We start from the raw sequence: 144,179 nt of genomic DNA, 5'->3' as shown, positions 1-144,179 counted from the left end.
TCTCCTGTTTTTCTTACAGCCATGGAGATCAACATATGGTTTATGGAGTTCAAATTGTTTCCCATATGTTTAGCAGTTCCTACCACCTTATCACTCACTTCTGCTGGATGAAAACAATATGTATAGGGAACACATTCCCAGATGTTTCCTGGAGACATTCTTTTAAAAAAAATAAAGTGCAAGCCTCTTGCATTTGTTTTGATGTGATTTCTTTGGCCAAACAAAATCATATTGTGATTATTTATTTATTTATTTATTTACAGTATTTATATTCCGTCCTTCTCACCTGGAAGGGGACTCAGGGCAGATCACATTATATACATATAGGGCAAACATTCAATGCCCTTATACACATAGAACCGAGACAGAGACAGACACAGAAGCAATTTAACCTTATCCCGAGGGGATGTTCGATTCTGGCCACGGGGGAAGCAGCTGTTTCATCATCCACTGTGATGGCACTTCCTCATTCCAACGTTGTAAATTAGTTAAATTTGCCTCCCCACTTTATAAGTGATTCCTTATTTCCTACTTGATAGATGCAACTATATTTCGGGTTGCTAGGTCAGCAACGAGCAGGGGCTATTTTTTATTTTTTTAATTGACGGGTGCTCACCCTGCTACGGGCTGGCCTCGAACTCATGACCTCATGGTCAGAGTGATTTATTACAGCAGGCTGCTCACTAGCCTGCGCCACAGCCCGGCCCCTTTGTGCCACAGCCCAGTACTGCTGAATGTCAGCAATACAGTGGTTCTAAGTTGACTTTTCCGGAGAAGATAACCAAATAACAGGGATTATTCTTTTGTGTTAGGGATGCAACCACACTCATTCATTGCAAGTCCTAGAAAGTCTATACCTCAACAGATAATGCTTTTCCTCTCAACACAGCATCCACTCCAAGAACACCATCACTCAATTTGCTGCAGAAATATTGTAGGTCTAATGACACATGTAAGTAGATAGATCAGGGATCATTCTGTGAATTTGGAGCTACATAATAGATTTGGAGCTCTCTCCCTTTTCAGTGATGATGAGAAACAGCAACAAGAGCAGCACTCTCAGTCCTCAAATAATTTGCAGCTGGCCTTGAAAAGATTCAGCACATGGAATGTCCCCTGTCAATCCCTAGAACAGATGTGTGATAGTAGTAGGGAACTCCTGCTGAGAGCAACAAGAGCAAAGGTTTGCACACTCTCTAGAGGTCAAATATCTTCCTAGAGCAAAATACCATGATGCAACAGAGAAGCTGGCAATAATTGGCAAGCTCACTGTCAATTACCTCTTCATTTTGGTGCATGTGGAAACCAACCATACTGCAAGGTTTCAGAATATCACAAGATATAATGAGGCCCTGCACACTAAGTTGAGAGACCCTGATGCACAGGTTGTCATTCTGACTCTTTTCCCAGTTGAAGGATACCACCCAGGAAAGGAAAGAAGAGCAGAGGTGGGGAACAACTACTGTATTTATTTATCATGTTAGAAGCAAATTGGGGTTCAAGGCAGAAAATCTGGTGAGGCAAGATGGAGGGGCATGAAACGTGAGAGGAAGACTCTCTGTGGGGCAGGTTATTTGGAGCCTGTTTTTGGGAATATTTTGGAGTAAACAAGACACTCCAACTTACCCAGTTCAAGGACTTTAAGGAATTAAAAATCCTGAGAAGATTCCATGGACGCACACTCTCATTCCTACTTTTTCTTACCAAGCTGCAAAATGGCAGCTGGGGGGGAGAATAGAGGATCAAAGGCGCCTCCAGTGAACTGCCAGCTGGGTTCTGTGTCAGTGAGCAGTTGAGGGGAAATGGCAGGGAGGTGGAGTAGGTGTAGTCCATAAAGACTATCTTAACCTAACCATACTACCTACTAGGCTTGATCGATCCATGAAAAATTTGATTCTAAACTCGTTTCAAAACTAGAGGGGGCAGTTTTTCGTTTTTGTTGCTATTTACGAATTTGGCCCCCAAAAATTTTCGAAATTAATGAAAATTCGTTATTTTCTAAATTAATTCGTTAATGGCGGACGCGCATGCGCAATTCCCAAAAACAACACAGAGGGAGAGGACTTTACAGGACTCTCCCACCCTCATTTTTTGAGTGATCTTCTTCCAACTTGGTACAGTGGTAGAACACATTTAAAACTGATAGCTCACCAAAATTTGGAACGTTTCCCTTATCCTCTGATTTTTGGCGAATTTTCATAGCTTTTATAATAAACCATTTTTTAATAATTGCAGAAATCTGTTCCTAGTTTGAAAGTCTTATTTCCTGTTAAATTGGGTTGTCTTTACTGTGAAAGTCATTGTCCTACTTCAGAAACTTTGTTTTTGTGGCTGAAACTTTGTTAAATTGGTGTGTGTGTGATATATACTGTGTATATATATAATATATATATAATGTGTGTGTGTGTATAGGTAAAGGTAAAGGTATCCCTTGACGTTAAGTTCAGTCATGTCTGACTCTGGGGGTTGGTGCTCATCTCCATTTCTAAGCCCAAGAGCCAGTGTTGTCCATAGACACCTCCAAGGTCATGTGGCCGGCATGACTACATGGAGTGCCATTACCTTCCCAGAAACACCCAGAAAATGGGAATTCCAGACAGGAAACAATCAGGGCCAGCTAATACCTCCCAACAAAGGATTCCCCAGGTAGGAAGCAGCCAGGCTTTGAAGCTGCAAGGCTATTCAATGCTAATCAAGGTGACCAATTGCAACATTCACACTTGCCTCCCACAGACAAGAGTTCTTTCTCCCACCCTGGACCTTCCACAGATATATAAACCCCACTTGCCTAGCTTCGCACAGACGTCAAAACCTCTGAGTATCAGGCCTGGCAGGCAGGGAAGGGCGAGCGAGCGAAGGGAGGACAGCCGCCGGAGGAGGACGAAGCAGAGGGGAAGGGGTCTCGATCCGCCGCCTCCGCCCGCCTGGATGCGCCTTGCGAGGAGGAGGCGGAGGAAGCGGAGGAGGGGGCAGCAGAGGGAGAAGCAGAGGCAGGCAGTGAGGGAGGCATGAGCAGCGCCGCCCGCGCCCCTCGCCCGCCTTCGCCTTCCGCCTCCTAAGCGACCCTCCCTCCCTCCCTCCCAGCCCCATCCTCCCCGCAAGGCTTCCGAGGAGGAGGAGGAGAGGACGCCGCCCGAAGGAAAGGAAAGGTCGGTGGGCTCTTCGGGGGAGACCTTGGGGAAGGTCGCGGGAAGGGCGGGAGGGGAAGGGGAAAAGCGCCCCATTTTCAAGAGCCACTTCGGGAGGGAAAGAGGGCAACCAAGGGGGGACCTCCCTCTCCCCCTCCTTCCCTCCTGGAAGAAGAAAGGAAAGACACGTGGACGCGCCTCCTTTCCGACGTGCGGGCCTCGCCTTCCTGGGCGCTGACACGCGAGAGCCTCCCTCCCGAAGACAGAAACCTGGCCCAGTCCTTCCTCGGTAGGCTATTGGGAGATCACCCTTGGGAGGTAATAATAATAAATTATTATCAGCTGCTGAGGCGAGGCGGCGGCGGCCATTTCCCCCCTCCGTCTTCCTCCTCCTCCTCGGCCTCCTTCCCCCTCGCCCCCTCCCATTGGCTGAGCCCGTGACGCCCCTTTTGCTGAGGGGCAAAAGGAAAGGGCCTGAATGGTGGGAGTTTGGGTGCTTTGCAAAAGCTTTTTTTTCCTAACGAAAAAACGACGACATAACGAAAAACGGCCTCTCGCGATTCGAAACCGCGATATCCAGACGTGTGACAACCAATGCTTCAAAATTGCTTCAAAACAAACGAAAATAACGAATTAATAACGGTTAACGGGGAAAACGAATTATTTGAGCAAGCCTACTACCTACTAGTAAGCTGAGTTACATTGAGGGTGTGCACCTGAGTCTGAAAACCAGGGATAGCCTGGGGATTCTGTTAGTGTACCCTACTGCCTAACAGACTCCCTGAGCTCACAGAACTGGTCTTGGAGGTGTTGTTGGAGTCACCCAGACTTTTGCTTCTGGGTGATTTCAACATACCACTGGAGGCCAGTTTGTCAGGTGCAGCTCAGGAGTTTATGACAAACTTGGGCCTATTCTAATTGGTTTCAGGACCAACACATTCGGCAGGCCATACCCTTCAGCTCAGAACATACAGAGCTGTAGGTTGAGGTGATCAATTCCTCCGAATTGTCATGGACAGATCACTTTCTGGTCGGGGCTAGTATCAAAACTACAACCCATGCCTGCAGTGGTGGATGGATGGCCTATTAAAATGGTCTACCCTCAAAGACTAATGGATCCTTTGAGATTCCAGGAGGCTTTAGAGCAGTCTTTTGAGACTCTAGGTGTTTAGGACTTCAGCTCTCACAATTCCGTAGACACCTCCAAGATCATGTGGCCGGCATGACTGCATGGAGCGCCGTTACCTTCCCGCCGGAGTGGTACCTATTGATCTACTCACATTGGCATGTTTTCAAACTGCTAGGTTTGCAGGAGCTGGAGCTAACAGCGGCCGCTCCCGGGGTTTGAACCTGGGACCTTTCGGTCTCCAGCTCAGTGCTTTAACGCACTTCACCACCGGGGCTCCTTTTAAGATCTAGTCAATGGGTATTGTGGTTTTTAACTTTTAATGTTTTTGATAGATTTTAACTGTGAATTTTTAGTGCCGTTTGTGTTTAAGTCTGTTTTAATGTTTGTATATTTGTATATTTTAAATTGTATACTAATGCTTTTATGTCAAGCTGCTTTGAGTCCCCTTTGGGGAAATAAAGCAGGGTATAAATAACAACAGCAGCAGCAGCAACAACAGCCCAGCCAGCCACACATTTCTCATGGCAATTGAGAAAGGACACCATCATCTTAAAGGCAGAAATGGGTGGCTAGAGGGCTACTCATCACAGTATTGTATACATTTAAACTCATTGTGGATAAAATTTATGGATTTTATACTGTACTGAAGAATCTCTAAGGATCTCTTAAAGTTAAGTGAGGCACAGTTTAAAGCCACTGTCCTGGCTATAGAGGTTGCCTATAGCTCAATTTTCAATCCGGTGAGTAAGGTGGATCTTGAAGCCTTTTCCAAACCCATAATAGCCTAGATGATGATGATGATGATGATGATGATGATGATGATGATGATGATTTGTTATCTGCCTGTCCTCATGGCTTGAGATGAGATACAACACAATTAAAAGATGTAGATAAAACAAAGAACCATAAAATACATATGGTAGAGACGGACTGGTGACAGGAGAAAACGTGAAATCACCACTCACCTGTTTTTCCCCCCGATCCTCTCTTTACTGCCATCACAAAAGTACAATTAATTCCTGTCTTCAGCAGATTCAAATGATCATCTTTTATGGTCTTCAATTATACTATATAGAGGACCATTGCAGATTCATGTGCTGAAATACATAAAGGAAAATTATGTCCTAAATATAATGGAGCTTTTAATCCACCTGAAGAACTAAAAAGAACTCATATACTGATGTTTATTGGAATGATGTATCATGTTCAGACTGTTCTGCTGCAGCTATGCTATTGATCCAATTGTATTTAATAATGCATCATAAGCTCAAAATTTATGATAGGTTATAGCAAATTGTAAGCAAGGAAGGAAAAATATAATGCACTTTAGAGAGGTGTATTATCCTAAAGCACTTAGCTGTATTTCCTGTAGACTTATATGAATGCACAGCATGCAGCCTCAATAAGAGGAGATGCTAAATTAGTCTAATTACAAGCTGTTTTTGCTTTGGTGTTCTCTGGTCCGTAATGACACTCCACTCCTACCCTGTAGTCCGATATATCACTAGAAATGTGGGTAGACAATTATTATTATCATTAACTAAGAAAATACCTGTCATTGTGATGGTAAGTGTGGAAAGCTGGAGGGAACAAGAAAGTTACTTTGTTTGCTGCAAGTAGAGATGTGATATATATATATATTGTATATTCACACATACACACACATTAGGATACATGACACAAGGATATAAATATACAACAGAAGTGGTCTGCTGTTGCTTCCAGATGGGCCAAACACATCTGAAAGGCCATCCCAGCTATATCATTTACTTACTTACAGAACTTATATTCCTCTGTTCTCATCCTGAAGGGAAATCAGGGCAGATCACAGAACATATACATAGTAAACATTCAATGCTGTTAGACATACAGAACAGACAACAGATAGAGGTATATGTTGGCATTTTTCCAACTTCGGCATCCTGGAGGTTGTGCTCAATTGTGGCCACAGGCTTGTGCGTTCACTCCATCCGCTATGATGATGAGCCCTTGATCACAAACTTTTCCTCCTATTCTTTGATCGCCGGCATTTCTGGCATTTCCTTCTTTTATGATGCCATAAAATACCTTCCTGCTTAAGTGGTGCCTAATTTCTCTACTCACAGCTCACAACTGTTTTTAACTGCTTAGGTGGACAATGAGCTAGGCTGAAGGTCAGGTGCTCACCCTGACCTGGGCTTCAAACTGCCAACCTTTTGGTCGATAGAGATCTATTGCTACCGATGATTAGCCAACTGTGCTAAAACCCTTCACCTATATATTTACTATACATTCAGTTACTCCCCTTCTTTCTTGCTTTCCAATCGTTTCCCCTCATTTAATGTTCCCCTAATTTTCTCCTTCAACTACTAATAAAAATCACTGCTTCATCTAAATCCATACTGTCAATAGAGTTTGACAGCAGTTCTCTGTGATTTCAAATGCACATCTTTCTCAGCTCTGATCAGGACTGTCAGAGATTGCACTTGGAATGTTTTGCATGAGAAAGATGTAGTCTACCACTGAGTTACAGTAACTGGAGACTTTCAAAACTATTTGTTCTTTCATGTAACCGTGAAATAAGCAAAAGCCCTTCCCACAAACATCCTAGATCACCATACTACCTCCTAATACATGTTTTCTTCTGAGGGTATTTTCAAAATGGCACATAAAAAAACCATATATCCACTTTCTGTGGGATTTTGGGAATACCTGTAGAGAAAAATTAAATTTGGATTCATTTGCAGGGGTATGTGGCTAACCTAATGATATATCAGTTGCATTGAGTCAGCTGAACATATATTTTCTTACAAAAGAAGTGAAAACCAACATTACATTAGAAGCAGCCAATATGAATGTTTCTTTCTCTGTGTTAGCAATGTCTTTCTGCTAAGCATAAACCTCCTCCCACATTTTTTAAATGCTTGCTTGATTGGGTTTACAAGATGCAATTTCCTATTTCTGCATTTCCATACACTTCATTACATTTATCCAGAAATGATTTCTTTCACAGAGAATTAACTTACTTGTGGTACTTCTTTCTGAAAGCATAGTTTATTATTTCAGCAACTGACCTGATGGTAAAAATTGGAATGATATTTTATTTATAGTTTTTGTTTTTTTTATCTCAAGAGTACTTCAGCATGTTTATTAATGTTTTAGTTAATGTGGGTCCTACTTTTGTGCTAGCAACATACATTGTAAATCAAACTTATGCTTTATGAAAGCATTTTAACTTGCTGAAATGCATTCAAGAAATGAAAGTCACATTGCTGTGGACAAGGCTAATTTGTTTTAAAATGAAGGTAGTGTGTATTAAACCAGGAAAAAACAAAATTTAGAAAGAAAGATTGACCTTACCAGGAAGCAATTCTTCCCCTAACAACAGTAGAGCTTGGAAAGTTCTGAAAACCAGGCTAATGATATGTTGAAGCTATCTGTAACCACGTATGTAAAAAAATACTAATAAAGTTTCTCTTCCTGAAAGTAAAAGGCTCACTTGCTACATAAATTGTTCTTATTATAGCAATTTATTTAATTTATATACTGTGTTCTTCCCAACCTGATATTCAAGTAGCTTACAAGAAGAATCAGATAATAACTAACAATAAAAATAAATCACAATAAAAATCATCTCATTAAAATGAATCTCTGGAGTCAAAAGGCCAGCACAGGGTCTTAGATCTTGCTCAAGGAATTAATACTTGAAATAAACACTGAGGCTTTGTGTCAACATTTTTTATAAAAAGGACAGCTTTTATAAAAAGGACATATATACAGTGTTCTGTATTTTACCATATTGCATCATTATTTAAATGTATTCATTTGTATAACAAATTGTCTTTGTGCAAAAACTATTTGCTTTCTTCTTTCTTTTCTTTGTGTGTGTGTGTGTAGAAAATAATTTTGATTTTTTTTCCTGACAATGCTTTGCATGTGTAAAAACTGTGTTTAGCAGAAGTAATTTTACACAAATAATCCAGAAATGTGAAAAATCATTTTAAAAACAATTTAAAATAACCAGCTCATAATTTTGCCTAGGAAAGGGAAAAGTTTTAAATGTTGCATTTCATACAGATTTATACCCCTCTGCATAACTGAAAAGTTCTGGGATATTTCAGGCCCCATTGTTCAATTATTTATGTCTTCATTATTTCATTGTACTAATTCTTCTTTAAAATAATCTTGAACATTCTGATTTGCTTATCCTTCTTCCCCAACAGTTGCATCAGGAACAAAATATACTCCACGTAAAAAATAATAGTGTGAGTTATCACTGTTGACAAAGAAAAAAGAGAACAGATCAGCCTGCTTTACAGAGGGCTTCCTGGGATTGACAGAATTATCCTGCAGGTTAAATACAGTGTTCCCTCACTACTTCGCGGTTCACTTTTCGCAGATTCACTGTTTTGCGGTTTTTCAATAAACTCTAAAAGACTATTATAAATAATTAAAAAATTAAAATGTACAGCCTAAGGAAGGGAGGAAGGAGAAGCCAAAGGGAGAGAAAAGAAGCCCAAGCGGCAATGAGAGGAGAAGGAGGCAATTTATCAACACACGATTGGTTGATAAAGACTTAAAATAGTGTATGACTACTAAAATAATGAATAAATATTAAAATAAATATAGTGTCCCTACTTCACGGATTTTCACTTATTGCGAGTGGTCCTGGAACCTAACCCCAGCAATAAGTGAGGGAACACTGTAGTTATTTGTGAAAATGATTGTTACAGCCCCTCCACTTGGTGTTGTTCTTTTTTCAGAGAAATCTATCATTTAAACTCTTCCTCATTTCCTGGATCTTCACTGCAGTGCTGGTTGAGGAGCTATGGCCCTCCAGATAGTTTTAGTTGCATCTGCAGCCCTCCCTATTGACTAAACTGGCTCAGTGTGTTGAGAGATAATAATTGGGTGGGTTAATGCAACCATCTTCTGCTACACTCATTAATACATTTTACTCTCAAGTCCACCTAAGGTCAGAAAAATATTAGAGCTAAATCAGAAAAGGAATCCTCCCTGTCACAGATTGACTGACCAATTTCATCAGACATGTTATTTCAGAATTATCAATGACGATATATAGCAAACACAGGGTATTCTCATCCCCTACATTCCATTACTCTTTTTTTTTTACAGATAAATCTGAATGAAAATACTCTTGAATGGCTCTCTATATTTGATTATGTGGCAAGAGAAGAATTTATTCAGCTGTACATCTATCACTAGTAATACAGGAAATATATAATCAGGATGATAACTGGGCTGATAAATGTATTTATCTTCTCAATGAGCTTTGTTGAAATGGTTGGAATGATTAATGAGAACAAACATACCATTAGTAACCTTGAAAGCCCTAAAGTCAATATTTGGGGGGAAATCCTTTTCAGAACAATATATGATACTTAAAGCTCTAAAAAATCTCACAAAATAGCTGCTAGTTGATGAGCAGACATGTTCGACATGGTGTTATTTAAACAGGATTTAGTATTACGGGGAAAGTATTTATTTATGACATTTCTACCCCTCCTTTCTCAACCCCAGAGTGGACTCAAGGCGAATAATGGAGGTTTGCCTAGATGGACCTTTTCCATAAGACCCCCCTTTTTCTAATATCTCCAGCATGATTCAGCCATCTGATTGTTTAATTAAATCAACATTGTTGAAACTGTACAAAATGCCAACTTGGGGGTGGAGGAGAGCTCCCTGTATTAATCAGAAACTGATTTCCATTTTATTCTTATTAATGAACCTGTAGAAATTAATTAATACTTAATAGATTATCTGTCTTCTTGAACACATTGCATGTCCTCTGAGGCCCATCTGCCCCAGATCACTTAGTGCCACAGTCACATAATGGATTTAGCTTCATGGATAAGGACACATGTTGACTACATGACATATATTGGGCCCTTCTCTCATTAGAAATGACAATGATGAAACAGAGACTATAATACTTCTGACATTTTGGCCAACATGAAATCACACACACACACCACATTGTTATTCCATGCATTACAGAGTTCAGGACTGCATAGCAGTATTCAGCCATGTCCCTATAGTCAGATAAAAAGAGACACAAGGAGTGTTCCAGCAGAACTCAGAGCATATCTACATAAGTGTGATAAAGCAGGGCAGGCAATAATTAACCCTTTGGCATCCACAATTCCTATCCCCAATGTGGGACCAAGACACTTAAACTGTGTTTTGCCGCATTAGTGAAAATTAGAGAATTCTCCAGAATTTCCTGGAACCTCCAGAAGGCCATGTAGACAGTTAAGCTGATTTTGAATTGAAATTGGCCCTGTTGCTCATACAGCCATCTTGTTTTTCCCAGACTCTATGTCACAGGGACAGTGGGATAGTACATTCCTTGATAGGCTTGTCACTGTTGGCACAATAGCCACAAAGAGCTCCTGGTTGTCCTTGGGTACCATTGCTGATGCATGATTTGGGAAGGAGGATCATGCTGTCCTTTCCTCCCTCCCTTCTCCAAATCATGTGGCACCCTTGCAAGGATCAGCAATGGTGACCAGGGCTGTCCAGGAGCTATTTTGGACACTGTGACCCTGCAAAAATGGTGACAGGACTACCAAGGTACAGATGGTTTCCAGAGGGGCCAAACTGGGTTTAACCCCACTGGAGGTTCAGGACTGCTTTCCACATTGCAATGGAATGGAGCTAGGCATTCAAACCCCTCCCAGAATTTAGAATTTTAAGTATTTACACAGAATGGGAAATTGAGGACTGTATTTGACCTTTGCATCCCTACATGCTGTGTTTTGGACACCAGGTTCACATTGCTTTATGGAAAGTGAGATATGTTTTCATCTATGATGTCATCATAAAGGTCCATGGATTTGCCCCGAATCAATAGGCTTCATGCCCTTAATCGCACAAATTGGCTTACCCCTCATCCTATGGGGGGAAGCGTTGCCGCCCGGCTTCCTCCCATTACTGGGAAGGCTCCTATGTTGCTGCTGTGGCACAGAGCCCGGCCAGAAGTGGCTGTGTATTGTCTAATGGGCTCTGTGCTGAAAGTGGAGGGGAAGCAGTATACAACAGGCAAATCAGTCCGTGTGATGAGCCAAGGGCTTCCTAGAAGCACAAATGCAGAACTCTCCTATCTATGAAGGATCTTCTCTGCACCTAACTAGAAAAAGTAGCATCCTAAATCATGCAGTGAGTTTCCCTCTACTGATATTGGCAATTATCCTCTTGAAAATGAATCCTCTATTGTTAGAGATCAATGGAAACTATTACTTGGGGGTGTGGGTGGGAGAGAACACATTTAACATTTGCCCTTCCCTCACATGCCTATTTTTCCCATATATATAAGGGTTTATAAACTACATGGTTTTGTTTTATTTTCTATGATCAGCTGATTAGTAAAGGCAAGCTACTTTAGAACGATAATTGTTTCTGCATAAAACATACTGTTATTGTATATATGTTTTGTGAATATACCTGTGTTATTTGTCTTCAACTCAGTTTCAATTTATGAATAAGAGGCCTACAATGGCAATATGGATTAGCTTAGCCAAAGCTTTCCTGCCAGCCAAATGCATTTGAACTACTACTTCTACTTCTACTTCTACTTCTACTTCTACTTCTACTTCTTCTTCTTCCTCTTCCTCTTCCTCTTCCTCTTCCTCTTCCTCCTCCTCCTCCTCCTCCTTCTTCTTCTGTGTCAAGTCTCTTCTAAGTGTCACTTTTCAACCTGTCAAGTCTCTTCTAAGTGTCACTTTCAACCTGTTTCAAAATAAAATAATGATGAAATACACTAAAATTGATGTTGTAGAAACTTTGGATAACTGCAAAGGGACTTGGTGGGTCTGTGGGAGTGAGGTTCAGGGGCAGAGTTCTCTGGGGCAGAATTTCTCCACCTCTGCTCTACCTGTAGTGGTATATCTATTCAATAAAGACCTCAATTTCCTGATTCTGCCTTAATGTATGTGATGAGCTTGACCATATAGTCCCAACATCTCATTCCTGGATAGTGAGATGCAATTCAGACTCCAACACATATGCATTCAATGATGACAATGATGAAGCATTCTAAGCAGATAGATTCTGTAGGTTTATTGAATTTGTATGTACGTTGGAACTGGTACATGTTTAACTGTAACTCCAACTATCTGTTTATCTATCTATCATCTATGTATGTATGTATGTATGTATGTATGTATCTATCTATCTATCTATCTATCTATCTATCTGCAAGCCTTGGATAGCATAGGGATGGGTTAACACCTCTGTGGTGTTTGTTTTGTTGTCTTTGCCCATGTTCAGAAGATTTCATCACACATTCTGTCCCTGTGAGAATTTGATTTTGAAACATTTGGCTTGTCGTGGAAACAAGGATCAGATACAAAGCTTCAATTGAGAAATCTTTTCGCCATTATAATTCTTTCAGGAGTGAATTTCCCGTCACTTCCTGTTATCTCACCTCCATTTGTAACTATGAATCATTTGTAAGTTAGTTGTTTGTAACTTTTGGACTGACTGTATTCTACATCAACTACTTAGTTAACTAAGTAAAAACTTCTCATTTGACATCCCCACCCCTCAGCTGACCTTCACAGCCAGCAGTCAGATTTTTACTCCCTCCTATCAATGAATGACACTATGACAGTCACAAGCAGGACTTCTGTGGCAGGCCATTATCACAATCTTTCTGGCAGGAAGGGCATGGAAATGTTAGCCTCCTTGTATCCTGACTGGAAGCTGAACAGACATCCTTTATTTGATATGCCGGTGTTAAGAACCAGGTAGACTTTACATAGTTCTACATAAGACTCCATAGTATTAATCAGAGCAGTTTCAGATCTAGTACTTATTTTCATTAAATATCATCTGCCATGTTGTTGCCCATTTGACTGCCTTAGCATCATTCTGTGGAATCCTGGGACTCATAGTTTATTGAGGCACTAGAGCTCACTCATTAGGAATTGTGTGTACCTCTCCCTAAATTGCAAATCTCAATATTCTACTGTAAAGATCCCAAAGTAGTAGATACTTGTGCCCTTAGGGCACTCTTAGTACATTCATATGGAAAGAACTAGTAAAATCTAACAGAAAATTACCTCCTGTGCCTGCAACACAAATTCCTTTTGCATTTACAAGTGTTGAATGGTTAAAACGAATGGACAACATCTGGCTTAAAAGTAGATTTCTCAGTAAGAAAACTGATCCAGTGGACATAGCATTTAATTAACCCACACCATTTTCCACTGGCAGATGAGTCAAAAGTAGCTGTTAACATGATTTGCAATTTGCAAACCTTACTTCACAGGCAAGTATTTGACTGCATGTGACCTTTTCCAGTAAATGACACTTATTATTTTCGAGAGAAAGAAGCACGGTCAAATGTTCATTCTTCAAGCATTTCAGTTCAGTATGTCATTCACTTAAAACTGTTTTAACTCATCTTCAAATCTGTTGAACACACTGCTCTTACTGGTTACATTATTAGATAATTCTGTGAAAACACCTTTGTCCCAATTCATCACCTCATTCACAGATGGCAAATTTGGAAAACATTTGGCAATTTTGAGAACTTGACTAAATTATTGGAAAGAGTCAAGTGGCACTCTTTCTTGTTTTAATGTAGCATTTTAACAGCTGTAGCCAACAGATCTTGCATTCTTTGGTAAAAATATCTTTAGGTGGGAGTGATGAGGGTACTGCCCCCACAAATAAGAATTATGCTCCCCATGAAATTTTCCTTCAATGGTCAAACTTCTAGCACTTCCATAATTAAAACTTCTGTTGAATCCTATGAGTTAGAGTTGTGCCATCAAAAGAAAAGGGGTAGGCAGAATTCTCCAGAGAAATGTAAATATGGAGAATATGTATTCTAGATGTGGGCAATGTTCAGTGTCCCACTTTTAACAGTGCTAAAAATTTGAAGACTGGAGATAAAATTCATAGATGGAGGTAGAATTCTACCTGGATGTAACATAATTCTAAGTCTTCATGTCATTTCAGATCAATGGTGACTTAAGGTGAACCTATCATGCAATGTTCTTAGGCTGAGTATGTGTGACTAACCAAAGGTCACCTAGTGGGTTTCCGTTTCTGAGCACTAAGTTGTACCTTGGTCTCCAGTGTTGGAGTTCAATAGGCAAAACAGTACACCATGCTGGCTCCTAGGGAAGTTTACAAAAAGGAAGGAAATTATGTCAGCCAACAAAAAAAAGTATAGCTCCCTGTCAAATATTCTGGAGAATACCTTTAGGGAACTCTGGGATGGATATCTACTTTCGTAACAGATACTATAAGTATATCTGCTGCATTCCGGAAAATAAATAGAGCCACCAAATGGAGTTATATTAGTACAACCACAACAGCATCACCTGATACACACACACACCCACACACAATCACATATGATACATATTTCAGCTCGGCCTTCAGACCAAAATGTACTTCTCCAACTACAAATGCCAGGATACTATAAATACAGCTACAGCACTTAAGGCAAAATAATACTGCTATAATTGTTTACTGTGAAAGGGCCTTGACATGACTTAAGTTTAGGTGAAGTATTCAAGGAAAGAAGAAAAGCATCTCAATTACACAGAAATTTGTTTTTAGATTTTTAGCCAGAAAAGTTCCCCTTCCCTCTATCAAAACTTCAGAATCAACGGATCCATTTATTTTTGGCTTAGATCATAGAATCATAGAATAGTAGAGTTGGAAGAGATGAATACATTGTAAATGTCATAACCCTGTATTGTTTTAAGTAAGCGCTAGGAAAAATTGACCTTAGAATATTCAAAGATTTTAATACCCATGATGAAAAAACTGCCAGTTTTGTATGTGAGTAAATTCTTTTCACTTTTGGAACATGTTCAGAAGAATCCAAAATGATGTGAAAGAATGTGAGCCAAGATCTTTCAGTTACTCAAGTCAAGCTCAGACCACAACAACAATTTAACTAGGGCTACTGCAAAGTGAATTAACAATGCAACATTAAGTTCAGACTATTGGTAGATGTTTATAACCAATATTGGCTTCCCTTTGAACTATTTTAGCTTGATTTAATTTACTGAATCCCTTTTTATGCTGACCAAAAACCTCAGGGAGGAGTTTTTTCTCCATCCTGCAATAAAAAAACTAAAATAAAGAAATTAAACCATACCTATATTTAATTGTATTTAAAAAGCACATATGGAAACTGCATTCTATTTATTTCACTAATGATATTTTTAGTTGTAGTTTGAAAGTCTTGAAAATACACAACAACCCTGTGATCCTGGCCATGAAAGCCTTCAACAACACATCTTTCAGTATGTTGACAAGCATGAGAACAAGAAATGCAAAAGCTTAGGAAGAAGTTGGTGTATTTGTTTTTATTAGTAAAGTAAGTATAAAAATGCCTATAAATTGTGGGATGTCAGAAATATTGAAAATTAACAGTGTATTTTTAATTACAAAAAAATGATGTACAGGTACTGAAAGAGTTAAAATGATGCAGTGACTAAACAAAATCAGTAGGGTAATATAAGCAGGTGTGCCCATGAGTTAGTTGCTCCTTCTGTGTGAAGACATCCTTCTGTGTGAAGAATGCCTCAGTGTAAGGAGTGTTGTGTTTGAGTGCTCCAAGGAGAGAGCTGCTTCAGTTTGAAGATTGCTGTATGTTCTTTATCTACATGAGGGAGAAGCCCAGCATGAAGGAAAGAAGCTAAAGCAGATATAACAAGGAAGTATAAATAACTTTGCTTATGTTATGGAAACCTTGTTTTTGTAACTAGTACAACCATATTTTTTCTACAAGAAAAGTCTCCGAAGGGAGATGATAATAGTCTGTGTGTTTCTTTTCATCTTATACTGGCTACTGGTTATGGGTCATGCTGCTGTTGCTAAATAAGCTATTCTGCTGTATACTTTTATAGTGAGGGTCTTGCGTTATTAAGCCCATTTGCCAAACAGTGTAAAACTGTGGATCTTTGACAGTTGAGACTTGGCAGGAATGATATCCTGCTGCTGCTGCTATCTGTAACTGAAGAAGTAACAGGGAGGAACTAGGGATACCCTTTTGGGTTTTTTTTAAAGGGGATTATACTTCTAGAAACTTAAAGAATTTCCTAAAAATCAGGGGATGACTCAAACATTGTGAAACTTAGGGAGGCTGGCAATGATAAGTGTGCCCTTCAAGTGTGGCCATTTCCTTCCTGATATCCCTAAAATGACCAAAAAGAAAAAAGAAAGCCCATGCAGTCCCCCCATTGCAGTCAAGGGGCCGGATCTTCCCGGATATAAAATGGATCTTTGGACTGTCATATCAAAACACAGCATTTTTGCCCACCTGAATTTGGGAAGCTCCCAGAAAACTGATCAGGAAGTCTACCGAATTTGGGACACTGAAAACAGAACAGGGTTTAACCAAATTGTACACCCGTAATGTGAGTAGCTATAATGCATGTAAATGGAAAAAAGTAAAGCATGTTTTAATCATTGGAAAATGTTGCGTGGATTAAGTAATTTTTGCATTTGTAAGTTCAAGATGTATAATTCTCAGTACATGGTTAAAGGAGTGAATGGCTTCTTACAAAATAGAATAATCATAAAGTCTTTTCAAAGAACAAAACACAGTCCATCAATAGGCACATGAAGACTTTTTTCTTTGCCTATGAATTCTAATAAATGCTTTCCAGTACCTGCTTGTGATTTCAGTACCAGAAGAAAACATAATCTCACCATCCCATCCAAAACAAGAGGGGAAATGCAGATATTTGCAGAAATCATCAACATGTTCATACTATAGTCTCTATAATTTTTCCACCCAAAGATTTTAAACTGACAGAGCTCACATTTCCTAAAATAGCTATGGTTGATGGCAGATATACTCCTATCCCTGTGCTTTGTGTGTGTGTGTGGGGGGGGGGGGGGCAGAAACTGAAGATTTACCACATTATTTTATCTCCTGCTTATGGTATTCTGAACCAAGAACTTTATTCTTGGGAGCTACCATATTTTGTGTTATCTACATTTCAATATTATTTCTGAAAAGTTTTTCCATCTCCTATCTGATATTTACTTTACAAACTCACAAAGTTTCATTTTTGTCATGGCAGCAATGAAAATTGGGCAAGATTTATGGCTAATTGTGCAATCAACTGCTCTGGGGTTCCTCTTACCTAATCTAATTTTATCTAATGTAATAATTGTATCCATAGTTGTTTCTATTAATGTGTTTTAATTGCATTGTATTTTAATTGTATTGAATTGTTAATACTCAAGATCTATATCTCATTTGTTTTATATAGTACTTTTAAATTGTACTTTCATTCTGTATTTAGTTATTTTGTATGTGAATAGCCTGTGGTCTAAGCATTAATCAGCTACTACTAATTAATGTATAACTCAATTAAATTATAATTGAGAGATTCCAATATCTCCAATAATATAATGTATAATACAAAGTACAGGCAGCCTTGAGTTACAAATACCTGATTTACAAACAACTCATAGTTAAGAACTTGGGTGAGACAACAGGAAGTGAGAGAAATCTACCCCTAGGAAGGGAAATTCACTCTTGAAAGTGTTATAATGAGGAAAAGTTGTTGCTACTGAAACTTTATCACTAATCCTTCTTTCTATAACAATCCACATTTTTCAAAACCCAATTCTCACAGGGACAGAAAGTGAGGTGAAATCTTCTGAACAGGGGCACAGACAGTAAAACAAACTCCTCAGGGATGTTAACCCTTCCCTATTCTATCCAATGTTTACACACACACATATGGAGTTACAGTTAAAATGTACCTGTTTGACTTAAATACAAATTCAACACAAGAACAAATCTAGAGAACCTATCTTGTTCGTAACTTGGGGAGTGCCTGTAGTGTGTAGTTTGACCTTTGCTGGTTATATGATGTTTTTCTCTTAGATATGGAATTCAAGGCTGCTTACAAACCCAAAAGTGCTTTCTCCTCTTCGTCCAAACAACCTCACTGAGGATTTCTAAATCAGAGTATAATATCTGCATATTAAGCACAATCTATGTGAACACCAAAATATTATGGTCAGAAGAAACAGGGGGCAAGGAGGAAATCTCTGTTTGTGGAACTTCAAACATCCCCTGTGACAGATTAACAATATATAGATAACAGTTATTTTTGTTAATATTTTTGCCTGTTATTGCAGAAATTGACATGTGCTATTGATCTTCAGCTTTGTATTCTTCTTGAAATGATTTTACTGGTGAAACAGAATCTGTAGCTTTCTTATTCATTACAAATATCGGGTGTAATATAATAAATTAAATTTACTGTAAGATATGTGTAGTAAATGTTCTCTATGGAACTAAAAATAAAGAAAAGCATTTTTTTTAGCTAAACATATGCTTGTTTAAACTGCAGTGGCCTGTCTCCTATTGGTCCCATCTAGAGTAGAAATGTTGAACGAACTGTTGAATGGTGAATCAACTCACAGATATTGTGTAGATCTATTCTGGTCAAGACTAACAAATATTCAGGTCAATGATTTCAGAAAGGGAGTTGAGCACTTGTCTTATTAACCAAGGGATTCAATAGTGCATTGGCTACTCTTTATTGTCTGAGAAATCATTCCTTATCTCAATTTTCTTATTTATCCCCTGACTTTTATTCTGGGTCATAGAAGAGGATCCAGCATTGGTCTCTTAAAACCCCTTTCAGGTCAACTATATAAAGCAAATGGAATAGTAGGATTAATCTTGCTTCCCAGTACAGCAGATGACTTTAAAAGGAATTTTATGCAGCTCCAGTTCTATAAATACAAGGCTAACAACACTTCTACCACATCCTTTCTGCCATACATGAGGTAAGCAAAGTATGTATACTTTAGAGCCTCAAATTATGAAAGATCTCCTGGTATAAAACAATAAAATAAATTATATAAGAAAAATGTTTTCACATTGTATGTAATGCATTATCCTCAATGTAAATAACAGTATTTTAAAAAATTTCTTCCTAGTACAAGAAAGTCTGAAAATTGCATAGTTTTCAGAACTATTTACAATTTGGGACATTTGCTGTCAAAATTTACACTCGATTGTTTTGTTCAGAAAATACTGCTTTCTGAGCAGGATGCTGTTTTCTGTGCACAAAATATGAGCATTTTTGTAATCATTTTGCATGAAATAAATCCTGAATTGCAAACATTCTTGCCAGTTTGGAATATTTTTATCAGGGTTTTTCAACTCTTCAGAAATACATTTTAACACATTAATATGTGTGTATTCAAATATTCTTTCTTTTCCTAATTCAGGCACATTATCATTTCAAGACGCAAAGCATAGTCAACAGAAATGAAGAATTGCATTGTTATCAAGAGTTTCACTATCCTGGGAATGAAGTTTAAATAGTTGAGCTTCCAGTCTTTCTCCCACCCTGTTGTAGTTCAGCCCTTGATTGTGCCTGCACCTGATGTCACTGAGGAAGTGGATCATGGAATTTCTGGTTCTGGGCCTCAAGTTCTGAAAGTAAGCTGTCTCTGTCTCCAGAAGCTAGTGAACTCCACATTCCAGAAAGGGTTGCTAAGAGGCCTTTTGCTGGGGAAGCAAGGTCAGAAACTGAGATGAGCTCAGAGGATGAAACTCCAGGTGTACAGGATAATGAGCTGATAGATAGGCAAATTAGTTTTTGGGAATGCCGACCTGCCCAGCAGAGTTTGCGAAGGTCACAACTCTTGTTCTTTTTGATCCAGAGTGAGATAACAGGGAATTCGCTTATGCAACGAGAAACAGAGAGACCAAATTTGGTTTTATCACTATACATGTAACATTTATTTGAGACAAGACATTATATTTAATTCAGTATCAAGAGTTCTCATTCACACACACACTCATTCATCCATACTCACAACAGGCCTCTCTCAAAAGGTGAGCAGACTTTTGAAGAAGGTTGGACGTTCCACTGCCACAGGTCAGTAGATTTGACAAATGCAGGCAATCCCTGTCTTGTTATAGCGTGTTGCTATCTTCTAGTTAGAACATGTTGTTCCATAACCTCTGAACTTGTTTTCAGGCTAGATAACTAAGGGAACATCCCGTTATTCAAGGATGTGTTTTCCCACATTTGCATTTTTTCTAATTTCCTCGTCTCGGCTGCCAAGTCCTCCCTCATTAATGCATTGCATGAACTCCATTTTCTTCAGGCCTGTTTCTTCTTTTCTTCATAAGCATTCACACAAACATTCTAGTTCATCATATACTACAGTCCCTCTTGATGCCAAATTATCATTTGAAATCACAATTAATATGGTTCTAATTTTATTAAATGTAATTTTGCTCAAGTCTTTCAAAGAAGTTTTGCTTAAACGTTTTATAAGCCATATATCCACAGTATTAAGCATAGCATAATTAAAAATATCCATATAATAGGTTGTATTAATGAATGTAGAAAAGCTAGTGCTTTTGGCAAATATCCCTTAAATATATCATACCAGTGATGTTCTTTCAGGCTACTTTCTTCATCTGCTCTCCTTTGAAATTCTCTATTTTGATATATAATTTTCACAAAATCTTTTTTAGTATTCCAAGCAGGCTTTTCTAAGTGTTTGTTGGTTTGTTCATTTTGCAAAAGCAGTCTTAAGTTTTACATAATCAGGTCCTATTGTTATATTTAAATCTGGCGTAAACAATTCTAAATATATTTTACTCTTAATAATTTATGTAGCAAAAACTATATTTCCTGTCACCAGTTTTTGAATATAAGTAACATTACATTTACACTTTTGATTTTGTTTATCAGGTTCTGTTATATTTCCATCAGACCAGAACATTAGCTGAACAATAGCAATACAAAGACATCCCATTCATCTTGTATGAACATATCATTACCCATTTTTAATAGCCTACACCTATACAATTTTCCATATTTATAGCACACATAACCTGCTTCCCATGTTTCACATCATTTTGTATCTATTGTGGTGTTTCCTTTATAAATCTTTTTATCTGAGCACAATATCTTATTTGACATAAAATAAGGCATCCAGAATATTCTATTTACTACCACAAGTGTTATTGTTGTGTCACAGACCATTGTCTGAATTGTTTCATGTTTTCTACTCTTCTTCAGACTTAAAAATTCAAGTTTCCAAATTTTGACTTCTATTTTATAAATTATTAACTTATATCAATCCTGGGGTGTCATCATTTAAACCATTTACTGCATATAATGTTTTATTCAGCTGTAGAAATTCTTTCAAACTTGGTTCTGCCATGATCATGTGTGATCTAAACCCATTTTGATAATCTTGTCCTGTCATTTTTAAAGTTTTCCATTGTAACCTTCCTAACACTGATAGTTTATTTGCACTTTTTTCTATATCTAAAGAATTAGTCACTCCTACTGCAGCACCTATTCCTCCGAACATCATATTCAAAATGTCCTTTTTTTTGTCTTTTCCAAGATCCAATTCCTTTTTCATTAATTTCATGGATTTGTTTAACATATTTTGCACATTCAGGTTTCCAAGAACTTCTATTTAAAACAGTTGTGTTTTATTGTAAATTCCATTTATGAAATCTAGGTCCTATTGCTATTGGGTTGGTTTCTTGCCATGATTTTACCAAAGAAGGTGCATGTTTCTTTATTGAATCTTGTGTCACATTTGCTGTTTGAAAAATCCCATGTACCAAAGGCTGTATTTCTCCATTTGGAGCTCAACATTTTCAATCCTTTACATTCTGTGTCTTTCCTTCTACCATAATAAATTATAAATCTATAGTACAATTAAATTGTATCTCACAGAATGTTTCACATGGTTGAAATGCCATTTCAGTCTTATACTGTATCTTCTATACCCTTTATAAAATAAATCTTATAATTTATACCATTTATTGCTTCCATCTGGGTTAAAGCAACTGTCCCCTTAAATAGTACAAATGGCCTTTTCTTTTGATATGCACTTGGCTAAAATTTTCCTACTTCTAACCCTTCAAAATGCCATAATATGGTTTCCCATTCCACCATTGTAGTGTTTATACACTTTTTGGTTGGTTTAAAGTGTTTTCTTTCGCATTCATGTAAACCAACTTTGCTCTTAATCTTAACAATTTCTACAGTTTGATATCTCATTTGTTTTGTTATTCAGAAGGTCCACTGCTGAGTAGTTCTGACCTCTGGAAGAACAACTGCAAATGTGTTCTGGTACCAGATAATAATATGAATCACCAATACAGTAGAGTCTCACTTATCCAAACCTCGCTTATCCAAGCCTCTGGATAATCCAAGCCTCTGGATTATCCAACACATTTTTGTAGTCAATGTTTTCAATATATCGTGATATTTTGGTGCTAAATTCGTAAATACAGTAATTACAACATAACATTACTGAACTACAGTAGAGTCTCACTTATCCAAGCTAAACGGGCCGGCAGAAGCTTGGATAAGCGAATATCTTGGATAATAAGGAGGGATTAAGGAAAAGCATATTAAACATCAAATTAGGTTATGATTTTACAAATTAAGCACCAAAACATCATGTTATACAACAAATTTGACAGAAAAAGTAGTTCAATACGCAGTAATATTATGTTGTAATTACTGTATTTACGAATTTAGCACCAAAATATCACGATATATTGAAAACATTGACTACAAAAATGGCTTGGATAATCCAGAAGCTTGGATAAGCGAGGCTTGGATAAGTGAGACTCTACTGTACTTCTTCTGCCAAATTTGTTGTATAACATGAAGTTTTGGTGGTTAATTTGTAAAATCATAACTTAATTTGATGTTTAATAGGCTTTTCCTTAATCCCTCCTTATTATCCAAGATATTCACTTATCCAAGCCTCTGCCGGCCTGTTTAGCTTGGATAAGTGAGACTCTACTGTATTATTATTTTTGACATGATTAGTGCACTTTTAAAACTGTAAAACACAAACAATATATATATTCACTGTTCCAATTTACACTCCAATTGCAATTTCTTCATAAGCTTTGTCTCCTTTCAGTTGGTGGCTACCTGCATTCCTGTTTATAAGCAAAATAGAACTGTTAATTTGCTTGCACAGCTTTCCAAAGTTTTCTCTGATTTTGTAGAACTTGCTTTTGATTGTCATCAAGCTATAATAAATAAGAGTGAGGGGAAATAGAATCCAAAATCACATATGGTCCTTTTCTGTCTCCATCTTGATTTGTTGAGCTTCTGCTCATTTCCCCCTAATTGTTTCTCTATATTCTTGCCTTTCCTTCAGTTTCTCTCTCTCTTACACATTCCTTTGTTCTTATCCTTTCTCATTCATATCCTTCTACCCTCTCATTATGTCTTTAAGATGCCTCAACTCCCCACCAACCATACCTCCAAAATTTTCTTCTGCCCAAAACTGCAAACACTTTGTGAAGCTATTACACACATGCTCGCTGTCCATTATTATAAAACTTTCATCAACTTCTCCCCCCTCGTTCTTTTATAAATAAAAGAACATTTAATGCAGCTTGTACCATGCCCATGCAGTAATCCGCTCCCCCCTTTCCCACCATGATCCTTCATCTGTGAAAAACTATTTTTGATATCTTCTAGTTTAACTGATCTATCTTGTCCTGCAAACTTTTCTTCCTCACAGGACCTTCTTTTAAAACTGATAACATTAAATCTGGACTTTGTACTGTCTATATTCCTTTCTGGTTTAACATTAATATCCATCTTGCCAATTTGGTAGAACTTATAGATGGTGCTTTTCCTCCTAAAATATATTTTGGCCTATTAACTATCCTCATTCTTGAAGTGCCCACATGATGGCAGCAGCAGCCTTTTCACATTCATTATAGAGTCTCACATATCCAACATAAATGGGCCAGCAGAACGTTGGATAAGCGAATATGTTGGATAATAAGGAGAGATTAAGGAAAAGCCTATTAAACATCAAATTAGGTTATGGTTTTACAAATTAAGCACAAAACATCATGTTATACAACAAATTTGACAGAAAAGGTAGTTCAATACGCAGTAATGCTATGTAGTAATTACTGTATTTACGAATTTAGCACCAAAATATCATGATGTATTGAAAACATTGACTACAAAAATGTGTTGGATAATCCAGAACGTTGGATAAGCGAGTGTTGGATAAGTGAGACTACTGTATTTTTATTCTGGTTTGCTTCTTTCCATAACTTAACTGCCCATGCAACTCATTGGTTGCCTAGAACCCCTAGTTTCTCTTTTATTTACCTCAATTCTTGTGTGGAAAACATTTCTTCTGAAATTGTGGTTCTTATTCGGCCTTTCCTTCCCTGTATCTCCTCTCTTTGTTGTATCATAAGTCTAAGAGGTTTTCCTAAACACTGCTATTCTCTGCTGTCTTTTCCTTTTCCTCTGCAATACCTCTAAAGGTGGCAGGCATTCAGGATTGTCAGGGCATGTTCCCTCGTAACAACAATCATAAGAACCATCTCTATGGAGATTATTGTGTTCTTTTTTGCTATATTTTTCTGCATCCTAGTTATACCTTGTAATGTTAAAGCTGTGTTTTTTCCCACATTCCTCCTGCAATTGGTCTTCAAAATCTTCAGTTTTATTTTTTAGCTGTTCCATTCCTTTATGGGATAACATAAAGGTAACCTTAATTTGTTTCATCTATCTGCCGAGCCTGCCTGCTCATAGGATAAAGCTGTTCCTTTAGACAGTAACTCCAACCCATCCGTGTTTGGGTCAGAAACTTGTCTTTCAAAATACTACACTGCTCTTTCTTGTGTACTAAATGGGTTTCCATAGACAGGTACTCCATCTCAATCCTGTCCGTTTTTCTTTCCAAATAAAGCCATATGTCCTCCTGGGTGAATCACAAATATTACCAAAAAACAAAATCCTAATCAGAGTCATCCCTCTATATTTCCACTCTCTGTTCTCAACCTCAGAATCACCAAGGAAATCCCCTTTCTGCTTGGATCCTGTTCACAGCAACAATTATGTTATAACCTTGATATTCTTTTTTTATATATATCCAGAGCAAGATAAGGGGGACTTCCCTTATGATACAAGCAAAGAGAAACAGAGAGACCAAATTTGGGATTACCCCTATATATGTAAGATTTATTTGAGACAAGACATTACATTTAATTCAGTATTAACAGCTCTCGTTCACACACACATTCATTCATCCATACTCACAACAGGCCTCTCTCAAAAGGTGATCAGTCTTTTGAGGACAGTCGGACGTTCCGTTGCTGTGAGTCAGGAGACGTGATGAATCCAGGCAATCCCCATCTTGTTATAGCCTGTGGCCATCTCCTAGTTAGAACATGTTGTTTTGTAACGTTGGTACTTGTTTCCAGGCTAGTTAACTCAGGGAACACCCGTTATTCAAGGATGTGTTATGCCACATTTGCATTTTTCTTATTTCTTCATCTCAGCTGCCAAGTCCTCCCTCACTAATGCATTTATTCAGACCTGAAACATTCTAGTTCATGAAAAAGATGTTATCAGATTCCCAGGGTAAACAGAATGATTTCATGTCTATATTAGATAGACCAGAGGGCTTTTTTAGCAGTCTGGTCAACATTGGAGTTTGAGAAGCAACAGTCATGGTCAAGTTTTAGCTAGTCTGCTAAGGGATATCTAGCTTCATGTTTCATGCTTTCAAATTTCATGTTTTCATGCTTTATGCTTTCAAGTTTATGTGATTATTCCTGGATTTCTGTATTGTATTTGTTATGCTGCCTTTTGTGTTCTATGCTGGATGTCTTATTGTCTTGGATTTTGAAACAACTCTTGTACCTTGAATCTTATGGACTTTTTATGGCGATTAAGTACAGAGGTGTTTCCTGCCCTGAAGTACAACACACCCTGCAACTGACATTCTGAAGTTTTCTACTCTTGAAGAAGTCCCTACTCACAAAATGTCCATCATCCAAAAAGGAGACAGATTCACAGATAAATTGTATATGCAAAATTATAAGTGTTAATGCAAATTTATGAATAATTTGTTCAATTTAAAGAAAAAGACAACAAATCTCACTGTCCCAGGGAAGGGTGATCTGTGTAACTTCTCTGCTGTTCATGTATTTCAAGGACTCTGTTGATTCTCCCTATAAATCTTTCAGATAGCCATAGGTTGTAAAGTCCTTCATATTGAAAACTCTTTCAAATAGAGGACTATCTTTGGCAGCTCCAAAAGGAAAGGGCAGCTTCTATAATGGGATACATTTGAACACCCTACAGATAAATAACAAGGGTGGGGAATCACCAAGAAGAAAATCATAACCTTAAATACTCAAATCAATTCATAAGAGAAGAGACATAGTTAACATTTCCTCATTCTGCTTCCCATTTTAAGAAAACACATTCAAGAAATATTTTTTAAAAACAAAATCATTCTGCACTTGTAGCTCGTAGGTCCATAATTGCTGTGGGAACTTATCTAGTGAGAAATAGCCATTAGGTAATAAAGCACCCTTTCTATTAAGTACATTTAAAGCAAGAATGCAAAATATTGGATCATTCAGAGCATTAGATTTTAATTCCCTGACCACCCCAGTCTGTGTGGCAAATAATAAGAATGTATAGAAGTTGTAATCCAAAATATCTGATGGGTCAAAGTTCTCCATGAATACATTGTAAAGGTAAGCATGTAATAATTTTAATTGGCTCATTGCATATAACCAGGTGGCACATTTTGTTGGAGAAAAAATCTGTCTCCTGATAACCATAAGGAGACAAATATCATTAAGTTGGACTAACTGTAACTTCGAAACTATCTTTGAGGGCAATTTTACCTAGATCATATACTTTGCATTGTCTTTGGTGGGAGGACAGTTAACGGAGTTGAATATTATATATGGCATTAAGAGTCTCATTAATTCTTTCTACTGAATGTTAGGACATTAAATTAGTATAAGAAATAAAAATGCATGCTTTTATGCATATGTTATCAAATTTATGCATCCACCTTTGCTCACATGATTCCAAAGGGAGAATTTTTCACAGCAGGACTCAGTTGCTTAATTAGCACAGAATAATTAGAACTCACTGCAGGGAGAGATTCCAAAGTTCAACCTTAGATGAAGAGTAGAAATCCTGGGCTGCGCAGAGGAGCACATAACAGAGCAAAAGAGAAATCTACAGGTAGATTGTCAAGTACTTTCCGTGTGTTCCAAACATCCTCAAAAGAGAGAAGCAAACTCCCAGAGGGTAAGAATATCCCACAATTACAAACCAACCAAATCTATTAATAAATTTCCACTTATATGTTCATTTCTCTGTTATCCTTGTGATAGCAAGTCTAAGTCTATTACTAATAATATTGCAGTATAGTGATATGGTACAATATAGTAATATATAATACTAATATTGTGCTATGCTAATAAAATAATATATTGTATGTACATGTAACTTGTAAGCCGCTCTGAGTCCCCTTCGGGGTGAGAAGGGCAGGATATAAATGTCATTAATAAATAAATAAATAAGTTAAAACACTGAGTGTTTTCCTGTTCCTCCAAGGATTATGAGCAAGGATACTGCAGCTGCCTCCTTTGTATTGTTTTCCAGAGAGAGAATTACTCAAATTCTCACAAATCCAGCTAAAGAGTAGGGCAGGCAAAGACATGGGAATATATAAGCCAGACTTCTTTAAAAAAAAAGCTATTGTATATAAAATTTTGTTTACTCGTGAGTAGATGAAGTAATTTTTGTTTTCCTAATCAGACCACAAACAATTTTGCAAGCTCATAACAACACCAATTTAAAATTGGGAGAGGGTACAATGAGAACCAAAAAGGGGCCCAAAAACCAGAGGGAATTTTCTAAGACTGTGGCAGAAGGATAAACTCTAGATCAGTGGTTCACAACCTTTCTGATGCCGCAACGCTTTAATACAGTTTCTCATGTTGTGGTTCCCCCAACCATAACATTATTTTTGTTGCTACTTCATAACTGTAATTTTGCTACTGTTATGAATCGTAATGTAAATATCTGATAAGCAGGATGTATATTCATTGTTATGAATTGAATATAATTAAAGCATAGTGATTAATCACAAAAACAATATGTAATTATATATTGTGAAATATTTAGTTCTAATTACAAATAAATGAAGATTTGTCTTGAAGCATGGTGTAGCATGGGTAACAATACAACAACAGGAAACTACAATGCTACATTTTGCGACAGTATGCGTAAAAAGACAATATCAGTGTGAAGGCTGAAATTGCTTCTTTCTCACCAGATCAGAAATTCTTGGGGCAGTTTTTGCAAGAGCACAATGAAGATTATCTTCCACAACAAGTCTACTTATGTATTAGACTTGATAACTAACAAGCTGTAAAACACTGTTCCATAAAGATATGTTGTTGGAAATGGAAGAACAAGGCACAACACAGCCTCAGACAGAATAGGATATGACTGAAACCACTTGATCCAGAATTTTGTAACTGGCATTGTAGAGAAATCAGTTCTTGCTGCATCCTTGTTAATAAGTTTTTGAACTGTCTCAGGAAAATCTTCAACTTTGACTGTGAATGGGCTTCTGGCAAGTGCAAATGGGGTGTCAGGTAGATTTGAAAAGTATGATGAAATTTCATCTGCAAGCATGTGCAAGTGTTCTTTCACAGAAATTATCATTGTAATCCTTTTGTCTAGTTCGATGTCATATTCCTCAAAGAAAGCAGATAAGGTAGGCAACATGGAAATTTTATTTTCATCCAATTTTTTTTTTTTTTGCCAAAGCTGAAGTTTCATTTCAAATGATCGGATCTTTTCACACAAATTGAGGCATGTTGCATTTGGTCCTTGCAGTGATAAATTTAACTCATTCAAGATGGCAAAGATGTCAACCTAGTAAGCTAGTTCACTTTTATCTCTGAAAAATGCTTTTTACTGCAGTCTTGCTTTCTGATAAAAACAACATTTTGAGTTCCTCACAAAGCTCAAAGATGCATTGTTGGCCCTGGCAACTGCGATTTGACCTTGAAAATGGATTTCTTGGGAGCTGTATAATTTTAGTTTAAGAAATTAATTTTTACTTCAGTGGCCGGAGGTTAGGGAAATTTTTAAAGGTACCTGTTGTAAGTATTAGCTGTTTTATATGATGTGTTTAAATTGGGTTATTTTTAAATTTGTATATGATGTTTTAGTTGATTATGTATTATGTGTGCTGATGTATATACAGTAGAGTCTCACTTATCCAACACTCGCTTATCCAACGTTCTGGATTATCCAATGCATTTTTGTAGTCAATGTTTTCAATATATCGTGATATTTTGGTGCTAAATTCATAAATAGTAATTACTACATAGCATTATTACGTATTGAACTACTTTTTCTGTCAAATTTGTTGTATAACATGATGTTTTGGTGCTTAATTTGTAAAATCATAAACTAATTTGATGTTTGGCTTTTCCTTAATGCCTCCTTATTATCCAACATATTCGCTTATCCAACGTTCTGCCAGCCCGTTTATATTGGATGAGTGATACTCTACTGTATATTGGTGTTTAAACTTTGTGTGCCACTTTGATTCCCACCCATGGGAGAAACGCAGGATAGAATAATAGAATCATAGAGTTGGAAGAGACCTCGTGGGCCATCCAGTCCAAACCTCTGCCAAGAGGCAGGAAAATTGCACTCAAAGCACCCTCGAAAGATGGTCTTGTATGAATGAAAAATAATTTTGGGTGAATTGCACATATGGGATTATGGATAATGGCTACGTTCCAGTTGATTCCACTTTTATTTATTTCCCTTTCTCAACTTTCTAGAACCTGTCAAAAGGGTATGTGACCAGACTAGACATGGGGTTAAAGAATCTGTGCCACAGTGGACAGAACAGCGTTTAGGAATTGCGTATTTGGCCTCAGTACAGTGTCATGACTTTTTCTAAAGTATTACAAAGGAGCAGATGGGGAGGAATGAATCAGCTATTAGCACTAACTTTAGAAAGTAGTTTGTATTCATCCAACCGTTCCATCCCAGGAGCATTAAGGGATTTGAACAGGTGTAATTCACATCAGAGGTGGACTTACTGTAAACCCCCAGATATAATTAAATGACTGGAACACATTCCTAAACCACCATAGCCCAGTATTATGTCTTCAACTGTTGTATTTAGGTTCACTCACAACTCATGGGTTTATAGAGATCTGTGCAGTGCATGGTACAGGTTAGATTAAAAAGAGCACATTTTTCCTCATGGACAGTGGTTTCACATGTGTTTATCTTCATTAAATTTACTACGCAAGCTACCTGCGTATACTTTTGAAGATAACAGATGAGTGAAAACCCAAACTTTGCTTAAATGTCTATGTCCACACTCTTGAAGATTAAGCCATGTTTAGAAGACTGTTCTCTTTCCCCCATTCCCCCCATACAAGATAATTAAATGGGTCATGCTCCAAAAAGGGGGAATTGAAAAAGGCAGTGGAAGATATACTAAGGAATGAGGAAAGAACAGCAGCAAAGTTGTTCAGAGGCAAGGCAGCACACAGAACAGAGACAGGGTAAAAATAAATTATAGGAGGGTACATTAGATCGTATCTACTTCATTTTTCATAGTCTAAGTGAAATTATAGAGAAAACTGGATTATAAATGTCACAGAATCATAGAATCATAGAATAGTAGGGTTGGAAGAGACCTCATGGGCCATCTAGTCCAACCCCCCGCTAAGAAGCAGGAAATCTCATTCAAAGCACCCCTGACAGATGGCCATCCAGCCTCTGTTTAAAAGCCTCCAAAGAAGGAGCCTCGACCACAGCCCGGGGGAGAGAGTTCCACTGCCGAACAGCCCTCACAGTGAGGAAGTTCTTCCTGATGTTCAGGTGGAATCTCCTTTCCTGTAGTTTGAAGCCATTGTTCCGTGTCCTAGTCTGCAGGGCAGCAGAAAACAAGCTTGCTCCCTCCTCACTATGACTTCCCCTCACATATTTATACATGGCTATCATGTCTCCTCTCAGCCTTCTCTTTTGCAGGCTAAGCATGCCCAGCTCTTTAAGCCTTTCCTCATAGGGCTTGTTCTCCAGACCCTTAATTATTTTAGTCGCCCTCGTTTGGATGCTTTCCAGCTTGTCAACATCTCCCTTCAGCTGCGGTGCCCAGAATTGGACACAGTATTCCAGGTGTGGTCTGACCAAGGCAGAGTAGAGGAGTAGCATGACTTCCCTGGATCTAGATGCTATACCCCTATTTGTGCAGGCCAAAATCTCGTTGGCTTTTTTAGCTGCCGCATCACATTGTTGGCTCATGTTTAACTTGTTGTCCACGAGGACTCCAAGGTCTTTTTCGCACATACTGCTGTCAAGCCAGGCATCGTCCTCCATTCTGTATCTTTGCATTTCATTTTTTCTGCCTTTAGCAAGTACTAGCCATTAACTAGGACTGCAGAAACAAATATGGTAATACATAGAGATCCTCTTGTATGTCAATGAAGCAGACCACCCTCTGGTTTAGATATATGGGACTGATGAGTTCAGACCTCCCATCAGAGACTGGTTCTGAATTGTGACCTTGTTTCTCTAGTGCAGTGGTCCTCAACATGGGGTCCCCAGATGTTTGAGGCCTACATCTCCCAGAAATCAATTTACCAGCTGTTAGGATTTCTGGGAGTTGAAGGCCAAAAACAGAACCACTGCTCTAGCTTCTGTCAGCACTTCCACATCCTCATCCATCATGAATTCAAGGAGGAGAAAGGGAAAGCAAAGCAATGATGGCTTTGGTAAGGATCACATGCATGCCAGACAACAAGAGAAAGAGTAGGTGACAGCAACAGTGGTATATAAATAGTGACAACAAAGACAATGGATAAAGTAGGAGGAGGATACAATGTTGGCAGTAGTGTGTAGCAAAAGGAGGAGTCGTCTTCACTATACCTTACCAAAGCCAGTTCTGAGGAAGCTTTCAAGGCCGCACTTCCATAGTTAATTGATTCTAATGATCTAACATAACCAGACATTAAGGAAATAAATGTCTCTATAAACCTGACTTCTAGTAGAAAGCCTAGAATGGGGGTACTCTTTTATATCTTGGGAAATAGTGAGGTTGCCATTGCCATTCATTGCTGCTATTTAGTAATGAGGTTTTGGATACCATCCTGAACAAGTGTCAAGGTAGTCATACCACACACACTACTGTCCATTGGGTGAACAATTTGATGCAGAAAAATTCAGCCTGCATTTACCCACATGATCATCTGGTAGTATGGTCAGTTGTAACTATTATGCTAAATTATGAATTTAAGCACATGTACCTTCTAATCAAGAGCCCCGGTGGCGAAGTGCATTAAAGCACTGAGCTGGAGACCGAAAGGCCCCAGGTTCAAACCCCGGGAGCGGCGGGAGCGGCCGCTGTTAGCTCCAGCCCCTGCCAACCTAGCAGTTCGAAAACATGCCAATGTGAGTAGATCAATAGGTACCACTCCAGCAGGAAGGTAACGGCGGTCCATGCAGTCATGCCGGCCACATAACCTTGGACAACGCCGGCTCTTTGGCTTAGAAATGGAGATGAGCACCAACCCCCAGAGTCGGTCATGACTGGACTTAACGTCAGAGGAAACCTTTACCTTTACCTTACCTTCTAATCAGTCATTTTTAATGGATGAAGTTCTGTTGTATATTTCTGTGACTGATTTCAAAGACAAGTGCAATGCTAAGTGCCATGGCATAGTGCTGTGGGATCATAGTTGTTGTTGTTTTACAAGGTATTTAGCTTTCCCTGTCAAAGAATTCCTAACTAAGCTACAAATCCCAGGATTCCATAGCATATAGCCATGCAGTTTACGTGCTATCAAGTTTCATTAATTTTATGGCATAGACATACTCCGAGATACACTCAGACAGAAGAAAGGGCCTTTTCAGTGGCTGCTCTCATATTATGGACAACTCTTCCAAGGGAGGTCAAATTAAGATAACTCGTTCTTCTGCCAGAAGGCAAAATTTTTATCTTAAGGCAGGCCATCACCAAACTGACAGTCTATTACAATATGAGGCATTTAAATGGATGTATAAAACTTATTGATATTTTACTGCTATTTACTTCATATTTTTATTATTTATTATGATTAGGTTGTTTTTAGATGATTTCAATTGTGATTTAATGATGTGATTAATTTAATTTGCATCTTAATGTGTATAATTAATTGTGTTTTCATTGTGGCCCTTTTAATCAAGCTGCAAGCTCTCTTGCATTGAAGCCTAGGAGAAAGACAAGATGTAAATCAAAACAAATTAAATCAATATTAATCAGTATTTGACACAAATATGCACAAAAGCAATAAAGTGTTAAAGCATATTGTTCCACTATAAGACTCTATCCGGCTCTGGCTATGAAGTTCTTTTTATGCTTTATGAAATTAAGTTACTATGCCCATTTTTTGTTTTCCAAGTAATTTTATTAACATGTATATTTTAAACTCCATAAAACTCCATTATGAGTTATATTGAGAAAAGGTAACCAAAGGGTACATCTCATCTTTTGTTATTACAAATCTGAGTGAAACTTTTATTGGGTTTTAGATAATCTAGCAGCAGTTTTCTGCTTCCTTCTATGCTTTTGGGCATACTTTGCTGTGGTCCTTGTTTTTCTTACTAATTATTTCAAATTCCTTTAAATGAGGGTGGGGAAGTGGTTATAGGAAATGCTGCAAAATAAAATATTACTCATGGATATACATTTTGATTCCTTTTGGAGCCTCAGGCAAACTTCAATGACATACAAAACTATGGGTTTTATTTCAGGCAGTTTTTTTAATAATGTAAGTCATCCATATTGTGGTGTTACCCCTCCCTTCTACAAGTTCTACAAAATATGTCAAGCTTCAGAGAAGAAATTAGTCACTTGCCCCGCAGGTGTTTGCAATGCAGAATAAATCAAGAAGAGAAAAGACACACAGCAGGTTACCATTAAATAATTAACAGCAAAAGAGAGGGGAAAATGTTATATACAATTGAGCCTGCTGTATCTGTTGCATCCCCGTGATTTTAATTGATGTTTTAATTGATGTTTTTAATAATTCATGTTTTAATTATTGGTTTTAATAGAAACTGTTTATTTGATATGTGTGTGTATGACGTCAAATTGCTGCCTGTTATAAGGCCACCTTGAGGCGGTTTTTCTGGGGTTGAGAAAGGCGGGATATAAATAGTAGAGTTGTGCACTTTATTCAGAAGTACTAGTGGGTCGGAAGTTATTTGGAAGTATAGCACTTCTGAAGGTGGTTTCTGACTAGCCTAAGCCCCCACTCCCAACATTTAGAATTTGAACCATTAGATACAACTGCTTCTAATGGCTTGGAACTCTTTGGATGTATAACACAGCAGAAATTGATGGTGCAAACAAGCCCTGCCTGCTGAGCGGCAAAGACTAATAGTTGGCTTGCCTCTCTGCCTATCAGGGTCTACGCATCACATAGGAGGGAAGGGGAGATGTTTGGGAGGTGGTTTTGGTGCCTCCATCTGCTATTGTCCTTTAAAAAGTGGATTGCATATCTGCAGGCTCAGTCTTGCCGTGGAAGGGACAGGAGAAGGAGGCTGGGTGGTGGTGCTGGCTGGCAAGACAGGGAGACACGGAGGAGAATGGCAGAGAAGGCAGAGGGGGGAGATAGATAGATAGATAGATAGATAGATAGATAGATAGATAGATAGATAGGGCTTAGAAAGAAAGCGGGACCTAGGGAAGCCAAGCTGTGAAGAAAGGAAAGAGAAGAAAATATTTCCTCTGACTTGGGCTCCACGAGCGGGCTTCAAGCTAGGGTGGAAAGGGTGGGCTTAAGGTATTCTTTTAAAATATAATTAAAAGTACTGAAATTCTTTAAATGTGCAGACTTGCTGTCCCCCTGTTTGGTTGGCTGTGCAGTGCTGCCCCAATTTTTTTCAAATATATTTTATATATTTTATTTAGACCTCTATAGAACTGAACTGATTTGTTTAATCTTGCTTCCCACTGCCAGCAGGCAAACAAACTTTTGGGGGCAAACATTTCCTTGCAGCCTCTGCTTCCTTTGCAGTATATCAATCAATATTACAATTTCATAAAACAAAACAGTATTGCATAATACATCTCTGAATCCAAACCACTCTGAGGGGCCACTGAGTTCCCTGGTGTTTGGTTTTTTGTTTCATTCCATTTCAGTATTATAGGTTAAGAATCACTATTGCTTTGAATTGTTCTCATAACAAAATATCAGCTTTAAGAAACAAGCCAAGCCGCACATTTTTAGAGGCCTGCTGCTGACCAAATTCTGTTATATTTTTATTTTGAAGTGTCCATAGAGATATAGGTCTAGGCCCTATGTCTCAGGGGCCAGGCCAGTGTTATATCTTGACTTGGGAGTGCCCAGTTCTCAAGATTACACTGCTCAAACTCACTTTATTTCCAATTCCTATTAACTAGCAGTCCGACTGGAGAGATAGGCCTGGGCCCTACGTCTCAGGGGCCAAACCAGAATTAAATCTAGATTTGAAGATGCCACTGATTCCTGTTTGTTTGAGTTGCCCTTCTATATTATATCCTATATTGCAGTTAGAGCATTTCCTTTTCACCCAAATCCACAACTTGAGTAAGGGGAGGGCCATTACTAGTTGGTTGAGATCAATATATCAGCATGTAAAATCAGACTTTGGATAAATTCAAACATGTTCTAGCCTTCAAAGCCAAGTCCAGTACTCCTGGGGAAAAACTCTACTCTTTTTGCTTGATTTCTCCATATTATTATTATCTTTTTCTATTGTTTTAAAACATCTGTAAGGGACCACTGATTCCAGTTTGTTGCCCTTCCATATTATAATCCTATAATGCAGGCAAAGCATTCCTTCAAAATATCCAGGTTTGGTGTCTAAATTACAAAATTGCAGTAAAATAATTACACACCATTGCTTTGCATTTATTTTGTTCGGGGCCTCGAGATACAAAATATGAAGCGTTCCGGCGGGAGTGGGTTGGGTTGTACATCCTATGGGTCTGCGTCTGCCCGAGGCTGAGGAGGCATCATCCAACAGTTAAGCCGGGGGGAAGGAGAAAGTACCAGCAGCAGCCAAAGCAGTACCACTTCACCTAGTGGTGGGCGGGGGGAGGAATAAGACACAGATCACACTGAATGTTTGGGAATAGCCCATGGGCAGGATTGGATCATGGGACAAGGTGGCCACCACCAAGCAGATCACCCAGCATGTGGGAGAAATGATCACTCTCAACCACCAGCCCTTCCGGATGATTGAGCAGGAAGACTTTTGCCACTTAATGGAACTCATGGCTTCCTGATACAAAAATCCCATCATGCACCACCTTCACCTGAAGGGTTGTACCAGCCCTGTATGATGGCTGTAAGGAACACATGGTGAAGTTATTGCAGGGCACCAGGGAGACTACATCCATTTCATCTCAGACATTTGGTCCAGCTTGGGATGAAGATAGCCCTACCTCTTCCTCATAGGACATTGGTGTGAGAAGGAAGGAAGCCTGGAAATAGGGCATCACTGGGCCCTGCTTCAAATAGAAGGACCACAAGGCAGATACAATGTACCAGCACTGCAGTGGAAAATGCAGGTTTTACGAACGCATTTACTCCATAACACTGTGAAAGATGGATTTAAGGGCCCCGAAGAACAGGACCCCAACCACATATGTCAACTGATTGACTGTTGTCACAAAATCGCAGGCTACTTTCACCGACACAGCAAGGCTGCCCAACAGCTGCGGTAGAGGCAGACATTGGAGGGGCTCCTGCAATAAAGTTGCTGCAGGACATTTCCCTTTGCTGGAACTCGACCTTTAAGATGCTCCAATGCATGTTGGAGCAGCAGAAGGTGGTCCACAGCATCTCTCTGTCAGTGACGGGGATGACCAGGCTGGTCCCAAATCAGACAGGAGTGCGACACCAGCTGGTCAATGTTCTCAAGCCCTTTAATGATGTTATTTAGGCCCTTTCTGCCACAAGAGCCTTTCTCAGCTAGGGGGTTTCTCTCATGTTACAGCAGAGGAAATATTTGGATAGTCTCGGAGGTGGGCAGACGTTTGACTCCTTGGCTAGGCTGCTAACACTCCAGGAACAGGAGATGGTGAGGAAGTTTGTCCACCAGAAATGCCTGGAGCCGCTGTTAAGCAGCAATTTCCGTATGCTGGAAGCCATCTGTGATCCACACATAAAGGATACAGTCTGTCCCAATGACATTGCTACATGAAAGGAAAAACTCCTGATGCCACACCAGCAGCTATACTGTCATCCCTAGCAACGACAAGAGGGGGACCGTTTCTTTGAAGAGACAGTAGCCATGCTGGCACTGGACATGGCTAAACTGCTGCAGTCTTTGGCCACCCAAGCATGCAAAATCGACTCAGCTTAGACTTCTGTGAGCTGTTACTTGGACGGGTCTTCAGAACCCATTTCTTGCTATCCGTTGGCCTACTGGTCTTCCAGGAGTCATGTATGACAGGATCGGTTCTGATTGCCCACAAGTTTGTCAGCTTCCCACCTACCAGCATGCAGAGTGAGAGGGTCTTCAACCTGGCTGGAGATGTCATCACCAATCACTGGAGCTTGCTGGACCCACTTGGGGTGGAAAAGCTTGTATTGCTGAAGGCAAACCTCCCTGCTCTGGGGTCCCCAGAGATGGAGCATGACACCTAAACTGTGCTATGTCTTCTACCCTGATGTGCTAAATTTCCAAAGTTATCAAGCCCCAGCGTGTACTCCTGCACAACATTTCCTCACAGCAAAGTGTGCATCACAATGTTTCCTGGCACTCAAGTTTGCATCACAATGTTTCCTGGCACCAATGTGTCCATCACAATGTTTCCTGGCATCAAAGTGTGCACCACAATGTTTCCTGGCACAAAAGTGTGCTCCACACTACTGTTTCCTGACACCTGAGTGTGCTTGATACAACACATCATTGTGCTTCTAATGCACTTGTGCAAAGATGCTTACAAGCTGGCGTTGTGGTTGCATAGCATGCCCCATTGCCATGTAGACAGGACAGCTCCCTTATCAAGGTTTCAGCAGACAACCTCATGCTATACCACCTCATACCATGCTTCCAGCATGAGATTGGTTACTATTTTCCAATTTCTTACAATTATAAGCCTCAACACTGTAAGTAGAATAATCAACAATCTAATAGGATGGTAAGTTTCAACACACACTTATTGTTGGTTAACAAGCAATGTAATCATCTAGATCAGTGATTCAAAATCTATGATCCTCCAGGTATTTTGAACTTCTATTTCAAGAAGCCATAAGTTCTATGGATAAAACTCTGGGATTTTTAAAACTCAGAGTAGAATTCCAAAACATCTGGAGGTCCAAATACTGAAAATCGCTTGTTCTATATGTCAACCTAGAATAGGTTCTATTAAGCTCTATGGGACATTCTTCAATTTAAGTTTGTAAAACAGTGCTGCCTGAAAACGTGATAAAAGAATGTCAACACAAATAGAATAGCTGAAAATCTGAATCTACAAATAGATTTTCACATGTATTGTGTTCCTTAGGGGCAGGTAAATGAAATGAAAAGAAATCTCTCTCTCCATGACTTTTACAGTATTTAAAATAGCATGCATACTAGGCCATTTTTATCCTCTTCAGCAATTGAACTATCCTGCAGGCTTTGTTATTTAAGCCCTTAAATACTATAGATTGACTACTTGTATTTGTGCTATAAAAAAGCAACCAAAAACAAATTTTCCAAGCAATTTGAGCTCTACTGTAATTTCAGCATCAGTGACAATAAAGGCTATCTTGACAAATCTATTGTGTCTTCAGTGAAATTGTTAACAGTTGGCCAGAGGAGGAGATTCAACAAAGGCAACAACATTTTAGCATAGATATGGTTTTATTTCTTAAAGACTTTCAAAAGGTAATGATTATGACCTTTAGTAGCTTACACTAGGAGAATGCAAATAACTAAGATATCAGCAGAGCTAATGTAAAAGAGATGTGAATTTGTCAGAGCTTTGTTACAAGTAATGTAATTGCCTATTACACTATGTAACATGATTTCTGTTCCTGGGTTATAAATGTCATTTCAAAATTGCTTCTATCATAAAAATGCAAAAAGTTTATTAAACTGCAAAAACTTATGCTTTGTGGGGCATATTGCAATACATATTGCTATAGTTTTTCAATGAGTGTAGTAAAACCATAGCTATTGGATCAGTCATACTGTACTTTTAAACTTTTAATACATATGGGGTTGTAGTGTGGAAGGGGACTTTTTGTATCTGGGTACTACTTTCCACCCACCAGAAATCCACTGAAGATCCTGAATTCTGCCTTAGGATATTCATTGTCCTATATGGTATTATATTCAACTTAGATCTGGAATAATAGAACATCAAGCGAAGCGTCACTGTGAATGCCCCATCTGCAGAAATTTGCATGGTAAATACACAATAAATAGGGCATTCTCTCTTGTTGTTTTCTCCCTAATGAATGTCCTCTCCAGTGAGACCTATTTTGTTCAGTCCAGGCATTTAGAATGCTATTAAGCTTTTAAATGACTTTATTATGATTCCCAATATCAATGTATTTCTCTTGTGTTACTGGGCTTAACATAATGTTAAGTTCCTTTTATTGTTTGCTTTATTCATTTATTCATATTTACTTGATACATCTGTTTGGGTGAGAATTTATCTCAACATCATAGGCTGCCCTGGAGCCCATTTACAAACAAAAGGTGGTTAGAAATAATGAAACATAAATGCAACAAAATTATTTTATATATGGCCACCCTACCAGGAAATGATCTGAATTTGTCAAAGCAGCACCTGATTCTGTGGTGGACTTGTTTCACTTCCAAATGCATAGGTGGTATTAAGTAACCCCTACTCCATTTTATATTGAGGGAATGGTGCATACAATAACATAGGTAGCGACATGCATATGGTAAAAGGAACACCATACAACAGTTTTTTTTCAGATTGGTACCCTGCAGACCTGTTGGATTTCCACAATCCCCAAAAAGTATGGTTAATGTTGGATAGGATGATAGACATTATAATCCAACATTTCTGGGGGCATCAACATGTCCCTGTCCCTTCCCACATGTCATTCCTGCACCCATTTCTTCTTCATATGCACACAATGCTAATACATTATAGTTTTTCAACAGAATATTGCCAAAATGCTTTGAGATATGATACATTTTCCTGTATAGATCTGTTTTTCAGGAAATGGAATTAAGCCAGCGAGCAAAATTTCTTCCAATAAGCTCTTTCACTTAAGCACTCCAGAAGATTTATCAAAGGAGCAAACTGAAGAAGTCTTGAATCTGTCCCCTGTAAAACTATCTTTCTTTCTGCTAAGCTTCAATCTAACACATACATAATTTCCATCAGCATTTATCTGTGTTGCCTAAATATGTAATTGCTGACATAGCAAATCAGATGCTGATTAATTGCACCAGATTTTTCCTTCAACGAGCAGAAATTTCAAGTGTCATCAAGGCAGGGGCTAAGTACATATTTTAATATTCTCCAGAGTTCTGTAATGGCAAATGTGACAAACCCAGTCATCTAATAACTATGATCGATCTAGGAGGAGAGAGGGGAGGAAAACTAAATGTAAATATATAAATGTGTGTGTGAGAGAGAGAAACAGAGACAGACAGAAAGACAGAAAGAGAGGCCCTATCCATACCATTCTGCCCTGGTTTTACGGTGTAACCAGATGAACCACTTAGAGCAGGGGTCCTCAAACCTTTGAAGTAGAGAGCCAGTTCATGGTTCCTCAGACTGTTTGGGGGGGGGGGAGGGGGCATACTATAGTTTGAGAAAACCAGGAACAAATTCCTATGCACACTGCACATATCTTATTTGTAGTGCAAAAACGTATATGAAAGAACAACACAATGTTTAAAATGAAGAACAATTTGTACCAAAATAAACATATTTCAATTGGAAGTATGGGCCTGCTTTTGGCTGATGATATAGTCAAAATAGTTAGGATTGTTGTTGTTGTGTGCCTTCAAGTTGTTTCAGATTTAGGACAACCCTAAGTCTAAAGTGAGTATTTCAAAAGTGAAATACTCAAGGCGCAAATGCAAACAGTGCCAACAAAGAATAAAAACAAGACAAGTACAAAGAAGCCAGAATGGATGTCCAAAGAACTTCTAACTGGTCTAAGACTCAAAAAAGACATGCACAAGAAGTGGAAAAAGGGAGAAATCACCAAAGAAGAATTCAAACAAATAGCCAACTCCTGTAGGGAAAAGGTTCGCAAGGCTAAAGCGCAAAACGAGCTCAGGCTTGCCAGAGACATTAAAAACAAAAAAAGGGCTTCTTTGCTTACGTCAGTAGGAAAAGGAAGAAAAAGGAGGCAATAGGGCCTCTGCGAGGAGAAGATGGGGAAATTCTGACAGGGGATAGGGAAACGGCAGAACAATTTAATGCCTTCTTTGCCTCAGTCTTCTCACAACAAGAAAGCCAGCCTCAACCTCAGCAACATGGAGTGGATGAAGGATTTGGGGAAATCCAACTCCAAATAGGGAAAGAAGTTGTCAAGGAATACCTGGCTGCTCTAAATGAATTCAAGTCTCTAGGGCCGGATCAACTACACCCAAGAGTATTGAAGGAACTAGCAGAAGTTATTTCGGAACCACTAGCAATCATTTTTTAGAGTTCTTGGAGAACGGGAGAAGTCCCAGCAGATTGGAAGAGGGCAAGTGTGGTCCCTATCTTCAAGAAGGGGAAAAAGGACAACCCAAACAATTACCATCTGGTTAGCCTCACGTTGATACCAGGCAAAATTCTGGAAAAGATAATTAAGGAAGTGGTCTGCAAACACTTAGAAACAAATGCGGTCATTGCTAATAGTCAACACAGATTTACCAAAAACAAATCATGCTAGACTAATTTGATCTCTTTTTTTTATAAAGTTACAAGCTGGGTAGATGCAGGGAATGCCATGGATGTAGCATATCTGGATTTCAGTAAGGCCTTTGACAAGGTCACCCATGACCTTCTGGCAAACAAGTTAATCAAATGTGGGCTAGGCAAAACTACGGTTAGGTGGATCTGTAATTGGTTAAGTGAACGAACCCAAAGGGTGCTCACGAATGCATCTTCTTCATCTTGGAAAGAAGTCACGAGTGGAGTGCCGCAGGGTTCCGTCCTGGGCCCGGTTCTGTTCAACATCTTTATTAACGACTTAGACGAAGGGTTAGAAGGCACGATCATCAAGTTTGCAGATGACACCAAACTGGGAGGGATAGCCAACACTCCAGAAGACAGGAGCAGAATTCAAAATGATTTTAACAGATTAGAGAGATGGGCCGAAACTAACAAAATGAAGTTCAACAGGGACAAATGCACTTCGGCAGAAAAAATGAAAAGCAAAGATACAGAATGGGGGGCGATGCCTGGCTTGACAGCAGTGACACCAGAAGCATTTCAAGTGACCAGCTTCCGGGCAAAGGACATTTAGCATAATGCCAAGTTTAACTTTATGTTTTAAAATACATTATAACTGTATTCTCAATTTGCTTTTGAGACTATAAATAAAATAAGTGATACGATGTCTGAATATTTTGGTTAAATTCCTTATTACTTTAAATCTTTACTGGAACAAGGCCAGAGAGAGCCTGAAGGATGGGGAGAGTATGTTATCAGGTTGGCTTCTAGCTTTAAGGCAAGAATTCAGCTCAGCATTGGTTCACTAGAAGCACCTGGGTGGGAAATTACCCAGAACAGCTGGCTGGTGCATAAGAGGAAGGCAGGGTTTTTTTGTTTGTTTGTTGGAACCTCAATGTAGGCATAGACTGCATAAATTGGCTAAATTGGGATATTCTCTATGCTTTTCCTGGAGTTCCCGCAATGGAAAGAAGAAACTGGGTATTGAATATATTTTTTCTTTCTATTTACATCTTTATTTACTTTTTGTAAATTTTAAAGAATTTTATTTCTGTATTCATCAATTACTAGTGTGCTTATTGTTTCTGGATTCACAATTAATTTGCAATTTGGCAAAAAATGTTTGTTTTGTGGATGTTGATGATTCAATGTCTTCTGTGTTCTCTTTGGTTCAGAAAAATATACAAAATAATACAAAATAATAACAGAATATATTGAATCAAGCTGCATTAAAATGTATTTATGTGATGTGCAAAAATGGAGCAGCAAGTAGGCAAAATTAATAACAACCTGACTATAACGGTTCAGCTTCCATATCTTAAAATCATGGATAAACTGATTCCCCATGAATTGATATAATGAATGACACGGAAGAAAGGCAAGGACATTAACTGATTTTTGGAGTGGTTCATACATTCCCATATGCACATGTCATTTGATTTTTCTAAACTTGATTACAATACTCTTGACAACGGTGCCTTCCCACTGATCAGCTCAGTAACAAATTATATTAGACCATTATAAAGAATAACACTGAAGGTAAACAAATTATTAAGCAAATAAACAGGAAACAGGGAAGAATGAAGACAGTTTAATTACATTTGTCCGGAAGATGCAATATCAAATTGCCCCACTATATATAGTTCTACTGGAATCATTCATTTTTATTAGCACACAGCATCCATTACATCTTTGTTTATGATAGGCTATAATGCAACTCAAAGCTCTTCTTCCCAAATCACTAATAAGCCAGCCAAAGAAACTATAAAAACAGACTTGAGAGATAGGGTTTCAAATGAATACTGCTGAACAGATTTTTGCTCCTGTTCTACACAAAATAGGAGATTAATTCCACAAAAATCCCCTAATACCTAAAAGATGTTTGTGAAGGAGGACATCACGTCTTCCCCATATTGTGAATTACCCATAGTCAACTGGATGGCCATTATGCGAACAAACATATTCTTCTCCCACTCAATGTCTAAGAATCTCAAATTGAGATATAATATCAATTTAAAACAATTTAAACTACAAAAGAGAGCAGACTAAAATCATATTAAACTATTTAAAAAGCTAAAATAAGAATTTAAAACAGTCAAGCCAGTTAAAAACCATTTAAGATTATGTAAAGGTATAGATTTAGATAACATCAATTAGTTTCCATAGACATTAAAATGGACAGAATCTTGTTGGAGCCATATATCCTTGTAAATTGACTTCCTTTTATTTCATCACATAATAATCGCACCCCCATTTTTCAGGTGCCAAAATTGAAATTTTGGTTTTCCTTGCCTAATAATTGTAGAATCATTTGGAGCTGATTCCCCCTTCTTTCTTTCTCCAAAGGCAAGGCAGTTTAAAAACTATAAAACTGAGGTCTCTAAAGCTCCACTATTCTCTTCTTCCTCTCAGACAAGACCGTTTAAAAACCTGAAATAGATGCCTCTGGAACTCATATCTTCCCTCTTTCCTTCTGTCTCCAAAGAACTCAATTCAAGGTTTTGTAAACTGTCTTGTCTGAAAAGAAGGAGAGAAGAGGTAGGATAGAAGAATGGAATTTAAGAAACCTTTATGTTGTAGCTTTTAAACTGTCTTGCCTTCAGAGAGAGAAGGAAGGAAAGGAGACTCAACTCCAAATGACTGCAGTTTTTAAAAAACACTGCTTGTTTGGAGGTAAGGTGTATTGTTTATTTATTTATTTTTAAATACCAACAACCAGAAATCAAAGGCAGATTTTTTCCCCCCTCACATAATAGTTGCACCATTATGCAATAAAATGTGGTATATTGCGAGAATTGGGCAGTTGTGAGATGCCTGTATTCATTACAGGACTGATTAAAGCCCATCCTTATGTTTTTATTGAGGTGCTTTACCTTTGTCTTATTAATGGTTTGATTTTAATCATATGTTTTAATTTTTCATTTGTGCGTTTTCGGTATTTGATGTTTTTCTATGTATACTCTTTTGCATTTGTAAGCCGCCCTGAGCCCCTGTGGGGAGATAGAGGCGGGGTACAAGAAAAATAATATTATTGTTGTTGTTGTATGACACAGCAAACAAGATAGATATGCTGGATTTCGTATCACAAAATCACAAGTCGAACACTTCCCAAGTGTCTAGGACTGTGTGATGTATTTTTGGATGATGTGTGCAGATCCCAGTAGGGTGGCCTTTTGCAGTTGGCAGATCGTGATTTTGTCAATGTCTATTGTTTCCAAATACCGACTGAGATCTTTTGGTACGGCACCCAGTGTGCCCATCACCACCAGGACCACCTGCACTGGTTTCTGCCAGAGTCTTTGAAGTTCAATCTTGAGGTCCTAATAGCGGCTAAGTTTTTCCTGTTGTTTTTCGTCAATGCGACTGTCACCTGGGATGGCAACATCAATGATCCAAACCCTTTTCTTTTCCACAACTGTGATGTCTGGTGTGTTGTGTTCCAGAACTTTGTCAGTCTGGATTCGGAAGTCCCACAGTATCTTTGCGTGCTCACTTTCCAATACTTTTGCAGGTTTGTGATCCCACCAGTTCTTTGCTGCTGGGAGGTGGTACTTTAGGCATAAGTTCCAATGGATCATTTGGGCCACATAGTTGTGCCTCTGTTTGTAGTCTGTCTGCGATTTTCTTACAGCAGCTGAAAATATGATCAATGGTTTCGTCGGCTTCCTTGCACAATTATTATTATTAATATTATTATTATTAAACATGCTACATAGCAGGGCCAGTAAAACAAACAATGAATTTTGAGAATGAAGCAATCTGCTATGAGCCTGCAATGTGTGATGGAATGCCAGTGAGGAGTTCTTGGTTTCATCAAGGTGCATTGGGTATTCTTGTCATTGTCCCATTATAGAACGTCACATTCCAGTGAATAGGTTTCTTAGTGCCTCTGCTACAAAGCTAGGTATACGTAAAGTATATAATGTAACAGATCACATAGAATTTTAGCACAGGATTAGCAGCAGTGGTGGCACCATTTGGGTTTCTAAGGGTAGGGTGTTCCACAACCACAGTATTATGGTAGAAAAGTCCCTGTCACCAAATACTTTATTGCTCATATTGGTGGGACACAAATTAGGTCCCTCTAGCACAGTGGTTCTCAACCTTTGGGTCATGACCCCTTTGGGGGTCGAGCAGCCCTTTCACAGGAGTCACCTAAGATAATCAGAAAACACATTTCTGATGGTCTTAGGAACTGAGACACTGCTCCTCTATCTGACTTCAGGCAGGTCCGCCTACATGTAGATACACCCACATATGAGTACCAGGCATGATGATGAAATCATTGCAACCAACCCCATCACATTCCTCTTCTGCTTCCTCCTCAGATCTCTTAAATATATATTTTATATTTTCCACCATAGAACAGGATGTACCCCAAGCCCCTCCATCCCAAGGATTGTTACAAGATTTTTTTTTTTTGGGGGGGGATATATTTTTGTCACCACCTTCCTTCTTCATCTCCATTTTCTTTCTTTCCTTCCCTCTTTCATTCAATATGCCAGAGTTATAACCCCTTCCCCTTGTATTGATCCTGAATGCTGTCTTGCCTTGTTTTTCCTCTTCTACAATTTCCTTTTGGGGGACCCTCCCCTTTGAATGCTGCTGATGGCTTCCGGGGAGTAGGGGGGCCACCACCTGCCCTATCCATTCCAACCTAGAGCTTCTTGGCCTCACCTTCTTTCTCTTTTTAAAAATAACCCCAATTTCTTCTTTTTGGAAAGAGGGTTCCATTTGGATCATGCCCTTCTTTGCCTCCATGGGAAGGAGGGGAGGAAAAGGAGGGGGGCATGTTGGCATCCTTGGCTGATATGATGAAAAAGATATGATTTATAGTATGAATGGAATTGTATGAAAGGTGAATGAATGAGAGCTAATAATTTTAGAGACACCATTCTAAAAGATTGAGGCCTGCAATGATAAAATCATTAACTACATTCGGAAACTGTAATTAAAAGTTGCTGAACTGCTGACATTGATAAGAACTGTGAGAAATGATTAACTATTGAACTTTGGGGGAAAACAACATGTTTACATTAATCAGAGACAATAGCTCTTTCAAGTTAAGGAAATGTTTACAACATTGAGAAGGAAGTCAACATAAGGCTGCTTGCATTACCAACACCAATTATAAAGAGTCAGCATTAATTGTTTTCCAGCTTAATCATATTAAGAGGCAAATCAGCAAATCAAAATCAGGTGGATGCTGTTGTAACATCATGTGATGGTTTGTGCGTGTGTGTGTTTCAGATCCATAGCGCAGTGGTAGATCATTCCTTTTGTAGGAAAAATGTCTCAGGTAGGGCTGCAAAGGAGTTTTGTCTAAAACAGTTGTGTGTCGCTACTACATAATGTGCCAGAAAAAGTGAGCAAGAAGAACAAATAATCTCTCATAGTGTGCATGTGAATGGGTCACTACAGATCTAGACACATCACAGATCAGCTTCAATAGAATATTTTTCAACTGTATCAGTTCTTATTCTGATAACAGGCACAAAACTTACATTAATCAAATACACAGAAACCAAACAATGTAGATAGATGTTTGAAACAGACTTCTATTACTTACTGAAAGCTCTGTCTCATTCAGGAACATCCACTGAGTTATTTGTTAGATCGGGGCTCACTGGATGAAGTAATTGCTGTGCTTCAAATGGAATTCAGTCTAGTTCAACAAAGACATGATAACGTTGCATAGTTTCAAAAGGAAAAACAGAAAAACTTTACTCTTTTCAGCAGAGTCCAAGCATAAACTTGCAGTGTTGTACCAAACATAAATCTTACAGTGTAAAAAACTTACATAGTCCTTGTAAGCATTTCAAGATGCAAAGAGTATTGTAAGATACAAAGAGTATTCCAAATCTCCCTTCTGTTGCTACCCTCCATCCCAGTATGACCCTTTCTCAAAATGTATTGTTATTTCAGTTGAGACATAAGAACTTATTTTGCTTTCACGCTCGCGCGCACACATACATGCACATGCACACACACACACACACACACACACAAAGAATGCATGTGGGACATTTGTAATAAAAATGCCATTTTCCACATGGAAAGTATTTCTGTGAAGGAGGCAGTTTTCCTAGTCAGAAAATAGTGCTTTCTTCAGAGCCAATAAGATGTAAATTTCCCAATGTGCATATTTTTTCACAGAAAACATGCCAAGCTGCAAATATTTGAAAAATGTTTCGCTTCCAATTACTTTCTCACAGCAAGGTGAAAAATTGTAAATTTATTAAATTGTAAAATCTACAAAGGTATACTTATCTCCGTTTGAGGCAGCATGGAGGCCTGTCTGGCTGAAACCTGCAATAGTTCTGTTTCTTCTGAAGTGGAAAGGGAACTTTTTATTAAAGAAAGAAGGGGTGAAAAGTAATACCATTTCCACTTTTACTAATAAGCATTCTTCTCTTAAAATGTCATTAGCTTTTGCCTGTTTCCTAAAAAAATTATCCTAGCAGTATACAGATGGGGCTCTGACATTAGAATGACGTTGATCTCTTAGCCCAAATTTCAGACAATATTTAATATATTTAATATACTTTATTTATATTCTGCTTTATCTCCCCGAGGGAACTCATAGATTATTACACATACATATATGGCAAACATTCAATGCCGTAATATAATTGACAAAAAAAGACAGTACATAAACAGAGGCAAGGTTTCCCTCTTTTCATCTCCGGCATCTGGCTGTGCTCGACCTGGTCATGGGGAGATGCTGTTGCTCATTTTCAACACTGAGAAGCCTGTCATCCATCAATGCCTTTCCTGGTTGGATTTTTGGCAGCATGTTTTTTCAAGGTGCCTTTTACCTCCCTGCCAAAGCGGTACCTATTTGTTCACTTCTATTGTTGTTTTCGAACTGCTAGGTGAACAGAAGCTGGGCTGATGGTGGGAGCTCACCCTGACCCGGACGTGAACTGCCAGTCTTCAGGTCAGCAGGATCTTCTATAGCAGGCAGTTTAACCCGCTGTGCTAGCCTGGCTTTTTTCATCATTTTAACAAAAGCATATTTTAGACATACATTGCCTTTCTATTTCTTTTGCCTTTGTTGTTCTAGTGGTTTCTGTACAAAATGTTAAATTTAATAATTTTTATTTCACTTATTCTTTTTGTGAGAAACACCCAATAAAACATGTGAGCGTAAATCAGACATACTTGTATAAAGCTTCATCTATCTATAGCAAACAGGAAACATGAAATGGGAAGTTTGAGAAAAGCAGTAAATGCTTATAATTTATGTTTGCAGCTGCAGTTATATTCCTTTTAAAAATGTTTTCATGGGCTAATTTGCAGAGCTGAATGGGTATGGATGTGCATTACACAGCAAGATGAATCATTCGGAGAAAGTCTTATCTCAGAAATAATCTGGAAATAATTTGTTAGAAAAGTTATCAGTCCAAAGGGATTCAAACTAAAATACTTAATGTTATAATATAAAAGATGATACAATTTCAACACAATTTATGAAACTTAGATGAGATAATTAAAGGCTTCTTGGTGCTTTGTCTGGATGTATCACCATTCCCTGAGATATTGAACTAAACTTCCCATATGTGGACTTGATGGCACATGTTTTGCCCAACTTCCAGATTAGTTTTGGATTTTGAATATACTCCCAATTTTCCTAAAAACATCACCTTTTATTTATACAGAATTAGATCTATTTCACAATTCAATTCTTAGTTCACTAGATTTTCCAAGACCATTCAAGGAGGAATCTAATATTTAAGTGAAAATCACATGAGAAAGCTGTTTTTATTTTCTTCAGGAAATTATCATTTTTTTAAAAAAAAACCTTTTTATTTAACATTATATCTAGTGCATCTTCGGCAGATGAATATTAATATCCTTTCCCCAGTACAGAAGAATGAACATGCATAGCTTGAAGAGATGTGGTACACAGGGCTGCAACTGTTTGGAATTTGTTATTTAATTACCTATTCCTAACTTCATAAAAATCTCAATCTTTTCCCATTCCAAAAGAAGGCCAATATTAAGTTGGCAATGGATAACTAGCCTCTTTTTCCCTATTCCACCTTTTAATCTCATTCAAGGGCACACAGGCCCCCATCTACACAGCCCACAAATCCTGAAGGAAATTGGATGGGGACCCTAGAAAATGCAGACCAAAATGCACATTTGATCACAGGGTTGCATGAAAAACCTGTGATAAAGGGTTCACATAATAGCCAATATCAAGCAAAAAAAAATGTACTGCAATGGAGCACTGTATATCCCAGCATTCCCAAAAATGACACTTCCTTGTGGCACATTGGTGTAAACTGCTTCAGCGCTTATTCTCATTTTAAAATACCAAATTAGCTGATGAGAGGTATAAACAGATGGAGCCACAAACACATAGGTGGCTAAATGAACGCTTGACAGGAAAACAATTCACATGACAGCTCTCTCCAATCATTCCTTTGTTCTCATATTTTTGAAAGGAAGCAGAGCTTGAATGTATACAGTGAGCATCAGCATGGCAGGCAAGTGACCCCAAAGGGAAATGGGGTTCAAAAGAATAAACCTAAAGGCACCAGGAGGTTGAGGAGAGATCATGACAGGAAATCTGTGTGTGTGCATTGCACATTAGCACTTATAAGCATTGGCAAAATGCTTATGGGGCGTGGCACATCTCAGAGTCATCAAGAAAAAAAATTAAAAGAAATGTTCCAACAGATGTCCCAGACCTTTTGAGGTTCTCTTCAATATGCATGTATGAAACCTTTATGGACACTGTGAGACTATTTCCCAGAACTAATGTGACATTGTGAGGACTCTCCTTAAAGTCTCAGGATTTTTAATTCCACTTTGTTGCTCCAGATTAAGTGGCTGTCTAAAGGGACATCATGCTGACCATACAATGCAGTTTCAAACTGTATTATATAATAATATAAATGGAGCCTAATTCTCTTCTAAAAGGCTTTCCTAAATCAGTCTTCTGGAGGAAAGTGCAATGGAGGTGTGACAGGGGAATTTCAGTTGGACACAAAGTGTGAACTTTGGAAATATGATAGTTAAATGGTTGTAAAAATGTTGAGAGATGGAGACTTGTTTTGTATTATGGCTAGGACAATGTAATGGAAATTTACAGCAGTATTAGTATGGTTAAATTTCTGCTGGGATGATGAGAACCTTGAACATTGGTTTGAATTCTTTGGATAAAAAAAACATAAACATGACAAACATACAATGTATCTTAGCACTATGTTACAGACAATGATTTGGAGTCCAGAAAATATCATGTCAGTATATGAGCACACTAGCCTCTTCCACTGTCACGTCAAAATTTCACTCGTAACCTTGAAAGAAATCAGAAGCCCATCTGCCCTGTTCATCTTTAGGGATGTTATAGATATCATTTGGCGGAGACTACTGACATGCTCAGATCATGCAAAGATCAATTGATAGCCTGATTTTTTTGAAACTTGGCAGCCTTCCTGCCCTGTTCATGTTTTCTCATTGTGTCACAATTTGAGTGGATACCTCTTGTAGTTTTTTTTTTAAAAAAAAACTTTAAACATTTCCTAAACATTAGTGGATGACTGAAACATTCTGAAACTTAGCAGGCTTGAAGTTGTTAATGTTTTCCACAAGTGTGAGAAGTTTCATTGGAATAGTTATAACAATCATGGAGAAACAAGGTTCAAAATGTTACCCATTACTGCTAATGGAATAAATTTTAAAGAAGCAATTATGAAGCTTTGGAGATTCGGATTACGAATTGGAAAAAGAACCCTTCTAATTTTTTATGAATCAAATTTCCTAAATAAATTACTAATCAGATTTCAGCTGTTTTGCACAACTCAATTCACTTATTTTAATAGGGGCACTCATAGCTAAATCATCTAAGCAAATGTTTCATATTTCATGTTTTTTATCAAGCCCTAACCCTTTTGTTTTAAACTGTGTATGAGAGTTGTGGGGAACTCAAAAATTTGCACACTACTGTAGAATAGCTGATGCCAAACAAGGTTACTGGCCCGAGGCTGTGGCGCAGACGGGAGAGCAAGCCAGTGCAATTAACTGCAATGAATCACTGACCAGGAGGTCATAAGTTCGAGGCCCGCTCGGAGCTATGTTGTTGTTTGTCTTTGTCCTATGTTAAAAGGCATTGAATGTTTGCCTAATATGTGTAATGTGATCCGCCCTGAGTCCCCTTCGGGGTGAGAAGGGCGGAATATAAATGCTGTAAATAAATAAATAAATAAATAAATACTGTATTTTATTTTTGGATTTTATTTTGTTCTTTTGGCTCAACATAGGAATTTCCACTTGTGTATTTGCTGAAAAAGATCATTTCTATGCTCATCCCTTCATGATAAATAGAGTCCAGTTTGTACTGGATAATTTGGGGTCCTGCAGAACATCTTGGCCAATATTTCCCATCATCAGCGGCCACCATAGTCAATATTGAAGGATTGTGGGAAATGTAGCTGAATAACATCTGGAGTTACCCATTTCCTACCTAGTTTGTGTATGAAATCACAATCAGGTGGTCCGATTTCTCCCATCCCCTTTTTCTCTCACATACACACACACACAGAGATAAAGAATCCTGTAATTTATCTTGTATCCATACACTCACAGTCTTACACAGTACTATTTTCTGCTACATACAACTAATAGGGATTTCTTGAGTCTTGCAGAATTTTGTTCTGTCCCAGTGAAGTTTGAAATGATTCCCTTAATGAGCACTGTCCCACCATGTTTTGTCTTTTCTTAGATTGGGATCAGATAGGTTAATTTTAATTAGAGTTATCAGGCTATAACTTAATGAACATTTTCCTGAATTAGCAGCTAGAGATAGCAGCTAATTACACTTTCAAATGTAAAGTCCAAACCCAAATTGCCACTGATATAAATTGAAAATTTCTAATCTGAATAGTTTCCAGTCTGGAGAATATGTGATTATCTATAAATCATAGATAAGTATGACCCTTATATCCATTAATAATGCTAAGATTATAATTTTAAAAGTGCCTTGTGCCCATACTTTCTGGATACTTTTTGACTGTGGTGTTCCCTGAACAGTTTAGCTGCAGGAGTTCCTGAGTTGTTTTAGGTATATGGTGGTGATGAAGAGTAGTTTTATTCCCCCAAAACATATATACTAATGCACCTACATCCTGCTAAGCCCTTTGAAGTGAAGATAGGTTCAAAACTGGAATATGAAGGTGGACGTCAAAGAGCAAAGGTAAAAAGGTAAAGGTTTCCCCTGATGTTAAGTCCAGTCATGTCTGACTCTGGCAAATGGTGCTCATCTCCATTTCTAAGCCGAAGAGCCAGTGTTGTCAGTAGACACCTCCAAGGTCATGTGGCCGGCATGACTGTATGGAGCGCCGTTATCTTCCCACCGGAGCGGTACCTATTGATCTACTCACATTTGCATGTTTTCGAACTGCTAGGTTAGTAGGAGCTGTGGTTAACAGCGGGTGCTCAAGCCGCTCCCGGGATTTGAACCTGGGAACTTTCGGTCTGCAAGTTCAGCAGCTCAGCGCTTTAACGCACTTCACCAGGGAAGAGTGTGTTTTGTTTTGTTTTTAATTTCAGGAAGATGCCTATTGCTTTTAAATAATCCAGAGACTGGAAGGTAAGATACCCATCGTTATTTAAATCTGCCATCTCCTTATCTTTATTTTTATATTTCCATTTGCAAGATAGTCTATTTTGGGTGCAGAAACCTATCCCTATAATTTCTGTTATTTATGCCTCTGGAAACAAAGTTACTGTTTAAGTAATGCTTAGGAACACATCTACTTTTCTAAACTGAAGTATATCTATATGTTTGCCCCAAATATATAAGTATACCTATATTTTTCAAGGTGTGACCCACAGATCACAAGCAACTTCCCAAATCCCCCTTCTGTGGTCCTTGACGCATCTGACAGCCCTCCGCTTCCCATGTACCCCAACATTTTTTTTAAAAAATGGGATGATTTCCAGTGAAAACTTTCTGCCAAATGATCCAAAATTCATGAAACCTTCTGAACCACATGACAATTTTAAAATATAATCTTGGTGAAAATATGACTGGAAGTGATGCAACATTATTTCTAGTACACCATCAATATACTGGAGAAGCTACATCCATTTCACCCCAGACGTTTGGTCCAACTTGAGAGGAGGACATTCCAACCTCTCTCTCACAGCACATTAGTGGGAGAAGAAAGAAAGCAAGCCCAGATACAGGGCATCGCTGGGCCCTGCTTCAAATGGAAGTGGTAGAGAAGACCACAAGACAGATACGATCTTCCAGTACTTGGATAAAATGATGAGGGAGTGGCTGCAGAACAGGCAAGAACACATGAAGATGGGGTTCATGGTGACTGACATTGGGAAAAATATGATAGGAGCAGTGGAAATGCAGGCTTTACAAATGTTAGCTGAATGGCGCACTTACTCCACAAAACTGTGAAAAATGGATTTAAGAGCCCTGAAGATTGGAACTCCAACCACATAAGTCAGCTGATTGACCACTGTCACAAAATTGCAGTCTATTTCCACCGGAGCAGCAAGGCTGCCCAACAACTATGTGAAAATCAGACCATGGAGGGGCTGCCACAACACAAGCTGCTGAAAAACATTTCAACCTACTGAAACTCGATCTTAAAGATGCTCCAATGCATGTTGGAGCAGCAGAAGGCCGTCCACGCCATCTCCCTCTCGGTGATGGGGAAGTCCAGGCTGGTTCCAACCAAGAAGGAGTAGGACACCATTTCCCAACTGATCAATGTTCTGAAGCTCTTTAAAGACGCCACCAAGACCCTTTCTGTCACAAGAGCCTTCTCAGTCAGGCTGTCCCTTTCATATTGGGGCTGAGGAAACACTTGGATAGGCTCAGTGGTGGGCAGATGCTTGACTCTCTGTCTGGGCAATGCAGAAGGTTTTCTTTGCCCTCCAGATGCAGGAGGTTTTCTTTGCCCTCCAGAAATGTCTGGAGCCGCTGTTCAGTAGTAAGATCCATATGCTGGCAGCCATCTGCGATCCATGCATTAAGGGCACCATCTGTCCCAATGACATTGCTACATGTAAGGCACAGCTTGTAATGTTGGTCAGGGACAAATATAGTCTTAGGGTGGGAGACAAAGTCTCTGATGCCACACCATCAGCTATACTGGTCACCCCCAGCAGCAGTAGCAACATCACCAGTGACAAGAGGGGAAGAGTTTCTTTGAAGAGACGTAGCCATGCTGGCACAGGACTGATCAACTCTGGCCACCCAAGCACGCAAAATTGACTTCGCTGAGAATTATTTATTTATTTATTTTATTCAATTTCTACCCCGCCTTTCTCTACTCCACAGAGAACTCAAGGCAGTTTACATATGGCAACTATTAGATGCCTTAGAACACATACAGTTGACTTAAAAATTGAATTAAAATTAGAACATGTTTGAAACATTTTAAAACGTGATTTTAATATCAAATGTAATGTCATCCAAAAACCATATTCCAATGCCATTCCGTCGTCATTCTATATGTTCCAAGACAATTATTGCAATGTACTAATCATCAAAATCCTGATCTCAGAGCTAGGATTTCATGTTTCTTCTGAAGGCTAGAAGGGAGGGGGCCGATCTAATATCATTAGGGAGCGAGTTCCACAGGTGAGGGGCCACCACTGAGAAGGCCCCGTCTCTCATCCCTGCCAGCCGCACTTGCAAACTGTTACTTGGACAAGCCCTCAGAACCCATTTCCTGCTATCTGTTGGCCTACTAGTCTTCCAGGAGCCATGTCTGGATCTGTCCAACGTTGCCTACAAGTTTCTCAGCTGCCCACCTACCAGCATGCAGAGTGAGAGGGTCTTCAGCGTGACTGAAGATGTTGTCACCAATCATCGGAACTTGCTGGACCCACTTGCAGTGGAAAAGCTTGTCTTCCTGGAGACCAGCCTCCCTGTTCTGGGGTTCCCAGAGATGGATCACGACGCCTAAACCATGCTATGTCTTTCACCATGACATGCTAAATCTCCAAAGTTATCAAGCACTGGAGTGTGCTTCTGCACAATGTTTCCTGGCACCAAAGTGAGCATCACAATTTTTCCTGGCACTAAATTGTGAATCACATCACAATGTTTCCTGGCACCAAAGTGTGCAACACATCACAATGTTTTCTGGCACCATAGTATGTATCACATCACAATGTTTCCTGGAACCATAGTGTACATTACATCACAATGTATCCTGGCACCAGATTGTGCTCCACACTACTGTTCATATGTCTGAAAGTTGGAGGGAATGATCCCCTATTACCTTGTGTCATTCTCTAGAAAACTCAAGGGGTTATCTCCTTTTTTTAAAAAAAATGTATCTCATAAAAAAATTAAAAATTGATCAAAAATCAGTGGATCTTCTAAATGTTTTGAAGTTTAGTCGGCAAAGAGTAGAGAATGTGTTGTAGCAATGGAGCAAGTTTCATCATGATTGCTCAAAACATGAGGGGGAGAAAGAAGCCCCTGAAGTTTCCCCACTGACCTTGATGTTTTCCCTATTGCGCAATTAATGAAGTACTTACGATTCGTAAGTGTGAGCACCTAAAATTCGGAAGTACTTTAGAAATGAAGCACCAGCGCCCCCTATATTTGGAAGGAGTTTAGAACCATTTTTAATGGATCGCACATGTCTAGTAACCAGGAATATGAAGTGTGATGGGCATTGCAGTCTTGCAACAACTAAAGAGCACTTTTCTACCATCTGCAGTAGAGAGCCAATATGATGATGGATATACTTCTAGATTTGGAGCACAACAAGAGAGTTCATATCTTCCCCATGCCTGGTTTAGTTTCGTCATTTAAAAATACGATGCCCTCATAATTACCCTCTTTTTCCTATAACATTAAGTTTCTACATCAGAACATCTCAAATTTTCTTCATTAACGATATTGGCTCCTGAATGGAGTTTTCCAGGAGATGTCATCCATTCAAAATATCAGCCTTGTTTGATTATGCCCATTGTGCCTGTTTGTTTGGACAAGACTAGAGTGTGTGTATGTTGGGAGGAGGGGGGTAAGAGCAATATGGCGTGATAATTATTTCCAGTGAGTGAAATCAGAGTTGCCCCCAGGATGGCAAGTGTGACTTCATCTATAATTTCTCTCAGAAATTTTAAATGAGTCAGAGAAAATTAATCAGATATATTCTAAAGCTAGATAGGTGGAGGAAAGCAACTGTAGAGTCTAGAAATCTCAAAATGTATACTGCCAGTTGCTGGAGACTGAAATTCAGCAGTGGATTATGTGCTTGCATGTAGAAAAGTCTATGCAAGTTTCCACTCCTCACACTTCTAGATTAGGAATGGGAACATATCTCTGGCTGGATCTAAACTGCCATGTAATGCAGTTTGGAACTGCATTAGATGGTCAGTGTAGATCCAGCCTCATTGTCACTTTATCTTTCATTCAGCTGGTTAAAACCTCACAGTCTTTCTAATCTGAAGTTCAGTACATTGATCCAAATTGAAGTTCTTCCCCAGCTGAAAAGCCAAACTGTATAGATAACAGTACGGAGGGGACTGTGTTGTACTTGCCTGCCAGATTAGAGTTAAAGATGAGAGGTTTTATCAGTAGAGAGGTGGAAACACAAGCTTGGCTGTCATATGCACTCAAAGTTCTGGGTTTGTTTGGATGAGTTTATTAATTTACATTTCTTCCACATTCTTTTTAAAAAGATGTTTGACAATTTCAGCAAATACTTATCAAAATCAAATTGAAATAGAATTACTTATCTCCTCCACTTACAACTTCAAGTCTACTGTCTTGATCTCCAAATGCAGAGGTAGATGTGTTGACTGTAAAACTATTAGAAGAAAAGAGGCACTAATGCTTGTATAAAGTAGTGATAGAGCACAATCTAGATAATGTCTACTCTTTGTTTCATCTCTTTGGGTGCAGCTCCACTGTAGAATTAATGCAACCTGAAACCACTTTAAACGGTGCTATGCTATGGGATCATGAGAGTTGTAATTTTTCAAATGTTTTAACTTTCTCTGCCAAACTACAAATCCCAGGATTCTATAGTGTTGAGACATGGTTGTTAAAGTGGTGTCCAACTGCATTGATTCTAGAGTATAGTTTGACTCTTTGGTCTACCTACTCAAGCTTCTTGCTTCCTTCTTACCTGCATTTCTTCTGCCTTCAGGCAGCTACAATCTCATAATATGGATGATCCCTTACCCCCAGCTGCTGTTTCACCATCTTCCATGGTGAAATGGCAGGATCATGGGGCAACTCTGTTATCCGTGTGCTGCTCCCAAACAGCAATACTTACCTCATCACACAGGCAAAGCAGTACCAAAGTGGCACTCAAGTATGCTGGCTCCATTGAAACCCGCCCATGTTAGGAGGGAAGTGCCCTACAATGTTTCCACTCTGGTTGGAGGTGAGACTTCAACAGAAAGTCCAGCATGCCCATCCATTACTGGATTGTCCCTTTAACATCCTAGGATGCTAAGAAAAGTAAGTGTGGTGGAGTCCTTAGGGCCTCTTCACGCAGACTATATTTTGGCGGCAGTGACAGGTTTTTAGCCACAGAGCCCGATGGCTCCCATCACATCCTGGAGAAGTACTTCTGGAGCAGCTTTGTGGTAAAACAAACCCTGCTGCCACCAAAAAAATAGAAAAAATATACTATGAGTCGAGATGGCTGTCTGACACTTTCTCATGTGTGAAGAGGTAAGAGAAAAGCCAGGATGGTGTGAGGCATGGGACAATGGGTCCCCATGCCCTCTGGGTGGGCACCACCACAATCCGCAGAGATATGCACCGATTCTGGTAGCACTTGTGAAGAAGTCCCTAGTCACTGTTACCTTTGCCTATGAAGAAGCATATGTGGTAGCAATTCCAGTAATTGATGCTAGTTGACACATACATGTATTAGCTAGGTTTTGGAATCTCTTCTAACAAGTTTAGGTCAACTTCTTTTGTTCACCTCCTTTCTTATCCTAAAATAGGACAATAAGCGTAAGCTTATGCCTTGCCTTACAAGAGCATCCTGAGTAATTATTCCTATTTCTATAAAAAGTTCATATTGTATTGGCACTGCTACAGTCTGCTTAATATAGACAAAAAGAATCCAACAAAAACAAGTCCACATTCTTCAGCCAAAAAGAAACAAAAAATATGAGCAAGTTTTCAAACCAAAAACAAAGATTTGATTATTTTTTAAAAAAAGTGTGGAATGGCAATGGCATTGAAGTCATGCCATATCTTAGGATAGATCTACACTGCTATATAATCCAGTTTCAGAATGCAGATTAACTGCATTGAACTGGAGTATATGGCCGTGTAGATCCAACCATAGAATAAAACGGTTTGAGATAAAGAACCACCATAGCCCCTAGAAAGATAATAATGAACATGGCCTGAACAACAAAGATAATGGCAAAGCAAGAAAACTTGCTTCACTTTTTGAGAACACAGCATGTCCCTCTGAGAATCCCAACTCTATCTATCTAGAGAAGAGTTCATGTAGGGAGGCAGCAGAGAATTTCTTATGTTGTCTCTATTATCATCTACAATAGAGAGGAATTTAGTAACTGACTTGAGTCAAAGCAAATCTATAAAGTTAATTGGATAACTTTACCTTTCACTAGAGGGAACAGTTCCTCAGAAATAAAGTTCCAGTGGTGATGCTGCACTAGATGAGTTGGCAATCTGATTCAAATGAAGACACCTTTCTTTGTTTTCAGTTACAAGTTGATTGTATCCTACTCTCCTCGTGTCTCCAAGTAGAATTGGATAAAATACTCTTAACAGACAAGATGGTAATTCTGACCAGGTCCTTGTATCTGTGTCTTTAAACAACAAGTCCAGCTATTGCTGGTACAAAGGTATAATGCAATATCAGCTGCCAAATCATCCTGAAAGGAGGGCAACCTATAATTGTTGTCCCTTTGTTTTATTTCCTGGTTAGCTAAATTGATAATCCTGGCAGTGGGAGTGGAAAGCAAAATAGATGACAGCACCAGTTGAAGTCATAATGAGCACCTGCATCTTCCCCGGTTTTTGCAGAGTGGTTACAATCTTGGATTACAACCTGGCACCATGTGGTTATTCAGCACAACCCTGTTATCATTCCATCCCTGTACCAACCACATTGTAGAAATAATTCTATCCTTTTGTGAACCACACTGCAGGATAAGCACTTGTTCTAATTGTCACTCTGTTCCTGTCCTTCAGATGAATGTGTGCAAAATGACTTTGACTTGTAGGAGTTCCTTTTAGAAAACAGCCAGATAAATAACAGATATTCACTTGATACTAATCAGATTTATGTTTGCAAGTCAACTAAAAATACAATAAGAAAGACATCAAAATATCAATAAACCTCACATAGATTTATTCATCTAGGGCCTCATCAGATGGGACAATTTTATTGTCCTAGGATACTTCCACTCTGTTTTGGGGACCGAGCCCCATGCCAGCCATCACACAACATTGTGTGACTTCTGGCAGAGCCCCCCTCCCCCCTCCCAATGGGACACTTCTCTCCCAACATGGGAGCCTGGTCCTCACCAGATGATGAAATAGGGAAGTGTTGCAGCAAGGCAGTGGCTGTGATTAATTCAAAAAATGTGCTGTTTTAATTTGACTGATCAGTCCAAAGTGATAGATAACGTTGTACATAAGATGCATGACTTGGCCACTCACTAGGCACATGGACTCACAAAGATGGTTGATCACCGGTGTCGGATGTTGCTTCTCAGACTAAGTATCTATTGCACGAAATTGCTATGTGTGTGTGTGTGTAAAGAAATCCTTGCAAAGTTGCTTGCAAAAGATCTCTGCAAAAAAAGGGAGCTGAGCTTTTGCAGAGGCGAGCCACGCCTCAAACAATGTATCGGTTTGCTGGCAGATGGCTGGGTTTGTCAGTTGGTAATCTGAGCTTGCGGGGAGAGCACAGAAATGGAGAAGCTCTCTAGCTACAGTCAAGTAGCAGTTTGAATATGCTATGCTGTAAATAGAATGCTGATGTTATTGATCTTATGAAACTACATGGACATTGTACGATTGCAGAACTGTTTTATATTTCAACTCAACAAGCAAGAGTAAAGTTCTTTTGTTCTTTCAGTTCCTCTGCCTGGTGTGAGTCTTTTGCACATGGTGTTAACTGGACGCTGCTGGATTCCGCTATACTCGCTAACAGTATCCACATGTCAGGTTTCCATATCAGTGGCATGGAAAACCCCATAGGGACACCATAAGTCTGAAATGACTTGAAGGTACACAACAACAACAGCAACAACATTTGTGGCACATTTATGCTTCAAAGTCATTTGTTATTGTATTAATCAAATACGGACTGTGCTTTTGTGCAAACAAATATAAGTAAGTAAGTAAGTAAGTAAGTAAGTAAGTAAGCCAATTTATTTTTTCAAAATCAAATCATAACACATTAGTGATGGGGAAAACAGTTAATTTGAAGTATTTTAATGAAAGCTTCTTTCCTGTTTTGTTGTTTATTTGTTCTGTCACTTCCGACTTATGTGACCTCATGGACCAGCCCACATCAGAGCTCCCTATTGTCCATCCCCAGCTTCTTCATGGACAAGCCAGTCACTTCAAGGATACCATGTATCCATCTAGCCCTTTGTCACCACCTCTTCCTTTTTCCTTCTATTTTCCCCAGCATCATTGTCTTCTCCAAGCTTTCCTGTCTTCTCATTATAAGGCCAAAGTACTTCATATCCTTCCCCGCAGTGAGCAGTTGGGCATTATTTCCTGGAGTATGGAGTGGTTGGATCTTCTTGCGATCCAAGGCACTCTCTTCCTTCGCTCAGCCTTCCTTATGGTCCAGCTCTCACATCCATAGGTTACTACGGGGAATACCATTGCTATAACTACGCGAATGTTTGTTGCCAGTGTGAAGTCTCTACTCTTCACTATTTTATTGAGGTTGGTCTATGCTCTCCTCCCAAGAAGTAAACATCTTCAGATTTCCTGGCTGCAGCTGGTGTCTGCAGTAATCTTTGCACCTAGAAATACAAAGTCTGTCACTGCCTCCACATTTTCTCCCTCTGTTTGCCAGTTATCAATCAGTCTGGTTGCCGCAATCTTGGTTTTCTTGATGTTTAACTGCAACCCAGCTTTTGCATTTTCTTCTTTCACCTTGGTGATAAGGCTACTCAGCTCCTCCTCACTTTCATCCATCAAAGTGATATCATCTGCATACCTAAGGTTGTTAATGTTTCTTCCAGCAATTTTAACTCCATCCTTGGATTCATCAAGCCCCGCATGTCGCATGATGTGTTCTGCATACAAGTTGAATAGGTAGGGTGAGCCCTACCATACTCCTTTCCCAATCTTGAACCAGTCTGTTGTTCCATGGTATTTTCTTACTGTTGCTACTTGGTTGTTAATATAGATTCCTCAGGAGACAGACAAGGTGACTTGGTATCCCCATACCACCAAGAACTTGACACAATTTATTATGGTCCACACAGTCAAAGGCTTTAGAATAGTTAAAAAAAAAACAGAAATAGAAGTTTTTCTGAAACTCCCTAGCTTCCTCCATTATCCAGCGGATATTGGCAATTTGGTCTCTCATTCCACTGCCTTTTCTAAACCCAGTTTGTACACCTGGCAACTCTCACTCCATGTATTGCTGGAGTCTACCTTGTAGGATCTTGACCATTACCTTACTGGCATGTGACATAAGTGCCACTGTACGAAAGTTTGAGCATTCTTTAGTATTTCTCTTTTTTGGTATGGGGACATAAATTGATTTTCCCCCACTCTGATGGCCATTCTTGTGTTTTCTATATTTGCTGGCATGCATCACCTTGACAGCATCATCTTTCAAGATTTGAAACAGTTCAGCTGGGATCCCGTCGTCTCCTGCTGCCTTATTATTAGCAATGCTTCTTAAGGCCATTCAACCTGTTCGTACCTAACAAATTCAGTAGGTATATGCTGCAGCAGTCAACCATGCTAAATATGAGGAATTTCTCAGAAAAAAGAGATAGTAAAGCATTTACTCGGTAGATTCCAGAGCTATACTGAATAGATTACAGCTTTTGTTTCTCCATCATTCAAATGTTTACATTCTCATGTTACTTCCACCTTGATTGTAAAGAAGTCTGAATTTTGCATATTATTCTAGAAAAAGAATTGAAATGAAATATTAATGTTTTCTTGCGTTTATATATGTAAATTAGCACTTTGATAAAGTTACATTTTTTTCTGCAGCAATACTTTGGAAATCCTAACTGAAAGCTTATGCTTTGACCTACCACCCACCCTTCAATTTATTTTTGTGTCCAAAACCCATTCAGCATATTTTGTGCATTCATCTCTGAATACAGTTTTTCAAGAAGCAATTATAAAATGTCATGTTTAAAAAGTAAAGTACATTTTGTTTTAGTGCAGATTTGTTTAGGAAAATAGCTGCAAAATTGCAATTGCAGTCGTTGAACAACTATATTTCATTTTCTGAAATAAGGTAATTAAAGTAATTTTGATGAAAACTAGGTTGGTTTTTTCCTCCTCTTTTCTTTCTGATAACCATTGGCTTTTGTGTAGGTATGCGGAAACAAGAACAAATCAATATAGGAGAATCTGAGCTTGTAAGAAATGGAACAAATACATCCTTGTAATTGCAACATTCTACATATTATAGAATTGCATTCCTCTTATGAATAATCTGGGTTGGAATATAAGTAAATATATTGAATGCTGACTAAATTTAGAATGAGCAGGAACACAAAAGAGCCTAACTTCTTTCATAAAACTTTTATTTGCTTTTAGAAGAATCGGAGTCAAGCTGGCTCTGACTTCTGGCAGTGACTTCTATGAAAGATATATATGCGTGCAGACACACACACACACAAACATATTCATGCAACAACAGAAATCCATTCTTTCTAGGTCCTCTGATAAAATTTTATGCTTTGCTTCTGGCCCAAGTATAATTGAAATATAGAGTTTGCTGTTATCCACATTTTCGGAGATCAACAGGAGGGTTGTCTTTGAACATATTCTCCATGTATATGGTGGTATGTACTCTACTTAAGCAGCAGAGGTATTGAACATTTATATTAGTGGATTTCAAAGATGTATAATGAGATACCAGCAAGAGTGTTCCAACGGTCATTGGTACTTTGTAGCCAGTTTCCCAATGCACAATGGGACTAATGTGCTTCAATCTCATTGTAACTTGACTCCCCTACATAGTAACATAACAGCGACCCTTTGCTGGATACACATATCATGAAATTGCCCTATTCTAATAACCACAGATATAATTCACTTATGAAGACAGAAGTCTCCAAGAGGATTCTGGCTCATTTATATTCACAATGATAAAATAGGAAATTGTTTTTAAGAGTTTAAGTCCCACCATTCTCCTGGAGATGATGATATGGGATGCATGATAGAATGGAGACATCTTTCTTTAGCACAGTGGTACCCAATCTTTGGGCCTCCAGTTGTTTTGGACTTCAACACTCAGAAATCCCAGCCAGCTTACCTTGATCTTAGCCAAAAGGCCGAGAAGCGATACCAGTTGTTACAAACTGTGGGAGGTGAAGAAAAGATGACTGGGCTCTCATAAAGCCTACACACTGCATAAAAATGCCAAGGAACCACAGATGCCATGTATTAATATCACTACTTCCACTGCACCAATCGGTGTCACATTATTCTTGCTTAGGGATCAATGGATAGATCTTTTGTTTTTCTTAACTTGCATTACATTTTTTAAAATAAAAAGTCTCAAGTTTTTTCATTATATCTATTGAAATATTTCTAGGTTTTGAAAAAAAGTAATATATACACACATATACATGAATCAAGTTAAATTTTCACCCATCCATACCTATAGGACCCCCGGTGGCGAAGTGTGTTAAAGCACTGAGCTGCTGAACTTGAAGACCAAAAGGTCCCAGGTTCAAATCCCGGGAGCGGAGTGAGCACCCGCTGTTAGCTCCAGCTTCTGCCAACCTAGCAGTTCGAAAACATGCCAATGTGAGTAGATCAATAGGTACTGCTCCAGTGGGAAAGTAACGGCGCTCCATGCAGTTATGCCTGTCAGAGTACATTAACAATGCCAGCCACATGACCTTGGAGGTGTCTACAAACAACGCCGGCTCTTCGGCTTAGAAATGGAGATGAGCACCAACCCCCAGAGTCAGACATGACTGGACTTAACATTAGGGGAAACCTTTACTTTTACCTTTACCTTACCCTACCTATAACTGAAATATTTTTCACATTATACAGGTGTAGTATTTTAACCCTACTTTAATCACTGTGGGTATATCCCAAGGAATTCTAAGATTTTAACTTGATAAGGTACTAGAGCCCCCAGTGGCGTAGCGTGTTAAAGCGCTGAGCTACTGAACTTGCAGACCGAAAGGTCACAGGTTCGAATCCGGGGAGTGGAGTGAGTGCCCGCTATTAGCCCCAGCGCCTGCCAAACTAGCAGTTCGAAAACATGCAATTGTGAGTAGATCAATAGGTACCGCTCCGGCAGGAAGGTAACGGCACTCCATGAAGTCATGTCGGCCAAATGACCTTGGAGGTGTCTACGGGCAACGCCGGCTCTTTAGCTTAGAAATGGAAATGAGCACCAACTCCCAGAGTCGGACACGGCTGGACTTAATGTCATGGGAAAACCTTTACCTTTACCTAAGGTACTAGAGCAGATGCTGTAATTTGAAAATTTACCTGGAACAACAAATCCCTGAATTCCATAGAATGTTGGTATGGCATTTAAACTGGGACTAAAGTGCTATACTTCCATAGTGTCAAATAGATCTAACTGAATTTCTACATAAAAATTACTATTTTAGAATGAAATACCTTCTCCTGAGGTATTACGTGGTTTTAATGATATATTGTATTTTGACACTACTTGTAAATGATCTTGAACCTTGGAGATAGGCAGGTAAGAAGTAAAATTTGATGTAGCATGACGATGTGTAAAATCTAGCAATTTGTCATTAAGTGTTCGTTGTGCCATATAACTGTTTAACTTAAAACATAATTACAGGCATGCCCATATGTCTGAATGCTCCTTCCTTCTGTCACCAAATGGGCACTTTAACATCAGCAATATCTAGTGATATGCTAATGGTATGCAGCTGGCTTATTTAATTTAAAACTATTATGAATGGCCATAAGTAGCTCACCCTGGTTATGACATGGCTGTTTTCTTTCAATATTAATTGGAAACTCTGAAGTCAGCAATACTTGAAGTACATCCTCTAAGTTGCCAATCAATTGGACACCTCAGAGTCAGCTTATAATTGGCTGTACGCTTTAGGTTATTTCTTTACATGGTACATTTTAGGTTATTTACATGGTTAGTTCGTTACATGGTTTGAGCCTATTATTGATGTGTTTAACATCTGTGCTATTATGTGACGACTCCTTCAGAAGACATGACATTTTATCCTCGAACTTACACGTTTTGGTTGCAGCCAGTCTTACATTACAAGATTTAGTATTACTCACATCATGCTACTTCACTGCAATTTCTAGCCATTATATTTAGTTCCTGGGCTGACAATCACTATACACCTTAAGTTTGGTTTTCATTAATGGACTATGTGGTTCAGCCTTACCTGTTGTGTCATTACAATTTTTCTTATGTGAATGGGGCAAAGTCAGTTTTAAATTACGATGTCAGACCTTAGTGCTCACATGCTATTTCTCTGCAATTAAGAATAACTATCAGTTTTCCTTTTCCTTTGTTGCCTAATAATAATAATAATAATAATAATAATAATAATAATAATAATAATGTTATTTCTTACTCGTCTCTCCACGTGACTCAAGGCAGGCTACAGCATAATTAAAACACAAAAACATTGTAAAAATTCTATAAATACACATATTAAAATGTATTTCTATAAAAGATACATCTTAAAATGTATTTCTATGAAATACATATTAAAATATATAGAACAGATATTAAGCATCTAACACAATTTTTAAAATCTTTCTTAAAACTGGCTGGGTAAGCCTGCCAGGAGAAATAGGTGTTTATAAGTTTTAAATTGCAACGCCTTATCTAGCTAGTGGAGTTGTACCAGCAGGTCTTTCCACAGTTGTGTGGTGGCCAATGAAAAGGTCCTCTGGGTGATGGCTGTTTTTCTTCATCAGCTTCCTTTTGCAGTCAGTAGTCCCTTGCTGTATGGTAAGAAAACTTTTCCTCTGGGTGGATATTTTTCTTTACTCTTGTGACTTGTTCTTGGCCTTGCAGCTCTTCTGATGTCCATGGTGGGGTATCCATTGGTTTGTAGAGCCCAGTTTAGGTGGTTCAGTTCACCTTGGAGGAGGTGGGGTTCGTAGATTCTTTTTGCACGATCTACCAGGGCTTTAATTGTGCTTCTTTTTCTTTTCTTTTTTTACTTTGGTGATGGTTGGAGTTTTTTTGTAGGTAACTATCAGTGTTTGTATGTTTTCTGTAAACTGTGTGGCCCAATTGTTGATTGGATTTGCAGATGACTAGGACATCTAGATATGGCATTTTTATTTCTTTTTCCATGCTGAATTGGATGTTTAGGTGGATGCTGTCGAGGTGGTCCAGGAACTTGTTTAGTTCTTTTTCTCCATGGCTCCAAATGGTGATGGTGTCACCCACATATCTGAACCATATAGTGGGTTTTTGCTGCTATTTCCAGTGCTCGTTTTTCAAAGTGTTCCATGTAGAAATTTGCTATGACCAGACTGAGAGGGCTCTCCATGGCTACTCCATCTTTCTGTTCATAGAATTCATTGTCCCACTGGAAGTAGCTTGTGGTGAAGCAATGGTGAAATAGTGCTATGATGTCTTCTGGAAAATTCTTGTTGATTAGTGAGATGGTATCTGCTACCAGGACCTTGGTAAATAGAGACATCACATCAAAGCTGATCAGTTTGTTATTGGTGTTGAGCTTGAGGTTGCTGATTTATAAGATGTGCGCTGAGTTCTTGATGTAGTGCAGGTTTGTAGCTGTGTAGCCAAAATTTTTGCTAACTCTTATGTGGGGGATCCAATCATACTCACAATTGGTCTGAGCTGGGTAGAGTCCTTATGTATTTTTGGGAGTCCATAAAGTTGAGGTGGGAAGGCTTCTGATTTGCACAGTTGTTGGCATATGTTGAGACTAATGAGGAGTTCTTGATCAGAGTATTAGTTGCTCTGGTGATTTTGTTGTTTGGGTCTTGTTTTAGTTTTTTTTTATATTGTGAGTTCCATGAATTGTCTGATCTTTTCTTTGTATTGTTCTGTTTCCATGATTACTGTGGTATTCCCCTTGTCTGCTGGGAGAATGATGATTTCCAGATCTGAGTTGATGTTTTGATGAAGTGCAACACAAGGTGACCAAAGCTGTCTCTGTTCCATAACCAAGGAAAGGAAAATCCCCAAGATCCATCAGAAATCCACCTGGATCCATAAGCCTCCTGGGATGGACCATCTTAATGGGTCCCCCAGCCCTGCAGAGGTTTATAGTTCCAGCAAATCTAAACCTGAACAGGTAGTGATCGGTCTATGACAATGGGACTGTGACAGGTTCCTCTACACCACAATCACCACCATCCCATCCTATAAAGAAAACAAGGTCCAAAATGTGTCCCATAGCATGGGTAAAACACCACACCACATGGGATAGACCCATGGTTGTCATGGAGGCCATGTAGTCCTGAGCCACTCCCAACAGGGCAATCTTAGCGTGGATGTTGGAGTCTCCCAGTACTATTACCCATTGAGACTCCAATGTCAACCCTGAGACCACCCTGGATAGCTCAGCAAGGGAGACTGTTGAGCAGCCGGGTGGATAGTACCAACAGAATCCCTATTCTATCCCAGTTACCCACCATTAGGTAAATGCACTCAAACATTTTTGACTGTGGCATGGGGAACCTGGTGAGGGGGGTGGACTCACAATAGACCATTGCAACCCCGCCTCCCTACCCACCAGGTCTCAAATGCTTCACAGAGAATCCAGGTGGGTAGAGCTGAGAGAGATTAATCCCCCCAACCTCATTCAGCCTGGTCTCTGTGATACAAATCAAGTCAGCATGCTCATCCAGGATCAAGTCTTGGCTGGCAGTTGTTCTTCCATTTACTGACCTGGCATTTAACAGCAGCATTTTCAACTTAGGGGGGCTGTCACATGGTTATCATTTATACCAGCCCCTACAGTGCTGTGTGCAGCAGAGGTGCCTACTAGGTTTGTGCATTTTGGGAGAATCGCTATCCATTTCTGCTTGCTGGAAACCAGAAGACTCCCATATCCATTTTCACGCACCTCCTGAAAACAGCTGTACTCCTGAATGGGCGTTTTTATTCCGCATTAGAAATACAGCTGTTTTGACCCATTGATGGCAATGGGTGAACATACCAGACTCCCCTTCCCCTCAGTTTTAGGGCTATAGGGATAAAAATCACCACACCACAACAGTGGGCACATCTGCCACTGTTAGTCTACCAAGTTTTATAATGATTGGGTCATCTTAAAAATTGAAGATTTATTTCTTTCAGAAATAAAATCTCCTTAAAAACATTTTGTCCATTATTGGATTCTTCTCATCTTCTTTGGAGGAATGGATTCGCTTGAAAGATCAATTGCCTTTTTAACTTTTCCCATAAACATTTCATAATCTTTATTGACATCGGCACTTCTGATCAAGAAGTTGGTTGCTTCCAGGGCTGCCAATAGTGTGGCTGAATTAATTTTTAAGGCAGTTTCTCTCTTCTAAGGATTCCCATTTCTCTGCCAAAGTTAACTGTTATCAAAAAACATGTTCTGAGCCTGTACATATGATATTTTTGCCAATTACTGAGACATCACTGAATATTCTTTTTGTATCTGATAGTAAATAACTGATTTGGTTTGTAGTCTTACCATTGGGACTTCTCCAGCTCCACTGTCTCTCCACCTGCTTTTGGTAGTATGTGTTCATTATGTGCAATCGGTTGCTTGCTGCAAATGTTGACAATATATTATTTTGTACAAAAATCTGTAAACAATTCCACCCTAAATTCTGAAGACCCTTGTCAGCCTACGATTCTCTTCATCAAGGTTTTGTGCTTTTTTTTTTTTTACAATTTTTCAAATATTTTCAAATATAACTTCTATTATTTTGAAGCACAACATTTCTGTGTTATAGTGTTATGGATGCTTGCTCCTGGTGGAGTCATTCCAAGCAATTCTGCATAGTTGGTTCCACAAGGCGACAGAGGGATATATGATGTGGAAATTAAGATGGAAATTAAGAATGTGGCTGGATTCAGATTTCTGGCACTGTTTCAGCCAGTGGCGCTAGAAAAGTTTGGAAGCTGAGTTTCAGGGAATAGTTTCTTCCAACTATTATTCTAGGATTCTATGATTTTATATTTAGTGGTTCTCTACTAGACTTTTCAAAGGCATAGGATACGGTTTCTTTCTTCATTTCTATATGCAATGAATCTATTCAACTGCTCAGGAATAACAACCGCCTACTATCTTGGATGGTGTTATCCTAATAGCCAGTAGGAGGAGGCGTGAAATGTTGCCATATGTCTGGCTTTCACACCATTTGAGAGTGCTAATCTTTTTTTCATTTTTTTTAAACCAAATGAATGAATATTAACTGAATACCAACAGGAAGAATTTCAGCTAAATAAGCCCAGTCTGGCATTAAAGGACAATCTAATTAAAAAGTGTATTTTGCTAGTGCAATTGAGGGGGAAGACAGCCATGCATAAAGAAAATACAAACGGGTTTATCTTTAAAACATCTAGATTGAAGAACTGATTAGTTTCATAAAGTTGAGCTTAAACTTCTCAGAAGACATTTGCATGAGATAAGTTTTTGTGCTTTTCTTCTTTTTCTCACATCCGGTCATGAGAAAAAGAAGTCTGTTTTGTAGTATTTTTCTTAAAACAGTCTCCACTATTGTCTGTGGTAATTATTTTCCTCTTTTCCAACTGCTCAATGACAAATTAGCTCCAGGGTACTATGGGAGATAAAATAAATAAAAATGGAGCAATTTGAGGAAATTAACCCCCTTAGTGTCTTTGCCTCCAAATAGGTGGATACTTGTATCAAGTCTTTGCAGAAAAACTTTTTAAAAATCATCTAAACACATATACCTTGACTCAGTTCACCTTACTAATAAATATGCAAATAAACAAAAATACTGAGGGGGATTTTGGTCATGCTCTGGGAAATGTTGCATATTTTTGAGACTGACCTTATGACATCATGGATATAAAAGAGGAGAAAAATACATGTCTTTGCAATGTGTCAGCCCTCCTTTTTGTGTTTGATGCTCATGTGCTTTGAGAAGGATAAAGATATTTATGCAGTGATAAGAATTTTGCACAAAACACAGCCTGTGAAAATTGTGAAATTCATAATGAGTGGGGACATTTTTCACCTACATCCCATGCTATAGGTGAAATTTTTTTAGAAGAATGGGAAACCTCTCAGATAAGCTGAGATACATTACATTGAAAAACCAGCATTTTTCTATAGAGCACATTCAAATTTCCTGCTCCCGCCCAGCTGTACTGGATTCGTTGTGATTGGTTGAACCCTGCTGATGTCAGAGGAGGTTCTCAATGAAGGCAGGAACTTGGCCCCTGCCGGCCAATGGTAGAGTGTGCCTCATTCTTGATGCAGATTTCTCTCTGCCCAATGACAGGAGAGGGGCCAGTGATCATTGTTGCTGCAATGATCATATGACTGGAGGGTCCCAGACTGGGACAACAAAAGACCTCACAAGGCCCCAAAAAACCTTTATTGATAAAGATATGTAGGCAATTGCTTTTCAATTCCTCCAGCATTGTTTCCTGGTTTGTCCATGGCAGAGAAATATTGTCCATCTTGGGAGGATTTGAATAAGTCTATGGCTGGGGAAATGACAAAGGGGAATGGTATTATCTTTGGAAGCAGGGCATAACTAACCCTTTGGGGTAGAGTTATGCCAACAGGAAGGCATCCTTGTATGTCCATATGGCTTATTCAGAGAGCTGGCAATCCCTGGATCTGGTGGTCATTCCTTTCAGCCCAGTTATAAGTCAGATGCAGGTGATTGAGTCCTTTGATTAATGCAAATGAAGCCCAGGAAGGATCGTTGACTCACCTTCCCAGGGCAGGAAAATATCACCTTTGGTGACTGGCATCATCAGTATATTCAATATCGAAATATAAAGCATAGGATTAAACATATTATACACACAATGGATTGTGGGGGATTCCCTATGCTGTAGACCCGAACCCATGGGTGGTTGGACAAAGATGGAAGGGGCACATAAGGTCCTCAAGGGGCTCCTACCTCCCTTGGATCCCATTATGGGAAAGAAAAGAGTAGAAAAGGGGCAAAAAGTCAGGAAAGACTAGTAGAGATACGTAGGGGCTTCCTGGAGCCTGTTGAGACCCCCAGAGAAGGGGAACGTAGGCAGGGGGCTGCAGAACATGGGAGACCCTATGTGGTCTCCATGCCTGCGGGAATGGGGGCAGACTCATTGTGTGGGAACCTGGACTTGAGAGAGAGACAGGGCTATGGGATACATCGTTTGCTTAAGGGGGATAGAGTGGAGTGGGATTCAGGAGTGGGCAATGTGTATGTGTGTGTGAACCCCTTCTAGACCCACTGGCAAAATATGGGGAGGAAACAGTTGGTAGAATATGAGAAAATATCAAGTTTTAATATTCACAATAATGGCGGGCCTGAGAACTGGTCAAGAGGGAGTTCATTCAAGGACAGCCTCAATGCAAGTCAATGGCAGATGCTGCCCGTAGAAAAAGGCACCTTTCCTAGGCCCACTGGGGTTTGTGGAAGGTTTGGTGTGGGGAGATAGGTTGGGGCATGAGTGTAGAGGAAGGGGCTGCTGGTGGGGTCCCCTCATAGAGGCTGAGAGAACTAGAACTGTTTTATCTCCTTGTTTTTAACATGTGATGTATGTATTGATTGTATGACTGCTTTTCATGTTTGATTTTACAATGTGTAATTTGTCACTGTTTTTATTATTGTTGTGAGCCGCCCCGAGTCCCCTCGGGGAGATGGGGCGGGATATAAGAATAAATTTATTATTATTATATTATAAGAGGAGCTGTTTGCCCGGGTTGAATGCTGAAGTGAATATCAGAGTCACAGAGATCTGGGAGGCAAATCAGATAATAGTTAACCCCTTTACTGAGGGTATAGGCAATGGGAGTGGGGGTCGTGGTGTCTTCTTGAACCTTGGTAGCTACTGCCAGATAATGTCCATTATCGAAATTCATTAGACTGCACAAAACTGGCAGCACCTGGAGTGATCAGAAGGGGGGGAGAAGGGGAACTGGTTCCTCCTCTCCCCTCTCCTCAGTGTTCTGGATATTATCACTCCAGGCACTACCATTTTCATGTTCCATGAGCACCTCTAAGATAAGATCATGGAGGGCAGCTACAGAGCCACACAACCAAACAACCACAACTAGGGTTGTTCAGGAGTGTTCAGCTTCCAAGCCAACTCAGGGGCAGACAGGGTAGCTTCCAGCAATGCTATGTCTGTAGTAGTCTGGATCAGTATCACCCTATCTGCCCTGTCAATGTACACACTAAGTTTGTAGAAATACAAATTTGTAGAAATTTGTAGAAATACAAATCCTTGTTAGCTCCCATGAACTTACATTGGCCAACAAAAACTGACAACTTTTTTGGGGCATGAAATTTGGGCCCTAGTGCCTCTCTTTGAGAGATCAGAGCTCCAAAATTTCATCTGAGTAAGTGAAATAAATTGGATTCCATCCAGTGCTAAACCGGGAATGGCCCCTGCAAAGGTATATAGAATCTGGCTATTTGGTAGCCATCAGAAAGAGGACTAAATCTAACAATGGGGGACATGCATGTCAATAGGACTTTTATGCCAGTCACTTTTAAGTTTTAATATGATGTCTGTGATAGTCATCAAAAACGTATTTGCTATTTATTTCCTGGTTGAAAAATGAATACCCTTAAAGGGCTGTACAGAAATTTTCCTTTCTCTGTAACAGGGAAAAATTGCAGAAAGTATTAATTCTCTCTTGTGAGATAAATTTTGACTATTCATATCCCTAGTCTGTGATACATATATGATGTTTGTAAACAACATATGTTGTATGCATGAGTAGCACACATAACTCAAACAATCTAGAAAGATATATGGGAAAAGACAAAGAATGGCAGTAGATGGGGGAAAGATTTGGAAAGAAGGATTAAAGGTTGTGATTACAAATGTAGCTCTTTATTTAGTTCAACACATCGTGGTAAATAGGAAAAGGCAAAATTTTGTATTAAAAGATCTTGCATATCTTTGAGACTGATTTTGGCACATTTAAATTTGTGACAAATTTAAATTTGTGACAAATGCTGCTTTGCTATGTGAAGTATAGATGGATTTTTGAGCAACCTGTCCTTTTTGGGGCAGGTCTCGTTAGGCTTAGCCATAGAATAGAAAAGATTCTACTTTTACACAGAAAATATTTGCATAAATGTATAAAATATAACCTAGGGATCATTCAATATCTTGCTTTTATGGTGATGACAAGAATTCTTGAGAGGCTAGTGAATCCTTAACAAGATGTCCCATTGTAATGAACTGATATCAGACAAAATCTTGTTATCTGAAGGAAGAACTATGGGCAATCGTGAACAGATTACTACTGAACTACAAGAAAGCTGTTTTGAAAATGTTCCTCTTGGTACCAGAGAACTGGTTAAACAGGAGAAGAATCTTCCTCCACAAGATGTCTGTTTTTATTGTTGCTTTTATTGTTGTTTTTATTGTTTTTATTGTTATTTTAAAGCTAAGTGTATTGTTTTAATATTTCTGTAAACCGCTCCGAGCCAAACTCTATACAGTAATGGACAACATCCAGGTCTCTTCCTCCTCACACATTTTCCTTCTGTTGCTTTGTTTTGCAACATTTCAGAGGTGCTTTGTCTGGGTTTTTTTAAGTGTCTCCCCAAGTGGAGAGGAGCATTGCAAACCTGAGTTGAACCCATTTCATTTTGTCTGTTCAATTTAGACTTGCTCAAAATCAGTCCCAATTAGCATAATTTCATCCCTGTACATTCAGAGTATACAATAATTGCAATTATACAGTAGTAATCATGAAAACACAATACAAGATGTTCTCTAATGGAGTATGTGTGTGTATATGTATGTGTAGTTTGAGTGCTAGACAAGGACACAGGAGCCCAAGGTACAAATCTCCACTCAGCCATGGAAATCCATTGGGTGATCTTGAGGAAGCCACACTCTTTAAGCCTCAGAGGAAGTCAATGGCAAATGTCCTCTGAACAGATATTGTCAAGAAAGTCCCATGATAAAGCTTAGGGTCATCATAGGTCAGAAATTAGGGCTGGGCTTTAGCACAGTTGGTAAATCAGCAGTAATAAGATCTACCAATCAAAAGGTGGCCAGTTCAAAGCCCGGTCGTGGTGAGAACCCAACACTCAAGCCCAGCTCACTGTTTACCTAAGCAGTTCAAAAACAGCTTAGATCTGTAAGTAGAGAAATTAGGTACCACTAATTAGCGGGAAAAGTATTTTCTGACACAATAAAGAACAAGACTAGAAATGCGATGACCAAAAAGAAGGCCGAAGGAGGAAGTCCTGATGGCTCTTCGTCATAGATATTGGAGCAATAGCAACCCCTATGACTGAATCCAAACTCAACCTCCAAGGCATCGAAACTGGACTTTGAGACAACGTACGTACTTTCTGTCTGTTCTTTTTTGTCCTGTCTGTCCAAATGGCATTGAATGTTTGCCGAGTATGTGTACTGTGATCTGCCTTGAGTCCCCTTGGGGTGTTGTTGTTGTTATTATTATTATTATTGACACAACAACATAGTATGACACAGCAAACAAGATAGATATGCTGGGTTTCATTTCACAAAATCACAAGTCGAACACTTCCCAAGCATTTAGGACTGTGTGATGTATTTTCAGGTAATGCGTGCAGATCCCAATAGGGTAGCCTTTTGCAGTTGGCAGATCGTAATTTTGTCAATGTCTATTGTTTCCAAATGCCAGCTGAGATCTTTTGGCATGGCACCCAATGTGCCGATCACCACTAAGACCACCTGTACTGGTTTCTGACGGAGTCCTTGAAGTTCAATCTTCAGTTCCTGATAGCGGCTGAGTTTTTCCTGTTGTTTTTCATCAATTCGACTGTCACCTGGTATGGCGACATCAATAATCTAAACTTTTTTCTTTTCCACAACTGTGATGTCTGGTGTGTTGTGTTCCAGAACTTTGTCAGTCTGGATTCGAAAGTCCCACAGTATCTTTGCGTGTTCATTTTCCATGACCTTTGCACGTTTGTGATCCCACCAATTCTTTACTGCTGGGAGGTGGTACTTGAGGCATAAGTTCCAATGAATCATTTGGGCCATACAGTTGTGCCTCTGTTTGTAGTCTGTCTGTGCAATTTTCTTACAGCAGCTGAGGATATGATCAATGGTTTCTTTAGCTTCCTTGCACAGTCTGCATTTTGGGTCATCAACTGATTTTTCGATCTTGGCCTTAATTGCATTTGTTATGTTCTGTCTCCTTCTTCAGTGTCCCATTCATGAGCCATAGCCGGGTCTTCTCTTTATCAGCTTTTCCTTCAATTTTGTCAAGGAACTTTCCATGCAATGTTTTGTTGTTGTTGTTGTTGTTGTTGTTGTTATTATTATTATGATTATTATTATTATTATTATTGGCACACAAGAACAATTGTGTGAAAATGGATTTAGTGACTTACATTTCCACCTTCTTATCCAGAGGTATCTTTTATCATATTTAATTTTTTGAAGTAGCTTGACTCACACTTCCTTCACACAGCTTTATTTTTGAATGCAGATATGATATTATATCAATATGAAGTCACCTATCCCAAGACTGGGGTTTTATAGCAATCAATGGAGATGGATAGTTAGATAAGTACAAGTACAGAAGAAAAAGCAAGAGAGAGTCAGGGAGAAGCAAGATGAAATTTGATTAAAAATCAGACAACCCACAAGGGAATATGGCAGAACAATAGTAATGAAATGGGAGATTTTAAAATCTTGTTAAATTCTTGTTAAATTTAACATTTTAAAAAATCTTGTTAAAATTTCTTTGTTATTCTTTTTACATTGAAATAATGTCAGCTTGAGAAATTAACAGATCTTTCTTTCCTTTTTGTTAAAAATGAGTGTCTTCTTGTCTCTGTGGGATGAACAAATCATGGATGTCCATGAGTCTATCATCTCTGTGGGATGTGCAAAATTTGTGTATCTTTTCTTTGTGTGTGACATCTATGGGAGCCACTATGCCATTCATGCTGCACTGTCAAAAAACAAAATGTGCAACACTAGCACAAATATTGTAATCCTTTAATTATGACATGTTTGTATTGTTGATGCCTTTCAAAATAAGAATATAGAACGCATGAAGGTTTCCTTACAAAACTGATGTTTCTCTGGAACCACAGAACAGAATGGCAATTAGGCAGAATGGTCATTATAATTGTGATAGGATCAGGCAAAAAGGATACTGTGATATAGTTAATTATTTAAAAAGCCATCCCACTTTACTCTTAAGCTCTAAACTAGTTTTTTAGACATCTCTAATTCTTGAACTGTTCTTTCAAAGATGTTAAGGTTTTTGCCCTCTGGCACATTGCTTTCCATTTAATAAAAGATAGATCTAAAATCACAGGGAACAAAAAAAAAAGAAATTTCTCTGTTACTGCAAACTTTGAGGACTCCTATTTCATCTGAGCTCATGCATAAAATCCCCCACATTTATACATCTCAAACCAGGTGGTATTCATTTTGTCAGAAGAGTCAACAATGCTTCCAATGACCTCATCATAAAGGGCTAAATTCAGCAGCATACACTGGTTTAGCCAAGTCACCCACGGAGCCCACCAGCTCTCATCATGATGTGGCTCTGTGGGTGACGGAGGGAAGAGCGCATGACGTTGCCACTGGAATCCATGGTGGGAAGCTGCATGCTTCACATACGCTCCATGCTTCACCCCAAGGAATCAGCTGGAAGAGGAGCTGGGCAATGTGGGACATGGGGCGTTGGGTTCCCCATGTCCCCCAACGAAACTGAGCTACTCTGGCAGCTGTATGACAAGATCATAAATCTCCTTCAGTTCTTCCTAGAAACAATGTACAATTTTTGAGAAAATCAAATCAAATCAAATCAAATATTTAAAGTCATATTAAAAAGAATCTCTTCAGAGACATTTCAGAAATTTGGTAGACATGGGCTATCATTATTCCAATGGATTACAAGTGTATACTCTTGATATTTTATAAGTAGTTTTCCAGGTATCATACAAGGCATACAGCAGGTGGAGAGTAACTGTATGCATCTCAAGGTACAATCACTACAGTCATCGCTGACTGCAGTTGTGCATCTGAAAGAAAATGAGGATCCTTTAATCCTTTCTGTGTTAAAAATGATCTTGGCTATATATATCTACTGCAAATTTCATCAAGATGTTAAAATGAACTCCTGCATTATTGGATATAACTACACCAATGGAGCTCCATTGTCTGGCAATGCAACCCCTGTCAAAAAAACAAAACAAAATACCCATAACCTTATCTTTTCAGCCAATAAAAGGGCACCCAGGAGCTACCATTGAGTATGTTGGGGAATAAAGCTTGCATTACTCTCCAAATCATGAGTTCATTGTGAAAAGGCAGTTGGAGGCCATTTAGGCTCCTGTGTCCCATGACTGGGAGAGTCTGGCAGTCATGACTTCCCTATCTGCCACATCTCAAAAACATTCGAGCTAAAATGCTGTTGAACCAAAATGGTTGTTTTGAGGGTCATGATGTTTTTAATTATTCTAAACACAAATTATCAAAATATGTGATTTATCAGGATAAAAAGATAGGATTTAATACTAATGAATCTTTCTGGGATAAAATCCTTCAGTCTCAAAAGAAACTAATTACAAAAATTTATAATAGACTATTGGACTGGACAACTGAGGAGGAAGGAGTAAAAAAAATGTATGATACAATGGGCTCAGAACATAAGAAGACCAATTAACTTAAACGAGTGGGAACTGATTTGGAATAAAAAGTTAAAATATACCTATGCGTCGGACCTCAAAGAAAATTGGCTTAAGATGTTTCACCGATGGTACATGACACCGATCAAATTATCCAAAATGTATAAGAATGCTGAAAATAAATGTTGGAAGTGCTTGGAACATGAGGGAAGTTTTTTTCATCTATGGTGGACTTGTAAAATAACTACGAACTATTGGAAAAAGATCCACAAGGAGCTGCAAAAAATATTCAAAAGAACTTTTCCAAAGAAACCAGAATACTATCTTCTTGGTTTATTAGATAAGGACTTTATTTTGACAAAAAATGAAGACATTCTGTTCACATATCTCTCGACGGCTGCGAGGATTGTCTTTGCGAAATCGTGGAAATCACAAGAAATACCAGACCTGGACTCATGGAGAATTAAAGTGAGGGAAGTTAAAGATATGGACCAATTAACTTTTTTTCTTAAAAAGAACTCGGGAAGCCCCATAAAACAAACGGACTGGGAACCAGTAGAAAATTATTTTAGAAGAATGAAGACTTAACTGATTATTAATAATGGGAGAATCATTAGGGTCAGAAGGACAATAAGTAATTTTAGAGGAAAGAAATGAATGGGCCCTATGTCAAGAGTCAGACGCCAATTAGCGAACAAAAATAGAGTTTATTCAGCAGATAAGCCAAAAAGTAATGTTAACACAGAAAAAAAACCTTGAAACACTTCACTATCAGTGCTTCAAGAGCAGTTCAAACAAAAATATAATTCAGCAACACAAGCAGGTAAAAACAAAGCTAAACAAACTTAGTGCAAACTGCACTTTCTGAGTCCAAGCCCTGCCAGCCGGCTCTGTAGTTTTCAAAGGAACAGTTCCCAAAAGAAAACACCAAATTGGTCAGGAAACAAACAAACAAACTAAGAATGCAGTAGACTGCTTCCACAATGTGGATAAAGCCGAAGGCTCCAAAAAGATGGTGAAAAGACGTCATCCGGGATTCCAAGGTCACGTCAGGAGATAACAGCGGTGTCCAAAGAGCAAGCCAGGAGTCAAAAGCCGATAGTAGTCATCAATCACAGGGCGAAGGCAGTAGCAAGGTCAAATTCCGATCCAAGGTCTGAAGAGGGTGCAGTCATCCAAAACAGGTCCACGATAAGACACAGCGAGAGCCAAGCTAGGTGATAACAGCAGATTCAAATCATAGTCCAAGTCCAGTCTTCATGGAAACACAGAGATCCCAATGGCGCCTCAGCAACACCTTGCCACACGCAAAGTGCAGTGGCCAAACATTCCCATTTTATTCCCCTTCCTCCTGATGACCAAACACTCACACCCAAACACCAGGTGTCCCAAATCTACTCAGAGTCTGAGCTCCACACAGCTAGAGCTCGTGGATCTGGAGTACCTAGCAATTCGTCGGAGTCCCAATCATCCTGCCCACACTTAGCCCCATGAACACTTAAAGAACCATCCTCCCTTCTCCAAGCATCCCAATTGGGATCAGCTCCTGCAGAAACCCCAGGTTCAGAAGTATCCATAGACCCCAAATCCCCAGACATCTCCGGTGGCTGTGCCCATTCAGTGCCCGCTTCCCCAGCCACCACCTGTTCCTCAGCATCCATCTCCCCATCTGAATCTTCCTCAGAAGATCCCCCATATAGCTCTCTAAGTCGCTTCCTGCGCAACTCCTCCAGTGAACCCTCATCACGAGGGTTTTTTCTTACTCTTCGAATTCCATCCCCATCAACCATAATCCCCGAAGGCGCAGTCACAACACCCTAACCACTAAGGATTAAAGGAAGTCACTGTATTTTCTTCTTCTTCTTCTTCTTCTTCTTCTTCTTCTTCTTCTTCTTCTTCTTATTATTATTATTATTATTATTATTATTACTATTTCTTATTTTTATATATATATATATATATATATATATATATATATATATATATATATGTATGTATATTCTTTTACATATATATATATGTATATTCTTTTACATATATATATACATACATTTTTTCATTTTTTATTATCTTGCTCTTCATATTCTTTTTTCTCTATTTCACCTATCTTTTCTATCATGGCATTCTTCTCACACTTTCACTGTATCTTATTGTTAATACCTCAATAAAAATGATAATAACAAAAAAAAATATGTGATTGTAAGGCTGATGATCTTGAAACAGGGCACCCATCTTATCTCTCCTCCATCTCCCAAGGTAGTCAATGGGAGGCAACAGCCTTTGGCTTGTTAAAAAGCTGTTTGGGATTAGTACTCAAATTAAACAAAATGGTTTCTGAATCAGTCTGGGCTGAACTGCTGGCCTGTGATGGGTTTTGGATCAATCTGATGCGTCCAAACGATACCTCAGGTTAATCTGGAATAATCCAGATTGCTCCATTTGAATATATTGCTCCAATTGAAAGTCTAAGTTGGTTCCCTCTAAGTGGGTTCCTGCAGCAAGAAATTTGAGAACATCTTCCTCCTTTATTTGCAGGACATTTCCTGATTTACTCTTACAAGGTCAGGACCTTTTTGTTGCGGTTTGTTCAGTGTGTGCAGGTCCAGAAGATTAGTCCCTTTGATTATTCAAAGATGAGCAACTCAACATAGAAGAATGCAAAACTCAAGCGGAGTGACTTCAACACAAACCAATAATACAGTCACAGTTCTTCTGAGTATTACACTCGCATATAGTCCCTGCATTTGATTCGTGCAATTCTTCCTGTAGAAATATGTCTCTTTCAATTTTCCTTCCTTGGATGTGGAGACAAGCAGAGAACACAAAACTCGCCAACATCAAATGAGCTGCAAATCAGGAGTTTATGCCAAGTAGCAAGGATTCAGCAAGCCCAGGAGCAAATGTTCAGTAAGCCCTAATCATAGAACAAACACTCCTCAGTTATACCCCTTTGGGGGTGGCTCGAAATGACTGACCTTAATTGCTCAGCCTGTGGTTTGCAATTAATCAGGGTGAGTCTTTTCCTCTTAACATACACACCCAGTAGTGATCCTGCAAAAACTTAACCATGTACCTTAATACTTTTCAGGTGTTGGGTCGGTGGGGATTGACGCTCCGGAATGCCTTCCACAATCCTGGAAGTCAATCCCCATTGCCGTAGAATCATAGAATCATAGAATCGTAGAGTTGGAAGAGACCTCATGGGCCATCCAGTACAACTCCCTGCAAGAAGCAGGAAAATCTCATTCAAAGCACCCCCGACAAATGGCCATCCAGCCTCTGCTTAAAAGCCTCCAAAGAAGGAGCCTCCACCACAGTCCTGGGCAGAGAGTTCCACTGCCGAACAGCTCTCACAGTCAGGAAGTTCTTCCTGATGTTCAGGTGGAATCTCCTTTCTTGTAGTTTGAAGCCATTGTTCCGTGTCCTAGTCTCCAGGGCAGCAGCAAACAAGTTTGCTACCTCCTCCCTATGACTTCCCCTCACATATTTCTATATGGCTATCATGTCTCCTCTGGGATGGCATCTCTGGCCGTCCTGGGATGGCACCTCCTCCCCTCCCCCATTCCCCCCTGTAAACATATCGGAGGGGCCTGGCTGTATCCTTAGGCCTCCACGAGAAATGATGCATCATGAGCTTTGGAGAGGGATGGGGATATGTCCCCCTTCCTCTCTCCAAAGCTCCTAATGCATCATTTTACCACTCTCCTTTCCAAAGCTCCCAATGCATCATTTGGATGCATCAGAAGCTTTCTCCAAGGAGCCTGAGGATGCGGCCAGGCCCCTCCGGTAAGTTTACAGGGCAAATGGGAGGCTGCCGCTGCAGACTAATTCAACCAGAGAAATCAGCCATAGCAGAGCATTTGATGAACCAGCCTGGACACAGGATATTATTTGAGAACACAAAAATGCTGGACCATTCCAACAACTATCATGTCAGACTACACAGAGAAGCCATTGAAATCCACAAGCATGTGGACAACTTCAACAGAAAGGAAGAAACCATGAAAATGAACAAAATCTGGCTACCAGTATTACAAAACTCCAAAATCAAAACAGTAGATGGGAACCAACACTCTGAGAGCTTGACTGAACAAATGATGCCCCCAGGCAAGAAACAAAACATTTCCAATGCTAATTAGGGTGATTAACTGAAACATTAATGCTGGGTCCCAGTGACAAAGGACTCTTGCCACACCCTGGACTCTACACAGATATATATTCTTTCCTTTCCTTACTTAGTTTATCCATACCTCACAACCTCTGAGGATGCCTGCCATAGATGTGGGCGAAACATCAGGAGAGAATACTTCTGGAACATGGCAACACAGCCCGAAAGACATACAACAACCCCATGTATAAATTATTTAATTTTAAAATCTTGAATTTATACTTTTATTTTGACTTTTTCATTGTTTTTAACTGGAGTCTCATTATTGGGAGAAAGGCAGGATATAAATTAGTAAAATTATAATCATCATCAACACCAATACTACAACAGCTGTCCACAGTCTGTTTTATTTCTCTGTTCCTGTTTACAATGTGTTCTGTATAGAAACAGCTAATCTATTTCTATAAAGAATGTATTATAAACAGGAGATAAATAGAGCACCAGACAGAATTAAGGAATGGGAGTTTTAATAATTTAATAGATGGTTTGCTTACTTTTATGTGCTTGTTTTCTTTAGAAGAACATTATTGTAGGTATATGTCATAGTATTATATGCACAAGTAACAGATACCGACAGTGCATATGACAGAGTACGAATGAATTGCAATCCCAGTGCAATGAAATTGCAATTCCAGTCTCTTAGAGTAGTCAGTGCTGGAGGTTTTTTCTGACACTCAGTGCATATTTTTCTGACACTCAGTGCAAGGAATATGGGATTTACTATCTAATGAACCTGGCCTGGATTTGAGCTTAAATCAAGGATAGATAACTGCCTCTGGTGGGCCACATAGTGTGACCATAGGTAAAGGTAAAGGTTGCCCCTGACGTTACGTCCAGTCATGTCTGACTCTGGGGGTTGGTGCTCATCTCCATTTCTAAGCCGAAGAGCCGGCGTTGTCCGTAGACACCTCCAAAGTCATGTGGCTGGTATGACTGCATGGAGCGCCGTTACCTTCCCGCTGGAGCGGTACCTATTGATCTACTCACATTTGCATGTTTTTGAACTGCTAGATTGGCAGAAGCTGGAGCTAACAGCGGCCGCTCACTCCGCTCCCGGGGTTTGGACCTGGGATCTTTCAGTCTGCAAGTTCAGCAGCTCAGTGCTTTAACACTCTTCACCACCGGGGCTCCATTTCTTGCCCCCAGTCAAATCCTTTGACTGCAGGCAAGGCTTCTGGCCATTCTCACACCTCAAATGCCCACTGATTAGTTTCATTGCCTAAATATGCTGGAAGAGCTTTAAGCTTCTCTGACATCCGACAGGTCTTCAGGTCTCATTTCTCAGAGGACTTGTTAATTAATCTATACTGCCTGATTCCAGTTGGGCCCAGGCCAAGAAGAAATCATTCCCAAAATATTTAAAGTGTCTGAATTGCTGGAACTTAGGCATATACAATGACGAAAGTGAATATACCATTGAATGTCACTGTTCCTTTCTCTGAAAAAAATACACTTGGCAAAACGCTCATATTCATGTCTTGTCTAAACTGACAGTAAGTGATGGTTCAATAAAGTACAGTAGAGTCTCACTTATCCAAGCTAAACGGGCCGGCAGAACCTTGGATAAGCGAATATCTTGGATAATAAGGAGGAATTAAGGAAAAACCTGTTAAACATCAAATTAGGTTATGATTTTACAAATTAAGCACAAAAACATCATGTTATACAACAAATTTGACAGAAAAAGTAGTTCAATACGCAGTAATGTTATGTTGTAATTACTGTATTTACGAATTTAGCACCAAAATATCATGATACAGTAGAGTCTCACTTATCCAAGCCTCGCTTATCCAAGTCTCTGGATGATCCAAGCCATTTTTGTACTCAATGTTTTCAATATATCGTGATATTTTGGGGCTAAATTCGTAAATACAGTAATTACAACATAACATTACTGTGTATTGAACTACTTTTCTGTCAAATTTGTTGTATAACATGATGTTTTGGTGCTTAATTTGTAAAATCATAACCTAACTTGATGTTTAATAGGCTTTTCCTTAATCCCTCCTTATTATCCAAGATATTCGCTTATCCAAGCTTCTGCCGGCCCGTTTAGCTTGGATAAGCGAGACTCTACTATATATTGAAAACATTGACTGCAAAAATGGCTTGGATAATCCAGAAACTTGGATAAGCAAGGCTTGGATAAATGAGACTCTACTGTACATGCAATGTTATTTTGTGCCACTTTTTCCTGTTTCCGCATTCACATTTTGAAACAAATAAATAAAATGTTTGGTCAACTCTATTAAACATTGTGCTATATGTGATCGCCCCCCATCAACTCTACAAACAACAAGGGATTTTTCTTATACAGTAGAGTCTCACTTATCCAACATAAATGGGCCGGCAGAATGTTGGATAAGCGAATTTGTTGGATAATAAGGAGGGATTAAGGAAAAGCCTATTAAACATCAAATTAGGTTATGATTTTACAAATTAAGCACCAAAACATCATGTTATACAACAAATTTGACAGAAAAAGTAGTTCAATATGCAGTAATGCTATGTAGTAATTACTGTATTTACGAATTTAACGCCAAAATATCATGATGTATTGAAAACATTGACTACAAAAATGTGTTGGATAATCCAGAATGTTGGATAAGCGAGTGTTGGATAAATGAAACTCTACTGTACCTGAAATTAAACAAGGAATCCTGACATTCTCTTTCCTTCATCCCTTTTCCCACTTCCCACTGGCTCTCCGCTTCCCCAAACTGTGAAGTTTGGAAAAACATAGGGGAAAGGATTGTCTCATCACTCATTTTATTTTCATCTCTGCTCCCTTGTGCAGACATGTGTATATGTGTCATTTACACAACATGGAGCACAAGAGATCCAACTTAAAATATGCATTAAAGCATATCATTTTTAAAAATAATGCAAACAAAAGCCTTGCTTGTAGAAACAAATGACCTGGAAAGGAGGGTGAAAGCCTAAAACTCCTGAAACCAGTGTGTCATCTGGGTCTTGGAGGAAAAAGTAGCAATTACAGGATTAGAAACCCCTATATTTAGCCAGTTTGGATACACTCTGTCAAATTATGAAGCAAGCATTATGTGTTATTTTTCAGAATTTGCTCCAAATTCAACTTATCCATCTATCTATGCAGATTCCCATCCTTCTTTTCATGTTGCATTTATTCCTCCACCCCTCGTTGTCTACCATTATTAGGAAACGTGTTTTCCATGTTTTTTTTATTGCAAACACAATCTTCCTTTTGCATTATTCATCAGTTAGTACTGATAAAGTGGTGCAATCCAATACTTTCTGGAGGGTTAAGTATTCCTTGCTATGGAAAAATATCTGTTCAAGGTTTTTATCTCCCTCTTTTTTTGCTAGAATGTGCATTTCCCCAGGTTAAGCCATCCGTCACATTGGATTTTATTTAAGCTACTCACGTTTTTTTTTTTTTTTTGCTTAATATACTTCCTTCTCCTTTTCCCTCTCTCTCTCTCTCTCTCTCTCTCTCTCTCTCTCTCTCTCTCTCTCTCTCTCTCTCTCTCTCTCTCTCTCTCTTCTCCTTCCTACAGGTAAGGCCAGTTTTCAAGGGACTCACCTCTTTCCTTTCTTCCAAAGAAAATATATGATCCTGGAATTGTACAAGCCTTGAGAACATTATGTTTCCCCCATTTTATGTAGGTGTTTTAATATACTATGTGCGTTCAATCTTTTCTTTCCTCCATATATACACTTCTGCCCAAAGCTACACATCTTATTACACTCACAATGCCATTACTGGCTCATCAGGATTTATAGTATTTATCTTAAGGTCATATTAATAAAACAGGCCTTTTAAAAAGCAGATGCTTTTCAACCTGGGGTATAGCAATGATGAATAGCCTTTTGTTACACCCTGGTGGAAACACAATTTCTGGAATAGATCATATATCCAGTAAAAGGATGTTGATGCCTTTCTCATTTTGTAAATGGTGTCAAGGTCTGTCAGTTAAAAGATTCTAATAAGACTCTCTCTTTTTTAATTTATAAAGTGTCAAAGAAAAAAAAAGCTGCAGTGAACATTACTCTCTTGTTTTCCCCACTTCCCCCAGCCCCATGTGTCAATTAGTGAATAATTTGGACTTTCGTTTTTCTAAACATGCATAACACCAAATATATTCATTACATGGACATTGCTGCTTGCTGAGAATCTTGTCAAGTGGTTTTGGTATCTTTGTATTTGACCACAGAGAGATGCTTCACTGGGCCCTTAGAAAAGAGTCTAGAACACAGTCTTTAATTCATTTGATACCAATTAGTTTTGCAACAATTGGTTGGGTGATTGGGGACACAATCTCCTTTGCACAGAAATAGAACAGCAACAGAAAAGCTTACTAATGAAAATGAAGCATTTATGTTATACTTTGGCTAGTGTACAAGGAAAAAAAATGTGAGTAGCTTAAATAAAATCCAATGTGATGGGGCAGCTTAACCTGGGAAAATGGACATTATGGACTTAGCTTAAACATGAATTTTGTTTAAAACACCTTGTCTTGAAACAAACACTTTCATGTACAAACTACATCACAGCATTGTTATGAGGCTATAATTAGAGCAGTGGTTCCCAACCTTTTTTTGATCAGGGCCCACCTGACCAGGGATCACTTTGACCAGGGACCACTCTCCAACATTAGTACCAAAAGGATTACAAATCAGTTTTTAGTCAACTTTAGAATCGGTTTGATCATCTGGGGTGCTGATTCAGAAAAGTGCATTGGATAGACCACATCAGCTTTAGTTTCTGACACAGAACATATGCCACCCAGTAGTCGCCATCTGCTCGCCCCACAAAAAAATCTATTTAATCATCTACAGCTGATGTAGTCTATCCAATGCAATGGTCAGCTCTGCGGAAAGAAGCAGAATAAATAAACAAACAAGCAAACAAATAGGAAGGAGGTTTGTGGACCAGATTTTCATTTTCACAGCTCACTGCTGGGCTGTGGCCCACAGGTTGAGAACCACTGTGCTAAAGGCACCTTGATGGTGAAGCTGAATAGAGGCCCCACTAGAACATAATTGATTTTCTTGTCCGTCTTTGTATAGAGGCATCATACAGAAACAAGCATTACAGAGGGGGGTTTTTTATGTCAGGAGCGACTTGAGAAACTATGAGAGAATTGGCCATCTGCAAGGACATTGCCCAGGGGACACCCGGATGTTTTGATGTTTTTACTATCCTTGTGGGAGGCTTTTCTCATGTCCCCGCATGGAGCTGGAGCTGATAGCGGGAGCTCATCTGTGCTCTCCCTGGGTTGGATTCAAACCTGGCAGCCTTCAGGTCAGCAACCCAACCTTCAAGTCACAAGGCTTTAACCCACTATGCCACCGGGGGCTCCACTATTACAGAGGGTAGACGTATAGAATTGCCAGTTACTTATTTATTTATTTATTTATTTATTTATTTACAATATTTATATTCTGCCCTTCTCACCCCAAAGGGGACTCAGGACGGATCACATTGTACACATATAAGGCAAACATTCAATGCCATATAACATAGAAGAGAGACAGAGACAGACGCAGAGACAATTTAAACCTTCTCCAGCTTCCTGAGGATATGCTTGATTCCACCCACAGGGAGAGTAGCTGCTTCATCATCCACTGCAATGGCAACTTCCTCATTCCAATGGCAGCTGGATTATTTTTATAGTGTCATAAATTTGCCTCCCCACATATAAGTGGTACCTACATTTCCTACTTGATAGATGCAACTATCTTTCAGGTCAGCAACGAGCAGGGGCTATATTTTATTTTTAATTGTCGGGTGCTCACCCCGACATGGGATGGCCTCGAACTCATGACCTCTTGGTCAGAGTGATTTATTGCAGCTGGCTGCTAACCAGCCTGCATTACAGCCCGGCCCCATGGTCATTAATGGCTGAGCCACTGAGCCACTTTCCTACCACAATCCAGCTAAGCTACATCAATTGTAGAGGGAAAAGAGACGGCAATGCTGATGGGCTCAGTCAGTCCTGGGACCCCAGACTTTGTATATATATCCCGTGTACTAGAAACACTTAATAGAAGAAATTCTTATCTTGACCATGAAATGTCTCAGTGTATGGAGTGATTAACTCAGAACTCAGACATTCCCTTGTCTGAAATTACGAATATCCAAATGTTTGCTAAATGAGCAAGAGTGTTTGTAGCAGTATGTTGGGAGAAAGATTTTTTTCTTTTCTTTTTTGCAAAAACAAAAAATCTCACCTTCTTCTCAAGTCCTGCTCCTGGCTGTCATTGATGGAGCAAGAAAACCTGTCCAAACTAGTTCCAAAAAACAATGCTTACAGATCTCAAGAGAATTTAAAGATGCATCATTTATTACTGTAAATTTCCGTAGGCCTTTGTCTCCTGAAAAAAATGCCAGTGAGTGAAGTCTAAGACTTTAATTTCTACATCTTTAAATTCTTTGTGTATAGTGCCCCCTCTCTCTGAAAACTGAACATTGCAGAAAACTATGTTTCAACAATATGTTCAAACTATTCAAACTAATGTTGTCAAAGTCTTTCACGGCTGGAATCACTGCGGTTTCCGGTCTGTATAGCAGTGTTCTAGCAGCTATTCAAGCTAGATTAATTTGAACACCCAGTCCCAAAAATCCTTCCAAATGTTCTCATTATCAGTCATGGGGTTTTGCTTATTTTTAATGAAAATATTTACATGTTTGTCATCATATTTTGGTCAAACTGCATAACTAAACCATGCTAGCTGCTACCTTGTTGCATTCACTTTCAAGAGGAACACGTTTTTCAATTTTTGTGAATATTTTTCATAATATTCAGTCTGTGTACTGAAAAGTCAGAGGTCCTTCATGATGAAAATCAATGATACCAAATATGTTTCCCTGAAAAGTAGATGGTCTATCTGTAAAGTACAATGTTAAGACAGGAAGATTATACATATACTAGCTGTGCCCGGCCACGCATTGCTGTGGCATTGTCTGGTGGTGTTGGTGAGAACTTGTTGAGGTGGTGGTGGTATTGAATGTCTGTTGTATGGTTGTCTTTATGTTTAGTATGCATTTGGTTTGTGTACTGTGAAAGTGGTGAGGGGGGTCTATGTCCCTGTGTAGTATTGTATAGCATTTATACGTTGTCCATGTGCTGTGAATGGTTGGATTGTGTCCTGCTGCATAGTAGAAAGGGTTGGGCTGGATGGCCCTTAGGAGTTTCTCCAAACTCTTGGATTCTATGCTATTATTATTATTATTATTATTATTATTATTATTATTATTATCTTCTTCATCATCATTATTATGTAGAGGCTGGATGGCCATCTGTCAGGAGTGCTTGGATTGTGTCCTCCTGCATGGTAGAAGGAAGTTGATCTGGATGATCCTTAGGGGTCACTCCAAACCTTAGGATTGTATGATGTTGTTGTTGTTGTTGTTATCATTATTAGTATTAGTATTAGTATTGAGAGGGTGGGTGGCCATCTGTTGGGAGTGCTTGGATTGTGTCCTGCATGGCAGAATTGGGTTGGACTGGATGGCCTTTAGGGATGTCTCCTAACTGTCTGATGCTATGATTCAATGTGTATTATTGTGCAGATCTTGGATGGCCATCTGTCAGGAGTGCTTGGTTTGTGTCATCCTGCATGATAGAAGGAAGTTGAACTGGATGTGTCAAGAGTCAGACACCAGTTAACATACAAAACAGAGTTTATTCCGAAGATAAGCCAGAAAATAACATAAACACAGGAAATATCCTTGAAACACTTCACTTTTCAGTGTTTCGAGAGTAGATTGGACAATAATAACTCAAAAACGAGTCACGCTAATTTCCCATGCTGGCATTCAATAAAAAACTAAATAACGCTTCAATTCAGCTTTGGAAAACAAATAGAGTTAATTGCTGGAAAATAAACAAACTAGAAAAGCAATTAAGCTGCTTCCACGGTGCAGATAAGCCGAAAGCCTCAAAGGGATGATGAATAGCCGTTGTCAGAAGAATCCAAGGTCAGGTCAGGAGGCAGCAGAAATTCCGAAAGACAAACCAATAGTCAGAAGCCGGGAGTAGCCGTCAGTCAGAGGGAGTAGACAGAAGCCAGGTCAAATTCAATCCAAAGTCCGAAGAGGGTGCAGTCATCCAAAACAGGTCCACGATAAGACACAGCGAGAGCCAAGCTAGGTGATATCAGCAGATTCAAATCATAGTCCAAGTCCAGTCTTCATGGAAACACAGAGATCCCAATGGCGCCTCAGCAACACCTTGCCACACGCAAAGTGCAGTGGCCAAACATTCCCATTTTATTCCCCTTCCTCCTGGGTGACCAAACACTCACACCCAAACACCAGGTGTCCCAAATCTACTCAGAGTCTGAACTCCACACAGCTAGAGCTCGTGGATCTGGAGTACCTAGCAATTCGTCGGAGTCCCAATCATCCTGCCCACACTTAGCCCCATGAACACTTAAAGAACCATCCTCCCTTCTCCAAGCATCCCAATTGGGATCAGCTCTTGCAGAAACCCCAGGTTCAGAAGTATCCATAGGCCTCAAATCCCCAGATATCTCCGGTGGCTGTGCCCATTCAGTGCCCGCTTCCCCAGCCACCACCTGTTCCTCAGCATCCATCTCCCCATCTGAATCTTCCTCAGAAGATCCCCCATATAGCTCTCTAAGTCGCTTCCTGTGCAACTCCTCCAGTGAACCCTCATCATGAGGGTTTTTTCTTCCTCTTCGAATTCCATCACCATCAACCATAATCCCCGAAGGCGCAGTCACAACAGGATGATCCTTAGGGGTGTCTCCTAACCTTATGATTGTATGATCTTCTTCTTCTTCTTCTTCTTCTTATTATTATTATTATTATTATTATTATTATTGAGAGGCTGGGTGGCCATCTGTTGGGCATGCTTGGATTGTGTCCTCCATGGCAGAATTGGGTTGGACTGGATTACCACAGTAATTATTTCATATTACAGTAGAATCTCACTTATCCAACATTCGCTTATCCAGTGTTCTGGATTATCCAAGGCAGTCTGCCTTTTAGTAGTCAGTGTTTTTGTAGTCAATGTTTTAAATTCATTGTGATATTTTGGTGCTAAATTTGTAAATATAGTAATTACAACATAGCATTATTGAGCATTGAACTACTTTTTCTGTCAAATTTGTTGTATAACATGATGTTTGGTGCTTAATTTGTATAATCATTACCTAATTTGATGTTTAATTGGCTTTTCCTGAATCCCTTCTTATTATCCAACATATTCACTTATCCAACGTTCTGCCCGCCTGTTTATGTTGGATAAGTGAGACTCTACTGTATATTTATAATCTTATATTATCTGCTTAGAACTGGATTATATTAGGCCCCTTCTACACAGCTGTCTAAAATGCACACTGAAGTGAATTATCTGGCAGTGTGGACTCAAGATAATCCAGTTTAAAGCAGATAATATAAGATTATAAATGGGTAATATAGCTGTGTGGAAGGGCCTTGAGTCTACACTGCTATATAATCCAGTTAAAATCAGATAATCTGTATTTTATAGGCAGTGGGGAAGAGGCCTGAGGCCTAACTGTGCCTGTCCCTGGGCTGAGTAGGTTGCTAGGAGACCAAGTGGGCAGAGTTTAGCCTTGTAACTGGCAGTAATTGGATAAAAAACAATTATTCTTTTCCCTCTAATTAGGACTTTACTTTTCTTTTCTTTTTGTTGTATGAACATAGAGGCATGGATGAGGGGTTGTGTTGCCAAGTTTAGTGTTTCTGGGATGTGTAGTTTTGTTGTTTTGTCCTAGGCCGAATTTTTTTTATCCTTTTATATATATAGATGATTCTTTATCTCTCAGAGATAAAGAATGTTACTTGTACGCTTTTTGATTGTTTCAGCTATAATGGTTTTAGAGATAAATACATTCAGCCACTGTTTAAATCACTGAAAGGGAACTCTTCTTCTGTAAAAGATTTTTTGATGTCTAATATTGATAACTATCTTTTAGAGCACCCCAATTTCTTGCTAATGCTTTGCAGTAGTGTAATTCAAGGCTCAAAAGATGTATGATAGATTAATTTAACAGTTGATGGTTTGTGGATAGAGCTTTAACTCGAATGATTGTATGATTTACTCATTTAAGTTTAGCCGTGTGTAACACTAAATCCCTAAATAATATTAAACTCTTCCCCCTATAAAGCACAATGTGTTCCAGGCCAACATTACTTAGATGTCCATTTCAGTGGTTATGCTAGCTAGAGAATTTGGAGATTTATGCAAAATAAAATGCCTCCAAATGTCTGCTAACATGATGTAGTCTCAGTTGTTGGGGTTGTTTTTCAAAATTAAGTGACCTATTAGTTCATATTAATAATATACCAACACAGTGCATGTAACAATCCTCTGGATTGATACAATGTTTCTAACAGGAAAAAAAATGGGGTAGGTTGCCTGTATGCCAAACATTCCGGAAGCATTAGCCTATTGATCTTTAAAGTATTTCTATAAGTAGGTAACAGTTAGTGGACTTCCCATCCATGGCTACATTAACATTTCCCCTCTATACATGCATAAACAACAACAAATAATTCCCAGCAATTAATTATTCTCTTTACATTATAAAAAAAACCCCAACACTTCAATGCTGGTGCCATTTAACAATTAATAATACCAAAGCAAATCAAGAGCCCAAACTCCATGTGCTGATAGATGGTCCTTTGCTTTACTTGTTTTCAAAAGCTCAATGTGTTTCCGCCCATATTATAGTTGGCCTTCCTTGGGAGCTACTTTACGCATAAATTCCTGGAGTTGTATAATACACTGTCCAAAGAAATGGACCATTAAGCAAAGAGCTATTTGCTTAATGGCCCATTTCTTTAGAGAGTACAATCCTGAGGTTTGAAATTTGGTAAGGAACCAGCACTCCTTGACAGAGAAGACTAAAAACTTTATAAAACTATAACTCCCATGATCCCACAGCTATGGTAGTTAAAGTGATGTCAAACTGCGTTAATTCTACAGTAGGGGTAAAACATTTTTTTCTCCTGTTATGCTCAGACTTTTCATTTGTGCTCTTCACTTTTCTCCTCTGGGTGACATTTAACAATTCAGTCATTTATGTGTTCACATTAAGATTCAAATTCTAAGAATCTCATCATTCTTTGCATTGTAGTGGTGTATTATTTGGTTAGGGGCCCCTGAGCTGCTGAACTTGCGGACTGAAATGTGCCAGGTTCAAATCCCGGGAGCAGAATGAGCGCCCGTTGTTAACCCCAGCTCCTGCCAACCTAGCAGTTCGAAAACATGCAAATGTGAGTAGATCAATAGGTACCACTCCAGCGGGAAGGTAACGGTGCTCCATGCAGTCATGCCAGCCACATGCTTGGAGGTGTCTACGGACAACGCCGGCTCTTCAGCTTAGAAATGGAGATGAGCACCAACCCCCAGAGTCGGTCACGACTGGACTTATCGTCAGGGAAAAACTTTTACCTATTATTTGGTCCATACTAAGAAAAAACAATCTACTGAATGTACTGTAAGGGCCTCATCACATGGACTTTGAGAAGCATTGGGGACTCTCTGTCTAGCAAAGAGAATCGTACTGTTCCCTACTCATCCCGTTTGGTCTTCCCATCACACATTTCTCTCTTCAGATTTTCACCCATTGTTGCCCACCTTTGGAACCATCACACAGGGAATGCCTTTCTCCGCCCTCTTTGTATTATTTTTTTTAAAAAAAATCAGGGAAGACTTCAATGCACCAGGGGCTCAGAACACGGTGTCTCTCCTATTTTCTGAACTCCCCCCTTTCAGCACTCTTCAGCTCCATTTCACAGACAAAAGGCAATGCATGATGGCCAGAAGTAGGCAAATATTATCTGATAGGCTCCGTGCCACTTGAAATAGACGTAAAGTGTCCTATAAGGGGAAAAACACTTCATGTGATGAAGTCCTAAGCAGAGAAAGAGGTCAATATACCTTTTCTGTTGGGAGCAAAGAGATCATAATTTTATTGTGTACTCCACTTACATGAAACTCAAATAAAAAGGTGATTGCATTTGCAACGTGTGCAAAATATTATAATGCCAAGGGAAGGGCTGATTTTCTGGTTCTTTCTGATTATGTAGTTTTTATTATTTATTATTATATTTCTTTATACCCCGCTTTATCTCCCCTGAAGGGGACTCAAAATGGCTTAACATAAAAGCATCAGTATAACCATTTGAAATATACAACTATATAAACATAAAAACAGGATTAAATATAAACAGTATTAAAAATTCAGTGATTGGTAGGAGGGGGGAGTATTCGGTTGTCTCCGGAGGTGCGGAGGTAACGTTGGCCCGGTATGGTTCCAGTAGCACCTCGGCATGGATAGCTGCATCGGCCACCCTTATAGAGAGTTGGAAACAAGAAAAAAAACTTGTGGACTTATGGTGGACTTGTGAAAAGACTAAAAAATACTGGAAAATGATCCACCAAGAAACACAAATTATTTTACAAAAGCAATTTTTATTAAAACCTGAATATTATTTATTAGGAATTATAGATGATGAGACTAAATTTGACACAAATGATGAAATTTTATTTACATATTGTGCTACAGCCGCCAGGATGACATTTGCGAAAGTATGGAAATTAGAGGAAACTCCGAAGAAAGACACTTGGATGTATAAATTAGAAGAAATACACAGCATGGACAAACTTATGTTCCTTCTGAAAGAAACAAGAGGAAAATATGTAAGAAGGACAAACTGGAGTAAAATGGAAGAATATTTTAAGAAATGTAGTGATACAGATTAAGAGTTTGAGAAGCAGAAAAATGTCAAATATAGTGAACTTATGTAAATAGGTAAAGAATGGAAGATTACTTCCCTGTTTTGTTGATGTTTCCCTGAAATTTACTCTTGATTCATTCCCCTCCCCTTTCCCTGTTTCCCCTTATTCACCCCCCAATTGCTCCCTTTCCTTTTCCCCCCTTTCCCCCTACTTTCCCTCTATTCTCCCGCACTTAGCCCCGTTTTTAAAACCTGCACTGTATTTGAAAAATACCAATAATTAAAAAAAAAAAAGAAACAAGAAAAATCATTAGCGAGAAATTAACCAGGTCTTGGATCAACAATATTCCAAAAATTAAACAAATTAGGATCAAAGAGACTCAATGGACAATAATCTCCAAATGGTATAGGTCTCCCCTTCAATTAGCACATATAATGGGAAATATTTACAACAAATGTTGGTATGATAGTGCGGGGATAGGTTCATTCTCTCATATGTGATGGGATTGTAACTTTGGTTTTCAAATGTTTCCCATATCTCTATAGGTTATTCTAAAGTGGTAGAGACATCTGAACTTCAGTGAATATGTTGGAGTTTGTAAAAAATCAGATATCTAGTCACTTCTGGTGGGTCAGGGAAACAGCTGATAAAAGTACAAAAGAAAGCCTATATCAACTGGAAGAACTTGTTCATTTACTTTTTGACGATTAACTATGAAGGACAATGTTTGGGCTTGTGGACCAGCACTGGTGGCTTGTTTGCAACTTATTGCAAAAATGAGAATGCACCAGATGGTCCACGACCTCATGTTTCAATGACTGCAGCTGTTGAATTCAATTTTATTTCATTTAGTTTATTGTACACTAAAACAAATTAGACCAAAAGTATAAGCATTTAACAATTTTGTCACCTGCACCTTTGTAAAAAAAATGGCTTGAGATGTCAGCCACCTGCCATGTACACACAGCTTTCCCCTCTATGAACAAAGAAAAGCAGAGATGGAAAATAGTCCATGAAATATATTTACATTTTTCCATTGGAATACTTTTTGTCCCACAGCCTAAATGCTTTAGTTCAAAATGTGTTCCATTTGGTTTTTGGGGAGAACAAAATGCAGCAAAACAGAAATGATGTGATTCACTCGACAGTGTATTGGATTTGGTCAAAAGATTTTTTTTCTTTCGAGGGAGGGGGCACACTGGAGTTGAGTAGAACCAGGAAAAGGCCCACAATATAAGAAGCTCTGTTTTATACTTTCTGGTGTTATTGTATTTGTGTTTCTGGCACTGTATATGGATGTGAAACATAGTTTTGAACACACAAGTACTCACTTGATCAAGGGACAATTGTGTACCTTAAGATGCATTGGGATTCTAATCAAGATCAGAAAAGATCCTGCTACCCTGTTTCCCCTAAAATAAGAGATCCCCAGAAAATAAGACCTAGTAGAGGTTTTGCTGAATGAGGCCTCCCCCGAAAGTAAGACCTAGCACTGTTAGTGTTTGGAAGCATGCCCGCCGAACAGAACACTAGAGCATGCAGGTTTGGAAAATGTGCATACCATTGATTGTTGTACATGGAAATAATGGTAGTAACAATAAATTCTTGATAGGATTCACAGTTTGTCTGGTTATGCTTCTTCATGGAAAAATTAGACATCCCCTGAAAATAAGACCTAGAGCATTTTTGGGAGCAAAAATTAATATAAGACATTGTCTTATTTTCGGGGAAACACTGTATTCAAACCATGTTTGCATTTTTATCCTAACACAAGAGAGGTAAGCAAGAACAGTCTAAAATATGCTCACTACAAACTACTATATATCATCATGATAAAAATTCCAGTTTGAAACCATGTACCGTGTTTCCCCGAAAATAAGACAGTGTCTTATAATAATTTTTGCTCCCAAAGATGCTCTAGGTCTTATTTTCAGGGGATGTCTTATTCTTCCATGAAGAAGAATTCACATTTATTGTTGAACAAAAAAATGAACATTTATTATATACTGTACAGTAGTTGTCTTCACAAACCAGCATAACCAGACAAACTGTGAATCCTATCAAGAATTTCTTATTACTACCATTATTTCCATATATATGGTACATACATTTATTGATCCTGCATGCTCTGGTGTTCTGTTCGACTGGCATGCTTCCAAACAAAAACTTTGCTAGGTCTTAGTTTCGGGGGAGGCCTTATATTTAGCAATTCAGCAAAACCTCTACTAGGTCTTATTTTCTGGGGATGTCTTATTTTAGGGGAAACAGGGTAGCAAGCAATACATGGTGTTTAAAAAAGAAAGGAAAAACAGACGCAACCAATAAGCAAATATCATGTCTGTATATACAGTCCCTGCTTGGAAAACTGGGACTTTAAATGTGTGAAAGAGTACTCCCCAGAAAGTTAAAAAATCAAACAAATAAACTGATTTCAGACACATTAATTTCCATTAGTGGTGCATCACCTGTGCCCCTCGAGGGCTTGAGCTCCCTGAAATCCTGACCACTGAACAAGCTGATTTGGGCTTTTGGGACCTGGGAGCACAAGTGGTTTAAATCAAACTAATGATGAAGTGTCTTAGTGGAAGGTGATGTTAACTTGAAGAAGTAGATTGATTTGCCTGTAAATATTCAAGCAGGTGAATGTGTCAGTAGAAGATGTCACCAGTGTAATCTGATGTTTAGGGAAATGATTTGTAAATAACTCACATCCCTTACATTATACATATACAATACATGGCATAAAGAATAATCACACATTTTCTTTTCCTCAAAGAGAAAGAATGATTTGAAATGTTGAAACACTCTGTTGAAAATAAATGTCAGTTATCAAGATTTTAAATATCTACCCTGTTTCCGCCAAAATAAGACATGGCCTTATATTAATTTTTGCTCCAAAAGCATTAGGGCTTGTTTTCAGGGGCAGTCTTATTTTTCAAAACTGAAATTTTAAATTAACTATATCTAGGGCTTATTTTTGAAATAGGGCTTATATTTCAAGCATCTTCAGAAATTCTGAAAAATCATGATAGGTCTTATTTTCAGGGTAGGTCTTATTTTGGGGGAAACAGTATCTTCTATCTATTTAGAGTGAGATGGAGTGGTGGAGACTCAAGATCTATTGGCCAAGTTCCCAAATCATCATCCAGCACCACAAGATGTAGTGGTGATCATCAGATGAAATTGCTTTAAAAGTAAATTGGCTACTATTCTTATTGCTAGTATATGGCATCCAAAATTAGAGAAAGCATGCCTCTGAATACTACCAGTTGGTGAACAAAAATAGAGGATAACTAACTACTGCCATTATAGCCTGATAGTGGGCTTTCCAGATAATTGCTGGGCCACTATGACTGGATCTACACTGTAGAATTAATGCAGTTTGACATCACTTTAACTGCCATGGATCAATGCAATGGAATCATGGGAGTCATAATTTGGTAAGGCACCAGGATATTTTGACAAAGAAGGCTAAAGATCTTCTAAAACTATAACTGATTAGGCATATTTATTTATTTATTTATTATTTACAACATTTATACCCCGTCCTTCTCACCCGAGGGGACTCAGGGCGGCTTACAAAAATTGGCAAAATTTAATGCCCAAAATGCAATCATAAAAACAAAACAATATAAACAGATCCATTAATAACATTGTTAAAACACATTATAAAAACCTTAAAAACGTATATATAATTAATTCCATTCGTCCGAGATCCTCATGCTTCATCCTTAAATCAGGCCATGTCAACTTTGTCATTTACTCATCAAAAGCTTGGGCACATAACCATGTTTTTATATGGTTTTGAACGAAAGAAGGCCTCTTCTTACATTTTGGCAGAACCTAAGATCCATTACCAAATGATGTCCTTAGAGTAAATGAATAGTACTGAAGGGGTTTGGATTGTGAACCCGAATACTTGCCATGGTTATATGCTTAGGAATTGATTAACTGTTGCTTCTGTTGTTGTTTTTCAGCATTGCCATGAAGTGTCCAGTTTGTGACTACTGTAAATTCTCCAGTGTTCAACAGACTTTATGTTTCTTCAGGAAGGAAACTGCTGACAAGATAAAAGCTCATTTTTAAAATTAAATGGCAATACATCCTTTCTTTCTTTCTTTTTTTCATTACTGGCCACATCAAGTTGTTGAACACATTGTCTGAAATATGTAGCAATATTAGTTATTTGTAAATGGAATGCATTTACAGACTTGCTTGGCAATAAGGTGGGAAGAGCCTAGTGTATGGGCTGCAAGGTTAGTCATTATTAGTTAGGGCTTTGATTTAGAATACAATAACAGCCATCATTCCTCTGACAAGAACAACGTCAAACTCTGTTCTTACCAGGTAATCAAAGCAAAGGAGAAATATTGCATCAGTACACCTATCATTTTCATACAGTGTCACCTCAGCTACAAAGATTGCTGTAAATTAAAGGTGTGCATACTGGGAGCCTTTGTATTTATGTTTACAGCCTCCTAAAGGCATTGTTAATGGATTACAGAGGCATTTGTAGTGTTGAAAATAATGAAAGTGTGAAACTTTTTATCGCACCTACATTTTTAAATAATGGGGATAGTATAAGCAGCCACAATCTCATTTATCATGTAGCTTTGATTTGGCACATCCTGCTCACTCCCTCACTTGTAGAACATTGTAAAAACTTGGTCCATGGCTTGATTTGTTCATATAACTTTTAACTCATTGTCAGAAGAAAGGTGCAGTAGATCTTCCTGATAGAGAATGCATGCAGACATAAATGGCTTTGAGGAAATAACCTAAAGGCTCTATTATAGAAACTCCAATCTAAATAGGAAAGTTACTCAGAGTGCTGATCTGAACTAGCTCCATTCTAGGAAAGGACTAAGGAGAGAAAAGGAAGAGAAGCACCCCTAAGACTACAGAAGGATCAGTTTGGGTTCATAAGGAGGAGGAATACTTTTGGTCACTTAACTAATATTACTATCCTGTTGCTACTGCTTGCATGAGAGAAGCCTCCCAAAGGATGGTAATGCATCAAACATCCAGGTGTCCCCTGGGCAACGTCCTTGCAGACGGCCAATTCTCTTATACCAGAAGCAACTGGCTGTTTCTCAAGTCACTCCTGACATGGAAAAAACTACTGCTTGCTCTAAGATGTTCTTGACTCTTCACTGATAAGAGTTTTTGAATTTTTCACATGATTATCTACCTTGTCACACAACTGCTGGAAACATTGCACATCATCAGGGGGCATGGGAAACTCAGCGCCCCAAGCCCCGCATCACCCAGCTCCAATTGAGGGCAATTCCATGGGGGGAAGCATCAATCACATGGCTTCCCCCCATGGATTCCAATGGCAACACGGGAAGCCTCCTGTATTGCCACAGCAGTGGTATGCTCCAGCTCTGCCCTACTTCACCCACAGACCCCTTTTAGAATAAAATAATGTGAGCACATTGTGATGAGGTCCCTAGACAGCACCTCTCCTCTGAGGTTTTCCATTCAGGTTAGACCTCAGGATCACTCTCCCCTGTGACCTATCCCTAGCACTGTGGTGTGAAGAGGACCTACTTGAGTTTCCAGGAAGTTCCAGCCACATGCCTATCCTGTCCCACTCAGCCACCCTTGCAATCCTATGTCTACTTCCTTTCCTTTTTTGTCACTATCTCAAAAGTTGAGGTAAAGTGAAGGGTGATAGCATCCAACTCTGTGGCATCCCTTGTGGTTATGTCTGTGTTGGGAAATTCTCTAGTTCTTTCACACCCTTCTGAGCTATCATCTCACCTTGCTGACATCTTCTTCCTTCTATTTTTCACAATTTATACTCATTCTTCTACCTCCTTGCAAAGATGCAACCACCAAAGACTCAGAGAGGAGAACTTTTACTTTTTTTTTCTTTCTTCTTATTCACTTTAGATGGTAACGCAACTTGGTTTATGATATATGCAACAGAGGCTTAGATGTTGGAGGAACAATAACAAGTTTATTCAGGCACAGAACTTAGTGGTTACAATGTTGTTCTCACTTAGAGGCACTTTTATTAACAGTTACAATACTAGAATGAGGTGAGTCAAACTCCCTAAAGTGTCACTTCTTTTACTTAAAGTAGTTAGAACTTCTTCCTCTGCTACTTTTAAACCGCAGTCACCCTGTGATATATGATTACAGATTCTCTGTTCCTTACGAGGACACAGACTACATTAAATAAGTCACCAAACTTATTTTAAACCGACTCAAAAATGAACAATTGAGTCTCCTTGATCCCCTCAACCTAGGATTAATCTTCCCTGTTCCTCATCAGAGCACAGACTGAATCCCTTTTTTAAACTCTGCACTTTTTCAACAAAACGGCAGTTTGCTCCGCCTACTTCTCCATGGCAACCAGCCTCTGAGTGCTGAGATGCAATGACTGTAATACTTACCCTTTTAAAATACAAGCACACAATTAAACATAACATCTGTAAACCAAAAATTCATACTTCATTGCACTCGTGTTTCCTCCTCTCCCCTGGAAGCTCTACCACCCATGTTAGGGCTAGGGCAGAAGACTCATGCTTTTGTCTTCCCTGCATCATTTTCCAGATAAGGATCTTGCCATGGTGGACTACCAGCTACACATGGATTATGTCATCCACTAATTATACTGTAAAGGTGAGCAAAATCAGAGAAAGGGTGTCCATGGATAAATATCTGAACTTTATCTTACACACACACACTTCTGGTTAAAAGAAGGAAATTTGTCAGTTTAGCTTTCTCTCACAGTTAGATGTTTCAATTTTTTTTTTGTAAATTCTAATAACAAATGAAGTTTTCACCAATATGTAATATCTCTTACCACAATTGAACCCATCTAAATACTAACATTTTATGGAAATGTATTATCCTCTATTATCATGCTGATACTGCACAAGATAATTGGAGCCATTCAATGTCCAGCCAGATTAATCAAAGAGGACAGGAGAAATAGAGGAGACCTAGTCTGTCATGTAAGCTGATATTTGCAGATGCTCTACATGATAGCAGCTTAATTTCATGCATTTATGATCAGTCTGAAATAAAGTGGAAAAAGCAGAGGGACTTTGAATGCATTATGGCAGAAATGAAGTGTAAAAGGTGGAGACTAGAGTGTGTGTTGTGTTCAATTCGCAGCGAGTCAGACTGAACATTGGTATGTGCTTATATAAGGACACGGCTGTGGAGGCCAAAAGAACATTTCCAATTGCAGTCAACAATGTGTCTGCAAGGAACCTTCTAGCCAAGCTGTTTCAAATGGTCAGAGGGCTATTAAATCCTGTCCCACAAAATGTGATCCCTGACCATTTGGCAAGTCGCTGTGAAGCATTTGCTTAGTTCTTTGCAGGCAAAGTCGCTCTGATCTGTTCCAACCTGGATACCATGTTAATGGCAGTCCCTGAAGATATAACACAAGCACCTGCTTGTCCAGTTTTAATGGATTCATTTCAATTAGTGCAACCCAAGGACTTGGACAAGATTCTTGGTGAGGTGAGGGTGACCACATGCATCCTAGACTCCTGCCCATCCTGGCTGGTAAAGAAGACTAGAGAGGGTTGGCGGAGTGGGTGAAAGTGGTGGTTGATGCCTCCTTATTAGAAGGCAAGATTCTAGTGGGCCTACAGGAGGCCATGGTCAAACCACTGTTGAAAAAACCATCACTGGACCCCACTCAATTAAACAAGTTTTGGGCAGTTTCCAATTTCCCCTTTTACGGCAAAGTCTTGGAATGTGTGGTGCAACTCCAGATGTTCTTGGAGGAATGTGATAATCTGGATCCATAGCAGTCTGGCTATAGCCTGAGCCTTGGTGTCCTTAGTGGATGATCTATGCAGATAACTTGACAGGGAGAGTGTCCTTTCTTTTTTGTCTTTTGTATATAATTCCCAGCTATCCTTCTTCAATTTATTCCCTCATACACAGGACAGATCTATTGTAAATATATGTCCATTTTTTAAAATAAAGTCTTTGAATCCTGACCAGTCTATTTTCCTTTTTCCATCTCTTAGTTTTTCTGTTAAACAATCCATTTGTATAATGTCCATCACTTTTACAAAAAATAAAATTATGTTGTTTTATAATTTGATATGTCATATTTATTTTCTGTCTGTACAATGCGGCATTAAATTTAACCATAATCTGTAAGCCACTCTGAGTCCCCTTTGAGGTTGAGAAGAGCAGCATATAAATATAGGAAATAAATAAATAAATTATGAATACATAGTGATACTGGGGATTTGTACATTCTAGAGATCAATTGGTGCAACTACAATCCTCTCTAATATCCAACAGGTGAATAGTATATTTTCTGTGTGAGTGGAAAGAATGAAGGATTAGGGATGTGTCAGGATTTTACTCTGATAAGGTTTGCTTGCTTGTTTTAGAGCTTTGCTCAATCTATAGCTGCTAGAAGTGTGTATCCAACTTGTAGTTGGAAATCTGTACATTTTGAGCAATGGTGCATGAAAACAGCTCAATGTAAAACCAAGCTGCGATTCTCCCTGATGTGAAAATCACTGTATACTCTCATTGAAGGTAATAGGCCAGATCTATTATTCATGGAGCCACTTTAAGGATACAACCAAATTGAATTCCAATAGTGCTCATGCCAATGTGCCATTTATGATACCCAGTAACTTCTTTTCAATGTTTGCATGATAGCCATTAAGGATGATCAAGAATATGAGCTTACCTTGTTGATCTTATTCTTACCTTTCACAGTATAGCACATTGCAAAATTTGGATTTCCTCAACTGTTCATTCAAATGTTCTGGCACTGTGTCCTGTTCAAAGAACAAATAAAGATATATTAACTATATATTTTCACAAAATTAGCATTTTAAAATAAGCTTTCAAATGCAGTTTTCATGCAAATGTTTAAATACGTATCACAACAAATCCAGAAGACATAGCAATGAGTGAGTGTGTGCACAGATGACATAAACCACAAAAAGTTTCATTTTTTCTCATCACAAGAAATACTAAAGGTAGACATGGTGCAACCATGGTGTGGAGGAGCTTCATAGAGTTCTATTGTTATGGCCCAGTCAGTACCTACAAAGACAAGTATCCATATTACGGTAATACAGAAATTGTTTTAGATGTCATTAAACTTATATTTAGTTCAATGCATCAATATGAATACAGATACAAAAGGCATTAGTATACTGGTTGTGGTTTTGGAGTCTACTATCCATATATAAAGAAATAAGAACAATTACTATATATAAGAGGACTTAATTTGTATATTTGGAACAATTAAAGAACTAAAGCACAATTCATTGTTCATGAGAAGAGGAGTAAATTCATCCTTCAAGAGAAAAATGTTGTTTTTACTGTGAATGTAACAGTCCTTTGTTTGATTGTATAGCAATGCCTTTTGTATCTGTATTCATATTGATGCATTGAACTAAATATAGGTTTAAAGGTAAAGGTTTTCCCCTGATGTTAAGTCCAGTCATGTCTGACTCTGGGGGTTGGTGCTCATCTCCATTTCTAAGCCAAAGAGCCGGCGTTGTCCGTAGACACCTCCAAGGTCATGTGGCTGGCATGACTGCATGGAGCACCGTTACCTTCCCGCCGGAGCGGTACCTATTGATCTACTCACATTTGCATATTTCGAACTGCTAGGTTGGCAGGAGCTGGAGCTAACAGCGGGTGCTCAAGCTATATTAAATATAGGTTTAATGACATCTAAAACAATTTCTGTATTACTGTAATAGTGGATACTTGTCTTTGTAGTTCCAGGGAACCCATTTTCTTTTTTGGTACCAGTCATTACCTAGTCAGGTTTAGACTTGCAGGGAATCAAAATTTCAAAATCTACCCTAGGAACCTGCTGGATCTAGATGGGATTCCTGCTGGCACTTGGATTCTGTTGGACCTCTGGCTGAATTTTGGAATGAGGAAATGGCCAGGGCAACAGACACAATTGCTCCTGAGCATCCCCTCTTATGAAGTGGTCACCCCCTCTTTTCCCACTCCCCTCTCTGAGAGGAGTGGGGAGTGCAGGTACTTTTGATAATCTTAGCAGCTAAGGTGGCTGCTAAGGTGACAGAAAAAATACACGGTGACCATTCAGCAGAACCAAACTGGGCTCGGTCCTGATGGACAATCTGGATTCCATTCTGCTGATGCAACAGAAAGGAGGTTGGCAGTGTAGCCTGTGCAGATGCACCCTAGAATTCTTTTAGTTGTTTACCCCAGTAGAGCATCCAATGACAACAGTATCTATAGTTTTTTAGGTTTCACAGGGGGTGAAAATATCAATTTCCTCCTTTACCCTGGGTGAAAAAAGCAGCTGGAATATTTTTTGATTTAGTCCATTCTCCTAGCTACTGATTACTTGGGGTAGTGAGCCTGGTTGATTTTTCTCTGTCTTTAAGCTCCTGGGGATGGGGTAGTGTGTTAAAGCACTGAGCTGCTGAATTTGCGGATCAAATGGTCATAGGTTCAAATCCGGGGAGCGGAATAAGCGCCCGCTGTCAGCCCCAGCTTCTGCCAACCTAGCAGTTCGAAAACATGCAAATGTGAGTAGATCAATAGATACTGCTCCGGCAGGAAGGTAACGGCGCTCCATGCAGTCCTGCCGGCCACATGATCTTGGAGGTATCTATGGACAATGCTGTCTCTTTGGCTTAGAAATGGAGATGTGCACCAACCCCCAGAGTCAGACACAACTGGACTTAATGTCAGGGGAAACCTTTACCTTTTTACCTTTAAGCTCCTGGGAAGAAGGAGCATCCTTATTTTAGGGTGGATGGTGCTCCTGCTTTCCCACTTACTCATGAGCACCCGGACTGTGCTTGGATATATCCTCCGAAATCCAAAAGGTGAACAGGAAAATAAAGCTTAACTCATGAGCCACTGCCCCAGTGGCTGTTGTACAACTGGGAAAACAGCAAAGAAGAGTGAGCAGCCCACACACAATGGCCCCTAATATACAACTCTTCTTATACTGCTGGGGCCCCTGGTGCCAAAGTGTGTTAAAGCGCTGAGCTGCTGAACTTGCGGACCACAAGGTCCCAGGTTCAAATCCTGGGAGCGGAATGAGCGCCCGCTGTTAGCCCCAGCTCCTGCCAACCTAGCAGTTCGAAAACATGCAAATGTGAGTAGATCAATAGGTACCGCTCTGGCTGGAAGGTAACGGCGCTCCCTGCAGTCATGCCGCCCACATGATCTTGGAGGTATCTATGGACAATGCCAGCTCTTCGGCTTAGAAATGGGGATGTGCACCAACCCCCAGAGTTGGACACGACTGGACTTAACATCAGGGGAAAACCTTTACCTTTACCTTATACTGCTGCCAACTGGGTATGACCATTACACATTGTTTTACAAAAATCTCCATAATTGTAGTGTAATTTGCACTTGCATATATCAGTAATACGATGCTAGTTTTTTTTTTGTTTTTGTTTTTTGTAGGTATTCCATTTCTTAAACAAATGATACCCTATCCTTCTGCACTGCTGGATCGTATGCCTGGTGGCATATTTTTCAATTCCCAGCTCATACCTATAACAGACAGGTCTGCATGAAATAGGCCAACACTGCAGAGGTAAAGAATCACTTCTGGGGGCTCACTGTAAGCACTTTCTCTGATACACATATCCTGTTAGTTTTTCTCAACCATTAGCCTTGCTGGCTAAAGTGGTTGAAGTGAAACAATGACTTTTCCAAGCTCTGCTTTTGAGTTAAGAAATAAAAGTTCTACATTTCTCAAAACTCGTCTTCACCCACACTCTGGCTTTTCTGCGATATCCGTTTGCTTTTATGTACAAAGAAATCAGTCTGAAAAAGGATCCTTCAAAACTTGTTAAATATTCTATACTTTTTATCCTATTGATATCTTTAATAGACCAATGTAACTGCGAACATTTCAAACACTCGATCAAAACTTTAATTTTCTGGCTTTTCTGGGTTTAAAAATATTGATTCCCTTTCATGAAATCAATTTCTCTTGCTAGTTTATTCCTGATAGGCAATATAGGCAGGTGGCATAACTGTTCTTGCTTTATAGTACAATTCCTGCAGTTTTTGATGAGTGCTAGCCTGCTGAAACATCTTTCCGTTTCTGCCACTATCACTGACAGTGCACAAAAAATCTATAGAGTTGCACAGATCACTGAAAATTGCTGTTTGTTTTGGGTTAGACTTAGGAAGGAGAAAACAAAAAGACATATTGATAGAAAAATCTAGTCTTTTTCTACTGTTTTGGGACAAGAAATTTCAGAAGTCAATTGACCCACATAAGTATTTTAATGTATTTGAGTAAATTATATATTGAGTGAAAGCCAGTGTGGTATAATGTTAAACTGATAGACTAGAGACTAAGTTTGGACTCCCAGCTCAATCATGGAAATACACTTTGTGAGTTTGGACAAATCAAACTCTCCCAGCCTAAGATAAAGATAATGACAAACCTCCTCCAAACCAATATTGCCAATAAAACCCTATTCTAGTGTTGCCATAAGTCAAAATCAAACTGAAGGCACATTCTTGTTCTAACATACAGCAATCCTAAGGCAAGCATTTTTATGGTATTTTCTAGATAAGTTTCATTCAGAGAGGCTGGTCTTCCTCTGAGGCTGAGAAATTGTGACTTGCTCAAAGTAACCCATCATTGAATTCCAGAGTCAATGTGCAACAATGAAAAGACTATGCTATATTGGCATGGAACAACACCAATCATGTTGAAGATATTCTTGATTATTTATAGTTATGGTTATATGCTCATTGTAATAGGTTTTGGGTTTACTAGTTATTGTTAAATTATTAATGCAAAGTTATCCTATATATTAGGAGCCCCAGTGGCGAAGTGTGTTAAAGCACTGAGCTGCTGAATTTGCAGAACCAAAGGTCACAGGTTCAAATCCCGGGAGCAGAGTGAGCGCCAGCTGTTAGCTCCAGTTTCTGCCATCCTAGCAGTTCGAAAACATGCCAATGTGAGTAGATTGATAGGTACCGCTCCGGCTGGAAGGTAACGGCGCTCCATGCAGTCATGCCGGCCACATGACCTTGGAGGTGTCTACGGACAACGCCGGTTCTTCGGCTTAGAAATGGAGATGAGCACCAACCCCCAGAGTCAGACATGACTGGACTTAACGTCAGGGGAAACCTTTACCTTTTTTACTATCCTATATATTACAGATATTCAACTTTTGATCTTTTTTTAATAAATGAAAATTATGATTCATTTAAACTGGCAAGGCAAAGTATTTTGTACTATTTTTCCAAAAGCAGAAGTAGGGTTTTTGGTTTTTTTTTTAGTTTTAGTTTTGTTTTCAAATGCAGTATTTCACAAGAAGACCTTGGGGGTGCATTTTAAAGCTACAAAAGGATTCGTTTAGGAAATATTTTTCCCTAGATGTCTTCTGGCTATTAGTCACATAATTTAGGGTTGAATAGAATTTAGAATTCCTATGCTTTTTCTGCTGCCTGATATACGAGGGTTGAATGAAAAGTAATGCCTCCACCTTCGTAACTCCTCAACAGATTTGCGACATTTATATACCGCCCTTCTCACCCCGAAGGGGACTCAGGACGGTTTACAAGTATATATACATACAATATATTATATTATACAACTATATGGCAATATTAGTAATATTGCATGTAATTTAAATATACAATTATAATAGTGAATTATAATTATTACAGATGCAGCAGGTACTGGGTTGTTCAGTAGACTCTCCTCTACAGTTCCATTTGCATTTGCAGCTTTCAATCTCTGATGAATCTCCTTTGGGGTGACACCTTCTGCTGTCAAGAATTCAATGACTGCACATTGCTTAAGTCGCATTGACCGACTGTCTGCACAGGGTTCCATACTTCGCACTTTAACAACACAACCGTTCAATGCTAAGGCTTCCCATCAAATGGAACTGTAGAGGAGAGTCTACTGAACAAGCCAATACCTGCTGCATACCAGTACTGCCATCTGTTGAAGAGTTATGAAGGTGGAGGCATTTCTTTTCATTCAACCCTCATATGACCTGCATTCCCAGATGCTTTGGATTACCATTCCCATCATGCCTAACAATTGTCCAAAATGGGTATTATAGTCCAAAAATTGGAGGATAAGGTGTAGAACCTTAGGGTAATTGGGCTCCTTAAATACCCTTAGGCATGCTCAGAGATTGGAAAACTAACTTTTTTTTAGATTTGCAACTTTCATAATCTACTGGCTGCAGATCTGTGCAAGTTGTTATTCAAAATGTTTTTTTTCCAAACTGTAGACATGATCTATAATTAAGCATCTGAAGTCAGAATTTGAATTCTACAAACTATGGTTACCGGTTTTATAGACAGCAGAAACCGATTCCACGAGTCTATGCCTGGCAAGCTGAACTAACCCAATGTTCCCGGAAGATCAGACTCACCAGTAGATGGCAAACTGACAGAAGCTTTATTCAAACTGCAAAAGGGATGCATGTACAGCAATGAGTGCCCAAAATGTACAAGCTTAGGGATTATGGGACATGCAACCATTTTTATAAGTGCAATTTAAAGGACTGTCAAAAAGTGTAAAAGTGGGGAAAAAATGACTTCTTGGTAAATATTAGCTGCTGGTGGTTTGCTGTGGGACTGGGAAGACTTTGTGCAAAAGAGCACTTTATCTCATTCTAGCTTGATGTCATTTAAGAAACTATAAATTCCTAACTATAGATCCCTTTTTATTAGGGGTGGGGGCAAGAGTGTCTGATAACACGTCCTTTCTCTTTCATAGTATTATGGTGGCAACCTGAGCTCCCACTCACCCCAATAATGTTGGTAAAGTCTACCTTCCTACCCTTTCATATTTTGGAACATAGGCTGCTGGATTGTTGTAAATTTCTGTGTAATCTAGTCCCTTTTCAAACCTTGCCATTCAATTGTCTGAAATGTTGGTGGACAGCCCTTTGCAGACCTCTTTGCCTGAGCACAAGTTGTAGTTATACGACAAAGATCAATGCCATTAAATGAGAAAGCACAATTTCACTGGATGTTCTTTTCTTTCAGTAATGAATGTGAGAAAGATGAGTTGCTGTGATGACCTGTATTGGATAACAGTTGAAAACATGTCCAGCTATGTTTAAAAGCTCAGAGTTAGCAAGCAATATGTTGAGGTTGCCTTAGAATGCATACATTTCTGCCAATGAACAAAAAGGAAAGGGTGAAAATAAGGATCTGGTAAAAAAAAAATACTGCTCCTGTGATGTGTCGTGATACTCGAAATAGTGAAAACCTGGAGAAAGTTAGAGAAATTTACAATAAAGAATTGGTTAAACAAGATATGGACAATAGCTCTATCAGAAAGGTTAACTTATAACTTAAGACTAGCAAAAGGAGAATTGAAAAAAGATCTATTTGGTAAAATGTGAAATCCCCTTTTTAGCTTCATATGTTAAAGCAATGTTGAATTTGAACCATCAAATGTCCAAGAAAAATTGTGGTTGAACAATTAATAAATACATTACGATAATTGTATATAACAGATAAAATTAGAATAATGTAAAAGTAATAGAATTGACCTCCTGCCAACCTAGCAGTTCGAAAACATGCCAATGTGAGTATATCAATAGGTACCACTCCGATGGGAAGGTAACGGCGCTCCATGCAGTCATGCCAGCCACATGACCTTTGAGGTGTCTACGGACAACGCCGGCTCTTCGGCTTAGAAATGGAGATGAGCACCAACCCCCAGAGTCAGACATGACTGGACTTAACATCAGGGGAAAACGCTACCTTTACTTAATAGAATTGACAAAGCTGTATTTTTATAATGCTATGTAAGTAATGAGCAGATTGGATGGGGTATAGGTCTGGGAACTGAAGATGTGATAAGACAATTGTGTTAAGTTTTAAATGATTAAATTGAATATTTTTTTTAAAAAAGGAAAGGAGGTACATTGTCCCAGTCAGAAAGCGAGTTGCAAAAACCAGACAAACACAATTTGTCCAAGTGAGAAAGCACAGTTATTGATTCAGAGTGCCACATGTGAAGCAGCAGCAGTCAGAATGTGCCAAAGAATCAGAAAGCCTCTTTTCTTCTTCCTTCTAGGATTTCATGAAATATGCTTTCTTCACCCTTTGCAATAAACAAGAAAAAAAAATATTTATTAAGATTCTGTTTCTCTGCAACAAAACCAAAAAGAGCAAGAAAGAACTGGTGTTTATTTTTTTGTTTTTGTTAGACTAAGTAATCTTGTATGTAAACAAAAAGAGAAGAAAGAACTGATATATAAAAGAGCACAAGGATTAATAAAATATGTTAGATATTGCAGTCTTGAAATTGCTTGAACTTGAAGTCATTAAAGTCTATGTAATGAATTTCTGCTAAAAAATGCATTTTTAAAAAATAATAATCTGAAGATCTATGATACAAAATGGATACAGATATGGATATGGGGCATGTTTTAAATTTGAAGCATTGCACCAAATGCATGTTGTACAGGTGAAGATCGTCTTAGGATTTTACCACATAAAGCTGCTGTACCACAACAGTTGCACCATCTCAAACAGCAGATACACTAGGGCAAGGGATAAGTGTATAACTGCAAAACTATGACCATGGGACATTGGCATGGGATGAAATACAAGGGTCCATAAAATTGTGTTGGTCAACTGGAGCCTAGGCATTCTCAAAAATTTGTTTAACTAGGATCTAGGCATTCCCAAAAGCTTGTTTAAACAGCCAAGTCTTCAGGTCCCTATGGAAAGAGGGCAGTGTGGGGGCTTGCCTAATCTCTCTGGAAAGGGCGTTCCAGAACCGGAGGGCCACCACCAAAAAAGCCCTCTCCAGAGAGATTAGACAAGCTGGAGACACCATTCAAATATTAAGGCCTGCAATGACTAACTACCCATTTGCTGAACCTGCTAATGAGAACTGAAGTAGTTGACCTGCTTGCAAATTGTGCTAAGAACTGTGACAGTGATACCGTGTTTCCCCGAAAATAAGACAGTGTCTTATATTAATTTTTGCTCCCAAAGATGTGCTAGGTCTTATTTTCAGGGGATGTTTTATTTTTCCATGAAGAAGAATTCACTTTTATTGTTGAACAAAAAAATGAACATTTATTATATACTGTACAGTAGATATCATACAAACCAGCATAACCAGACAAACTGTGAATCCTATCAAGAATTTCTTGTTACTACCATTATTTTAATGTACAGCAATCTATGGTACACACATTTACCAATCCTGCATGCACTCATGTTCTGTGTTGGCGGGCATGCTTCCAAACAAAAACTTTGCTAGGTCTTACTTTCAGGGGAGGCCTTATATTTAGCAATTCAGCAAAATCTCTATTAGGTCTTATTTTCTGGGGATGTCTTATTTTTGGGAAAACAGAGTAAGAGAAATGTTTACGTCAAGTTAAGGAAATGTTTACAACTGTTAAGAAGAAAGTCAACACAAGGCCAACTCCAATCAAGAAGAATCAACATCTGGTCCAGGAAACAACTTTGGGACAGTATCAACAAAATATTTCTACATAACTGACCTTATGACAATCCAGACATTGTGACAGACAGCGACACTGTTCACCGGCCATGCTCAGTGGAGATGGTGTATGGGAGTGGCAGATATGCAATGGAATGCAGAGTCTGGTCACTGGGGCTTCTTTTCTCATGGGAAGAGGAAGGAGTGCATTTTGGAGTCATGATACGTGTTGCAGGGAGTCAGTTCTGCTGCATAGAAACAGGAGTCTGATACTTGGTATTGTTCTTAGGAAAAAAAGGATGCATTTTGGTGTTTTGAAGTTTTGGCGTTTTGGAGTTTTGCGTTGGCGGGCTGCAGGGAAGCAGGGCCTGGCCTAAGCAGGTACTTCTCCAAGGAAGGAAAAAGAATATGTTAACCTTTAGATGCATAATGAATGCTTGCCCATTTGTGAGAATGCTGAGTGAAAATGTAACCCTCCCCTTTGTTTGTTCATTAGCCAATGAAGTAGGTTGTTTGTGAATCCAATGTAGTTACATAGAATCTGTATGTCTAATGTTGTTCTGTAAAAGTTCTGATATATTTCTCATGCTGAAATTGCAATAAAAAGAACCTATGCTTTAAAGTTATTGAAAAGTTATTTATAACACTTAGTTGGAGAGGTTGTGAATCCATTCCAAACAGTGACTTTCCTCCTGGGTGTTTCCTCACTGCTACAAAAATCATTATTTTCCTTAACAGTTTCTTCTTTTGGTTCTGTATGATCAGTTCACCCTGTGATCTATCCATGAAGTCATTCCATTATTTGATTCATTGAAGAGACACAACACAGAGCTGTAGTGCACTGACTTTCTCTTCCAAAAGAGCTATTGATTTGCAATTGTTGAAAGCATTATAGGTGAGGTTTTCATTGTAGCAGTCAACTATGGATACTTCTGCCTGCATTTCTGCTATTACTCTCCCCTTCCGCTCTTTTTTACAGAGTCATGTTGCTTCTAGTTTTTCATCATATATATTGGAACTTTCTCCCAAAGCATGTTTATCAACACTAACCCAAATACTCCTAGGCTGTCCAGCTTCACCTCCAGGCTCGACAGGGGCCTGCACTCCATAACAGTTGCCATTGTCATAATGGGGCAGGGGTTATACTAGTGGAAATCAACCTGATGATGGTGCTGAGGTCAAGGATGCTCTCACATTCACTTCCTTCTCCTTTACCATTATCACTTCCTCCATCCCTGGCGCTTGTGTTACCCCTGCTACTTGCTGGCTCCCCCCCTCGATGGATTGTCACCTTGACGTGGTGAGGGGGCTTGCGTGTTCCAATGAACCTGAGGGCAGAACCACTGGAGTCATGCACTCCCAGGAGTAGCCACGGGGAGGATCCAGACCAAGAACAATCCGAAGACCCAAAGACCTCAACGGCGGAGCAGGCAGAGGATAACATGGTACATGTTACAACGGCTGTGAAGGCGGAAGAAGGCTGCAACAGACTGAGAAACCACTCTTGTTGTGTTAATCACACCACTGCTGGGACCTCACTCTGTGAAGACTGTGTGTTGACCGGCCATGCACCGACCTCCACACATTTAAAAAAAAATCATGCACAGGCGTCTTCCAAGAAATGGAGGACCATCATCCTCGAACTATGAGGGATCGCCTAAAAAAAAGCTGGCTGCTCTGCATTCCTCTCCCGACATCACTATGGCTTGCCCCAAATATATTTTTTAATACTTCCAGGGTTGTCTGCCCCTTTGTGTTGTGCCAATTTTTGTATCCAAGGAGCTCCTTGCCCCTCCCTGTGGATTCTTTAGTCTTCAGCTCTATAGTTATTTCTCTCTCCTTCTATCCTTCTTTGCCAAGTTGCATTGTTTTTATGTTTTCTCCCTATCTTTGAAAATTTCTTCCATGGCAGCTCCATTATTATTGTCAGGTCTATCAGCATTGACCCATTTGCTCCAAGACTGCCCCAGTGTCAATCTGAGCTAGACAGGGCCTTCTCGGTGGTGGCTCCCCGGCTGTAGCACACCCTCCCCACAGAAATACGGCAAGCCCCAACCCTTTTGAGTTTTAGAAAAGCCCTGAAAACATGGCTATGTGCCCAGTCTTTCAAAGATTAAATGATAAAGACGACCCGGACTGATTTACGGCTACAGCACGAGGATTTTGGATGAATGGATTTTAATCATATGTTTTATATTTTTATATTGTTTTAATTGTCTTAATTGGATTTTCATTGCTGTTTTAATTATGTGTAGGCATCGAATTGTTGCCGCCCTGGCAACAATTTTGTACGCCGCCCTGAGTCCCTTCGGGTGAGAAGGGCGGGATATAAATGTTGGAAATAAATAATTAATAAATAGTCAGGGACTTGAACACCCCAGTAGTCATTTTGGGGGAAAGGGTTTCTTTGAAGAAATGAGGTGGAGGAATCTATCCATTTAATTTCCTCATGCATTAAAATCTTTTTTTAGAGTAGAAATTCTTTCTGACCTCAAATATGGAGAGATTTGTGAATTCTGGTCCTTATAAATAAATCAAAATTAAATGTGCTCTGATTTTATTTGGCAAAATCCAATAGGCACCACTGTTCTCACTACAAGTTGTGTTGTTTGAATGAGGTTTGGTGTAATTTTTCCTCCCAAAAATCCATCAAACCTCTGACCCCTTCTACACTGCCATACAATTCAGATTACAAATCAGATAGTCCACATTATCTGCTTTGAATTTGATCATATGAATCTACGCTGCCATATAATCCAGTTCAAAGCAGATAATCTGGATTTTATATGGCAGTGTAGGAGGGGCCTCCACCAGTACTAACATTCTTAAATATACAAGTATTGAAATCCAGCCATTGAATGAATCTGCCAATTTTCAAATTTTCCTCAATACCAATTTGTTAAAATCTTACCTTCTTTCCATATGAAATTTGCAACTCTCAGTAAGTTCTTACAAAAAAACAAGCAAAGTAAAGTGAAATTCTCACATCCATTCTTAATGCAGAATTCTATTTCTTTGAGCCTTTCCCCAAGGTCTGTATTTTATTATTGTATTTCAATTGATTATCTGTTGCCTCTCAACCTACTAGGTCCCTGAGAAGATAACACATGGTTGGACAACCATTTAATATATGATATGAAAACTGAGTTCAAGGGCCAATTTGCTGTCTATAGGATCTTTGGCATGTACTGCTAAAAATGCCGAAAAAATATTATAAAGACTTAAAACAAGCAGTCAGAAAAAATATATGTATTATTTGATTTTTAAGATGTATTAGGAGAAACTGTATTAAAGGTGAATTTTCTTTCCTGAAGGCATCCAGGGGAGGAAATTGTTCCCTTTTAGATGGCTCCAAAGGGAAGTTAAGGGATAAAGAGTTAAGAGTTAGAGCCTATGGGGGGGTCACATGATCCATACTTTTCCCACTCTGATAAAAAAATATATCAATTAAACATTTAAGAGCAGATTAAAGCAACTATTCAAAATAGTTTTTAACCACAGAGAACTGAACAACCATTTCATTCAGCTATGATTTTAACAAATTATTGCTCCTGAAATTGAATAAATGTTCATGAAAGTAACAGACTGTATCTATATATCACTGTATTTTCTGTTGCAACTCTTATCTGGAGCTCAAATAAAGGATTTTTCAGCTGAACTACCGAATATACTCGAGTATAAGCCGACCCTAATATAAGCCGAGGCACCTAATTTTACCACAAAAAACTGGGGAAACTTATTGACTCCAGTATAAGCTGAGGGTGGGAAATGCAGCAGCTAGTGTTAAATTTCAAAATGAAAATAGATCCCAATGAAATTATATTGAGGCATCAGTAAGTTAAAGGTTTTTGAATGTTTACCGTGTTTCAAAGAAAAACAGTAAACTAGTCGTGTAAGTGGGAAAGTAGGGTCAACAAAAACAATATGGTATTAACAATAACTTAATTAATAATAATAATAATAATAATAATAATAATAATAATAATAATAATAAAACTTCATTTGTACCCTGCCCTATCTCCCCCTGGGGACTCAGGCCAGCTTCCAACATTGTAACAGGCAAACATTCAATGACTACATAAACAATGCAAAGCTAGATAAGATCTATAATTATATATAATAATTTCACATATGCATTTCCCCCTGAAACGTTAGCAAATCCTCTATCTATATATGTGCATTTCCCTCCTGCAATATTTGTAAGCCCTATATAATTATGTTTATATCTATCTAGAAATCTCTATGTGTGTGTGCATTTCCCCTACAATATTCGCAAGCCCTATATATCAATATTCATATATATCTATCTAGACATCTCTCTGTATATAGATAATATCTGTATAGGATTTGCAGACATGTGAGGGGAAAATTCATATGTAAAATAATGTATACACAGATATACAGGTACATGGAAATCTCTAGATGTCTATATGTATATGGGATTTGCAAAGACTTGCAAACATATAAGTGGGAAATTCATATATAAAATTAATGCAGATAGATAGAAAGATACAAATATAAAGGTACTTAGGGATTGCAAAGGCTTGCAGGGAGAAATACCTATATATCTGTAGCAGAGATTAACAAATATTTCAGGGGGAAATGCTTTTATAAGATTAATGGGCATCACTCCACTGAGCTTGAAATCCTCTATTTTGCACATCCTAAAGCTAGTTCTGTGATAAAGCACAATTTGCCTCTGAAATTTAGATATTTGTGAAATTATTTTAAACAAATAAAAATATACCAAAACTGGGCATGCATTTGAAAATGGTGAACAACACAAAAAGTTTCTGTAGAAAAATATGCCCAGAAAAGTATTAGTCAATGAGAAAAATGTATACAAAATATGTACAATAAAAATGCTTCCTGTGTTTACAATGCACTAATTATCTTGCAAGAGGAAAAAGTATTCCAGTGCAGTGTGAACTAAGTCCAGGATAAGAAAGGAGGTGGCTTTAGAGAAATGTATCAACAATGTGACTATTTTTTCCATTCATTTTAGAACAACTTCTTTTTCTAAATATTCTCTTCCTCTTCTCAGAAAAAATGCCTGGCAGCCAGGCAACAAATTTATAAACAATAATATTAAGCAATGCAACATTATGCACAGGAAAAGATGCTAAACAAATTAGGTACATACCAACCCATTATGTCAACTTTCCTAGTGATAAGGGAATTCACTCACCCTTCAATGAATTAGAGAAAATAATATTTAATTTGAGGAATCTTTCTGTTTGGAAGATCACTGTCACACTTCAGAGACAAAATTGTCTCATTAAAACTACATTTATTTTGGAGCAGACCACATATTTAAAGCAATTAAATAGCTATGAGGCAATTAAATCATCCTGAAGACTGTCCTACACTAATGTTGTTCCACAATGTGTCCTGCCATGAAATGCAAACTCAACTGACCCCATTTGGATTCTGATAGCAGGACATATGAAACAAGGTAAGAGTTTGTAAAAGATTGATCATTTACTTCATCTGATGCTAGTTCTGAACTCTATTAATATAATAACTTTATTGTTTATACCCCGCCTCAATCTCCCCAGAGGGACTTGGGGTGGCTTATATGGGAACGAGCCTGATCAACATAGTTAAAATATAACACACTAAAATGCATAAACAATACCACAAAACAAAATAAAACAACAACAATTAGAATAAAAAGGCTCTACTCGGGAATATCTGAGAAAATGTCCCTGAGATAGACATCTACATAAACAATGAGGAGGAAAACCAATAAGGGTTTACTAGATTTACTATCAGCAGCTCCCATTTTCTGGTCGGTCAGGGATATGAAATGGAACAGTGCAACATGGCAGATGGACAGTCAGTCAAAAATATCAAAGATACAACAGCTGAAGCATTCAGCTAGCTCTGAATCATAATTGATTTTCAGTAATTAAATATAGGAAATACTCAACCCTAGTAACAAAAGGCACTTTGAACATAGACACTCTTCTAGAAAATTCTTTACAACACAAGACACTTTTTACTTGTTACACTGTTTACTTGCGAAAAAACATTTTGTAAGAGGGAAAGCCTATGTCCAAACATTGCTGCTTCTGCTAAAAGAAGTTTCACATTTTGCACAGAAATTATGCTTTTGCAACACATTCCTATCTATTTGACCACATGATTTTAAGTCCTGAAAAATGCACAAAAATGCATAAATAACTTGCAATCTCATGCAGTAGAACAAACTTTTTTAAAATTATGTGTTCTTCCAAGCAAGAATTAATTGTGTAAAGATGCACCTTATTATTTTGCAAATGTTTCAACCTGAAAATCCATCATGAAAATTGTGCATTTTTTATTTTGGTTAGGACCATGCATCTTTACTTTGTCAGTACTTGCAATATATATATATAATGATTTTTTTAAAAAAATAATTCCACACATTTTCTAGGTTAAAATGTTGTATTTTCTTTTAATCTTAACATGAGCTCCAAAATACATAATTGTATACACATAAAGAGTTGAGGAGCATATTTTGCATCTAGAAAATTGTGCTAGTCAGTCATCGAATCCCAACTGGCAAATGGAAAAGGGGTAGACAGGGTAATTTTGACTCCAAATTTGTAAGGGCAGAATTAGTATTCCTCATGCCAGTGTTCAATAGCCTCATTGTAAATGCAGTTAAAGAAAGGTCTGTACCCTCTACCAAGCCGTGTACCATGAAGATGCCTTGCTGAAATAGTCTGAAAGATTGAAAATACTTCCAAATGTCTATGCCCTTCTCCCAGTACAGCAAACATGCATTCTTATCCCCTTCCTCGCACCTTTCTTCTTTATCTATAACTGCAGAGCTGACCCATGTGAAAGTATCTGAGCAAGGGTTTTGTCCTGCCCTGTATTTATTTTTATGTTTCCCAAAGTTTTTTTCCCTTTGCCCAGTCAGAGTATCAAGTTTAGCTCTTATCAGATAATTAAAGAGTGCTTGCCTCCGGAGGCAATTTTAAACCAATCTCAGGAAAGGGCAGTAACTATACACTGTAGATAATTATAGTCTATTAAATAACCTTAAGATTAGATTCAGAGAGCACTAATCACACAAGGTCATAAATGTACTGCACCTTCCTTGAGCAGTGTTCGAAATTTGACATACATTTTTGACTCAGGGGGTTGTAGGAAGTTCAATTTTATTTTCTACATTGATGAAATTTTCTATGTGGATCAAATGATGGGAAAGGGAAGAGATTGAGAGAGAACAGAGAGAAAGGGCAACAATGAAAAAAATAATTATATTTTTCAAGGGCATGACTTTAGAGTTTGGATAATAATAGGATGAATTACTAACAGCATTAGTTCACAATGCTTCCCATACAATATTTTATCCTTGTATCATCATTGTACCAATATTTTGTAAAGAATACTAAAGCTAAGAGGTAATGTTTGTCTATTATTAGTTTGTCTAATAATGCCTATTGAGTTTATCATTGCAGAGCAAAATTAGAACCCACGAGTCCCTGATTGCAGCCTGTACTCTTACCTTCATTATGCTACATTATTTCTCAGTAAGGAAGAGATATAATAATATACAACAAATATTTGAAAAAAATATTTCAATATCAAGGCAATATGGCATGTTTCATTCACATATACATATGACATTCAGTGTGCAATTCTCCATGCAGACCTCTATAAAACAAATCTTGATACAGCAGGCAATGCAAGGGTATAAAGAGGTAATTTCTAAGATATTTTGTCTCCTTTCTTCTTTTTCTATACAATGGAGGGAAAGTTTGAGCAATGCTTGGGGTCATCTCTCACCAAAAACAGTTTATGACCCACCTCCATGACCATTTCAGATAGACATGGACTTTTGGGGAGTATTATTTCACTGGACCCTGAGTCACTAGAGGTGCACCTGGGGCTCTCTGTAGTCCTCTGACACCTCCCCTACCACTGTTCTGACCCTCGAGACAATGCTCTTGGCATGTGTGCCATTGTGGCTCCCCTCTCGTTGTAGACCCAGGACTCCGGCTTATGCATCCTATGCACCAGCAGGATGATGTTCTGTGAGATTCCATCCAAAACACTGGAGTCCTGTTGCCAGTACTCCTACCAGCCAACTTGGTGTCCATGCATATATGTGGCTGCAGCTTGTTGAGATCACCCTCTTCAGCAAGACAGCTGGCTTTGGTGATCCTTGCCAAGCTTTTAGGATTAGGAAGCTCCTAAAGGGTTGGCGTAGGCAGTCACCAAGGTGGTTGGACACCAGGCAGCCCCTCTCATACAATATCCTCAGGTGACTTGTCACAGCACTCCAGAGGATCTGCACATCTTGCTACGAGTTTAAGTTGTTCTCTGCAGCATTCTCTACTGCCTTCTTCAGGGACCTTCATCTGAGGGAGGTAGTGACCAGACCAGCTCCAAGTCAGACACATCAGAGCAGGCACTGCAGCTTAGGGATGTAGCTGTTCAGCGCAACTCCCTGACCCTATGGGTCTGTAAGTCAAAAACAGACCAGGAAGTAATGGGGGTTTCACTAACCATCTGAGGGTTGGAGTCAGGGAAGCTGTGCCTGGTTCTGGCCCTGGCCCGGTACTTACACTCAAGAGTCCCAAAACCAGGTCTTCTTCTCACCCGGTACCAGTTTATGGCCATTTTCTGAAGATCCCTGATGGACCTATGACTCCCATATGCTGAATTTGGGGGGCATTTCTTTAGGATTGGTGTAGCTACCACAGCTGTCACAAGTGGAGTCCCGGTAGATGTAATTAAGACCATGGGGCACTGGAAGTCTTCTGACTATGCCTTGTACATTCAACTGGGTCTCCTCCTCAAAGGAATGGAGACTGCTGTGTGCTCTCTTTCTTACTCCCATAGGGCTCCAGGCAAGACGGCGAGGTAATTGCAGACCACTGGATGACTGGATAGCAGACATCGGACTGTTGGAATGTTGGACTGGAGCATCGGAGTATAGTTTGGACTAGGGTACTGCGGGATGTAGTGTGGGGACCATGTGAACAACAGTGATGCTGAATTCTGCGGGGACTCTTGGGACTGTATAGAGACACTTCAGGGGCTGTCAGGATCAACGGGAGTTGGTTGGTTGCAGAGGAGCAGGGTCGATTCTCCCAGCCTGGTTCTCAAAACATCAGCCAGGCCAGATGGCGCTTATCAACTTTCCCTTTCTTCTCCCTGCATTCTGACATGTCAGAATGATCCAAATAGCCTATTCCTCAAGGCCAGACTCCATGTCAGGAGTGTTCCCACCCCCCTTTTCGTGTTGTACGGCATGGGCCTTGGATCTGGCCTGCTTATTCCCCTGCTATTGGAGGGGGGAAGAATCCGGTGGTTTACCAGGGTTGCAACCATAAAGGTATTGTGCCGATTGGTAGCAACAGCAACCTTTGGCATGGTCAAGCAGTATTGATCAGCAGTGGGTTGACCGATCCTGGACCCATGCATGGCAGCCAACCCTGATTTTTCTTCTTTAAGCAATAAACAAGTTGTTGCCTTTTTGTCATCCCAATTCTGTGTGTGCGTCGTAATTAGGATTTTTGTTCTACCCATTTTACCATCTTGTGTGGAAATTAATGCTAACATGTGCATGCCTGTTTTCTAGTAATGTTTACACATATGGCAGTGAAACATAATGTTATGTGGGTTCTGAATTACTAAATAGTTTGCACATTTCTATAAAATGGGTAAGATGAACAGTCTCATTTAGGAATATTGGGGGAAGTTAGGTTGCTGTTCTGTACACATTTACCTGGGAATAGATTTCACTTAAATTTTGCAAAGCTTACTTTTCAATAGAATGTCATCATTTTCAATTTCATTTTAAGGGGTGATGTTAATCATAATTTAGAACAGAACATTTTATCCATATATTTTTTTCGCAAAGGATTATTCTGACTTTGGGAATGCAATACAATCCTGAATACTGATTTCTCACCAATATTGAATATAAAAATGGGATTAGTCATAGCTTAGTACGTTCTTATATATTAGACTGTAATCCTATACAATGGGGGGAGGTGGATATTACTGGACTACAGTTTACAGCATTCCTGATCATTCACTGAGATTAATAAAATGGCTGGCAGTTCTGTGTCAATGGGCTACAGTTTGCCCACCTCTTGCTACGAAGTGTGTGTGCACAAAAATACATACAATTTTAAATTTTTATTTTTATTCATTCTTAGAACAAGTCCCAACCTTTGGAAACACTTTTTAGTCCAGGATTCTTTTTGTCAGGCTTTTCTAACACTTGAGATAAATGTTTTGGCCCATTTTAAAATATTTTCTAATATTCTTTCTATCTTTATCTTGTAGCAATATAGACAAAATGAGCCGCAGTGGCACAATGGGTCAAACCCTTATGCCAGCAGGACTGCTTACCTAAAGGTTGGGTTGCTGACATGAAGGTTGCCGGTTTGAATCTGTGAGATGGGGTGAGCTCCTGTCTGTTAGCTTTAGCTTGCGAGGGCATGAGAAAAGCCTCCCAAAAGGTTGCTAACACACACAGTTTCCCCTCAGCAATATCTCTGTAGATGGTCAATTATCTCACACCAGAAGCGACTTGTATGTTCTCAAGTCACTTCTGACACGGAGCCTCCGGTGGCCTAGGGGATAAAAGCCTTGTGACTTGAAGGTTGGGTTGCTGACCTGAAGGCTGCCAGGTTCGAATCCCACCCAGGGAGAGCGCGGATGAGCTCCCTCTATCAGCTCCAGCTCCATGCGGGGACATGAGAGAAGCCTCCTACAAAGATGGTAAAACATCAAAACATCCGAGCGTCCCCTGGGCAACGTCCTTGCAGACAGCCAATTCTCTCACTCCAGAAGCAAATCCGGTTGCTCCTGACACGAAAGAAAAACAACTTCTGACACAATAAAAAAATGACAAAATTAGGCTATCTTCATTCATGTGGCATATAAACATGTTCAGGGGTATAGGGGACAAAAGCATGAAAATAATGCTGATGGTTTATCAGTGCTTCATCTGTGTAATAAGAATTTGAAAAAAAATAGGAAGAAAGCCAATTGTGTATTTGAAACTGCCTGTATGTTAGGGAAGCAAGAATAACAAGGTCATAGTTAGTAAAACAACCTAGATTAAAATGTATTGCTTTTGCAATAGAAAAGAGTTGTGTGTTTTTCTTTGGTCATGAAACTTTCACTCCTAGCTTTCCTGACTTATACCAGGATCGGGAGAAGTCAAGCAAGAAGACCATTGTAATTGATGGCTGCATTAGATGAGAGTATTTGCAAAGAATTTCTGTCTTCACAAGTCTCTCACAAATCAATATCAGGCAGTATTTTCAATAACACCTTTGAGTAAAGAACTTTTCAGAAAGCTAGCTCTTGTTCTGCTCCTACCTTAGTTTAATTCATCGTGATAAGAGATGTCAGGAGCAGTGATTAAAAACCTGCACTAGCCTTGTTTTATAAAAAGATAAAAGATATAGGTCTTATTGAAAACTATTCACTGGCTTTCTTTGAACATATTTCCTGCCATGCCACAAAACACCTGCAACCTTTAGACACTTTTTACCCTTCCTTGCCCCTAAGTAATGTCATTATAAAGCAACATCTAATTTTAATGCAATGCTACACTTACTTACTTACTTAGGCGAATCCTCGTAGCTCGAGGATGATGGTCCTCCAGGTGTAGTGTTTTGGCGATGGGTGCGTAGGTGGCTGTGGAGACCTAATCTTCAGTGAAAACATTGGTTTCCAGAAGGAAGGTGGTCCCAGTCGGGGTTGGCTTGACACACCTTCCTCTTAGCACGTTTCTCCCTTAAGTCCTCCATTCGTGCCTCTTTGAATTTTGCAGCACTGTTGGCAACAGCTGACCTCCAATTAGAGTGCTCAGGGGCCAGGTCTTCCCAGTTCTCAGAGTCTATGCCACAGTTTTTAAGGTTGGTCTTGAGCCCATCTTTAAATCTCTTTTCCTGTCCACCAACATTACATTTCCCATTCTTGAGTTGGGAGTATAGTAACTGCTTTGGGAAACGGTAATCAGGCATTCGGACAACGTGGCCAGTCCAGTAGAGTTGATGGTGTAGGAGCATCACTTCAATGCTGGTGGTCTTTGCTTCTTCCAGAACGCTGACATTTGTCCGCCTGTCTTCCCAAGAGATTTGCAAGATTTTCCAGAGGCAACGCTGATGGAATCTTTCCAGGAGTTGAGTGAGACATCTGTAGACAGTCCACATTTTTCAGGCGTATAACAGATTTGGGAGGACAATAGCTTTATAAACAAGCACCTTGGTATCCCTAGGGATGTTACACTCTTACTATTCCACTCACTGTGTTGGATCAGCAGAGGAATAATCCAGGAAGCAGAATCAACTCAGGCAAAATAACATTACAATAGGTGCAACTAGTAAAAAAAAAAAAACAATGGAACCAGGCAGATGAAATATATTCAAGCAATCTATCTGTTTGAAGGAAGAATTTTCCACCCCACCAAACTTGCTCATCTGAAGCAAAGAGGGAAAACCAGGAGGGACTGATATTCGGTATACCAGGAATGTATCAATTCCCTTCTATTGCGAGTATAGAGGATGAGGGTGTTATTGAGCATATATTTTATAATTAAGGAACTTATAGTTTTGCAAAAGACCCCAAGTTAGAATGATATAAAAGGGTTAAGTCTTGGCCAACTTGCAAAAGGACTAACAATAACAAGGATCCCTTCCCATGTTAAGATCTATGTTAGAGGTGTACGCAGTACCCGTTTCTCCCATTTCATTTATTCTTTTGTTCCTTTTGTTTTGGGCGGGAGCTCAATACAGGAACCTCTCCCCTGGCCAAAAATAAGTGGGAGTGGTACTGTTTCCTTACCTGCCTTTCGGCCTACATGGTGCTCCTTACACGGCCTGTGGAGAATTGCCATATGCTATTTCTCTCTGAGCCCTGCCTGTTAGGCTAATCAGAGAAGAAGAACATCATCACATGGGCACGCATTGCTGAGTCTATATTATGGAGCAAGCGCATCTCCTGCTCTTATTGTGACGCATGCATCTGCTCCTGCTGTCTGAGCTCCTGTGCCTACTTGCCATTGCCAATTGCCGCTGCCCTGCCCTTCTGAGGTTGATTTTTTGGCTTAGCTTGCCTGCTGGCATCTTTTTGATTTCTCTCTCCTTTTTATTGAATTATTTTTATTTTTATTTAAAGGGACTGGGAGTTTTGAATGGGTGGGGTGTGTTGCCCCAGGTCTCACTGTGCCGGGTCTTTGGTAGCTTGAGAAGAAGAGCATCCTTTTCCTCCGAACTGCTTCTTTTTCTTTCTTTCCCTCCTTGCTTTACTTTTAAAATATTTTAAAATATTTGGGTTGCCCAGAGAGCCTTAGCCACTCTTTTACTCCTCCCTTCCTTTCCTTCTCAAAACCCTTTTTAAAGATAATTATATTATTGTAATAGCAAATTAACCAAAAGGAAAAAAACCCCAAATTACTAAATTTACTTCCCCTTTATCACTAATATATTTTCATTCCTTTGACTACCCTCTACATATATTTCTCTCTGTTGGTTTTCAGCCTGCTTACTTTTTTCTAATAATTGTTAATAAAAGAACATTATTTGTTGGGCTTAACAACAATAACTTGGCCTAGGGACCACCACCTCTGCTCACCACCGCCTTTGAAGACTAAATCTCTCTCAACTCTAGTATCTCACTCTCTCTGTGCACCTGCCTTATTCTGATGCCTTCTATATCACTGCATTTCCAGAAATAGTTAAATGACAACAATAATTTGAAGAAAACTCATTTGGCTGTGCTCAATGTCACCTATAAAGGAGATCAACCAAGCTTGGTTGACGTCCTCAAACTACAATACAGAAAGTTGCCCCGTATGTGGGCCATCACAGCCTTTGAAAACTAGATCTCTCAATTTTCTACTCTCACTGTACCTGCCTTTTTTGTTCTGATCTCTATATTACTGCATTTCCAGAAATAGTCAAATAACAACCATAATCAGAACAGTCATTGGGCTGGCAAAGGGTGGTGCCAAGTATCACCTACAAAGGAGCTCGACCACGCTTGGTTGTCTTCCTCAAGCTACACTACTGAAAGTTGCCCTGTGTGTGGGCCATCACAGCCTTTGAAAACTAGATCTCTCAATTCTCTACTCTCACTGTACCTGCCTTCTTTGTTCTGACCTTTATATCACTGCATTTCCAGAAATAGTTGAATAACAACCATAATCAGAAGAACAGTCATTGGGCTGGCAAAGGCTGGTGCCAAGTGCCACCTAAAAGGGAGCTTGACCACGCTTCATTGTTCTCCTCAAGCTACACTACAGAAAGTTGCTCTGTATGTGGGCCATCATAGCATTCAAAAACTAGATCTCTTTATTCTCTACTCTGTCTCTGTATCTTCCCTCTATTCCTTCTGAATTTCAACTTATAGTAATAAAGAAGACATATTAATACACTATAGCCACAGACTCCAATGATGGTAATTATGATGATTCTTGGGATCCCAAGAAACTATTTCAGTGCCCATATGACAAAAGACATCAGATTAGGCCATGAAGGTTTCCCTACCACGTTGACATATGGTGTAAGCACCATCCTGATATTGTGAAATGGCTGGTTATGTGCCCATTCAATTGGTGTCATCAGTTTCCCAGAAAATAGCTCTCCCAACACATAGTAAGCTGTGATGATAAACAAATCATCATGCTGCTGCTGCTCAGTCGTTTAGTCATCTCCGACTCTTCGTGACCTCATGGACCAGTCCACACCAGAGCTCCCATCATGCAGGACATCGCATATGAGCAGAAGAACTACAGAAGAGAAGTTAATAATGTTAGATCTTCTTTATGGCAACCTCTTCCATGTGAGTAAAACTGGGACAAAGACGAGCTGAAGAAACTTTATTTGGCACCTGCATGAGTGACTTATTAAGAGTTCAGCTTCCTTTCTTGGGCCTGACAGCAGCCATGGATTCCTGGCAAACCAGCCAAATATATTTACACCAGATTTTAAATGTTGTGTACCATTACTATTTACTTTGAAACACAATGCTTATATGATGAAAGCCAAAACAATTTACAAATAATGACAATATGGAGCAAGTCAAAAATACAGTTGAGTCTCACTTATCCAACATAAACGGGCCGGCAGAACGTTGGATAAGCGAATATGTTGGATAATAAGGAGAGATTAAGAAAAAGCCTATTAAACATCAAAATAGGTTATGATTTTACAAATTAAGCACCAAAACATCATGTTATACAACAAATTTGACAGAAAACGTAGTTCATTACCCATTAATGCTATGTAGTAATTACTGTATTTATGAATTTAGCACCAAAATATCATGATGTATTGAAAACATTGACTACAAAAATGCGTTGTATAATCCAGAACGTTGGATAAGTGAGTGTTGGATAAGTGAGACTCTACTGTATACACAAAATAACCGGGCCAGAGATCTCTTTCCAGTTTGCCCGGTCCTGATTTTTTGTTTTGGCTTCCCACTCCCCTTGGCAGCTGTGGGTCAGAAAAAATGATAGGATGACAGACTAAGGGACTTGTGGTTTTTGCATTACCCACAATAAACCCCTAGCTCACCATCAAAACTAATGCAGCCTCCAATCACTTTTCTCCAAGAAAGTAATTAGAGGATGACTAAGTAGTTTTACTAGAGGATGATTTAATTGCCTTCTAAGTTAAGTCCACTGATTGAACTATTAACCAATATGCACTTCTGTTGGATTTTGCGATATATCCAAGGACAAAAATAAAGCATTTCATAAAGCACTTCAATTATGATCTTCTTTTTTTAAAAAAAATTGTTTCAATAAAACTTTAACAGAAAAGGATTAGCCTTGAGCGGGGAAAAAGCCACATTATGTAAGTTGTTTGAAAGAATGCATGGCATTCATCCAAGACTTGAAGGAAAAGTAAAAAACAAGCTAGCTAAGTGGCTAACCAAAACATGTAATTTATTATTAAATGAAATTATGATACCACACTGTTGGAAGCCAGCCAATGTGCTAGCCATCTTTCAAAAGGTAGGCAAGAATGTCTGACCAGGGAATATCATTTTAGCACTGATAAGTGAAAGTAATTAATAAAATTGAACGGATGATAGCAAATCAAGTAAAGTACTTACAAGTTTACAGTTGCAACATCCATGGAGTACTACAAAATTTCTCTAAGACAATCTTATACACTGCCCTTCAGTAATTCCTTCAATAATAAATGCTTCCACTTTGCCAAAATGGAAAGGTGTTACACTATTTCATACTAAGGATGTGCTGATAATACAGAATGAATATGACTTTGTAGGGACATAACTCATGGCAACTGGCTTATAACAGAAAATAATTCTGGTCTTATAAGTTGGGGCCACTCATTACAGACTGTTTCACCACAATATAGAACAGTATTGAATTATGGCATGGAAATAGGACTGACCAAGTACCAGTTAAGGGGCGGGGGGGGGGGGTGACCAACCCTAAAAGCAGACCTGGGATTCAGAGAGAAGTGCTCAACAGACTGGTTAATTCTCTAGTACAGGACTCCAGTTTACTCCCCTCAATTATAGTACTAGATCTTTTAGCAGATAATTCAAAGTAGCCACCCAATAGAATAATTCCTCAATAGATTACAGGGCCATGGTAATTATAGTTATATCAGACTGTTGTAATTGTGCAATGTTGGTACATCCTCATGGAGATAATTTCCTGTGCCATTTTAACTAGTCTTCTGCCTTCAGGTACTAAACCAGTACTGAAGAAACAATTTCCAACTTAGTTGGTTTTTGTACATAGAATGTGGGAAAGCTCCATATTGTTTTATTTCTTAGGCATCGACATGTCAACAAACCAGTTCTGTGTGGTGAGCTGCTGTAGGTAGAACTTGTGAAAGCCAGGTGATGTATGTGACGAGAGTAGCAACTGCAGGGGATACTGAACATACAATTCTGTGATGAGGTTTAGGCATTCTCAGAAAATTCCCATATATCTTTCAGGGAATTGTGATAGCTAAAGCAGGTTTGGGGAACAATGGGATTTTTTGATGTCATCTCACGAATGTAGTATCCTGCAGTCCTAAGAGTGTGTGAACTAGATATTGTGTAGATGAAAAGCACCTTCTTTTATTTAAATGTTGCTCTGGGATTTAATGTAAGTTAACTCACTGTGTGTGTATATAGTGTTGTCAGTGATGATGTATGTCTTCAAGTAGTTTTCAATTTTTGATGACCCTAAGGTGAACCTATCATGGGGTTGAGATCAGGTGACTTGCCCATTGTTTTTATGATTGAGCAGTTATTAGAACCCTAGTTTATACAGTCACTAGCTGTGCCCAGCCACGCGTTGCTGTGGCGAAGTATGGTGGTATGGGAAATAAAGTATTGAGGAATTGGTGGTAGTTAAGGTAAAGGGTAAAGGTTTTCCCCTGACATTAAGTCCATTATAAATGGGTTATATAGCTGTGTGGAAGGGCCTTGAGTCTACACTGCCATATAATCCAGTTAAAATCAGATAATCTGTATTTTATAGGCAGTGTGGAAGAGGCCTAAGTGAGGCCTAACTCTGCTTGTCCTCTGGGCTGAGTGGGTTGCTAGGAGACCAAGTGGGTGGAGCTTAGCCTTCTAACTGGCAGCAATTGGCTAAAAACAATTACAGTAGAGTCTCACTTATCCAACATAAACTGGCCGGCAGAATGTTGGATAAGTGAATATGTTGGATAATAAGGAGGCATTAAGGAAAAGCCTATTAAACATCAAATTAGGTTATGATTTTACAAATGAAGCACCAAAACGTCATGTTAGACAACAAATTTGGCAGAAAAAGTAGTTCAATACGCAGTAATGCTATGTAGTAATTACTGTATTTATGAATTTAGCACCAAAATATCATGATATATTGAAAACATTGACTACAAAAATGCGTTGGATAATTCAGAATGTTGGATAAGCGAGTGTTGGATAAGTGAGACTCTACTGTATTCCTCTCCCTCTAATTAGGCCTTTATTCTTCTTTTCTTTTTGTTGTATGAACGTAGAGGCATGGATGAGGGGTTGTGTTGCCAAGTTTAGTGTTTCTGGGATGTGTAGTTTTGTTGTTTTGTCCTAGGCCAAAATTTCATTACCCTTTTATATATATAGATAGATAGATAGAACAACACCCAAACACACCACAGTGTCATAAAGATTTAGTTGTGTGGTAAATCTATTTAAACCCAGCTCATGTGGGCTTCTTCCCATTAGTAGCTGCTCTTCCACTCTCCAATGAAACAATGCAAGTTCCACATATAAGACATTCAGAAGATGAAGAGTGTTTTGTACTGAAGAAGCCATAGCCTAGATGATTTTAGCTGATTGACTGACTGTTGTCATGTTTGGTAAGGAGAAGAGAGATTTTATCCTGGAGGATGTTGTGGCCAGCTCAAACAGTGAGGGCGAGAAGGGCCAGAAGAGGAGATGGAGGCCAACAGTTTCCAGCAGTCTGCCATGCCTAGCTCAACCACTACTGAAGACAAGCTTTCAGCTGAAACAAATATTTCACAGCAGTTTTTCAAGCCCCTATAGATTAAGCTAAAATAAGCACTTCTGAGCAAGCAACAGAAAGGTTAAATATACTTACACTTGTAGAGCAGGGATTCTCAGACTTTTCAGCCACTGAGACCTTTTTGAAGCCAAAGTCTATCATGGAGCCCCAAGAAATGTTATAATATACGAGGGCTATCCAGAAAGTACATGACGTTTTGGAATTTAAAAAGAACAAAGTATAGGATAAACCACTTACGATATGCAGTTGAAAGCCACACTGAAATAGTACATTTCAACATAGTCCTCATTCAGATTTAGGCACTTATCACAGTGAGGAATGACTTTGACGCTGAACTCAGCCAGGCTGAACAATGAATGCAAAGGGAAGCAAGCAAGCTCCGGAAAGCGACCTGGAGGAGAGCAGCTCCCGAGGAGAAGCAGGCAGGATCGGCCAGGTTTTTCAAGCAACCAGGATCGGCTGGCAGAAAGGGAAAGGAAGCCTCAATGCTGTCTGTCTTCAGATCCCTTTGCTAAAGAGGCAAGAGCTGAGTTTTTCCTTGCTTCCCTTTGCATTCATTGTTCAGCCTGGCTGAGTTTCAGCATTGCAATAACGCGGGTCGCAGCGGTGGGAAAGTGTTGAGGGTATGAACTTTCCAAAGTCATTCCTCACTGTGATAAGTGCCTAAATCTGAATGAGGACTATGTTGAAATGTACTATTTCAGTGTGGCTTTCAACTGCATATCGTAAGTGGTTTATCCTATACTTTGTTCTTTTTAAATTCCAAAACGTCATGTACTTTCTGGATAGCCCTCGTAGTATAAAGGTTTCCCCTGACATTAAGTCCAGTCATGACTGACTCTGGGGGTTGGTGCTCATCTCCATTTCTAAGCCGAAGAGCCGGCGTTGTCATGTGGCCAGCATGACTGCATGGAGAGCCGTAACCTTCCCGCTGGAGCGGTACCTAGTGATCTACCCACATTTGCATGTTTTCGAACTGCTAGGTTGGCAGGAGCTGGGGCTAACAGCGGGCGCTCATTTCGCTCCCGGGGTTTGAACCTGGGACTTTCTGGTCCGCAAGTTCAGCAGCTCAGCACTTTAACACACTGTGCCACCAGGTGCCCCTTTAGTATATATATTAGGCATGGGCAAACCTTTTGTCCAACATAACCTTAACAGTATTTCAGTGGAAAACCCAATGGGCCATCCAGTCCAACCTGCTTCTGCTATGTAGGAAAAGCATAATCATAGCACCCTCAACAAATGGCCACCCAGCCTTTAATAACAGTAACAGGATTAACCCCAGGGGGCACCAAGTTCAACCCCCTTTTGCCATGCAGGAAAAGCACAATCAAAGAACCCCCTATGTGGTGGGAGGAAAAAAAGCTTTTGGAGGTGAGGAGAAAAGGCTTTGGGGGATGGGGAAAAATATTTTTGGCATCAAGGAAGGTGAGGAAAAGGCTTTTTCGGCAGTGGAAGCAGCAGGAGGGGAAGGATCAGGAAAGAGAAGGGAAACCTTGGAGTGGGGAGGATGGCTCCACAGATCACACTTTGAGAACCACTGCACCAGAGCATAGGAAAGAGCGGGCAGGCTCCCACGGGTCTCAGAGATTAGCTGAAAAATGCTTTATTAGCAAGCAGCAGCTCAATACCGTGACTCTCTTGCTGTGGACAGCATTTTTATCTCATTTGAATCCAATGCTCATTTGCTCTTGTCTTCCCTGCTGCTTCCCAGTTTGTTATCAAATGATTTCTGACTTTGGTTACTGAACTCTGAATCTTGTCACTGGGATCTTGGTTTGTTTGTACTTTGTGTTTCTGACTTTAGGCCAGACTTTTGGCCATTCAGCCTGTCTCGCTGAAGATTTTCAAAGGCTGTTGTATCTGGACTATTGACATTAGCTAGCTTCCTCATTTCTGGCATTTGTTAAGTCATTAGTAGCCATATTTACGACACGGGAAAAGTGATAGCTGGAGAGTCTGAAGAGCAGGGCTGTCCCTCAATGAGTGTTTTACATTATTGAAGAGCAGGAAAGAGCATGGAATTTATCATTCAACTTTGAGGTGAAGTCAGCTGACAATGATAAGCTTGATAAGCTCTGAGTGCTCGCGATCTGGATTTTGATTCAGGGTAGGGTTCTTCAAAAGAGAAGCTTATGGTATTGCAAATCTGCTGTCATATACTTGGTGCCTGTCTCGCTGAAGATTTCTGCGAGGACTATTCATCTCTTCCTTTTATATAAGAATACACAATTAGACCACTCCCTACAGATGACCAACCAGCTTCTATTTAAAAACTTTCAGAGAAGGAGACTCCACCATCAATATTTAGATACCATGTACTTATCTGCCACATTTTATTTTATTGATTTTTTATTGATTGGTTGATATACATGCACCCGAATTCTGATATAGGGACTCAAGGAAAATGTGCTTGTTTTTCCTTAGAAGGGACTCAGATCTATTTATTTCTCCAGTGTGGTTGAAGGATAAAGTTGTACTTCTTCTTTATTCTAGTCCAGGACTGGAAATTGACTCACTCTATTCCACTTGTATAGCTGGAATAGAAGGGTACATTAGAAGGCCCAGTCCAGAGTAGACACAGCCTTGGCCTTTGACAAGGACAAGGAGTTTATAAGGAGCATTATGGAGGCTTCTACCACAAATGTTAGGACATTTTCTGCCAGAAGTAGTTACGTCATTCTATCTAAAGTAAGTTCAGCCCTGCAAGAAGGCCTACTTTGAACCTGACCCTAATACTAAATAGTTAGCATGAGGAAATAAATAGCTCAACAGGAAACACTATGGTTCAATTAGGTTACATGGAATATTCATGCAGAACTTACAGTGTCCTGCTCTGCAGCTCTCTAGAGAAGAAACTACCTCACAGGCAGACTGGAAGACTTTTATTTCTCAAACCAAAGTATGGTTACAAGCAAAGTTCCATCTGACAATTGCTTTCCCTCCCACCTCATATCCCTCACCCTGGCCCTCCCCTTCACAGCCCCATTTTCACAGAGACCCTCCATCCTGGCCAGCTCTCCTTTGCTTCGAGTGTGCTACAGACCAAGGCATGACCTACTTTCATGGTTCTACAAAGACAAGTATCAACTGTTATAGTATTACAGAAATTTCTTGAATGTCATCAAACCTATATTTAGTTCAATGCATCAATATGAATACAAAAACAAAAAAAGCATTGCTACATAGTAAAACAAAGGACTGTTACATTCACAGGAAAAGGAATATTTTTCTCTCAAAAGATGAATTGACTCCTCTACTCGTAAACAATAATTGTTCTTTCCTGGGAAGTAGTAGATTCCAAATACATGAATTGACACCTCATCTTATATATAATAATTGTTATTATGTCTTTACTATGAATAGTAGACTCCAAAACGACTACCAGTTTCAATTCAAGAGTCTTCATCAGGTGGAATGTAGCCTATTATCTGTATTGTATTATGAGGGGTTCTTTATATAGATTCTATAGGGAACATATATGTGGCTAAAGGTTATTTAAAATACACATACAGTAGAATCTCACTTATCCAACACTTGCTTATCCAACATTCTGGATTATACAATGCATTTTTGTAGTCAATGTTTTCAATACATCATGATATTTTGGTGCTAAATTCATAAATACAGTAATTACTACATAGCATTACTGCATATAGAACTACTTTTTCTGTCAAATTTGTTGTATAACGTGATGTTTTGGTGCTTAATTTGTAAAATCATAACCTAATTTGATGTTTAATAGGCTTTTCCTTAATCCCTCCTTATTATCCAACATATTCGCTTATCCAACATTCTGCCGGCCCGTTTATGTTGGATAAGTGAAACTCAACTGTAGTTGTATAAGAAATAGAAGATACATAACAAAGATAATGTAAAAATTATACTCACAGATCTCAAAGATCTCTTTCTTAACATTCATACTCTCCAGGCAGTTTGATTCCAATGTAAGTATGAAGCTGAGTAACTAATCTCACTGTTAATATGGGAAGCACATCGATCAGGTGGTTGCAAAGTAATGTAGTTGCTGTTACTCAGGATTCACATTTAAAGGAGTATCTCCAATTTTTACAAGAGACAATCATAAGAGTTAGTATTGCTCAACCTTTATGAGCTTCCTAGGAGGTTTGGTAAGTGTGATCTCTTTTGATGAATGAGAAGCTGAAGTGATTTCTGTGCAGGAGGAGGATATACTGTCATGCTACCCATTGTACAACACTGCAATCCAGGACCATAAATTATCTAATCATGCATAATTTCATCTTATCCCATTAATGAATGGCCTAGCAATTCTGATACCCATCTTGATTCTGGAGAACTGAATTATCTTGGCACTCACCTACGTTTCAGGTGAAAATTGGATTCACAATTTTGAAAAAGAAAGGAAGAAACTATGTTACTTTTTGGATAATGTACAGAGTGTTCGGAGCAGCCAATAAGTGATGAACAACTCTGAAAGCTCACAAAAAGGAAATCACAAAGAACAATAAAATAACCAGACGTGAGAAGTGAGTGTTGGCTTTTCAGATTGAGTGTTAGGAAGGAAATAATTTTGTTTGTGTTCATTTCTTTCACTGAGAGAAAATATTACCACGTATTGGTACGTGCGTGCATGCATGTGTGACAATAGCACACAAAAGAAGCATGCTGCTTTTTATGAAAATGCAAGATATCATCTCTTCAACTTGTATTTTTAAAAATCACATTGCAAAAATACTCCAAGATCTCACTTTCTCCTTCGGAAATCTATAGAAATTGTCTAATAACATCTGAATGAAACATCCATTAAGAGCTAGTGGCATTAAATTTTATGTACAAAGTTGAATAACACCATGAAATTTCTGCCATCAGGTTACGACTTAGTATTCTAATGAAAAAGCTGATCATACTCAAAAGGGGAGAAGTAGAATGAGACACTGAAATGCAGACTTATGCTTTGCTGCTGCTCTGAAGAATTCAGATAAGAAGGGCAAAGAGAGAAGGGAACAGAGGCCGATTATAATTTAGGAATCTGGAGCATCTTTTACATATGCTAAAGTCAATCTTTCCATTAAATAAAAGTACCAATTTTTTTCTCCTGTGTGGCATTTCAAGGTCAAATTAAAGAATTAGTGGGGGAGGGAGAGCTTAAGATCCCCTGTGGAGTGCATAATTAAAGATATTCCTTCTGAGATTTTGTTTCACTTGGGTACACCAAGTGACTTCGGTTCTGACTTTACTCTTCTCTGTTCCCAGGGTGAAGCTGACAGCATGACTGACTCTAAACTGAACTGACTCTAAACTGAACTATTCACATGGCGCAGTGCTGCCATCCCCTTTTCTCCATGCTTGGCAGTGAAGGGCAAAGGAGACAGATCAGACCTGTGTCACCTTCCTGTCACCATGGCAGATGATGATGATGATGATGATGATGATGATGATGATGATACCTTTGTTTCTTACCCACCTCTTGTGGTTCCAAAGAACTCTAAGCTATCACTGAGGACCCTCACTGAAATTAGCAAAGGTTCCCGTAAGACCAAATGAAGAAGCAGGGGAAGATGTTGAGTCAGTCCAGAATTTCAGGTGAACTCCGGGCCACCCCCTAACTTTCTGTAATATGGAGCTAAACTGGTTTAACCTGGTTTATGCCACAATGCTTACTAATACCAGCAATGCAGGAACATTGTGGAAACAGCCAGGAGTGAACTGGCTGAGACTGGAGTATATTGTAGATTAGCTCTTTGTCACTCATTTTGATTCAGATTCATTGGATGTCTCCAGCCTCTTTAGATTTCAGTTTAAAAGGCAACCTTCTTTTGTTTTTTCTTCTCCTGTGCCGTCACACCCGGGCATCTATGATAAACTAAGATGTGCTGCTTTCTTTGCCCGGGTGAACTGTGGGGCCTTACTTCGAAGCTCAGGAGTTCCAGTAACCGAGGCCACTTCAAGTTGAACATCAAACAAGATTTTTATTTTCTCAAAGTCCTTGACAGACTTGGTACATGTAGGTAAGGTTGCAAATATAAACAGTCAACTTATAAAATCATGCAGATGTTTCTTTCTTGTTTTTCCCCTTAGCTGCTGGACTAACTTCCTCCAAAGGCGAAGAGATCCTGAGATGCTCTCTACCCTAGCCCTGAGCTGCTATATTAGAAAGAGCAGATCTTTCCCTATCTAAACTCAAAGCTAGCTTGGAGACAAAGTAGTTGGAGCTTCTTCCAATGGGAGAGAAATCCTGAGATATTCTCTGCCCCAGTGCTGAGTTACTATTTTTAGAAAGAGCAGGTCTTTCCCTATCCAAACTCAGCACCAGTTTTAAAGGCAGAGGTTAGCACTTACGATGGCTTGTCTGAGCTGGCCTGGCTTGACCACACAAGCACATCTGAGTTCTTTTCTCTTCTGTGGAAAGGCAGAAGAGGCTTCTCAAAATGGAGATTTCATCCCCAGGAAAAAAGGGGGGGGGGTCTCAAGAACAAAAGAATACTTTTGCAAGCTGAAAGCAGCAAAGGCCTGCAGGCTGGTTGCAAACCTCTGTTAATAATTAACTATCAGGGTGCTATTTCCTACAACTATGGAACAATGCAAATCAAACCTCTGGGGGACGGAACATATCCTGATTACGTATATAACAAGGGGAGAAGGGACAGTTGTGTAAGGAAAAATAGCATCTCATGCCAGATGCTGTTGGATTGCAGCTATCACTGGCCATAGTCAAATGTGAGGAAAGATGGAAAATTGGAGTCTAACAGATTTCTGGAGCACTAAACATTGCATATCCCTGGTATAGGAAATATGCAATTACAGTACATATAGATGTCCAATCAGAAGCTATTTAATTCAAAGTTACTTATTCCCAGATAAGTCTGTACAGTTTTTTATACACTGTACAAACTTTTCCAGCTTTTGAATCACCTATAATTAAGTCAAAGATCTTTGTAATAGCTCAAAGGACTAATATTTGTGTCATTCTAAATTAAAGTAAAAGGTAAAAGTTTTCCCCTGACATTAAGTCTAGTCATGTCCGACTCTGGGGGCTGGTGCTCATCTCCATTTCTAAGCTGAAAAGAACTGACGTTTGTAGGGATTCTTAGCTCCAACTGTGTTGCTGTGGATTAGTCTTCTCTTGAAAGAACATGCCAAGACATAAGGGGCTGAAGATAGCACACATCTTTGTTGTTAACAATACAAGAGTCCAGCTACTTCCATCTATATAGGCCTAGTTAAAAATTCATAAATCACCTAAGACTTCTGGTGCCTGGTGCTTGCCCTTTTCCACATTCCAGAGCCCACTTTCCCCTCACCTTGGGGCAATTGACTTTTATGGCTACTTCATATATCCGTGCCAATGGCCATGTGCTCTATATCAGGAGGGCTGATAGTCAGATGGCATAAGTGAGCTCATGATAGCATTGGCTGTAGACACCTCCAAGGGCATGTGGCCGGCATGACTGCATGGAGCACTGTTACCTTCCCGCCAGAGTGGTACCTATTGATCTACTCACATTTGCATGTTTTCAAACTGCTAGGTTAGCAGAAGCTGGGGCTAACAACAGGAGCTCACTCTGCTCCCTGGATTCAAACTGCTGACTTTGCAGTCAGCAAATTAAGCAGCTCAGCAGTTTAATCCGCTACACCACTGGGGGCTCTAAAGTAAACAGGATATCGATTACCATTTATCACTGGGGGCTCTAAATTAAACAGGAGATCAATTACAAATTTGCACATGTACATATATCACTTCATTATAGCAGCAATGTCTGGCATGTGTAACTCTGCTATAACAGATCAAACTCAATAGTCAAGCATTCACATCACCTCCACCAATTTCAAGTGCAGCACTTTTCTATCTATTCAGTCAACTGATAAAATGTGCTGTGAGCTACCAGATGCAGGAACGCAGAGTATGGAGCCTACGGTATTTAAAGTGGGGTCGAATAGCATTCATTCCATAATGTAAATACACTCAGAGAAGGGTATGGACCTTGGGAAACTATACTACCAGGACTGCACAGCATGGAGACATGGCATACTACTACTGCTAATACTACTACTACTACTACTAATAATAATAATAATAATAATAATGCAAAAGGCCACCCTACTGTGATCTGCACGCATCATCCGAAAATACATCACACAGTCCTAGACACTTGGGAAGTGTTTGACTTGTGATTTTGTGATACGAAATCCAGCATGTCTATCTTGTTTGCTGTGTAATAATAATAATAATAATAATAATAATAATAATAATAATAATAATAATAATAATAATAATAATAATAATGGTATTTAAAATGGGTCCCAGCTGCACTTATTCTCCATTGCAGATGAACCCAGAGAAGAGTTGGATCTTGTGAAACTGCAACTCCCAAGACCATCTCATGGCATTTAAAGTAAAGTCCAGCTGCATTTATTCCATAGTATAAATGCAGCTAATGGCAGAAATTTCCGTAACAAGGGTAGTTTTGGCTCCTCCCACCATTTCACCTCCTAGAGCCATCACCACAAATTGGGGAAACGTTTCATTTTAATCCTGAGCAACAAATGCCATTACATTACAGAACTGGCCATTCAACCAGATCATCCCCCCAAAATCCACTTCCCCACCACCTCCTCAAACATTTGAAAAGAATGCTGATCTCCACACTTAAAATATGCAAAGAATATTCTATCCTAAACTTGAACCCAACCTAATGAGATGAACACATAGGGTTACCAGATTTTAAGGGTAGGACTCAGTGGAATTTAGTAAATGTGATGAATTGGCAAGTGCCATTTTTGGATTATGCAGAACACAAACATATATTAGATGATACTACTGCTACTATTACATGTTCAGACTACTTGGTTTTCATACAAAGGCTAATTGACAAGAGACATGTGCAAAATCTCACATGTCTCTTGTGCAGAATCTTTACACAATTTGAAGTACAGTATTTATTTATTGCACAGCACTAGTACTTTTAAGGTGAATTCGAGAGACTGTGCTCACAATTTGGGAATAACTACACACTCATAACCACACAATTTCATTTTTCAAGTGGATCCTTTTGCCACACTAGCTTACATCTCACTTCCAACAGATTGAGAAGCACTCTTTAAATTGCTTGTCAGTCATGATTAGTGCCAACACTAACCATTCAATTAGCAAACTAACAACATTAGCCTCCCAATGAGATGCCTAATAAACTATTTAAGCAGCTCCCCAGGTCTGTTTGTAAACAAAAAGAGATCATTCAAAGTTCCATTGAGTGTTTCATGGATGTACTTTTACTACAGGATCCAGATATGCATTTATGATTCACAGAGCACTAATGATTACAGTGGGTGAGGCATCTGGCCCTCCAAATAATGCTGTACTGAGAATCCCATGAACCGCAGGAAGCATGGCCAATGATGTTGAATGATTTGTGAAGAATCACAAATTCCCAATTCCTGGTATATAGCACTATCAAAAAACAGAAAACTAGGAAGATTCACAGGCTGAATCTCTATTCCTTGATCTGCCTCTCTATTGACCAACTCTGGTCAATGTCATGTTCTTTCCAACTTGGTCCTGTCTTTTCCAATGGAGCATTGACAGAAGCAGTCAATCCAATAGCAGTCAATGACAGAAGTAGGACACTACGATTAGATACACTACAGGCATAACAACATTGACTGCTAGAACAAAGATAAGCACTAAAGCACCTTCATTCCTAGAAGAGTATGATATACTGAATTCACTGCCTCGTTCATTCCCAGGACACCGTAACTGAAGAGCACTGACACTTACAAATGTAGTATTCTCTGAGTATTAGACATGTCCAAAAATGGTTTTGAATCGTATATCGGAATTATTTCGGATTGTTCTTGCTTTTTGATACGCATTCCGAGACATTGTCTCACAGCGCAACCAGCAATGTAATTCAAACAATTGTTGGCCCATTCTCGAATTGTCTCTTAATGTTTCGTTAATCCCCCCCCCAATTTTTTTAATACATTTTTTAATATATTTTTTTTAATTTTTTGTTTCTGCAACCTACTTTGAATGGGAGCTTAGCGCAGCCTAACATGGCTGCCACTCCCCAGCCAATCAGAAGCTTCTACGATGGATGCAAAGGTGAGGGCTAGGGTCCTCTGCATCCACGTGGAAGATTGCCATAAAAGCCCGTTGTGTAGCCCGGGTGAGCCATTCTGGGCTGGGCTTTGTGAGGAGAGGGTGGTGGTGTGTAAATGGAGAGCAAGCAAGCCTCTTGAGGGAGAGAGAGGATGAAGGGGCCCAGTCTGGCTGTTCCCACAGAGGGTTTTGGAGAAAGGGTTAGGGTTTTGTTGCTGGTTCTTTCTCTTAGCAAGGGAATTTCTAGTTTTCAAAGTATCTTTGCACTCCTTGCCAGGGCATTGCTTGGCGTGGTGGTCACTGGTCCATTTCTAATTGAAGGCATTGAGTTGAGGCTTGTGGGATTGCAGAGCCAGAGACACCATTGATTTCCATTGTCCTTCTTGCTTACAAATATAGCAAGGGAATTTCTAGTTTTCAAAGTATCTTTGCACAACTTGCAAGGGCATTGCAAATTTGATGAGGATAGCTCAAGAAATGAGGGCAGGAGAGCCCTGTAAAAGTCCCCCCCCCCCCGGTTCCTTTTTTTGTTGTGATTGCGCATGCACATCCGCCATTTTAGAAACACTTAGAATCATTACGAATTCTCGGAAATATCCGAATTTTTTGGGTGAAAAAATTGGAAATACTTTCTATATTGAAGCACCAGCACCCCCTACTTTAGAAATGAGAATTGAAACATTTTTTTTCATCGATCAGACATGCCTACTGATTATATCCAATAGCAGGCAATGATAGAAGTAGTAATAACTTTGTTTTGGGAAAGAATGAGGCAGTGTATTCAGTGCATCATACTCTTCTAGGAACAAATGTTGTTAAATGCCTATCTCTCTTCGAGAAGTCAATGGTGTTATATCTCTTGTACTCAGTTAATAACTCTGTTCTGCAAATGAATCTGACACTGAATTCATACTCTTCTAGGAATGAAGATGTTTATAAATATTTAATGCAAATATTATTTTTGTGAATATTTTTGTGAACATTTTGGGTGAATAATTTTGTGATTATTTTTATAAATATTTTTGCAATTTTGGGTGAAAAATTTCATGATTATTTTGTGAATATTTTGTGAATATCTTTGTGATTATTTATGTGAATATTTTTGTAATTATTCTTTTCAATAGGTTCATGATTATTTTTGTGAATATATAATAATAAAAATAATCATGAAACTATTCACAAAAATATTCACAAAAATATATATACAAAATGTTTTGCAAAACATTCACAAAAATAATCATGAACTTATTCACAAAACTGTACAGTGTTGGGTTTGGGTGGTTAGAGTTAGGGTGGTTAGGGTTAGCATTAGGGTGAGGGTGGTTAGGGTTATGGTGGTTAGGGTTAGAGTTAGGGTTAGGGTTGTTTTGGGTGGTTAGGTTTAGGGTCAGGGTCACTTTCTGGGTCTGGGTCTGGGTTTGGGTCTGTGCTTTTCAAGAAATTACTCATAAAAATAATCATGAAGATTATTACAAAAATATCCACAAAGTATTAACCAAAAATAACAAAATTATTCACCAAAATATTCACAAAATAATCATGAAAATATACAAAAATATTTCTGTGAATATTTTCATGTTTATTTTGTGATATTTTTGATGAATATGTGAATATCCCTAACTTTTATCCTAATCCTAAACAACCCTCTCTATCCTAACCCCTAACCCCTAACCCTAATTCCTAACACTAATCCTAACACTAACCCCAACCTCAACCCTGTCCCCAATCTTTACCTCAACCTTAAACCTAACACTAACAGTAACCGTATCCCTATTTTGTGAATATTTTTGTAAATCCTTTTGTGAATATTATTGCGATTATTTTTATAAATATTTATGTAAATATTTTTGTGAAAATGTCCACGGTTATTTTGTCGAATTTTTTTTGCAATTTATTGTTGTAATGATTTTGTGATTATCTTTTTGTGAATATTCCCATGAGTAATACTGAGAATATTTTTGTGAATCTTTTTAGTGAATTTCTTTTTTAAAAAAATGTGATTATTTTTAGAAATATTTTTGTGAATATTTTCATGTTTTTGTGAATATTAAGCTAGAGTTCATAACATGACTAAATATATTGGATATAGCTTACACATACCACTCATTGAGACAGATAACACCTTTAAATGGCTTTAAAAGAAGCAGCATCTGCACCTGAAATGGAAATATGTTTAAAAACATGCATCATAAACTCTGAAATTTTCCACTTCTTTCCACAGTTTCCATAGTTTTCTTCTAGCAACAAAATGTCCATCCCTGGCTGGATAAATAAATAAATAATAAAAAAGTAAAAGTTTTTATTTTTGCGAAGGTTTAATCTCCTGCTCTTCAGGAAACAT

At 39.0% G+C, this 144,179-nt stretch overlaps 1 long non-coding RNA gene across 1 annotated transcript; it reads left to right on the top strand.

The window, feature by feature from the left end:
• Positions 1 to 42,715: 42,715 nt before the first annotated feature.
• Positions 42,716 to 99,938, top strand: LOC103279461 (uncharacterized). The gene is made up of 3 exons (XR_506807.3): positions 42,716 to 42,984; positions 95,673 to 95,806; positions 99,823 to 99,938. It is a non-coding gene; the product is annotated as an uncharacterized LOC103279461 (long non-coding RNA).
• Positions 99,939 to 144,179: the final 44,241 nt, after the last annotated feature.

This window comes from Anolis carolinensis, chromosome 4 (assembly GCF_035594765.1).
Source record: "Anolis carolinensis isolate JA03-04 chromosome 4, rAnoCar3.1.pri, whole genome shotgun sequence".
Classification (NCBI taxonomy): Eukaryota; Metazoa; Chordata; class Lepidosauria; order Squamata; family Dactyloidae; genus Anolis; species Anolis carolinensis.
The sequence above is the reverse complement of the archived record's forward strand: the minus strand, read 5'-3'. Positions and strand labels throughout refer to the sequence as shown.